General features: G+C 37.4%; 1 protein-coding gene across 3 annotated transcripts; it reads right to left on the bottom strand.

The window, feature by feature from the left end:
• Positions 1-483: 483 nt before the first annotated feature.
• ADGRG6 (adhesion G protein-coupled receptor G6) lies at positions 484-106,256 on the bottom strand. Of its 3 annotated transcripts, XM_053938943.1 has the most exons (25): positions 106,157-106,256; positions 68,928-69,269; positions 62,712-63,332; positions 57,919-57,987; positions 54,745-54,828; positions 47,490-47,575; positions 46,027-46,079; positions 45,892-45,945; positions 36,871-37,013; positions 36,070-36,184; positions 32,967-33,028; positions 31,510-31,717; positions 30,877-31,042; positions 27,489-27,629; positions 24,364-24,480; positions 23,218-23,263; positions 21,429-21,535; positions 18,550-18,677; positions 16,957-17,225; positions 15,246-15,360; positions 13,962-14,245; positions 10,003-10,104; positions 7,913-8,065; positions 5,859-5,905; positions 3,690-3,770 (listed from the first exon to the last, which is right to left on the bottom strand). In XM_053938943.1, the coding sequence occupies exons 1-24, from the start codon at positions 106,254-106,256 to the stop codon at positions 5,892-5,894; spliced, it is 3,579 nt and encodes a 1,192-aa protein (XP_053794918.1). In that variant the 3' UTR covers positions 3,690-3,770; positions 5,859-5,891. The 3 variants fall into 3 exon arrangements, with proteins under 3 accessions (XP_053794917.1, XP_053794918.1, XP_053794919.1); XM_053938942.1 differs by lacking the exon at positions 5,859-5,905 and having other exon boundaries at positions 484-3,770; XM_053938944.1 differs by lacking the exons at positions 3,690-3,770; positions 5,859-5,905 and adding an exon at positions 7,095-7,642.
• Positions 106,257-121,896: the final 15,640 nt, after the last annotated feature.

The raw sequence follows: 121,896 nt of genomic DNA, 5'->3' as shown, positions 1-121,896 counted from the left end.
ATGAAGTGGCATTTTATGTAACTCAATGGGTTACAGTAGGAAGCTGTTAACAGTAGAGGATTAAAATAAAATTGTTCATGGTATTTAAAAAGTGATGAAATGAGGAGAAAAATAAATCCACCCCCAAGAGCTACAAATCACTCCTTACAAGTTTGGCATCTGCCAAAATTCTACTTGGGGAAAAAAAACCTGGGCTTCTTCCTTCAGAGGATCCTCCCACACTCTTTGAGGCATAAAGCCCAAGGGTAGTGTTCACTGTCCACAGACACACACAGACAGACTGTACACAGGTGCACCCAGCAGTCTCATTATTAAATGCCACTTTTCCCATGGGTTTTTTTTTAATGCTTTCTAAAAGATATTACTGCTAAATCCTTGCATTCTGTGCATTTTCTGTGATGAGACTTAAATGCAGGGGAGCAGATCTGACACATTTCAGCATATTTCCATCTTCTTTAGAGGTAAGCAAATAAAGGTAGGCCATTAATGTGTGACATTTATTGCTTATACATTAGTGTGTATTAACCAAGTGATTGGCTGAATCAAAATTTTCAGCTATGATCAAAGTCTTTTAAGTTGAATGAAATTATTGATAATGAGGGACCACATTCAGCTGGAGAGAAACATATAGAAAGGAATAACTCCTGAGTTTTAGATTATTCATTTGTATTACTTTAAAGTATCATCCCAGCATATTTTCTGTTGTCATGATTTTATTTTAATTTCTATTACATGACTGCCATTGTAAATAAAGGAGATTGCATAACTTCCGCGTCATTCACTCAATGTGGCATTGAGTAAATTAGAAAAGGGAAAGGTATATTGTGCAAAATGTGTTCCCCTGATGAGATTAATTTTGTCTTGCACATTTATTTCCAACATTTTGGCTAGGCGTGTACCTGTATCAAGTACTTAAAAAAACACAAGATTATTTTCCAGAATTTCACTGTGTAATTTTTGCCATTAAACACAAAAAAGGAAAAATAAAAGTCAACCATTCACTATTAAAAGACTTTAATTATTTGGAACACTAACATAAAAAATGTTTACTTGAAAAGGTTTCTTTCCATTTTAGTCCATCTTCAAACCTGTTACATTATATTTCACTGACTAGTATCACAAATTACACTGACAAGTTTCCTCAAAGTTGCAAAAGATAGAGCTACAGTAAATTGTTTCACAAGTTATTTAGAAAAGACATATAAGAAATTATTCTTTCCTTCTTTGTCTATGATGAAGCAGAAACTTAGCATTAAAGTAACAAGAACAGTCATTATAGTGCTAAGTATATTTGACATATTTAACCTCACAAATAAATAAATATGTACAAGGGAGGTTACAGCATGTCAACTACAGAACAGAAGCTTTACATTGTAGAATTGAGAGCATTCAAGAGCAGCTAAGTAACACAGTTTAAGATTACTACATGGTAGTAAAAAAAGAGAAAAAAATCTTAATTCAGCAAAAATACAGGTAGATGTACATTAAACTGATAGGTTACAGCTCAGCTTCATTCAGAATACTGTGGGGTTTTTTTTATTTATATTTTTTTCATATGTTATGTTTTATTGATTCCTCATTTTTTTTCCAGGAATGTTTGGTTTTCCTTCTCTTCACTTTTGAACATGTTAATCAGGTAGAAATCTCACAGTAAGCTGCTATGTGAACACTATTACCTACAGTAATTAAGCAAGTGGGAAGATAAAATATAAGTTCAGTAAATGCTTGTACATAATCTCTCCATAAATTATTTCAATTATTAAAGATATCTGACAGCAGTCATCGCTGTTATTAATTACAGTTTGAGCGAATGGGGCTGACTTCCATTCATACACCACAAATGTATTTGAAGCTATGAGACTGAGGTTCCGTTCAGGTCCGTGTAGTGACAGCAGTGCTCCTGGTGGAATACCATCGGGACATCCTCCTCCCGCCAGGTGTTTGCAGCCAGGGCAAATGTGCCATTTGTGCGGTCACAGCATTAAATGATCTCTGCACACAAAAGCACGTGCAAAGAGCAGAGAAAGCACAAACCCACACCCCTAATCACTGAGCATCCACCTGCTTGGCAACTGGAAAAATCTCAGCACAACTTTATGCTCTCTGAATTCAAATAATTAAATATGTGGCTAAAAATATTTTGGTTAAAAAAAGGGATAATTTAAAAAATGAAAACTTCCATTAGGAGACATTCTCCTCTGAATGCAGTGCTTGAAAAAACCTTTTATGTTTCAGCACATGCCTTCAGAAACATGTGCAGCTACAATTTTTATGAAGCTTGTCATGGGGTGAAACACGATTCATGAGGAGAGATGCCCTTTTGGCACGCAAGGTCACTTGCTAATATGTCACACATTTATAGAGAGTAAAACAAGTAAGCATTTTATGCTCTTGTCTGTTCTCTGCACATACCCCCCCCCCCCCAGTGTCATTATGGACACAGTATAGCAATGTGAAATTCCTTAATATTGCCTCAACACTATTTAAACTCTGTGCATCCAACAACCTCAATCATGTTATCCAGCAGGGCAACAGAGGGATACTGATAACATTATGTGCCCAGAAAGATGTTTATTTTTGGTAAACATGTTCCAGGTTATTCTAATGTTGCAATGCCATCTGATGGAGGTGTCTATACATACAGTATATGTGAAGTACAGAGACTGACAAACTCATCGGTTTACAAAGAATTCATCTTTCATTTAAATATTTAAACTTAAGTTTTAGCACCGTCTGTAGTTTTTAGATTGTCCTGGTATACATTGTCATACTTACTGTGTGTGTTATTATAAAAATGTGTAGAGAGAGTTCTAGGTATATATTTATACATCTAGATATAGTTGAATGTCTTTTTGTTATTTTGTTTTGTGAAAAGAGAACATTAAACATAGACTCGAGATGGAAGACACTGCATTTCATACATACCAATCAATAAATGCTGAAACACAACTCTGTGTAAACTGTTTTTCTATGTATATGGATACAAATTTGTCTGCAATTACAGCATATGCTGTTTTGGTGACTAAGGTTTGCATGATCAGGTCTACTTAGGCAAAAATAGTTTAAAATAGCCCTTTAAGTGGTGCTAGGGTTTTATTCATTTCTGAATAAAGAGCACTAGACATTCAAGAAGCAAGAATCTAACACATGCCATAGGGAAAACCCATAGTTTTCAAAACAAAAAGATCATCAGCAAACTGCTCAATAAAAGCTTGCCTATAGTGCATGACATGTCTGCTATTTTCTCCAGGAGTCAAGACTTCTGTTTGGATTATGTGATTTAAAGTTAGGCTTGTGGCTCTTCAGTCTTAGAAGATATTTACACAGGATTGCAATTATCTGTCCAGGCATCATGCTGGCTGGCACACATTTAAAAACAACTCAATACCATGGTAAAAAAATTGTTGTTTCCCACAACAGTAAAAACTTAAAAAAATTAGTCCAGAAGTGGAAGCTGTTTGCAGGAAAACACTAAAAACTGGGAAAAAATAACTGACTGGGTCATATTCTATGACATCCAATATTCTCAATTCCAGGCAAACTTTTTGTATTCCTTTGATTTAAAAAAAAACCAGTAAATCAGAAACCCAGTTAGAACTTTGTGCTGCGACTAAATGTGTCAGACATGATGATGTTTTTATAGAAGTTGTCGGAGTGAGGATTGCAGTATCCTTTGACTTTGTCAATAACCTGGTGGACAGGGATGATTGATGTCTGTTCTCCATCCTCTTGCGCAAATTTTGAAGATGGCTTGTCAAGAAAAACATTCTCTAAGAGGAGGAAAAAGCAACAAGAAATAGTTAGGGCCTCTTAAGCAAATTCATAGTTTAAAAGATGTGTCACTCCCACATTGATATGCCTTCAATTGCCACTACTGCTGAACTAAATTACTGCCCTAAAAGTCAGCAAATAACTTTTTGGCTTCAGATTGCTTCTTCTAAATTCTTTTGAGGTATCTGCTTTTGTGGGCAGACCTTTCAGGTATCTCTTGAAATTATGCCTCTATTATTTTGCCTAAAGTTTTACTGACTCCTATGACCTTTTAATATATTTATTTACTACCGATGCTCTGAATCTTACAAATCAAAAACATTTTGATAGCACTTGATCTCCAGAAATAGGATCTCCACATATTAAAGTACTGTAGAATGACTGTGAACAGATTTAATTATTTCAACAGTGGATGTTTTGAGCTATGCACAGAAATAATATAATCTGTGCTGAATGTAGCAGAGGATGTCTTTCATCCTAAAGCAAATAACCAGAGCCAAAACTTTGTGCTTGCCTGGCCTCACCTTGTTTTTTCCATGATGTGGAGGGTGCAGGCTGAAAATTGTAGGGAGGAAAAGATGTGACAACTGGGCCTCCCTTTAGAGTCCACAAGCTAGATGTCAAGGGTGAAGCTGAAGTGGTAAAGAAGCAAGGCAATTCCCAGCCAGACTGGGAAAGTCTGCTTCAGTGGCTCGCATTAGCGCTGTTCAGAGAATGGTCAGTAGGTAGAGCTAACGTAGCGAGAAATAAGGAGAGAGCTTGTATCTCATTTTCTTAAGTATGCTGTCCTAACTGAGCTCTCTTTCTTATCTGTTCCACTGCAGTGAAGCTGGAATTAATTCCCTGAACCTGGGCAAGGTCTGTACCACTGCAAGCCAGCAGTAAGGTGGAGCACCCTGGGAAGTAATGTTTTCTACAGGTGACATTTTTGATGGCTGTTTACAAGACCTTGGTGAAGACATCTCCAAAAATTCCTTGTTAAAGGATCATTTAAGAATTAAGCATACTACTTGAACCTTGATTTCATTAAAATTTTTTCTTAGAAATAAACCAACTAGAAATAGAAAGAAAAGTAACCCATCCCAGGAAAAGTCATGATATCAAGCCATAAAAGAGCACAAAGTGTTGCAAAGGAGAAATGGATTGCAGACAGAGAAATCAAAACAGTTTCACTCATTAAAACACAAAAGGGCATGTTGAGGCTTATCAGGATGATTTTTAAAAGCACGTAAGAATGTTCATGAATTGCAGTGAGTAACACCATGTCCATTGGCAAATTTCTGAGAACCGAGAGCCTTCAAATGTATGCATTTACTAACCAATGGCTTCACATCTATGTACAGGGTCAAAATCTTGTATCCCTGAAGTGTGAGCTGTATGACCAAATTCTCTGCAGAGATAGTCTTAACTTCTAATTCACTGAAGTGTTACAGAGGGTATTTAAGTACTTTCTACAAGTAGTTTGGTTTGGGATTGTAGACAGCTGGGGCACAAGATGCCGTAGTGACCTCTTTTGTTCACCCAGGAGAGTTCATCCAATATTTGTGTTGGTGCATTCTGTATTCAGCAGCAGTTCATAGGTTGGCTTTGAGGCATATATAATTCATCATTAAGAATATTTTTGGGTGCTAATGGATATAAAAATCTCAGTGTCTAGAAGATTGGTTCAGTAATGGCTGTAGACCCAATATAAATATATTAAATTTTCTGTAATAACTTTGATAAATACTAAACAATCTTCTGGAACTCAATCATATTGTTTTTGCTTTTTAATGTATGCTTTATGTATGGGTGTTTCAAAATAATCTCCTTTCCCCAGACTACTGTACACAGGCATTAATGTCAGGACATTAGTGTCTGTTTTCTAAAATGGGATGTTCTAAATGCTGTGTGCCCCATGCACAGTGCAGGCACCCAGAGTTTGAAGCATGCTTGTTCTTTGATTCAGCATCAGTGGTGTAAGATGTAATAGAAATAAGCAGCATTTCTGATTAGCAAAATCCTCTGCGTCAATGAGGACATCATGCAAGAAGCATCCCTCCACCCTGTTCCAACCATGCATTCAACAAAAGCAATTCTCACTTTACCTGTAATGCTCCACCACTGATGAGGAAAGGGCCTTAGAAGACATTATCTACACCACAAACACACGAATGCTTGTGTCAATTCCAGGGAGCACATTATAACCGTATCAACAAGACTTGCCAAGACATGTAGCTATGGCATTCTTTGTCTGCAATTTAGCTAAGTTGGCAAACTGAGAAGTTCAGCTGCATTAACAATCAGAATCTGAAGACTATTTTTTATTATTTTTACACATGAGAAGACATGTCAGTATTTAAAAACCTAGTGTTATCAAAAATTCCCATGGAGTAGCACAATAAGATATGTATTTTGGAGAACAAAGTGAAATGTATTAAAATTCCAAAAAAATAAAACTGTTGTATGCTCTTAATGTCCAAAAAACCTTCATATTAAAAACTTTGATTGCATTAAGAACTGCAATCCTTTTTAGGAATAATTTGTGCATGGGAATAAGCTAATAATTTTTGAAGAATATATATGAGCAAGTTTCTTTTAACTTCACTACTTCTATTCTGGAACAGTTTCTTTGTTTTATTTCAAGAACACCTTGCAAAAACTCGAGCACTAAGTCTTCTTAATTGATAGCCTGATATTAAAGATGCTGTTTGTGGAAGACTGCTGGCAGAAGTGCTCCTGCAGGGAAGAGATGAATGAGCAGGGCAGCTGGGTGCACTGCACACCGAACCTGACCTGGCAGCAGGGGCTGGCAGCCCAGGGAGGCAGGCACTAGCCGTGTGCTCCCAGTGCAGTTGTGAATAGCAGCCCTGAGAGCAAGCTCAGGTGCTATCAGTCATCAGGAATTTCTAAGACGCTTCTCATTTTCACCATCTTCAAAGCAGATGTACTTCCTGTATGTTCTCAATAAACTTCCTGTATGTTCTCAATAAACAATACAGTTTTCAACCATTAAAATGCCTGATGCACAATCCCTCATGCTAATGGGTGCACTGAATCTTGGTCAGTGAGAAAACAACAGTATAATTAATTAAAAAAAAGGAGTGTTTGTGCCTAACTGAAGCAGGTAATGATCATAAATTAAAATAATAGAAGGTATTTCCTGGAAACTATGCCATGCATCAAGAAAGGTGAGTGTCCCATCATAAATGAGACACTGGGGGCTTAACGAAAATAATTAATACTTAAGAAACAACTTAACTTTCCTTCTAGTGAAATAATCTATTTCATATCTAAACATTTTTTCTGATAAATATTTTAAAACAAGTAAACACACCTTTGAGTTAAATATGTGCGCAGATTTTATTTCCACTATATTTATAAAAGAGTATTATATAATAATGCTATGTGACTTTACACAGAACAAAAACATGCACTCACAAAAACAGAGTAACAAAAAAAATCTGAACTATATAAGTGAATTTCTGAAATATTATCTCTGACACAACCAAACTTGCAAATCATTCCAGCTGCTCTCTTTCTTTGCTCCCTTAAAGTCTTAAAATGAGCATATTTTCATGGTATGAGTGGAATACAGATGATGCCTTTTATTACATATACCATTGATATCTAAATAAATAAGCAGTAGATATGGCTATTTGTAGAAAGGCAAGACAATGCATACTCTGGGAACACAGTATCCATTTCCGAGTAGGCTCCATTTGTCGTTTTACCCACAAATGTTTTACAGTTAGATGAAAGGAGTTTAACCAAGACAATCAGCTGTGGACTTGGACTCTGAAGACTTGATTCCTATTTCCAGCTGTACTGCATGAAAGCTGTTTCATGTTACCTTGGGTGAAGAACGTCATCTCTCTGTGCTTTGGCTACCCTGTGTTTACAATAGGATAATAAGCAAAATTTGCTTTCATCAAGCCTATTTCATTTAGTATGGGAACATACGGAGATCAGATCTATATATTGGATGTACTACACGTTGGGTAATGGTTCTTATTAAACAGTAACATATATTTTAAAAATACTGGCACTATTTGAATGGATGACATTTTCTCTCTTTAACCTTGGGGTAGAAATGCTTGCTGTGCCTTTAACACAAACCTATGTGCTCACAGATGTGCTGGGTTGCAATGCAAGAACTCACCTGTATGGCTGTTTCGTTTGCAATATGTATTCGTCGTGGATTTTGATTTGGATGTTAGGTAGGTTGAATTGGAGCCGATGGAACTAGAGGATAAGGATTTCCCAAGATTATCGGAACTCTTCTTTATAATATTGGTTGCTGTTTTGCTCCAATCTAAAAATGATTGAGAAGTTTTACATAAATAACTACCATAATAAATGCCTAATTTATTCAATTATGATTATTTCAAATATCTGATGCATTTCCTAGTATTGCTTATAACAAATACCCCATCCTTTTCCTGTTAGGTATCCTCTTTGGTTCTTAAGCATGATAAAATTATTCCAATTTGATTTACTCTACTAAAACAGTTGAAATTAGTGGCTCTAACATTCTAACAATAGTTTGTCTGGACAGCAGAACTGCAAGTATGACCTGGCTTTCCAGAATGCAGAAGAGCAGAGAAGCTCTGTAGTAGTATAGGGACACCAAACTTTCCTGACCTGAAGGGCAATATCCAAAGGTGATAGGAAAGGGGTAGATAGGGTCATTTACAGTGATCTTATCATCTGAGGGTTTGGTCTGCTGCTGTTGCAGCAGAAGATACTACATACTAACAGCTAGCTTGTTGTTTAGCATATTGGTGCACAATTTGCATAATAAAGTTTATTCAGTAGTTCACATTTAAAGAATTTTGTCCAAACCATTAACACAATAGGCTCCTATGCTGGAACAACTTCCAAAATTAAATTAAATAGCTAATACCAATAAACTGACTGAAGAAAACTAGCACTTAAAAACTCATCACAAGTGTCCCAATAGTAGAATAGAAGTATCTAACTACTTTTGTACCATACAATTGCATGTAAGTGCAGGAAGTTTCACAATTTAGTCACCTTGCTGTTATTGACTGTACCTCAATGAAATTCAATAAATGGAAGTGAAATCCAAGCCAAAGATATGTGTGCCACTTTAGTCTTGATTTAAATCAAGACACATACTTCATACTAAATTATTGCTAGAGTGTTTAGGTAAGCAAATTCACATTTGACTTATATTTCACTATTCTGCCTGAAAACAGAACATGAGTTCTGCAGAGAACAGAGTTCATGCAGATTAAAACCAGCCCATGGAGATAAACTGGTTAATGCCAGACATAATGACATCACATTAATGATACCACTGAAATATTCAAATCATTCATGTTTTTATTTCTACCATATTCATACCCACAAGCTGCCCAACAGCAGCATAAAAGAAAAGGAAATAATTTGATCCATCTTTGTTTTTCAGTTCAGGAGCTAAAGGAAAAATTACATGGAAACTGAACATATGAAAAAATTTGGATGTCTGATCAGAATGAATATGATTTTCCTAGTTTGCATTAACCCTTTGAAATAATGAAGTTTTCTTACTACAAAATGAAAGCTTATTGTAGAAAGCAATGAGCTTATGCCACCTTACAACAGCTGTAGATTTGAACACTGGTCATTGAACAAGAACCATATGAGAAAGAATTATATGGTCCAAATCACTACATCAGACAGCAAAGGAAGAGCCAGTTGCCTGAAAAAAGCCGTCTCATGCCATCCAAGATGGCCAAAGGTGCAGGTAACTATAAGTATAGTGGCCCAAGCATTGGACTTTCCATGTGTCCAAACCAATGTCTCTCCTTTCACTCTGACTGTTGCAGGTGAAGGTGAACTTCAGTTCCAGAACCTAATCTGTTAAAGGAATTTTCTACGTTTCTGAATTCAATGGCAAAGGACAGGACAGCTTAAAAAGGCAAAGATAAAAGCAAAAGAAGTAATAATATTTCTATGTAACTTTTTAGAATTGCTCCTACAACAGCTTACCAGTCCACACAATTCAAAGTCAACATACTTTAATATAGGAGAAAATGAGTAAGACTGGGTTTGGAATGACAAAGCTTGAATCTCTGGATTTTTTTTTTTTTTTTTTTTATTTTTAGGGTCTGATGGGCCTTCCAAAACTATCAACCACATCTCTGGCTTACCTTGTATTATATTAAAATAACATAGCAAGCTGTTTACCTGGACTTTTATAGACAACTGCAGCACCTAAGGAGGGGAGTTGTGAACTGCCTTTACCTGAATTGTCTGCCAGTCGGAATCTGCCACAACAGAGGTGTCTCCTCCACTGTTTCTGCACATTTTCTTTCATAGCACAATGGAATACAAATATAAACAAACCTGTGGCAAAAGCAAATAAACACCAAATGAAGCATGTATTTATAACAGATTAACTGAAATTTGTAATCAGATTACTCTGAAGCACAAACAAAAAAAAGTCATCTTAACATTTTATTATTGTTATCCATGCATCATTTAAGAGGTATGGAAAATAACTAAAGTTTTCCCATCCTCTAGTTGCCATGTAAGTGTCTGGGATATCAGAATACAGAGATTAGGATGCCTTTTATTGGCATTGTTGATTTAGTTCAGTGTTCATATTTTTCTTTCTTTTTTTTTTTTTTTTTTTTTTTTTTGCTTAGAGAAAAATGATTGAAAGGTCTTTGAAGCAAATGACTATTCTGCACTCAACAGGACTGCAAGAGAGAGACTGCAAAATAAATACCAACATTATTATATTAGCAAGGAGATATTTTATCTCCTGGATATGGTTCTGTATGTAAAGAACTGTGAGCTGTATTCTTTTAAAACCAGACATCTTGTAAATGGCACTTAGGGGTGTCCTAATGTAGTGGGTTGAGTGCTGGCCAAACACTGAAAAAGCACACTTGGATTTCTGTGCATCACATGCATGTACTTGAATGATTATGGGAATGGTAAGAATACGTTCACATGTACTAATTAGAAGTCCAGCTGCTTACTTCCAAAGAAAATGAACAGATTTTCACACGAAATTGTAGTAAATGTGTTTAAGAATTTTTTTTTAGGCTTGATTTTTCTCAAGGAATTTTAAAGTTTTTATTTTTAAGACAGGAGATAAGCATCTTACCATGTGATAAGGTAGGTCTTAACAGAGCATATGATATATTTTCATCACCTACAGATGTACTTTGGAGCTAAATATAGTAGTTTAAATGCTCCTGAATCTTTTCAGGCTGGCACTGGCTGTGGAATCTTTTGTTGTTCTGTGGCTTAGCCTATTTCTTGTTTTACTTGTGCTGTCTGTGAGACAGCCAACCTGAGGCTGAACATCTGACAGCAAAATGCTATTGCAAGATCCCTCGTGATTTTATCTTAGATGTAATAAATGCTACATTATGTGGGCAAACATGGTCAAGTGGCTTCCTCTAAAACTATTCCTTTATGATCATCATGAATTGTTTTGTATACTAATGTATACTATGTTTCAGCTGTCAGAACACAATGGCAGGGTATAGCTTGGATTATAATGTTTTGGAGAATCAAATTATCTTTTCTCCTCCAAACTACTGAGACTTAATTTTGCACTAATGCATGTCATTGAACATTGGACTTTTATTTGCTTATCAGGCCAGGTTGAGACCTCTGGAATCAGTTAACTTCAGGTAGGGGTTGGGTCATGAGACACAATCTTTCCAAAGTTTTTCAAGAGCTGATGGGGAAAAAAAGGAAAAGCACATTTTAAAAAAGGCATGACCTTAATGCATCTCAAATGTAAACTCTCTTGGATTATGGTTACTGTATTTGCATTTAGTAAAATATTTTTCTATATGATTTTTTTAAAGCACAGAGCAAGTCCAATGTAACCTCTATCAGCTCTTATAGGGCTGGAGATAGGAAGTTGTTTGTGGCCTGAAGTTCTTCTTAGGGCTTTTACACAGCTTAGAAACTTAGTAAATTGATGCTTAATTAAATTGCAGTGAATGTTCTGATATTTAAAATGAAAATGCATATTCTCTAGTAATGCAAAACAAATGTACTGCATTAAGTACTTTGCCTTTGCCCTGTCTGGGCTTGGTCTCCAGAATTTTTTTCTCTGTATTTCATTATTAATTAAGTTTACAATGTGCTTTTAGTAGTACAACTTTGGTTTTGGTTCCCAGAGAGGAATCAGATTCTAGGCTTGGTTCTAACTTGGCTCTGACTTGAAAGTATTTGGCTTGCCCAGGCATATATATAAAATGAGCAGCCAAAAAAAAAAAATGTTCCCATATTTTTTACTCTGAGCGTCAAGGAGAGAGTGTCAAGAATTTCCTTTGTAGATGAAAGAGCAAAGTACAGTAACACTAGCAGTTGCTGCAATTTGCTTTTTCATCACCAGTGCACAGAAAACTGCTGTGGGAGGCTGCTGGTATGGCTTGAAATACTACTCATGCAGCTTTCAAAAACATGAGAGAGAACAGATGTATTTACCAACATCTCCATAATTAAGCTGCTAATCCTGATGAAAGACTTGCCATATTGAAATGCTTTTTGCTGCTAGGGAATGCTTTTTGATACAGATTTGCCGCATTCCATCCCCTTACTGCTACATGAACACTGCACCAGTTGTATAGGATTTTAAACATCCTCTTCCTTTATTCTTTAGCTTTGCCTAGCTCTTTCTGACACAGCAATAAGTACCTTCAGATAGAAGATTTTTATCTCCAATTGCTTGATCTGACGTGCCTGAGCATAGACTGCATCATCATTGCTACCACAATCCATGAAAATCTCATCACTCTTCTTTTAACATTTACTTCTCGTCTTTTTCAGTTTCATCTTCTGACTTAACTGCCTTCCAAATACTCATTTTCCATTAAATAGTGCCATTGCCCCACTTAGGTAGCATTGGTCAACCTTGTATGCACTCTACATACAAGCTTAATTGATTGCACTGGAAATTCTGGTTACAGAGAACTTGTTTAATTTGACCCTTGGCAAGGTTTTCAGAATTTAAGCTTTCTTCCCATACTTCTGATCTCTGTAGGCCTGTCTGAATTTCTAATACAGACACAATGCAGTAAATACTTCATTATGCTGCTATGGGAGTATCAGAATCTGTCCTTTGGAAAAAAACAGTCTCTAGTAAGAGCACTACATCCAAATATTTTTTTGTGATTTTGCTTAGCATTTTAGGTTGAAACTGACCCAAACAGAAACCCACAACATGATTCTCTTTCCATGAAAGCTCAATAAATCTTTCAGCGCAGTAAATACATCTCAACTGTATCAGATAAAATCTGCACAGCTTGATATTAAGTACTTTTTCCGTAAAGATTTTGCTGACCATAAGAAAATTTCATTTTTATCTCAGTATTTGTGTTGCATAACACATGCTTCTTCAATGACATTCTTGAATTCTTTCTTTTTTTTTTTTTCACCAGCAGATTTAATTTTTATATCAATATGTGTGTGGCATAACACGTGCTCTTCCAGTGACCTCAGGGTTTTCTCTTCATTACATATTTAGTTGCTCTTTATAGGTGCATAGGGCAAGCACTTGGTAGAGAATTTTATGGCAGTTGAAACATATGAATTTTTTTTTAAATGTCAGCTATATCATTCTGTAATTTATAACCATTTGATTACAATTTACAGCATTTTTCAGAAAGATAAACTACGCTGGAAAAGTAAAATATCGAAAACGTGAATAACGGAAAGAAAAATAAGCTGAAACAGTCATTGGATTTTTCTTAGCAAAGAATATCCCATATGTCTCTGCTATCTCTCCACACTGAGACAGGACTTAATTTTATTTTATGAGTTTCTCATGCCTTAATAAAATATTTATGAGTTTTACAGATTCCCTACAGGACTAAAGTAAGGAAAAAGGCTTCCTATATTTGTTATAATCAGTGAAAGAAAATGCTGGAGGTCATACAGCATGTATCTCAACAGAGAACACTGCAGACTGTTAGCCAGGAAAAGCTCTATTTATAATATAGTTCATTTTATGGAAAAAGACATTGAAACTGTAATTAATTTATATAAGATATTCAAGCCACATGTAGTTGGTATTATTATTCCACATAAGGGGAAACTAATGATGGTTAAATATCAAAGGAAAACCTAGAGAGCTTGGATATGAGTTCCCTGGTCCAATCACTGGACGTTGTATGCCCCAGAACAGTAAGAGATCAAATATTATTCATTCACAGAACAAAAATTCAGCTTACCTTGCAATGAATTGAAAATTGAGAAGAGGTACAGGAAAGCAAGAGTTAAGGGACCCCAGGCAAAAAAGGCAAAGCCCCATGTCATGCCCAGGAGGAAGGTCAGGCTGACCACGCTACGGAGATTCCTCAGGATCTCTTCCTTCAGGCTCCGATTGGTTCTTTTCCCATTCCTCCCGCAGATTTGCACCATCACCACAATAAACATGGCAACATTCATTAGAAACATGATTCCAAAGTAGCCGGCACAAGTTACGTAAAAGACAACTTCGTTCTTGATCCAGCAGCTGTAAAAAAAGTAAAATAAAATAAAATAAAGGATCATTCTTGGTTAATGGCAGCTACCCTCCAATTAATCATGTGACTAAAGGAAAATGAGCTAATTTCTGATACCACTGACACAGAAATATAGTATAAAATGAAACATTTGTCTGTTTTCTGTTTGGAAACCGGATGAAGACCAGAGGCATCTTAAGTGACTATGGCCTACAGTATTAGCATATGAGAAATTTGGCTGTACCAAATTTTACTCAAAACTAGTTAAAAAAGTGGGAAGTGGTGGGAGCTGCAATCCCATAATGAAAAAAATTCAGACTCAGTACAAGAAATTTTACTGCTGTCATCTGTGTGAAGCACTGAGTGCTTTAGAAACAGAATGGGCAAACTTGGATCTTCAGTGTCAAAATCTCAAGTTTCTGCCACAGGAGCTGAAGAAGAACTTGAACATGACTGGAGAAGAAGTAGAACTTTTGAGGTAGCCATATGAGAGCTCTAACTAATTCCTCTCACAGCAAATGACCTGAATGCTCAGTATGATACTATAATAAAATTTAAAAAATTAAAAGTTTTATTTATCATAATGAGGCTTTGCCAGGCAAGGAAAAGAGCACCCACATAAAAATTTTGGCATTTGGCGTTATTATCTGGACATCAAGAGAAGAACATAGAGGACTATTGAACTACATTGGCAAAAGGCTGCTTGATTTACAAAGGAAACTATTTTTATACAAATTCTTTATTTGCTCTTACCTAGAAAATATTCTTTTCATTTAAGACAAACCAAAACAAGTATTTTTATTTTATTTTTATGACAAAGCTTTTGCCAGAGGCATGTTTCGATCTGGTATTGGGTAATGCAGATTTCCCTCCAATTTTTCTAACAGCCTTCTTCATATTACAGATTCTAATGATTCAGAATTTAGCCTCTTTTTGCTTGTTTAATGCACCATCGACTTTTCCAAAGTAACTATAAATGCTAAATTTTAAGAGATCAAAAGAAATACTCACAAGTCATCTCCTCCTTGCCCGTTTGCATCTCTGCCATATATCTGTTTGCCATAAACATGACTTGCATTTGTATTAGCACTTGCTAAAACAATTGCTATCACCAGAGCTGGCAAACCTGTAACACAAGAAACCTTGTGAGCTGTCAAATCTCCTAAACTTTCAAATTCACCATGCTAAGTTGAATTACTGATGTCTCCATCCCTATTACTTTAGCGCACAGCATCCTGAGAAAATTGCACTGAGAAGGTAGAAGGAAACAATTTTTGAAACAGTACAAATATATAGAACTATCAAAGCAATTAACAGGCATTAATGAATAAGCCTTGTAATGTTCTGTAAGGTAGAAGTTGTTTAGTATGTGATAAGGAAATTAAATTAAAATAATAAACTAAAGTAAAATAATATCCCTTAATTACCCAAAGTTAAATTTGCAGCTGCACACAGGCTCTCATTATATAGTGAAAAGATTAACAAATTATTGCAAAAATGAGATCTAGTGGAGGAATGGTATTAGGAATTTTTTGTGGGATTTTTTATGCTAATGTGAATTCATAAAGTTGTGTAATTGGGGAACATGAACTTAAACCTGTAATATCTCCACTGCTTCTCTCAACCATATTATATTATATACACCATATTATTTATCTTCTACAGCATGACACATATTATATGTGGTCCCCTTGCTTCTGTAAAACAAACTATGTATTTCTTAATAAAAAAGCAGAGTATCTGGGGAGTATTTGGGCAAAATAGACAGCTATGCAGAAGAGAACTCTGCAGAAAGGTATGGCTCACACAAAAGAAATGCATGCTTCCTGATATGCCTTATTTACATGTCTTATCCTTGCTATAACAGAACAGATTCAAAGGGGAAGAGGTTAATTTGCTTTTCCGACCACTCAATCCTTGTCCTCTGCTGAGGTTGCCAAAGAGGATGCTAGTTGCCAATGGAAAGACATCAATTATCAGCTGTACTGAGGTCAGTGCTCTAGTCGTAAGGTTAATGGCTTTGTATTGTGTTGTATTATTTCAAACACAATATGCGCATTCAGGGAGAAACCACAGATTCCTGATACAGACAAAAATGAGGAATAAAAGTCTTGCTGCCTGAGCCTTGCAGTTATTTTTCAGTATTACTTTTTCCATTTCTGTCCAGCTGTGTACATTGCTTAGGGCAGCCAGGATCTCTTGGTGGTTTAAACACTGTGTTGAATCTCAGAAAATTTTGGTTGTTTCTGATTACACAGTAGGCTTTGTGCTTGCTGGCAAGAAAATTTAAACCAGAATTAAAGTTTTTGAAAGTCAATGCAAAACCTCCACAGGCTTTGCAGTAACTGCAAAAGTTTCTGCATTCATTGTGTGACACAGTTCTCCATCTCTGACACGAAACTCACATTTCCCCTCTCCCACTCTGGCCTCTTTGGAAAACAAGACCAGTTTATCTGGTCTCTCCGCTTATTCGGGGCTGGGAGCTGCCCTGGGTGGAGAGTGCCAGTGAAAGCGTATTTACACAGAATCACACGGGGGAACTCAGTGACAGAGAGGGTTGGCTGTGTGCCAGCACTGCTGCAGGCCTGGGGAAGGAAACCACGCACTGATATAAATCCTACTCTGTATTTTTGATAGAGAGCTTTTTTATAGCAGCATTTTACAGAAAGCATTTTATACAGCAGCATACATCCTATGTAAATATTGCATCTACTGAACTCACCCCAGCCAATGATGCAAAACTTCAGTATGTATCGCCGTATATACGTGTTGAACACCTTCACTAGAGCAATGTACATGTGAACAGCTTCCAGTCCCATCCATGTAAAGGTGGCCAGAAGAAAAAAGTGCAAAAGTGCAGCTACAGCTATGCAGAGGCCGTCAATGTCAAAGGATGCAATCCAGCCATCAAGCAGAAAAATCAGGTTTAGAAAGAGCAGGGCTGTGCTCAGATTCATCAGGATTTTGGATGGATAATCTCTTCGTAGCTTCCTAATGAGAGAAACACAGGTTTACATGATTAACTTGCTGCAATGACACAAACTACGTACTGCAGCTGGGTTTACCCCTTCACAAAGTCAATAAAAGCACAAGGGACTCCCTCCAGCTGGGTTTGTGCAGTAAGACATGGTGGTGTGTATTTCTGTGTGGGATTGCTGAAGGTTTCAGCTGTGTGTGGCGAGGGTAAGCTACCAGTTCACTGGGTCCATAATGACCTAATTAACTGCTGCAATATTTTAACAGTGGATTTTTTTAATTTAAAAAAACCCAACACCTTTCAAATCAAATATAAACCATACATATTCTATTATAATATAAATAAATATAAACTTTTTATTTTAAATTAAAACAAAAAAAATTATAGCTGACCAGAAGGTCCTCTGTGATCTTTTTATATATGGCCTTATATGTTAGCTTTTGGAATATATAGTCCAGTGGATGTGGTTTTCTGTTTGTTTTTAAATAGAATCTTAGAAAGACTGAAGAACAAGTAATTTTTTTTAACTGATCCCCACTGAAATGTGGGTAATGAGGGGCAGCAAACAATTTCTACCAACTTGAACCAGAACACTATACCACAGGTAATATAATAGGAATGCAATCGTTGAAGATATTTAAAACTTGAAAAGTCCCTTCCTCAGCCCCCTTTCCCCCTCCTGTCCCCAGAAAATTATGCTTTAGCAGCTACTATGTCCTGTCCTGTAACTGCCAGAATGCTTTCTTTGTGTTGACATGACTTCATTTTCTCTTTTCACTGTTCACAGAACTGTACCACTTCAAAATTTTTGCTTTCTCTTGAGCCACTTTCACATTTCAACAGGACTCCTATTGAAATTGTTGCAACACTTCACAATTTATTTTAATTTTATCTCTTCCCACTTCTTTCGTAAGGGCTACAGAAGGTAATTGCTCTAGTTGGAAATTTCTCTTTTTAAATTTGGAATTTGTTATGCTCATATAGGCATGTTTTGTTTTGTTTTTATAAAGAGCCTGTTTGACAATTTAAAAATAATATCTATCTGTTCAAAATCTAGAGGATTGTCTTAGCAGAAGGAAAATTTTGATACACATTTCCCTTATTCCCCGGTCTGAGCAGTGCAACACATTAGAAACTGGAAGAAAGACTCTGAACTTATGTCCCCTTGAAAAAGTTTCCACTTCACAACACTGTGACCCTGATTTTGCAGGTTTAATTTTTTTCAACCATAGACTTCCCCTCCTAGGCAAATAAACCACACCAACCACGTAACTAACTTATTTTATTCAGCACATACAGGTACTTCTTTGTGATGTTCTTCACAGAATTAGTACTTACTCAAATGCAATGTATGTCAGAAGAGTTGCAGCTGAAAATATAGCAGATATTCCACAGCCTATGTAAGTGATAAAGGTCAGGACCTTGGTGTTCTGTGGGTCGATTTGCGTCACGGTTCTCTGAAGGTCCTGTGAGAGAGAAGGAAGGGACATCGGTTGTAGGCAGCACTTTTGCTATGAGCACAGCACTCTTTCTTTCTTTCTTTCAGTCAAGTCAAACTGAAAAGCATTCTGACAATACCACTGTAACCTTGACACTGGAGTTCATTTTTACTGCATGTACTCGGTCGAGAGTTGTTGCACCTCTCACTTCCTTCCCACAGCTCTTCAAAACATTGTGCTTTAAGTATTATAACTGCTGGGAACAGCAGATAGAGCCTGATTCTGATCCTTACAATTCAGTACTGGGAATTAAAATGTCCTTCTCTGGAAAAGTCTCCAGTGCCCAAACTTTTAAATTCTATTGTTTGTATACAACTCTTTTTTCAGAAGATGTAAGATTTAGAAAAATGTAACTTAAAAATATTCCTACTGAAATGTGCAACATTGTAGGGAATTTCTGGCCTTTTTGTTATTTAAAGTCCATAGGAGTCAATGAAACTAAGGTGAAACCAAGGGCAAGATACTGCATTTTGGATTTAGGGTCCATTTTGACATAAGAACTACACTTTTAAATATAATTTGTCAGAAAAGTAGTGACAAAGACAACAGAAGAAAAAAATTGGAAATGAAGCAGGAACATTCTAAGGATTTGCTTTTTTTTTCTGTCTAACTGTAACTCACATGGTACCATCTGAGAATGAATGTCAGTGTTATTTTCTTTTTTTAAGGACAAGAAAATATAGGAATGTTCAGATTTATATCACTGTGGAGAAAATCTAAGCAAACACTAAGGGATGATTATGTCAATTCTACAGTCATTTTCACTGCTGTCCCTAGCAAAACTAGCTAACAAAAAGAAACATTAAATGCTATAAAACTTTGCATGTGTTGTAGGAAAAGGCAGGAGCAGGTTTTTCTTACTGTCCATACCAGCCTTATATGACAGTTTATTTACACATAAGGAGATTGTTCTTTGGAAATAACTTAGTATCTAAATTAAAGTCAGAAGAAATTATTAAAATGCAAAAGCAACTAGAATGGTCAAAACTATGTAAAAATCTATTGGAATGCAGCCCGAACTCAACGACCTTCTGCCTTATTTTCTACTGCCCCTGAAGCATTCAGGGAAGAGAAGGGGCTCATTGAATATATCCTAAAGAAAGCCTTTTCTTAATCCCTTTGGGGATGAAAAGTGGAACAAGACCATAATTTAGCTTGCAAGAAGACACAAAGTTTGCGGCTTTTCTATATCGACATCTCAGCATGATTTGATGAGAGCAGTTCTATTAAGAAGGGTCTGGAAGGCCAAAGCTGAAAAAGTCAGCGTTTGTGGCTCCCTTGTGTGGTTTAAGTCCTGTTTGACACTGCCACAAGTTACTTCAAACCCCAAATACTTCCACTTAGGAATTATTCCTGCTGTGACCAGGAGCCAACATCTTTTCTGCAGTTATGTTTTACAGGCCAAAGAATGTTAATTTCAGCTGGAAAAAAAATGTATCAGCCCATTATTGAGCATAAACAACCACCAAAAGTTCAGAAAGGATAGCACTATTCCATTTTTTCGTGTTGGGATTTTTTTTCTCTGAAAAACACTTCACATGTGCAAATTGCTGGAGGCAGCTGAAGGCTGGAGGCTATGCTGCTGAGGCTGAAGTGCCCCATATGGTTCCCTCTTTCATCTCCTGGATAGACACTGATCTGCCAGCCACCCTGTCTGGAGACTTTGCTTAAGGTATGGGCTACACGTTCTGTACCAGTGCTCCGTGAGCAGTCTTTTTCTGAGAGAAGGCCTGTAACATAAGGCATCCCCAAAACTGAATAAAGCCAAGTAAGAAAACAGCCAATATGGGTTTACACGTTGTGCAAAAGGTGCCACTCCATAGTTTATGACATTAGATAAATCTCGTCAAATTTGAGAACTAGAGTTGCAAGGGACAAGTCAGCCTTTTGACCTAAGGATGAAAGAGAATTATTGTGCTCCCTTGATTTTTCATCCTAATTACTATTTCTGCTGTCTGGAGGATATTTTTCTTTCCCTGTTTTTCCCTACAATGAGTCTCTTTTCTCTTTGTTCTGAAAACAGCATTTCTAACTATTTCTCATGCTATTTTTTTTTTCTTTTTCCCCTGCAAGCAACTTCTCACTTTCTTAATCTGGAAATTTTAAATAGACTTTCTTATTCACTTCCCTCTTGTTCCACACCTCCTTCCTCCGCTGCAGGTAACTTTTGTCAGATTATACTGTTAAGGGATATGTCAGAGATCCCCTGAAACTTAGGCTCATTAAGATCACTTTTTATTCCTGTCTCTCTAGTGGAAATGTAGTACTGGGCCTTGGTTATATTAAGTTGGATAATATGCTATTTATATAATAATATACTATTTGTTTTCTGGTATCACTCAAAAGTCTCAATCTCAGGTCTTTTGTGGCACAGTATTTTTAAAAGATAGAAAAATCTCATGGGTATGTTTTAATTATTTAAAAAATAATATTTAGCCACTTTTAAAGAATTTAATTATGATAATAATAACAAAACCAATAATATTCTTCCATTGCTAACTTTATTCATTATCTGGTTCCTGAATCCTTATCACTAGCTACTTTGTTATGACAAGATAACTTTATGATAATAAGGGGGAAATAATGTATTATTATTATTATAAATTATATGCAAAAGAAAGAACCCAAGTAACAAAAATGGGAGTTGTCTTCACACCAGACAAAAGCTGTGTTACTGTCCCTGGGAAAGGTAACTTGGTGAGTAGTGAGTTTTCCTACCATTAGGACCCCAAAATGTGTCAGGTGGTTGCATAAGCACACAGTTTCATTTTCATTGGACTCTGCATCCACCTGGCAGCCCGCAGGGTTCCAGCCACCACTGCCACCTGTGGAAATGAAACATGAGAAACTGGTGTCCAACAAACATGTCAACCTCTCTTTTAGCAGGTTTCTCACTTCATCTTGTGCAAATGCAGAAGTGCTTTCTCAAATTGAATGAGCCAGCATTAAAAACAACTGCAAGGGAAGCAAGTGTCAGATTTCCTACTTTCTGCAAAGAAGCTGTCCCAGAAATGGACTACTGAGCAGAAGCAACAGATGGAGATGTATAATAAAGGCAGGGAGCCTTCTGGTTAGTGAGTAAGATGTAGATCATGCATTAAGACACACTTTAATTTTACCCAATAATAAGATGGTTTTAGAACTACTTTTTACCCCTCTGATGTGATGTCTACACCTGCCTGCCTCCCACTCCTATATCCTCAGGCACATGAAAGCTTTTACAGCCCAGGAGCAGAGGGTCACACCCTTCCTTTCTGCAGCAGGTAATGCAGAAGCTCAGAGTGCGTAATCCAAATGATCTCTGGTGGCCTTACAAAAAAACATGAAGTGAACTATTCTCAACCCACCCCACTTGAAAAGGCCATTCTGAAAAACAAGTAGAAAGATTTTAGTTTAAAAAATTCCATGTTAAAAAGTAAAATTTATTTCTTTGTTCATTTTTTCCCTGATAAAATATGAGCTAGTTTTGTGAAATCATTCTTGTTCTCTGACTCTTAACAACATTTTTCTCACAGCTCTTGACAAAATCCAGCATAATTTGCTCTGTAATTTCAAGACAATCAAACACTCAAATTCAAGACGTTCTCTCAAAATACTGTGAAGAATACTGTGAAGATGTTCCAAAACCACTTAAAGCTTTTTTCCACTCAAGCAGCCACTGGGAATAGTTTCCTCCCTCCCTGTGTGTTTCTCCTTTAATGTGATTCTTAAGTTCAGCTTCCTAACTAGTTTCTGTGATTCTTTGTTCATTTTAACCCTCCCAAATTTTCCTCAGTTGCTTTGTCTGTATTTCCTGCTTTGGAATACAAATTTGGTTGTTAAATTTTATTTCATGCAAGACTCTGTGTACTGAATCTCTCTATCCAAAATCCTACAGCTCTATCTGTTTCATTGTAAGGAAGAGAAACATCTCAGCAGTAGTCTCTAAGACAGACATCTGGAAATTCATCTCATAGAACAATTTTGTGCAAAGGATTAAGAGCCTGAGTAAAACATCACACATAGGTTTGGCAGTAGTGACCATTCTTTGATGAAGAATGGTCTAAAATGCTGCTTTATTAATGTGTCTCCATATATGACCATAAAAGCTTATAATCTGTAACAATCACAATCTTACACCTATATAACACAGTTCTTAAAAAAATGAACAGTTAAAAGTATGGCTAAGAACCATTCATGTGTCTAGCATTGTCACTTAATTTGCTCACACAGACAGATCAGAGAAAAACTGTAGATATGAGAAAAAATGTAAAAACTTGATTGAAAAATTTAGAATGTTAAAAACATTTACATTAAAAACAAACTTTTAAAAGGAGTAATTAAAATTTGCTGTTACAAGTAATATGCTATGCTATGCTACCCAGAAGAAATGATACACTTCATTGAGTGACTTTATTGAATCCTGTAAGGATCGATTTGGAAGCAAAATAGCCAATACTGTGACCAATTTTAAAACTCAGACATCTTTATTCCCCTCATGAAAGAAATTACAGTATTTCAAACTTACCATTTTTGTTCATATCCCAGAAGACACAGGTAGGTTTAGGATCTTCCTAAAAACAGATTTAAAAGTAGACTTTGTATATCTCTTCAGACATAAATCTCAACATTTACAACACATGTTGCAATGCATATATTTTCATTTAACGAGCAGAAGAATCCATATCATTAGATTGTTGAAAATTTGCCTAGTGTCAAATTAGAGGTTTTTTTTCTGCTAGAAAGATGGATTTGTCCAAATTGCAAAATCTAGAGTACTGCTTCTATATACTGTTCAATAATAATGAAGTTTTCTTGTTACTGAAGTTATCCATGAATATGACGTCTTTATAGAATCTAAATACTTTTACCCATTTACTTCCTTAGGGCATCTCCATGAGTCCTCTAGATAAAGCTTGAAAATGTACAAATGCCTGCTGAAACCATACGTAAGCTGTTTTTCCTCACCTTAAAATATTCATTGTAATGCAACGCAAGACAAAGGCAATTGAGCTGTGAAAATTACAAACCAGGTTCTCATTACATAAACAATTTACTTAGGTATTGCACTTTAACATTTTCTTTAATGTTTCAAGTGCTATTGCCTCTTTTGGATTAGATACTGAGAACAGAGACAAGCTCACACATTTTCTAACTGGAACAGTATGTGCCAAAAGGTTGCATTTAGACTGTATTTCCCTAAATTTACTGTGGTCATATTTTATTAATGTGTTTCTGTCCATTCCTCTGATGAAAACCACATAACAACAAAATAATTCTGGGAACTATTAACAAAGCAAATAATGCTTGGTCAAAGAATTTAAGTAATTATGAAGTTCCAGTGTAATAAATCATGTCCCTGGTCCCTGGGCATGAATGTGGTCATTAACAAAGGTTTCACCTACAGTTATTGATTGGCACAGAGATCACTTCTGAGGGGCAGAATCAATGGTCTTGCAGATAAATGTAAGGTCATGAATGGAGTGCAAATGTATGAGAATGGGAGAGATTATTTGTTTCTACTTTGTGCTTGCATGCTTTTGTTCTAGACTTCTTAATTTTGATTTGACTTTGATCTTACTCAAAATGCATCCTTATAAATCAGGCTATGATCTTAGCCTTTACCATATATAAACTGCATTTCTGTTCCTTTGAATAATCAGTCTTGTTTTACCTGAATTTTGGTATGCTTGATTGTAACCTTCACATAATCCTGAAGATCCTGAATGGTTAAGTTTCCAATACTGCATGCTACCACGAAACTGGTCAAATTGGCAGAATTTTCTGCATCCTTCAAGACATTAAGAAAAATGTAATAAGTGCTTACATGGCACTTAACATAAAAGCCAGAGTACACAGTTTCATTTTTGCAGTGTGCCAGAATATGTAAGTTGTCAGCATTTCTGTACTTTTAATCACACAATATAAGAACGTTATGTTTATAAAATCAAATTATGGGTTAGCCTCATGGAAGCTTCCCCATTTTTCTTGTAGCTATAAATATGCATAGGCACAATTATAGAGAGAGGTTAGAAGGCAAACAAAATTATAACTCAAACAATGTGGCAGATAACAACCCATGATATAATTAGCTCATTTCCCTAAACAAGCATGAACCAGCTCACTTATCTTATTGTTGACACTGTCCTTTAGTAAATGCAAAGTTTTTAGAGAATAAACCGTTTTCTGCATATAGTTGTTAAATCATGCTCAATCTTAAAATGAATGACTATGAAGTAGTAAACAAATTCAAAGCAATGTTTCATACTGAAAGGGATAGCATTTTCTATAAGGTCTTATTTGACAGGAAATCAAATATAATTCTGACATTATCACTGACCAGTAGGATTTTTAACCTGCAGCTGACAATTTTCCAGAAGAGTGGTTTTCTTGGAAACAAATTATTTATTGAAACGGAAGTACATTAGCAATGCTATTTTCTTTTGACAGGCTTCTATTGGAACCTTTATATTTAGATGCCTGGTTGGGAAGCTTGGTCACTGCCTGTGGCAGATCTTAGGTAAAATAAAGTCTTCTATTGTCACTCACTTTCTCTCCCAAAATCTGGTCTGCCAAACTCCTGAACCCTTGATTCCTTCCGTTTAGGAGTTTTGTTAACGTAACGAGATATCAGGTGTCAGCTCAGCACTGGGCTTGTGAGATCCCACCACTCATGAGAGATACAATAGCTTCCATTATTAGGTGGATATTATCCTGAGAAGAATATTTTATTTCCTAACAACCATATCCAAGAATTTTCATACACAGTATTTCAGATTATACTGGAGCTTTGTGGCAAAATTTCCTCCTAAAACCTTAAAAATTGAAGAGGAAAGAAAATGAAAATTTCTAGGCAGTTCTTAGGTATTCAGACAAGAAAAAGTCTCTTGGCTACCACCTAAATTTGAACATCTGACAAAGTCTATGAAAGTCCTTGGACATTTTTCCACAGGTTTCAGTGGATTCTGTCTGTAGTAGATACGAAAAATGAGACACAGTTGGTTTCTTTAGTGAAGGCAATTTAATATATTCTTATGTGTGCTTTAAAGTAAAATACAGATTACTACTTATTTAGCCATAAGGCTGTGTTCAGCTGAAGTTCAACAGTTCAGGCATAGATGTTTACAGTGAACACACCTGTGTTTGGTGAAGTGAATCCCACCCTGAACAGCTTTTATATAGTCCTCTAAGTAATGGGACCGTCTTTAATGAATTACAAGCCAAAACTTACTGGAATTCTCTCAGCTGCAATACAATAACCCACCACCTCCAATGCTGCAAAGTATGTTTCATTGTTATGTTGAATACTTTTAAGGAAGACAACTAATAGCATTCAGATATTTGTAATTGCACATGGAAGAAATATGAAATGCAATAAAAATAAAATACTCATACTAATGGATAACATTATTTGGTTTGAGATGGCATGTGGAGTTTATTTGTAGGCCTTATTTTAATCCCCTTTTTCTTTAACTTCCTTTATTTTCAGACTTCCTAAAAATGTGAGGATTGCACATTTTAAATTCATTGTGTTAAACACATCACCCATGAAGAGTTTGAAAAACACACAAAAAATGAAAGGCATTTTAGATGCAAATTAAGGTGCAATTTTTATGGTTTTTATTTTTCAATGGCTTATTAAGTACCACTTAGAAACACATTCTGGCACCATTAAGGGACACATTCTGACTTCCTATGATTTTATGCCATTATAACCAGCCTCCATGTGTATTCTTCTGTTTTTTTTTTTTTTTTTTATTAAAGATATTCATCCTGTTTTTTCTCAAAAGCAGGCTTAAAATGAATACAATTTAAAATAAAAATACTTTGGGGTGTATTTCAGAAGGCAGCTGTGGGTCATGGGTATTTTCTTGCCTAGATTATCTGAAGAATCGGGATACACTGCCAATAAAAACGATAATATAGGGACAATACAATACTACGGAGTTCTGCGGATGCACAAGAGCCAAAGGTCACTTGAAATACTGATGGGAAAACAAACTCAAGTCTTCTGAGACACATTCTACAGTTCACCATGAAACAATGTTTCCTTCTTAATTAACTCTTTTTTTTTTTATAAGTGTGGTTTTGGTTTTCTTTTTCCAAGGTGCAAACTCTTCCTAATATTTTTGGCACCTACCATGCAGGCACTATTTACAATTACCATTTGATAAGACACAAAAAATAAAACATCAAATTTACCCAAGCATGTTTAGGTTTCAGGTACAAGCATTGTTCTTCTTATTCCTATTAAAATATGGTATGCTTATCAGAACACAGGTATAAAGAATAGTGTATGTATTTGAACAAAAGTTCTCTGGCTGCTAACCATCAGCCCAGGGTTTCCAACTGAATATAAAGCAGTCAGCTGGATATGACTGCTAACCAGCTCTTAAAAGGAGAGTATTTGGCAGTGTTATATGCCAAATTCCCTCCTGATAGAAAAAAACCTGGTTCCACTGAAAATCAAGGACTTATATTAATGAATTTTAACAGAATTAAAGGCTTTTTTTAAAGGCTTTTGCTGCTTTCCTCTGATTTTAAGCAGTTGGGATACAGTTTTGCAGAGATTTCCCTGAGAAAAGGTTTATTTCATATGTGAGAGGAATTTGCAGTTATACCACTGACTTCAACTCAGTTTGGGCACTTCAACTATTTTGATGCTCTGAACATAAAACTGTCTTTAGTCCCTACATTTGCTGTCATATTTTAATTCCTGTAACTCATGAAACAGGACAATTTTAGCAGCTGGCTTTGATTCACCCTATCTGAAATGACTTCAAGCACATTAGTGCTTACCTGAAAAAGACCATTTTTATTGAAGAAAGTAAACTGAGCCCTGGATATAACTTCAAACTCATCTTGACTTAAATTCTTCAGTAAACTTGGTGGCAGAACAACAGAAGCGATCGCACTTGTCTGATCCTTGTCAAAATCTATCTGTTAAATAAAAACAACAGGAAAACATGTTCAAACAATAAAGAAACACCTGTTGTCCACAAGTGGGTAAACAGAAATATCTAGATATGGGACTAGAACCAAACAACACTAAAATTACTTGTGTCTATGTAAGAGTTGATACAATAAATAATTTTTTTAAAGGCTAGGGAAGTCTCCCACTTTTCCAGCATGAGATCAGCCTTCTGCTACAAAAAGATATTAGATAAAACCAACAAAGAAGCAAACTCCTCCACTGCTATAATGATGATTTAGAAATAATGAGATGTTAATTGTGACAGTCATAACCATTTTCAGTAGCATTCAGGATACTTTTCCTCATAGCAAACAACGTTGAGAACTAAAATATATGCTCTGAATCTATCTCTGTTAAATTGTATTAGTTGTCTTCATCTGCACATCTGAAATAATTCTCTTATGAGCCTTTATAGTTTCTCTGGAAAGGAGATTTCAAAAGTATTAGTGTAGCTTTTTCGTATTTATTGTGCTATGTAGCACAAAAGAGACACTTTCTGACATCATATCAATTTAATATTTATTCTCAGTGTATCAGAAATCTAAAAGCCCTCTGTGGCCCAGGAATATAATAAGTGAGTATGAAATAAAAGAGGATGCAACCCTGCATTTTATTAGCAATTCTATGACTAATCACTTTCCTGCTGTGGACTACTCAAGGTGTGCCACCATATCCATTGAAGGAAGGGGAGCAAGCCAGCTCACAGTGGCTCTATAGTAAAAGCATTTCAGAATTTTACTGTGAGATATGGGAACTCCCACTGCTGACTTCCCCAGAGGCATCCTGGCCATGTACTTATGCCTCTCATGGAGAATTGCATCATTCTAAAAGCACCAATAGCTAATAGAAAGTTAAAAGTCATAGGCTATTGACAGATTATTCACCCTTGGAAATCAGTAAGAAGTAGCTCACAGACATCTCCTGACAGGGATAAATGTAGTTCAAAACTAGGTTTGCAGAGGTTGATTCTGCCACAGTAAACAGAAAGTGTGTATGTGATACAGATGTCCCATTAGGCACTGTCTGTAAATAGAGTAGAAGAGGCTTCTCCAAAGAAGCATGGATATATTACAGGAACAATTTAATAATATGAATCACCAAAACCTAACTTAGTCAAAGGTTTGGCAAGAAACATAAAGACACAGGGGACTGAAATAGAATCTTTCCAAATTGCCATGGATAAATTTGCTTGGTATCTACTTTAAGAAAAAAAAAAAAAAACCAAAAACAAAAAACAACTGGAAACATTCTGACATACAGCTTGAAGAGTTTAATGTTCCCTGATGAGCCTAGGATAGATCATCACATCACTGGTGAAAAACGTGGGCTTTCATAAGGGAATCTCCCTTCAGCAGGGATAGAAAGTATCTTTCTGACAGGCATGGAAAATATAAACGCTGCCCACAGCTGCTGCAACTTTTCTGGTAGGAAGGATGCTAAGAATTCTCAATCAGCTGTTGGAAATCTGAAAGTCTGAGAAGAAGCTCATGTTCCAATAGGAACATTATGAATAATTTGATGGAGTTTGGATTTTATGATTATTTAGACAGTGCTGTAATAAATGATTCCTGGACGAGAAAATTCCTGGATGTCCTCAAGCCACAGATGGTAATTGCTGTTCTATGTATGATCATCTAAAACCTGGCTTCAGAATTTTCCTTTCCTCTTTCCATAAATAAAGGATGAAATCTGCAGGAGAAACATTCCTTTGATAACAAAGAACTATTCAGCTTCACAAACAGCTATTGAGCTTCATTAATATGACAGCTAAACAAAAGTAGATTTACAATCACCAAAAAATTCTGATAAAATTAACTCAAAGGAATTTTAGCTAAAATATCTAGGAATATAAATATGTGAAAACTCAAGTACATTAAATCTATTTTTATCTATTTAAACAAGCATTTGAGTTTTGATCCAAAGTCTATATATATGCACAAGTCCTAAAGCCTACTATATCACTACTACTTTTTCTAGGAAGTAGACGTTTTTCTTAATTCTTATTTTGATTTTTACAGTATATAGTATCTTATAAAGTAATCAAACATTTATTAGGATTGTTGTGTTGCCAGTTTGCAGCAGGAATTAATTTGTTTCCATACAATACTTACACTCTAGTGATTAGTTTTTAACTGTTTTTATAATGTCATATTTTGTTGAATTCAGTTTTAGTTCCTCTGGCCCAAATGATAGCAGACTTTTTTCTCTTTCTGTGTAATATTTTCTGTGTGTTTCTCCAAGTAAGAGTCACTGTACTGGAATGGTTAAACACCCAGTAAACTGAGATTACATTACCTCTGTCACAGACTTCCTATTTAACTGAAAAAAAGTTAAATTGCACTGCATTTTTAAAAGCATTTAGGTGCCTTAAGATGCAGACAGGCATGCAGTGAAATTTATAAAATTTTGGCACCGCCTCACCATTGATTTAAAAAGAAACTTTGGAAAATCCTGTAGGTGCTCATGTGCTTCTCAAGCAGTATTTCAAATTTTAAGATGTCTGTTTTTTATTATTTGTGGGAAAAAGGCAAAGAAAAAATATTTTTGAGGTGATGATAAATATCTTAACTATAGTATCCTGTCTAGATACTGTAGCACTGGAGACCTTCCTAAATCTTGTGTGATCTCTGTTCATTTTATTCTTAATGTCTAGGCTGGTCAAGCTCCACATGAATGACTTTAACTGCCTCAGATACCCTAAATGGTACAAGCCAATCAACCTATATGTGGACAACTGGATTAGACTTAGGTTTCTTTTACCACTAAATATTTAAACTGTACCGGAAGACTGAAGAACTATTGTATCTGCAGAAATCTATATGTAGATACCTATATATAGGTATCTTATTTTAAAGCTGAAAGACATCAAAAGAGTCATTAGATATTGTACAATGTTCAGTACCACAGATTGTTAAAGATTATTTTCCTTTTTCACTAGTAAAAAAACCCCCACAAACCTAAAAGAAGGTCAAGTGTGTTGTGGATTTGTCAGTCAAATTACTTTTATCTGCATGGAATGTGAGTTTATCTGTGTTTCCTGTCACTCAAGGAAATACTACATTAATCTGTTATCTGTTTGGATGATTGTAGGAAAAAGGAAATAGAAAGTAGGGGGAGAACTGGGAGTTGTTAAGTGGATTTATAGGAACCACAGTAAACACACTTGGGTCAACAGGCACATTTCACGTTCAAATACAGCTGCTTGTTCTGTACCTGGAAATCAGATGCATTATTCTGTGGACTGACGCTGAAAGCACCACCTTTGAATGAAGTTGAATTTATAGAAGACACTCCAAGTGCGAGATTTCGTGTTGAAATACTCATGGATGGTCCAGCAAAATGGATCTTTAAAGCCAAGGCATCAATAGTTTTTAGGGCTCTAAAAACAGAAATAAAAATTAGTCTGAAAACTGAATACAGAAAAACCCTCCACCTATGCTCTGCATGCTCTTCACATAACAAGATGATCCTTTTGTTACTGACAATGTTTCAATTACCCATCTGTGTATTCACAAGGAGAGTGTTGGACTGTAAATTTATGCATGTCTCTTGAAAACAAAAGCTTTTGACTGACAGGAACTGTGTGACTACATATCACTGATCCTGAAATAATTTTCCAACAATACTTATATCTATGCTGTGTCTTGTATCAGAAGACTTCTTTTCCATCCAAATACTTTGTCATGCACACTAAAAGAAGAAATATTTGTGTATCTGTTTTGGAAAATTGTTTTTGACAGAAATCAGAAAATGTTGATTTTCTGGTTTGTTTATACATGGAAGAATGAATCATTACAGCCTTGCAGGTTGCTCTCAAAAGCTTTTCTCAAATGCAGAAGTACTTACTCTGACGATGAGGCTGCCAATACACTGTCTGAACTGGCTAGAATATTGGAAAAAATTGTCACCACGGTAGAACCCAGAGATTCATCGATTTCTTCATCATTCACAATTTTTTTGAGCTTCTGCACAACGTCATTTACTTTGTCTGAGGTCAGCTGCTGCCCCTCACCAGTGAGATTCAGAAGCTGATTAGCAATATCTGCTGCATTTTCTGTGAGCATACAGAATCAAGCAAAAAGAGAAAATAGTGTATTACAGTCCTGAAGTAATCAAGAAATACAAATTTTTATCATTGTTGAAAGCTAGGGAATGTTCTATGGTATTGGTAATGAACATAGGATTTCATCATTTTGTCAGATTTATAATTTTTTTAAAAAAGTATATAGGGCCTGCTGATTATATGCTATCCTCATTGACTGTGTCTTTTCTTTGTTTTGATTTGAGTTTGTAAATCAGGACTATTATAGAAAGGGGTGATGAATGAAAAAGAGAGGAATACAATGAATAGTATCTCTTTTTTTTTTCCTCCTTATGCTATCCTTTCTTTTTCACTGGGAAAAAGCTTCACTCTTGAAGTGAAACAAATGCATCCAAAGTCTCTATTACTGAAAAGTGGTCACACTTTTAAGCTTACTGAAGAAAGTCTGACCCCCTTGCAAATGTTTCAGTTCTTTCAGAGGATGCTATTCTTACTTGTCAGAAGGCTGGCAAGCACAACGCACAAGTAATTTTCATGACAAGAATCTTCCTGATAAGGAAAGTTTGATAGCATGTCCAATGGCAAAACATGTTAAACCAGTAATTTCAATGCCACCTGGACAGAAAACTAATATAAACACTAACCTTTAACAACATCAAAATACTTGAGATTTAATGGAATTTGCAAATAAGATTTGCAAAGATCAGCCTTTTTTTGTTTGCAACTGGCTGTGGGTTGTTTTTTATAATACAGTTTTATGATATATTTACTGTGGAATGTTCATTTCACATGACATGATGTTTTTCATATAATCTGACTGCAAGTACCCAATTGACTGAGTTAGGTAGCCAGGCTCCCCAGGACACCCCTATCAATGAAGAAAGAAAAAGAGGCTTCTCCAAGACAGCAATTCAGAACAAGAGCTTACAGAAATCTGAAAATATCTGATTATAAGTCCGGTGAAGAGAGCAGGAGCCTTTCCCCTGGCAGGCATTCCAAATATTTTAAAAATTGTCCTAACTTGGATATCAAATAGGGGTAAGATACCACCTTCCTTTACTCTTGATTAAATTGCCTGAAGAGTTTGATTTAGTTCAGTAATTGGTTTCCAGAGCTTTAAACGGGTGAGCTGAATTGAACTTGGGTGGACTTCCCCAGAGCTGAATTATCTACTTTGCACTGATTTTTTTAGAAAGATTTTTAAACAACTTAGGATAAAGAGAAAATATATTCTTCCAAAGACCAGCATTAATATACCCACCTGTGCAATTTCTAAGATCAGGTTGACCCCAGTATGATGTATAATTCTGCAGACCCAAATAGCTAAAGAGGAAAAATGACAAAATTCACATGAAATATTGTAACAAAATTACATAAATATTTAATAATTCTTATGTAGGTGTCACAGTGGTCTACTCTTCTCAATTCCCTATATTCATAGCAACATGGCCCCTAGTGAAATACAATAAATGTACTTGACAGTGAAAGTAGATGATTGATTAAAAGATAGTGCAGAGATAAATCCCAGTTTTTCAGCGGAAATTCTGGCCTTGTGTTTCAGGAAATACTCAAATATTTACACAAACTATTCTGCCACTATTATGGCCTAGTCATATGCTGTTTCTATAATTTCTCCTTGATATAAATGGCTTTGATCTAGACAATAGCAAGACATACTACCTCTCATAAGAACATGCACAGAAGCCATGTGAAGTTATGAATTTATTCCACCAATGAAAACTAGGGTAAATAACTACTGGATCCAAGTCCAAAGTTAGGGGCGGATATAAAGATTCCTTTTTTGTTTGTTTTTTAAAGCCTTACCATAGCAAAATACAGAATCACAGAATGGGTCAGGTTGGAAGAGACCACAATGGGCATCTGGTCCAACTGCCCAACTCAAGCAGGGTCACCCCAGAGCACATTGCACAAGATTGAGTCCAGACAGTTCTTGAGTAACTCCCTTGAGGGAGACTCCACACCCTCTCTGGGCAATCTAGTCTGGTGCTTGGTAACCCATACAGTAAAGAAGTTCTTCCTCGCATTCAGGTGGAACTTCTCGTGCATCAGTTTCTGCTCACTGCCCCTTGCCCTATTGCCTGGCACCACCGAACAGAGCCTGGACCCATCCTCTTGACAACCTCCCTTCAGATACTCATAGACATTGATGATGTCTCCTCAGTCATCTCTTCTCAAGGCTGAACAGGCCCAGCCTCCTCAGCCTTTCCTTGTAGGAGTGATGCTCCAATCTCTTAATCATATTTGTCACCCTGTAAAAATGGCTCCAAAATTAAACACACTTTTGCCTCAGTTTTCTTTAAAGACAATCATGTTGTCACAGTATGGAAAAAGGCAGGACAATAAATGGGAAAAATGTATCCCTTTATTCAGCATATGATAAAATAACATTATTCCTCAGCAGATCACATTTATTGTAACAGCACCAGTAGTCACCTACTGTGGAATGCAGATGACTAGAGGACTTTTAGAAGAGCTTCCTCTTCTCTCCAAACAAATCCCACCAGTGCTCCATACTGGAAAAGCTAGTGGAGGCAGCGGCAACGAAGGCACAGCACAGGGCAGAACACAGTAATTTTTTTTTTTTTTTAATGGGAAGTGCTGTACACAATCAGTGGTATAGTAGCCCACAAATTAATAATAAAGATAAGCAATACTGAGACAGCAAAGTCAGAAACTTTAATTTTTAATGATTCTGAGGCTCTGACATATAAAAAAATTGATTTCTGCACTACTCTCTCTACAACAAAAGTTGGTCAGTCAGATCAGTTCTTGTACAAGATTAGGAGTCTGAGGAAGTGAGTTATTAAATATAATGCGGGTTGCTTTCCTGTTTGGCACCAAAACTCAAAGCTGATTCATATCCATGTTACCATACTATTTGGAAAAAGTAAGAGATCTGGTCTTCTCAGAACATGTTCCAGATGCAGTGTGGGTGGATAAGACTAATATATTGCATTTAACAGTAATCATCCTAAATACTGAAGGAATTAATTAATATTGCATCATCATAACCATGTTTAAGGCACTCAAAGGAGATCAAAGCCATAATGTTTGGGTAATATATAAACAGAAGTAATAATATTCCCACTTTACAAACAGAAAATGGACATACAGAGTCAAACATCTTTTGTAGATATTTGCAAAAGAACCCTTACATTAGGGAAAATTTCTTAAACCTTAAAAACTCAAGTTCAAATCTTTAAGCATAAGATTATCCCCACCTTCAATTATGACTAACTACTGGCAAAATATTTGTTTCACAATTTCTTCTACTTCTCCCCTAATGAGGTGAGGTATTTTGGATTAAACCAAATACACATCTCATCTTCATAGAGTTTTATTCTAATTCTTACACAAGTCAGATAGCAGTGGTGGAGTGGTAGCAAATGTGAAGCTTTGGGCATGGTAACACAAAGGTCACGGTCAAGTGCAAGGTCCTGGGTCAGGGCAATCCCGAGCACAAATAGAGGCTTGTGAGGAAAACAGATTGAAAGCAGGCCTGAAGAGAAGGACTTGGGAATGCTGGTGGAGGATGCAGCCCAGAAAGCCAACCATATGCTGGCTGCATCCAGCTCTGGGGCCTGTAAGAAAAGAAAAATGCGGACTTGCTGGATCAAGTCCAAAGTAGGCCCACAAAAATGATCAGAGGGCTGGAGAACCTTTTCTGTAAAGAAGCTGAGAAAGCTGGGGTTATTCATCCTGAAGAAGAGAAAGCTCTGGGGAGTCTCCAGCATCTAAAGTGGGGTACAAGAGATCTGGACAGGGACTTTTTACAAGAGTGAATGGGACAATAGCAAATGGTTTTAAGTTGAAAGAGATTAGGTTTCAGTTAGATATTAGAAAGAATTTTTTTTACTTTGAGGGTAGTGAGGCACAGGCACAGGTTGTCCAGTGAGGTTGTGGATGTCCCATCCTTGGAAGTGTTCCAGGCCAAGATGGATGGGGCTCTGACCAACTTGATCTAGTGGGAAGTGTCCCTGCCCATGGCAGGGGGGTTTGGAACTAGATGATCTTTAAGTTCTCTTCCAACCCAAACCCATTCTATGATTCTATGACTGGAATAAAACAGTTTCATTCTGTAAGAAGATTTTATTTTTATAGTCATGTTGAACATATATTACTTGTGGGTTCCAATATGCCCTACAGAAGTGGTAGGTGAGTTTTTTTTCTTATCGATGAAACACATACTATTACTGCACCTACCTAATCTCTCACGGTATAGAAAAAATCTTCCTGAAACACAATACCAGCCAATGGCAACCACATATAACTAAATAATAACTATATATAACCAGAAAGTTGCATCAGAAACAACTCAGCTTCTCAGATATTTGTACACCTACCAGGTTCTTGATGCAGTCTGAACTGAGCTCCCATGGCAAAATGTGAAGTTGGTCACTGTAGGCCTGGTATCTGGCCAAAAATAGTTTGGAGGGTTTTCTTCAGCTAAACATTTTTCTGTAAAAATGAGTATATCAGTGTTAATAGTAAATTTCTTCACCTAATCATCTTCCATTTGTTGTCCTCAGCTCATCAATCAGCCTACAGCACAAAATTGTCTTAAAATTAAATGCCTGGTTGTTTGCAATAGAGGGATGCACAATGGGGGATCATCCATACTGCTGCTGCTCAAAGGCAAGACTTGAATGTGCATGCTGCATCCATCTGCACTCCAGCAGCCTCCACCTCCCTTCCAAAGGAAGGGCAATCTTTGGTAGAAGCTGAATGGGAAGAGATGAGAGCTAAAAGAAGATTAAGGGCAACTATTGTCAGAAACACAAACACCACTGAGAAGTGGGGATGAGGGGCCTTGGAGGTCCAATATGTCTCATTTTAGCTCTGGCTGTAAAGCATACTTCGTTATCCTCAAATCACCAGAGAAGCTGTCAGGAGGTGTCCAAGCCTCTTTCAACCAGACAGCAAGACACTGACTAAAGCGATTTGGATAACTTTGTTTGTCTTAAAAGTGGTATTTTGAGCATGGCTCTTTGAGATTAGTGGAACAACTAGGCTTATAGGGACAATTTAAAATCTGAAACCATTATACTGCTTGGAAATGTGTGATTATTTTAACACAGGAGATGCTTGTTTATGAATAAGCAAAAAAAGAAAAAAATTGTGCAACAAAGGTGAACACAACTTACCCACTGGATCAACATCCACAGTATGAAGCTGATATCCCTCTTCCATGGTTCGATTATTACTTATAAGCTTCTGTCGGATGTCCTCCTCTTCTAAATTGATGTTGTTGGTAGAATTATAAACCAGAAGAGCCAAAGCACTAAAGCTGCAAAGAAAATTATCCAAGTATTTCAGTCAGGAGAGCAGAGACCAAATGTGTGGAAATAAAAATATCTGACAAACTCTGGTTTTCTGAGTATGGAACAGTGTCACCAAAACAGTGTTGCTCATTATCTGTAAATTAATATTTTTGTATATATAGAGGGCCATGACAAGAAAATATGGCTGGGAAATTTAATCTTCTAGTTTCCTTTAAAAAGCATCTCATCAAAAAAGCTAAAAATGTTTTCAGAAGAGTTCAGAAGATGAAACCATAGAGTTGTGAGTTCTAAATGGCCCCTAATTAATTTAAAAAATCTGGTTGCTAACGGCTTAGGAACTTAAGAGCTGATTCATCCCACCTCACAAAACTTGTCAGGGTGGGACAAGTCATTCTCCAGAGGATCAATCTCTACACTGACTACAGAGAAAGACTAGGAGATTAACAAAGAACAGATGCCTAACATTTAAATCTCTTAAGTTTTTTTATGGAGTGAAAAACACCCTCACATACTTCTGAAGCTTTTAGTCATAATTAGGAAAGTCGAGTTCCTCAGATGACTAATCGAAGGTTGAGCACTAATAGCTGTAGCCCACTGTTACTTTCTTGGACATCAGAAGTAGTTGAAAGTGCCCAAGACTCTTTCCTGTGAACAAAATAAAACAATCCCCACCCTTGTCCAAAAACATCGCTTTTCTGGAAGGGAAATCATGAACAGCAAATCAGCTCTAGCAGGACACAGGAAATAAGCCCAGAGTGGAAGGTGCAGAAATTTCCTCCTGGGACAAAAGGAAATGTTGGAGATGAGAATATGTCAGTACCCAAGAGCATTGCTTGGCTCTGGCAAGTAGGAGGTAAGCCACTAAAGCATGGAACATTGGATGTCCATGGAAGCCAAAATGTGGAAAAAAGGAAAAAACAAACATGCTTTGGGCTGTCTTCATCTTAGCCCTGCCATTGGATACCCATCAGCCTGAATAAAGACAGACCTTTGGAATGTGTGAGCTGTTCCTGGCAGCCTGGGCAGTGATGGTGGCACTGCCAGCACATAGACAGTGAGCAGGGCACACACCCAACAGGGGTGCTTTCACCTGTGACCCCCTGTGCAAGAAAGCAACAGTGAGCCAAAAGGGCTTGTGGACTACAGGAAGAAGAGTAGCAGAAAAAAAACTGTAGGGGTGCTGAAGGGGGCCAGTAGGGTTTTCAGGTACTCCTTCCTAGACAGACCAGGACTTCAACTAAAAAAATCTTTCAGAAAGACATCCCCATGATGACAGCTCAGAACTGCACTTTCCAGATATGTCTAATTTTCTTGACATATTCACTGTTTTACTGGTAACGTGTTGCTGGAGAAGAAAGATAAAATGTGACCACCTGCAGGCTTGGCTTTCTCCTTTCCCAGTGGATGTATTTTAACAGAGAAATTGCAGCTATCTTGGGCCAGGTCTCTCCTTCCCTGCTCCCAGAGATATTGAGTTCCTCCTAACATTCCTTTGGTCTCTGTGGGGTGTTTAACATGTATATGGCAAATAGCCTCAGTAGGGTGGATATGAATTCGTAGGCTTTCGCTGTATACCTCAGATATGCTACAAGCACAAATTTATTACGGCATTTATTTCTAGTAGAAGTATGGAAATTGCCTACGGGATTGCCAATTCCTTCAGCCCTCCAGTACTTCAGCCCCAGAGTCTCCTGGCATTTAACCATCTTTCCTAAAAGATTCTGGCTTCATTCATCTACTGCCTTTACTTCAGAAGAGGAAAACTTAATATACTGATGCCACTCCCTACCTCAGCACTCTGGCTGCAGAACAGACATTCTGAACAGTCACTGCTACTGCTTAGCTGCCTGTTTCAAGATTCCCAACTAACCGAAATGATATTTAGTATCCATACATGTGAGGAAGGACAATGCCAACAAAATGGAAGGGATAATGATAAATGAGGTAGAATTGGTTGCAGTTATACTGAAAAATTACAGAGAAAAGTATTGATTATGAAGCACTGGCAAAAATAATCCCTTAAACCAATCTGTTGTTTTCTGAGAAACTCTTAAAACACAAGTCATGTATACTGTATAATAAGAGCCTACTCCATAATATGATGAAAACAATTTCCACAAACTTTTCAGAATGACTCATGCTAGCTTCCCAGACTAAATAAATACCTTTTAACTTGACAGCTGACGCAATATGAAGTTCAGTGCTTCCTTCCACTTTTGTCACACTCAGATCCCAGAGAGAAAATATTATAATGGTGAAGAGCAAATTATCAATTTGGGAAACAGTAGGCCTGCACTCAAATAAATGGCAATGCTGCCATGCTCTGCTGGTGCCATTGGATTTGCTACACCTAACTTTATATCTTTTATTGTGTGACATATAAAGGCAGATAGATTCTCACAGCAGCAATCAATTACAAATTCCACATCATCCATAGTAACCTGTACTGCCAACATTACTGCCATCAGTATAATTTAAAAAATGGACAGTGGTATAGGTAAACACAACAGGGATTAGTATGTTTCTCTTTTCTTTGACTGAAATGGCGACAGCTGGAGCAAGCAGGAAAGCTTGGGAAGACCAGGGTCTATCCCACTTTGTCCTGGTCTGTTGAGCTAAGCTGGCTCAGAGGGAGGAATTTACGAAGCTGCATCCTCATCAGAGGCACAGGAGGCGGTGGTGGAGCCTGTGCTGCCATGGCCCGGACCACAAAGCCAGCTTTCTTCTCCGGCAGTGTGACTCAGAGCTATTCCAGGACAGTGTGCCTACACACGGGCTGTGGTCGCACTGCTGCGCCCTGCGAGGTGCCCAGAGGAAGGATTAACAAACCACGCGAACCCTGCAGCACGGGCTGGCTTGCACCTGGAGAGATGCAGCTGATAATTAGCAAAGCACATTTCTCCTTTCTGTTGTACAGACAAGCAGAACTAATACTGAATTACTGCTGTTGTCAAACTGTTTCACAAATCACTATTAATTTCTTTCAGAGTTAGTGTACCTTGATTTAAAGAATATAAAGAACTATTTTTAAAGAACCTAAATACTTGCGGAATCTAAATTTCCACTAAAAATCACTGGGAATTTCAGTGCTGACTACCCTGGCATATTTTAAATAGTTTTCAAATGTCAACACTAAATTTTTTACTAATCTCACATTTATGTTGTCTCTGAAGATAAGTGGTGATGGATAGCTATAACTGAAGACTGGCTGCACAGGTAGACCCACAGAGTCACTTGTGAAGTTTTAACTACTTCACATTAACTGGACATACAAAAAAGAGCTGACTGTTTCATAAGTCACTCAGTGAAGATACAACACAAAGAGCAGACAAAATGTTAGAAAACACACAGAGTTAAGACAGAAATAAGTATGAAAGCAGAGGAAAACGAAAAGCATTCCACAGAAGCATCTGAGTTGTGAATAATCTTTTACTTGAGGTGATTTTGACTGTAATACATTAAAATGTTCAAAACAGAGAGAAAAATAAATATGACTTGACGTAACAGACACGTTCAAAGAAATGTCAAGGATGAAGAGTTTCCTTTCCCTGGAGAAGGTGATGTTAGAGTTAGAATATAAAATCTGAGACTTCATGACACAAAACTAAAAATTGAAGCTACTTTTTGGACTACTAAAAATAAAAGCATCCTAAGTCTTCCTTTTAAGTTAATGACCATTGTAGCAGAACAATTTTGCAAGCAGCATGCCTTGTGCACAAGCCTCGTGCTTTGGCTTGTGTCTCTGGGTCTTGCTCCTTGCTGATCTGGTGTGGGAATACAATCAACTATGGCTTTTCAACAGAAAGCACTTATAATATGTGCTAATTTGGTATGAAGGCTATTCATTACTAGGGAATGTTGCAGAGTCAAACCAGAAAGGACTGGAATCCCTCACATGGAACAGCTGGTCTTTGCTGAAATGAGTTTTTGGTTACACTTCCACTACGTTCTGGAATAATGAAGAAAATCACCATTCCCTATTCCCCAATACACTGCTTTTCTAAAAACAGCATCTAACAATGTCAGATCTATACTAAATCTAGTTAAAGTCAGTGGAAAGACAAAAGAAGTAATTGGAATCTGGAAAAGGGCAGGAAGCTTCAGCAGGAAACTAAGAAGGCATCATTCTTCAGTCACTCAAAAGGAAATCCCAAATTCTTCCATCTGTGATGAAGACTTTCTTCACAGGTCATGGACACAAGATGCCAGCAGGGCATTGTGGAGAAACCTGAGAATTTTCACTTGTTTGGTTTTTTTTTTTTTTGGTTGTTTTTTCAAACAGAAATATTACACATAATGTCCATGTTATGCGGAATTTTAAAATATTTCTCAGCCCTGGTAAAGGCTGTCCCTTACTACCTTTAGTAATACTGTGTGGAGTAGAGAAGGGCCAGGTCCAAGTCCTTCCTAAAACTCACTGGTAGAAATCCAGAATATTTTTTAAATAGGAACAGACATCACAGATATGTTAATTTATAACAAGAATAGAAAAGTTATTCCATAAAAGTAATTTGAAGTACTCACAAAGAATATAAAAAGGCTAATATCTTACTTAGGACTAGAAAAGCAAAATTATGCTGTTCTAGTGTTGCTAACTATTGTCTAAAACTATTACACAATCTAATTGCCATTTTATCCAAGTGCATTACACTTTCCATTAAGCAAAACAACACCCAAGAACACAGCATGCAGGAGCCTGAATATGCCTCACTAGGATTGGTGGCAAAACTCCCACAGACTTCAAAAGAGCAGGACTAGGCATGGGTAGCTCTGATTTCCTGCTTTCCTCTCTATTTTCATTCCCAAAACAAGGGATTTCTGTTTAGATTTAGTAGTTTTTACGCAGATGGCTACCACTGTGGTTTTTAATTTGGATGAGATGTTTAACAGTACTAACATTAATATCGTTTCCCATAGAAGGAGCAACTCAACACTGGAAATAGGCCAAAATTATGACAATCAAGCAGTGGAAGTTGGAACAAGCATAAACTTACTGTATGTTAAGTGGAGAAAAATTCATAAATTAATTAGGGCCTGAATTCTCAAAATTGTTTGCAAAATAAGAGAAGAAAGGAGAAGCAAGGGAGCTGAACTCTTTATTAAAGACCAATTCCCCTACTGTGAGGCAGCTCTGTGTAGTCAACTGACAAAATCTAGGATCAGTAGGACTTTTCTGAGAAAAGCAGCAGCAGCAGTCACAGGAAGTTTTGACAAAGCTGCAGAGTCATAAAGGGCAAAGAATTAATGAAAGAAACAAACATATTTATAGTTTACCTACAAAATTGGTTCACTTGGATAAAATCCACAAATTGTTTTCATTTTCAAAGGTTTGTGCAAAAATAATGGGGACAAAGAAATAGCTATATCCATAGCTCATGCTGAACTCCTGTCTATTTTGAACAGCTGCCCTTTCTTGAAGAGGCGGAAACAGTACAACCAGAGGAAGAATTGAACACTGACATAAAGTCAAACATAGCTTTTATAAAACTCTGTCTATTAAAGTAGTTAATAATCTACCAAAGTATTAGCTTGATACATACTGCTGTCATCCAGAGATGTCACAGTATTAAAGGTGCTGATAATAATATGCACTTTTGGACTTGGCACTCTGTCTCTCATCGCTGGGTACATAAACGCCTAGCAAGTATGGTGTACTTTGGATTTCTGCAGCTCATACAACACAGCAATGAAAGAGCAACAATCCGCTTCAATAATTTTGTTTTGTTTTGCTCTTCTCCAGAATGCAGTCGTTTAAAATATTTTTTTGGAAAACACCTATTTTTAATGTGACAAAAAAAGCCAGCTTCCTACCTCCCACTTCCAGCTACTATTTCTTCTCTGAATCATTCTCTCTAACGATTCTTCCTCTTTCACATGCAAGAAGACTAGGTGGGGAGAGTGACAGCTCAAGTTCCTTGATGAGAAAGCAGTGTGGTAAATAAGGGTGGAGCAAAGCAAAATGTATAGAACAGGCTTGCGGATGTTGTTTTGTTGGTTTTGAGATTTTTTTTTTAACTGCTGTATAAAATACTAATCCAAAAGGAATGCAAAAAATATGTGATCTGAATTACAAAAATATGAATTAATGTAAGGAGAGGAAAAACCTTCTCAAAGAACAATTTTAAGAATTATTATACTGCCTTGGAAATAAGAAGGCTATGATCTTGTAGAGAATTCAAAAAAGAGAAATAAGGCTCAGTGAGTTAAGAGTTAGGACTAATATGTTCACTTCTGTAAAAGATAAAGTTAAGGCCATAATACTACTGTGTTAGGTCTTAAATTTTAACTGTGGAAGTGAATTTCTGTTTAGATGAACATGAAGGTAAATAGAACAAGAAGTACTTAAAAACTAAGGGAAATAGTAGAATGTCTAGGACTGCAACAGACTTATCCTTGACTATCCAAAATGAAGAAATAAGAAAATATTTGGGCAACTTCCCACAGAAATAATTTATAGGAACATTACATTAATAGTAACTACATGATATCACACTGTGAGCAAGTTATATTGAAGAATTCAGCCACAACATTTCAGTGAATCACCCAGGCAGTCAGGAATTACCATTACTTCCATCAGGTATTTAGAATTTCTAACCTCTAAACAGCTATTTTTTTATACTCTCAAGTGTTACCCTAGCGTCTTGTAGGATTTCCTAAGAATCCTATCCCAGAAAAATACAAGGAAATTCTAACAAAGAATCATGATAACAATTATCTGGAAACAGTCGGAAAAGAAGTTTGCTTTATGGATCTTCAAAAATTCAACAGACTTCTTCCCCACAAAATTCATAAACAGATGTGTGAACCTCAAAGAAGTAAGGAACTGGTGACTAAACCTAGGAACACTGAAGACTACTGAGAAGCTGATCCTTTTTTGGTTTCAGAAGGGAGGGATGTACTATCATAGATATACACAGAAGACCTAAAGATGCTTCAACCAATTTTTTTCAAATGTTTCTTCTGTAAGAGGTAAATGATGCACGAAAATGTATTTAAGACTGAAAGCTACATGAAAAAAGGCAGAAAATCATGGGTATATATATTTCTATATATGTGTATGTACATAAACAGTGTGTAAAAAGCATAATTTTTGTTAGTCACATAACATGTAGCTCACTTAAATTTTTAATTATCCTTGCTTTATCTCATCTGGATTTCTAGGTTAAGTAGGATCTTGACTTGTCTTTTTGTTTTGTTTTGCTTTGTTTTCTAAGAGAACATTCACAGCATGACACTCCTGATTATTTGGAGAACATTAAAATTTGGTGTGACATGACCAGCATTTATACTAAATTATTCAGAATGATGAAAAATGCCATTTGACCTTGACACAAAGTGCACTAGAGCCTACAAGAAGACTAGTTTCTCATTAGAAGAGGCCTTCCTTGAAAAATGACATATTATGAACATGTAATTCCATTGCCTCTGAAATTACATATAATGAACAAAAGAAATAGAGATGGGGTTACTTCCCCATAAGAGTAATATATTATGAGAAGTAATTTAATGGTATATTCACTGTATATCAAAAAGGAAGGGAAAGGAAAGGGAAATTAGTAAAATAGTTTCTGCCTCTGCGACCTTTTTTTTGAGTAGACTAGGGAGACGAAAAAAAACCAGAGGGCAGGATGGGGGGAAGGTGGATGGATGGAACAAGAAGAAATCAGGTGTACAGCTCCACTGCTAGACTTATAAAAAGATACAGGAATAAAGATGGGGAAAGCTTTATATTCCTCAGTAGTCTTGGATTGTTGGTAAGACCCGAGGTGTGGTCTCCACTTGAAAGGCCTTGCTGGCATAACCATATCATTTAGAAGTGTGAAAAAAAATCCTACCCACATCACTACACCCTACTGTAAATGTAGGTCAAGCAGCAAAATAGCCCATTCAGAGACTGGGCTTACACTGTACCAGTTAAAAGGTTTTGCCAATAAAAGCTGTCTTTCTGCTGTGGCTATGTGGGAAGGAGATACTACCTTTCTATAGATCTTTTCATGTCTAGGCAAACTCTTGAAAATTAGAAGCACCACTAACTACTTCCTGATGGTAAATTGGGAATACTGGGCTCTGATATTAAAAAGCACAACTTTTTTTGCCATTATCATGGCAGTTCGCAAGAGTCAGTAGTTAAAATTCTCAACAGGACTTTTGCCTACGCTGCAAACAAATACATCCCATACCCACTTATCGCCCCATCCTCAGAAGACTAATTATGTTTTGGTTTCCTTTTCTTAATTTGGTCCTAAGTTTTCCTCCCTCTCCAGACATCCCTCAAAAATCAGCCTGCTGCTTTCAAAGAAGCTCATGGAGGCCAGATTTTCAGGGGGCTGACCCATCTAACTTTCTCTGGCTGCCTTTGAGGTCATTCCAACTCCAGCGCCTCCAAGCCCAGCAGTAGTCAGGAAATGAGAGCATATGGTAAATAGTTTAACTCACACTCGTTTAGCTTTCACTTCTTTTCAGTGTTTTCCATCTAGTAAGATGTCTATTAACTCAAGAGTGTCTGGTTCAAGAAAACAAATGCAGAGACAATGGACAGATACTAGTACCTAAGCTTGTTGCTAAAGAAAGCTGGGTGTGTTGTGCAACTTAAATATCCTGTATCTATTCAGTTTTGTGACAGCTGAAACCTGAGTTCTGAAAAAATTATCTGTTAGGGTTTAAAGTGTGATAGGTTTAAACCAAAATAAACATGATAACCAGCATTATGTTTCTAAGAACATTCAGCACACTGAGATTGACAGCAGTCATGTATTTACAGACCTGCAGCATATGCCAAATAATAGGCAACAAATCCAATAATAGACAGTAAAGCCTGTTGTAAAGCAATAGCAGCAATAGCAGCTGTTGTCTCTATTAAGAAAATGTCTTTCAAAATATTACCTTTTAATACTTCTTTTTTGTCTTGCTCCTTCTCTTATGGAGGCAGGGTGGATGCTATGAAAGAAACAGACATTAATTAGGGTGGATTAATTCTCCCAAGGAATACAGCATAAATATCTTCCTCTTAATTTTTACCTGATATTGACCACATACACAGTGTAATTCCAGTTCTGGAAAGTACGGTTCAGCTGAAAAACAGGAAGACATTGATCACATGAACAGTGAGATGTTAATGGGGCTCTTTGTTGCTTAAAGCAGTATTAGAATTTCACCATTCTGCCCTTTGAGAAATCCCCTTCAGCTTTGCAAAGCAAAGAGAACACTCTCATTTCAGTGAGGTGATTGTTGTACAACTGGTAGTGAGAGATGTGGCTTTTTTGTGTGACAGAAGGAAATCAGAGATGACAGAAGGTCATGACAGAGTGAACACGTGAGTGCACAGGATCCTGACCTTTTCCTTTTCTCCCTCTAGTCCACATCTTAAATCCTCAGATACACTTAGAACAGATTTACTGAAAAAGCTATCGGCTAAATTTTCACCTGAAAGTCTTCAAACTTATGATGATATTCTTTTCAGACCTTTGTACTCTTTATTCTGAGTGCTCAGTTTTCCTCCAAGAGACACCTTTGCATACTCTTACACCTTTCTAATTTCTTTGGCTCAGGCACCTATGTACTTTGCCTGGGTACTGCTGCTAAGGGCATAGCCTTGGCAGGTGTGGATGACTGCAATTCTGTTTTGTAGATTATTATACATATATATATATATATATATATATATATATGTATATATATATATATATATTCATATATAGTCTGGTTTATGGATTCCTTAGCTTCTGATAGCTGAAATCTCCAGGTTTTTTAAATTAAAAAAAAAAAAAAAACAAAGACTAGTTGTTATATTTCATTGTACCATATTTTCACATAAGTAGTTGGTAAAAAGATTTCACAAATTCTGTGAGAGGGACTATGTGAACGGTCAAAAAGGACAGAGAATGTCTTTATTCAGACAAGAAGAACTTTTAGAGGCAAGAACTTCAAAAATCCCTCACCCAGAGAGGAGCTTATGTCTGCTAAAATGGGCTGAAAAACCAGCAAGTACTAGAAACCTCAGCAGCTGACCTATGGCAGAAACCTTCTAAAGTAGCGAACATTGGGATATATTGGAGAAGTTTATTGCCTTACACAAATCAACACTGCTTGGTGTTTCTATGATTTCTGCCACAATATAGCTTCAAAACCGTATTAGCACTTGGGGACAAAGTCTTTGTCCTGTATAATGATGCTGGAACTCAGACATGTACCTCTTTGGTGGACAATTCTGATTTCTCCATACTTTCCAAAATCTCACTTACTATCTACATTTCTTAAGAAACTAGCTAGTATAGTGCAGACATTTCAAATTTTATCCATAGTGCTGAAGAGCCCCAGCTAGACCTGAATTTATTACTGCACAAATAAATAAAAGAAAGATATTTGAAGAACCCATGTGAAGAGTTTTTTTGGTAGTCTCATTTTTTTTTTCTTTTCCAACTGGTAACAGTGATGGGACAGATTCATATATGTAATCACACAGGAAAGAAAACTTAACTTACCCATTCTGCAACGACATCATGTACTTTTGATACTGAGTTGGGGTTGGAACTAGAGACAACTATAGATATCCTGTAGAATAGCCCACCTGTCCATTAAAAACAGCATTATAATATTAGAAACTGAGCAAATGTAGCTTTTTAATAATAAGATTTTAGCTTCACTATTAATATAAAAATTGTGCTGAACCTCAGACACAAGGCCACCTCACGCTCTTGTTGGCATTTAAACTCTGAAATGAATGAGCCCTGCAGGCTTGGACCCATTCTCACTAGTCCTGTTGGTTTTGACAAGAATTCCCTCCCGCTCCGTATTTTCAGAGGCACTTGAAATGTGACACGGAAGCTCACAGACAACATACATCTGAATAGTATTTTGCATGTGCCTCTAATGTGGTGTGTAAAATCAAGTTCATGACAGTGTCAGGAATTTAAAAAAATATTGTAATTAATGAAGTGTGTAAAGACAGATAAATTCTGCTCCTAGGCATATTGTTATAATATTGTTATATGTTCCAGAATTGAACTACTGCAGATTAGAGTTTAAATATTGTGAGAACAAATAAAGCTCATCAATTAAAAGTACCAAGGTAACTGAGGACAGAATTAGGTGTGAGAAGGGATATAGAGCTCTTGTTTCCAAAGTACAGGCTTGCTCTGAGGCCTGGCAATGGCCAGACAGTAGAAGAACCCATATTAGCTTTACAAAACTGGCAGCTGAACAAACCATCTTTCAGTCACAAAATGTGTAACACTTGGCTTGGTGCAATTTTATATTCAGAAAACTGTTTTGAAATGGCACTGGGTAAATATAAATTCTCCTTAAGCTCATGAGTGGGTAGGCAGCATTACAAGATTTCACATCTAATAAATAACATCAATTCATTTCATAGTTATGCTCTGTGTTAAAAGTCTGTACTTTCCACAAGCCTATTTTTTTTTCATTAAGCTACTAAACATTCTGTAAGCTCTAGCTGGATAAAAGTTCCCAGGATGGGGGGGGCGGGGGGAGGTTTTAAGAACTTCTGGATCAATTAACTTGCATTTATGTGCATTTGTGGCATTGCTTGGTTATGGGCTGTTACCAAGGTTGTGGGTCTTGATCACAGATACATGCATTTATATAATCTTATGTAAATCTTACAGAGACACTACACAGGACAGAGCAGGACATGACAATAATTATACAGAAATCCCTTTCTGTCTCTGATTGGAAAGGAACTGCTCTACCTTTCGGAATCTAAATAAAAGACCTTTTATTCTAAGTGGAGCAAATGTCATAATTTCACAACTTCATAGATAATTGTTGTAAAAGAGCTTGAAATAAAGGCACCTGGAAAAAAATTTGAAGTCAGTATTTTCCAATTTAAGTGTGCATACATTGGTTACTATTCATGAAATGGTTGGAGTATTGTTCTTTCTTTACAATATGGAATTAATTATATGTATATTAAGATTGGTAAAAAAATTCTTTTACAATAAAACAGTAAAGAAGATGGTTTACTTGACACCTTCTTTGGTAAGCTATGATAAAATTTTTGATATGAGCAGAATGAACTTTGTTTTGATTTACTGTCTTTTTTAATTTTCCAGAGGAGGCACACAAATTTGATGCATAATTTAATCTGAAAATGAGCTTTAGTTTATTATTACTGTGATAAACAGTTTTAAAAAAAGATTAAAAAATTAAGTCTTTGAAGAAGAATTTGCACTTGGGGCAAATTGAAAACACTTGCAAGACCTAGATGTCCTTTGTATGTATATATCTCTGCATAAACACGTATTCACTTTTAAATCTATAATGTATCTTTTATATGTGCCATACAGATACACATGTACAGAAAGTGTGAATTATATATACTCTCACAAATTCATATATAATTCTATATCTAATTATAACCTTACTTAGAAAATTATGTATAGTGACAAAATCACCTTAACATAGGAATATGCAAAGTATTTTAAAAATCATACATAGTAACTACAAACTAGGGGACAGCTTCAAGATCTCCACCAGATGGTGACCCAAAGCATGTTTTAAGGAGGCAAAAAAAAAGAACAAGAACTAATCTGCATTTTAAAATACTCTCAGGAGACTGTAAATTAGATAGTAAAAACTAAAACTTATTTATCCCTCTTCAAATTAAACAGTTGAAATCCCACCTCAAAATGCTGGAAAAAAAAAAAGAGTATAAATTTGGTGAAAAGTAGCCAAAGAAAATTTAAAAAAAAGGAAAAAATAACCTGGAAAACAATGCTCCCTACCCCTGCCACCAACTACAAAAATATAATGACTAATCAAATGTGAGTATATTTTAAAATTCTATTAGGAAAATTATCCAAACACTTAGTTTTGAAAAATCTTCTATTTTTGAAAGTGAAATCCTCAAAAATGTGTCAGTAAAAAACATTCATACACTCCCAAACAATAAACTGTCATTAAATCATGTAAAATACATGGCAACCAGTATATTATCCTCACAGTCTCATGAGAGCTGTCTTAGAGAAGTACACAAATACAAGAAATCACACATTAATGACATTTACTATCACTAAGATGTTACAAATTCCCTTCTATTGTAATTGTATTATTATTCCAAAACATCTTCATATGCTAAATGGTCCTACATCTAAAGGACGAAAGACAGCTACTTCTACATTCAGTCTACAAACTGAATATCTAATAGATAAGATGATCAGGGGCTTTTTCTACATCTAACTTAGTGGCTTGACATACTGTAGTGGAACTCAGGTCGACACAGGCAGCCCAGCTCAGTGAAGAAGTCACACAAACAAGGCAAAAGGACTGCAGCAGAGCTAATAAGTTGTTTCAGTGGTGGGTAAGAGGTGCTGTTTTGGCTTGTCCCAGATGGTAAATTGGCCAAGGAATTAACATGGGCTGAAACTGATGACTCATGGTATGTCACAGAAGAAAGTGATGTTTGGATCTGCATGAGAGAGTGATGGATGGCTGCTGCAGCTGCTGTCAGAGTGCCTGTCAAGATGGTCTCTTTGTGCTGAATAAAAACTCGGCTATATGAAGATGGCAAAGGTACCACGTCATTCATTATTGCAGTTCTTGATGACTCTCCAGAAGAGAGATTTGCAAGATGCCCATAATCAGCATTTTCAAAATCCGAGGCATTAGCAGTAATGATAGATATTGCTTCTCTGTTCCTGCTAAAGGGTCCATGCACCTCCCCTTCTGAATTCCATTCAGAAAGCCTCGGTATGTTTATTGATGTCAGAACAGCAAAATCCCTCCTGTCTTTATTATTATCAATGATTTCTTGTTCTACTGCCCAAAGAGAGTATCTTGGACTATCCACTTGATTTTCAATGGAGTTTTGTCCTAAAACAGTTAGATAATTTCTTGGTGTTTCTGTTTTTGGCAAGTTTAACTCTTCCACATCCCACTGAGGGAGCAGGCTTGGAGAAATTGTATCGAGGTGGTTCTGAAAACTTTGTGGGAGTGGAGGTGTGGAATAGCTGTTAGGAGCTACACTGTCTCTGAATTCGGAGTCTGAATGAAGAAGTTGCCTTAATTCCAAAGACACTGGAAAAAAGTCAGAACTCATTGAACTGATGTTTTTTAAAAAAATACCTGCATCTTTTTTAACTTTACTTCTTGGTTTATCAATTGTATTTGTTATAGCATCATTCTCCAGAAGACTTTGAGACTGCGGTGTTCCGTGTGTTCTTGTACTGCTTATCAAACTCTTAACTATCCAAGTAATCTGAGTCCCAGGTGTACTGATCAAGAAAGGAGCTCGGCTATCCCTTGAACCAGAAGGCTGAGTTCCTGAATATGTTGGAAAAACAGAAACAGGCTGATGCCTGTTGTTTAGGAAGGTCATGTCAGTTTGATCACTTACTATGTCAGTTTGAATTTGCATGTGCAAACTATCTGTGGAGTTTTCAAGTACCTGATCAAAAGGGCTTACCTGTGCCCATACAGAAGATTGAATGTAAGGTGCTTCCAGGGAAGGAAAATCAAAATAAAATTCACTGTTGGAAGTCACGGATAGGTTTGCAAAGTTCATTGTTGATTGCAATTGTGATATTGAGCGGCCATTACTTTCTGAAATTCTCTTTGAAATGCCTGGAATAAATGAACTAAAGATTTGTGTTTCCAAAGTTGACACATGACTAGAAAAATTAATTTCTTCATCTCTGTGACCTAAAAATCTAATAGCAGATGTTGATTCAGAGATACTGTCAGACTTAGCATATAAACTAATGGACAGCAATCTCTCTGTTGAGGAAGAAAGCAGTTTATTAAATGAGAGCCAGAAATTTTCTGATGGCTCCCCAGAAAACACTTGAGATGCTTCTTTCAAATGACGGGAAACAGTCCAGAAACTTGCTTTTAAAGAGGGGGATATATCTACATATTTTGTTGGAAAATCCAAGTAATCTGAGTCACAGGAGTCAGCAACTGGATTCATGTTCTCTGACTCTAATATGGAAACAGCTGACTCTTCATTTTCATTACTACCATGAAATGCATCCAAATTGTTCTCCAGTGCTCCATTTCTGAGGGTCTCACTTGGATTTTGAAAGTATAATGAATGTTGTAAATAATGAGACCAGTAATTACTACTAGATATAAATATGCTGTGACTTTTCAAATATGTGTCAGTCAACAGCTGTTGATAAACAGGCAGGGTTGTTACGACATGCTTATATGCTGAGCTTGTCCTGCCTGGTTCTACCAGAAATGATGAAAATGTTAATAGTTCTCTACTGTGTCCTTGGACTGAATTTGTCAGTTGGCTGTCATGCATAGATTTTGTGTATGATTTTTTCATGTTCTGAAAAACACTTGTTGGTTTTGCATGTAGAATCTCCACAGAGGCTAAATTTGTAATGCCTCCTGAGTGATGTTCCTTAATGTGCACAGATTTTTTAAGCTGAAATTCACTGTTTGCTGATAATGTAGAAAACGTTTTTCTGTCAGCATTGCCTTCTATCATTTCCAAGTAAAAAATTTCAGGTACCAAGTCTAGCAAATCTAACCTACTTTTTTGGAATGATGGCTTCTCATCTGTAGGTGATACAGACAAGCTAGAAAGAAAATGATGTCTGTCTTGAATATCAGACGTGATATGACGATGAAATACAGGCTCATTCCACCAGTTCACAGGCTCCAAGACATTGCTTGTATGCATGAAATTGTTTGTGTTGCTGTTGGAGGATGAAATCCACAGAGTTTCTTTTTTGTGTTTGTAAGCAGTGCCGCTGCTGCTGCTGCTGCTAACGGGAGAGCAGAATGATGGCTCAGAGTCAGAAAGATGGAGCCTACTTGCCAAAGTCCTTGCTAGCTCTGCACTGGGATTTCTGCTGCAAAGAAGAGGAACTGCTGCATTCACAGGCGGCTCTGTAACTGCATCTGCTGCACCAGAAGTACCATGGAATGGACTTCTAGAATAATCCAAAATATTTTCGTTTGGCAACTGGTTTATTACTGTATTATCTAGGTTGATGTTTTCTGTAAAAGCAGACAAGGTTTTGTTGCCAGTCTTCTCAGAAGAAGCTGGTGTGGACAAAGTTGGAAGGAGCAAGCTGTATGGGTTTTTTCTCTCTGGGTTATCATCTGCTGAATTTTTACTGAAATGCAGAGGCCTTTGCTTCACTGGCCAAATAATTGGGGTTGAGATAATTCCTATTGTTTTGATCCCTTCTATCTTAGATTCTTGCTGCCTCTGTGGTTGTGAATGGGAAAATTCAGGTGGATGTCTCTTCATTCTGAAGATAACTGCAGCAGGAAGTCTGAATTCCTGCAGGAATTCTGTGTGTAGCAAGCCACATAGTTAATGGATTAAAGAAAATATATGTAACTTAACTCTCTGTTCTTGGTCTAAAAATCAACTTACCAAGAGTGGAAAATGATGCCTGTTAGCTGAGTGAAAGTTTAATTTGCTTCTAACATTAAGTGAACTTGGCTTATTTTCATAGACTTTCTACTTTTTCTTGGGACTTTCAAAGCTAGAGAAAGGACTTAATTGTCCCTTTTTATTCATACTAATATTAATAAGATTTAGTTCATTCTGTCATCAAAAAAAAAAAAAAACAGAGTTAACTGCTCATGGTGAACATTTGTGAGTGGCTCCACAAAAAAAAAAAGCAAACACTGCTTGGAAGAAATTTTCAATATTTTCTTCTTACTTCTGCAGCTTATTAAAACCAAACAGTCTGGATTCAGATAAATTCTTTCACATTATGCACTGTACTGCCTGATTGCCAGTGTACAAGAAATATCTGCCAAGAGAAAAAATACTCTAAGAGTTTTAAATCCTACAGTAACAACTGATGGATCGGGGTGAAAAAAAACACCCAACCAAACAAAAGCAACCTAAAAACCAAACCACAAACCCCACCCAGATTCTAATTTATTTCTGTGGAGTACACTGAAAAAATAAAACTTAAAAAAAATATACATTTAAGCCTGTGATGAAAATTGGCAAAATCTCTGTGTTTAACAACGAACTTTAACAAACTAATAAATATTTTAGCAGCACTTCACAAAATTATGCTCAGTGTTTAAGAGACAGTGATATCACAGAATTTGAGAAAGCCTCAAAAGAAATCCTGGCTTTATTCCTGTGCTAATAATAGGTTCATTTACTCCCTTATTTTTTCCCTTAATCTTTCTAAATGAAAAGTAAACGATATCTGATACTGTCAACATTTTCCCTAGTAAAGTCTGATCCAGCTCTTCTTTAAGTCAGTGGAAAGATTTCTGTTGACTCAGTGGAAGTGGCTTTTCTCCATAGGAATGGTTCCACTTGGCTCCTGCGCCTGAGGAACGGCGAGGAACTAGTGAGGAACAGACAATCCAAGCCTACTACCACCCTGGCTGCACAAGTGGGAGCTACACAATGCCTGACAATCTGCAGCCTTGAAATCCTTCAACAGCATGGTTCTTTTCAGACCCTTTCCAAACATCCCTCTCCCTTCCCTTGTTCTTTGCAATGCAATGGGTTTCACACATGTTAAATGCAATGGGTGACACAAAGTTAGTCCCTTTCACAGAGGAGCCAGGTAAACATGAAACAAATAAACACTGGGTTTGGTTCTGTTCTCATTTACACCATTCTGACATGGTCCAGAGATTTAATCCTGATTTATTCAGTGTAAATGAGATCAGAACTGAGACGTGACCCTTGACATTATGATGGTAGGAAAAACACACCTTAAAATACAACAAATTTACTTTAGACACAGTACAAGGAAAATGTAACACAGGATTTCTTACCATTGTTTGGCTTATCGTTTCTATTAGTATCGGGCATGTTAGTGGTGACAGTGGGTGGTGTAGGAGTAGTAGCATTTACAGTAGCTGGTAATAAAGATGAGAAAGAGGTGAACTTGAATGAAATATGAATGTTAATAAGGTAAGACAAAATGGGAACAATGCATGACAATGTAAAATGAAACCATCTACACACAATGCCATAAATGTTAAAAAAACACATTATTTTTTTCTGTACAAAGTGATGAATAGATATGAACTGAGGCCCCAGTCCTGCAGTCCTCCCTTGCACTGACTTCAGTGGGAATTTTGCCAGTGTAAATTTTGCAGGATCAGTCCTGCACTCCTGTCATAAACTCAAAATCCTCTCATGAGAGCCTTGGTTGTGTGAAGACCAGGAAATGGGGAAGTTCTAAGATGTGTGCATGTAGAATGTTGCTTGTGAAAAGAATCTTTGCCCCTCCTCAAAGACTGAATATGACAAACAAATAAGAAACTAAAGCACTCATGGCAAGGATTCACTTAACTCCACTGAACTCAAAGCAATGAAGAGAATTGAGATCAGGCTTGGAACAGATGAAGTAAAATCTCTATTTTGAAAGATTCATGAAGAAACTCAGCTGTACTGTTCTCACTGACACCAACAGGAGTCACTCCACAAAATCCTGGAGAACCAGCTGAACACTTTTCAAAATTAGAAGGAGGAGCCAAACCTGCAAATTTCCCCCATGATGGACTGGAAGGGTATATGTGCTATAAGAATTCAGAGATCATGCCACTACATCTTCAAATAATGGTGTTTGGAAAATAATTTAGTTTTGTTCAGTAACTCCCAGGGAATGCAAATCCATTCACTGATAGATTTTTTTCCTGAAAACCCTTACTTAAAATCTGAAGGTTGGTATGGTAAAATCTCCCCGTGTTACATGGCTTTGGAAGATTTTGACCAAGAATCAACCTAGGAAGGTTAAGCAGTTATATTTTGGGCAAGAAATCACATTTTTTTATGTTTTTCTAAGTTGATTTATCTAACCTTTTGAGTCCAAAAGTCACAAACTTGTCACAGCTTAGGGAGCAGGTTCATGCTCAGGTTTCAGTGAGACAATTAGGGAAAGAGAAGTAAAAGTTGGATATTGGAACAAACAGATTCTAACTGGGAAAGTGAGCATATAAAATGACACCTTGAAATATAAAAAAGCTCTTCCATGAAACTTTAGACCTATATTGTCTGAGGAATAATTTACAAGGCTTCTTACAGATTGGGTCTTAGCAGCCAGTGCTGCTAAAGGAGGCATCTAATGAACAAAAATATTTACTAAGCATAATGGAGAAATCAGTTCTCTCATCAGACATAGCTGACATAACCTGGCATCCACAAATTATTTTACCCTTGTAATTACACCCAACAAACAAAGGAATCCAAACTGGCCTCTAAGTTTAGACAAAGTCTGTGGCATTGACAGAAATAGACAGACAGACATATTTTTATTTTTTTTCATTATTATGACAACAATTATGATGGTGCTGAGTGGGACAAACCTGATTTGGCATCTTATTCCAAAGTGACAAACTGAACACAAGGGACACTTTACCAAATGCTTTTTAGAGAAAGAAAGAGTATTACCTTCATGAAAATACTCATAGTCTTATTGACGTCTTTATTGATGGTCTAAGAAGTTAAGAAGGCAAGTTTTAAAGGCAGCATCTTTTATCAGAGGCAATATCTACCAGACAGGTTAATAAAGCTGGGACAAAGCATGAGGTTTTCAGAAAAGCAGGCTTGTTTAGCTGAAAGTGTGTCCATTTCTGCAGCCATATTAGCTGATGTTATGAAAGACATTTTCTCCCATCCATACTATGCAATTTTAATGGAGGAAAACACTCAGAGATCTTCCAGAAGAATGGACAAAGATATTTATACAGTGATACCCTTTACATATAAAAAGACTAATACTGAATAATTGTGGATGCATCATTTACCCAAACTATTTGAGTAGCAGTATTTAGATCATACTCTGCTTTGTGAATATCATGCCTGAAAATTACTGTTTAAAATCTGATTATGGACATTAATGGAATTTCACTTTCCCTGTGGAGACCAGAACAATATGCTCAAAAAACCTGAACCAAATTTACCTCAGGAAGATCTGGGAAAAATATACTGAAAACTGACATAGATCTCTTATTGGCTTTCCAAGTAGAGTGCATTTTCCCTTTTATTTTTAAGCTAAATCAAATTTACTTGAAAATATTGGTTTTGAAAGAGTTCTGAGACTTCTTGTTCTCGTCTTATATTTTATTCTCTCCTTCTTCCACCATTCAGCTGGAGAGAGGTTACAAAGCTAGATATTTTTGGTGCAGTTTCTGCTGTAATTAAAGTTTAACATAGCATGCCAACACATTGGAAGGTTTGGGTTCATGAAGGAAGGCATTGTGGAAACAGGTTAATGTTGCCCATCAAGCACTTTTTATGGAACTGCAGAATCTGAGCAGAGCAGTACAAATAAACCATCCTTGCATGCCCATTGATTCATGTGACACGGAAATCTGTAGGGTTCACCCATTCCTTGCATTCAACTGAACTGACTTTTAAAAACACTTAATGAATTTTTATATGTGGTGATTTTTACATTATTAATCCATCACTAAGTGCCATAGCATTTGTTTCTCTCTCTAAAAGCTGCAAAATTTTACAATTTGATGGTACTTATTTTATACCTGTTAATCTTAAAGTACCTAGCCTCAAAATATCTTATTGAAAAAACAGCCTGGATAAAAGCTAGATCCTTTATTTACATCTGCTTTTTTTTTTTTTTTTTTTTTTTTTTTTTTTTTTTTTACAGATTTACCTACTACTTATAGTGGTTAATATTTTACTGTGAAAATGTACAGGAGAAAAAGAGGTGGAGAAAGAAATGAAAGCAGTCAGTTAATTCAGCTTTGATATAATTGAGACTATTTGGAAAATGTATTATCAAGGGAGTGATCACATTTTTTCCACATACTGTACGAACAGGACACCCACATACTTGATGAGACGAAAGAATTCCCTTCCTTGCTATTTTTTAATGCTGCTCACCCTTTTATAAACGATAATAAAAAAGAAATGGAATAAAACCCGGAGGCAAATAAAGATTTCCCAAAGATGAAACTGTGAGAAGGATCTGGGTTTCTTACCTTGGCAAAGGCTTCCTAGGTTTGCACAACTGGTTGGTTCAATTGAAGAAGAGGGAATTAGATATGAGCCTTTAAAAGGAGAAATCAAATAATTTAGAAAGGGTTAGTTACTGGGCCTAAAACACATTATATTGTGCAGTGGCACATTCCTCTTCCTAATTTCTCTCAGCAGCAAAAATGACACTGCCATTTGCCTATAAGACTTAAAAGTTTTCAGTTTCTGTTGCAGCTCGGGGATCCTTGAAAACCCTGCTGACTCGCAAGTTAGAGTCACTTATGTATCCTCCTGTGGTTTTCTTAGTTTTCACTATATAACATCATATTACAGGAATGCAGCTTGTGTGTACTCTGTAAAATGAGTTTAAGCAAAGGGGTTATGGCTACGGGATTTAAGTGATTTTCATAACAACATATGCCTTGGAGGAGCGACCACACTCTGCTGCTGCAGCACAGGCTACCCAGCACACACTTGTGAGTAATCTGACTGGGACAGACACCAGCCAGATAAAAGGTGATTAAACTTGTTACTTTGCCCAGGGTGAGGGTGTGATTAATATGCTGGTATGCATGACTTATAAACAGATAATGTTATAAGTCTTTACCTCTACAAAATTATTCATAACAAGCATTACACTTTGATGATCTGGTGGCAAAACCAAGGCACGTAAGAATGGCTACAGAAAAAGAATTGGTGCAACTGCATTAATTACACTTCACGTATCCCAGAGGTTCAGCTGCAGATACAGCTGCCTTTGCACACTGTGTTGAACATAATGGGACCATAGAGCTCTGGCAAGATGTGAACCCACTAGGAGTTTTGCCCTTTTGGCTTTTGCTTTACCACTTCAGAATCATATCGACTCAATGAGGTTTTCTCATGAAACACACTATCCTTCTGTAAAATTAAGTAGCCACCACCCATCAGCTTGTAAAGATAGCTAAGAAAATATTTCCTGTGATGCAAGAACAAATGAAGCATGGAGCTTTGACACACAAACTGAATCATGACACAGATACCACTATATGTATTGCCAACAAATATAGGGTGTAATTAAAACAACAAATATTAAATGATCCTCAACAAATATTAAATTTCACTGATTTTTTAAGTGGATTAAGAGATAGAGACAAATTCACTTTCTTGGTACACTGCTTATGAACTCCAGGAAGGATGTCCTAAATGAGTGTACTATCCTCTGCATGAGGTGGGTTTTTTCTCCCAAAATAAATTCGTTAATATTAAACAGTCAATATCAAAACCTACTCTGTTTCACCCCTGTTGTGTACCATGGAAAGATGACCTGAGAGTTGGCTGGAAATACTGTGGGTGTTCATATTTTTTTCACAGAGTATTTAAAACAAGATTGTGATTTTATTTGGTGAAACTAAAAAAAAAATCAAATCCAAATTTACAAAACATTTAAGTCAGAAGACTATTGCATTGAATTTGCATGGCAAGTGTTTGGTAGCAAGGGGGTTACAGGGGCAGTTCTTTAAGAAGCCTCTCAGAGAAGCTTTCCCTATGTCCAATGGAGCCAATGCCAGCTGGCTCCAAGACGGATGTGTTGGCCAAGGCTGAGCCTGTAAGCAGCAATGGTAGTGTCTCTGGGATAATGGATTTTAAAAGGGGGAAAAGTTACTGCACAGCAGCAATTGCAGCCAAGAGAGGAGTGAGAATGTGTGAGAGCAAAATCCCACAGACACCAAGGCCAGTGAGGAAGGAGGGGCAGGAGGTGCTCCAGGTGCCTGAGCTCAGATTCCCCTGCGGCCCATGGTGCAGCCATGGTGAGGCAGCTGTGCCTCTGCAACCCATGGAAGTCCATGGTGGAGCAAATATCCACCTGCATCCTGTGGAGGACCACATGCTAGAGCCGGTGGATGCCTGAAGGAGGCTGTTACTCCGTGGAAAACTGTCACTGGAGAAGACTCCTGGCAGGAGCTGTGGACCCATGAAGACAGGAGCCCATTCTGGAGCAAGTTTGCTGACAGGACGTGTGACCCCATGAACCTATATTACAGACACATTGTGTGATACATTTCCCTTCAAATGTCTAAAACTCAGACATCCATATCTGCTTGTCATGCTAGACTTTATAGTCAGTGGAGAGGAACAGACACTCCTACAGCAAAAGAACTTTGACTTCACTGCGACATCTTTTCCAGCATGAGATGCAGTGACCTGTGGAATAGCCTTTTTGATTCCACTATTCATAAACAACACTGAGGGCAATTATCTTAGCCCAAAACATTGGCCAGCTGCCTAAGGCAGACACATCCCACATTGAGTTAAATCTGAGAGTGAATTTAAGGATTCCTTTGGCCTTTGGGAATGAAGGACTCATTAAATGCACATGAAAAAAAAAAAAAAACCGAACAATAAACAAACAAACAACTGCAGGCATGGACAGATATGTGGCCACATTACCCTTAAAATGAGAAGATCATATCCTTCTATAGCTGTAGCCAGTGCAGGCTTCAGAATCAAAACCAGAAGTTGATTAAATGCTCCTAAGTTTGCCTGCACTGAACTCTGAACTGGTGAGCAATAGCCATATTTCTATCATTACCTAGGTTACTTGTTTTAAATTAAGTCTGGATACCTAGGCTGTGTATGCATACCTTTACATGCAATCTGCACAAAGGTATGGCAATAAAAACAGAATTCTGTCAAGTCTTATGCAAACACCCCACCACAACTGCACAGCTGTGAAAACATTAGTCTAAGGAATAAACTAACAAAAAGTAAAACTATGAAAAGATTATCTGATACAATTTGCTGGTATTTTATGCCTCATAAATCTACTTGTAAAAGCTTTGTCTGAGAAACCATAAAAATAATACCCCTTGAAAATGTAAGCACTGTTCAGGCAAAGGTATGTTGAGATCACTGCTAAATGCTTGGTTTGCTTTTTTTAAAGTTACAGGCCACTTCCTGCTGAAGCATTATTGGAGCTGTGTGAAAAACTCTTTTCTGCATAGATCCTTTCATTACTGTTAAATGAAGCCTAATCAGAGTCAGCTCCACAGTGTCAGTAGTTTATTCATGGTTGATAGCCTGACTCATCAACTCTCCTGTTGAAGGCTGATTTTACAAAGAAGGCTTTTACTTGACAGGAGGAAGGGAAGACAATTCTAACAATTTCATCTCTGGGATTAGTAACCATCCTTGAAATGGCACTGCACCCAGAATTTTCTTTTAGGAATACTATGGCTCAGGAAAGCCTGTATCACAAAGGATGATTTCATGTCAAGGAAATAAAACGACTGGCTAGTGAGTCAATTTCCTCATAGGCTTATTTAGAGACAACAACAATGTTTATACGTAGATATATTTTAAATTACTTAAATAGATATTGGGCCTAAAGTTTTTCTAAAACAATGTTCTGCTGCAGGAAAACTACTGATAACTCACATCCCAGGGAATAAAGATGTGGAATGAAAAAAGTTCTATCTATAATATCACAGCTATGATATTATATTTATATCTTAGGATTGTACAGTCTTTAGCAGAAAGAAGAACAAGACTCCAGTCAGAATTAAATGAGATTGCAGCTTTTACAGAGATAGGTTGTTTGGTAGAAGTGTTATAGTAGACATCATGGTGTAACAGCATAAGATTTGGTGTCCCAGCGATTTTCTGGGAAGTTATTCTCTACCAGATCAGTTTATACCAATGAAATAGAAACAACTTTTTTGCCCAGAAATTTTTTTTTTTTTTGTCCAGAGAAAATGTTTTTGTTCATCACTTGTGGTCAGATCAGCCTTTTCTTTGTCCTGGTAGAAAGGCAAAGGTACCGAGTTGCTTGTGGTTTCATACAGGTGCTGCTTAATGTTTTTTTTAGCAGAGGCATGTTGAAATCTTTCTCAGTAGTTCTAAGCTGTGAATGAGTATCCCATACTTTGATATGAGTACAATAAAGCAAGCAAAGCAGCTTTTTTACCCACCTTAATCCCTCAAGAACTATTAGATACAAAATAGAATGCCTTAGTGATGGCAGCTTCTCTTCTAAACTAAGGATTCTCAGAACGCTGACAGATGCTCTGTCAAATATACAAAAAATACTCCAGGACATTTATGTGAATCAAGTGTCAGAGCCATATAATGAGAATAGGTTGGTAAATGTACTGAAATTTATCTTCTGGAGTATTCTACAGGAAAAAACACCTTCAGTAAGTACCAGTTAAAAAAGGACTGATAATATGTCATAATGAAGAAAAAATCTTATGATTTTGATCTCAAAGTCTTCCTTCCTGTCCAACTCTTCTAATTTAATATTTTATTCTAGTTTCCTGTCACCTACGCACTGCATCTGCCACTGCTTTTGCTGGCTCTGCATATACAGCACGAGGCTAGCATGGGCTCCTCTGGCTAATCAAAGGGCCAAAGGGCAGGTACAAAAACATTTAGTAATTAATTAGCTAACATAATTTTTTTTCTCCAGAGACCACAGTAATCTTATTTGAGGCTGGTAGGTACTTGCCATTATCCCCCTTTTGTATGAGGCAATTAGGAGTGTTTAGGAAATCTTTGATCTGCAGATCTTTTCCAGCAGCAACTCAATACACTTAGGAGACTTGTTCCTTTCCTTTAAGGAATCAACTCCATACCCTTTCAAAGTCTCTGTATATGGTAAGAGTTAAGCTAAACTCTAATAAAGGTAAGACCTTGCTATTTTTCTTTCATGGGAATGCTCTCATTTTTTTCCATCTTGGTATGTGGTATGTTCAGCGCAATACAGAAGAGTTGGGGGGGGATGGGAATAAGCAAAAAAGTTTTGGCAAGGCATACTCACCACAACTCAAATTGTTTTCTGCTTTCAGTGCTGAAGTTGGAATACTCCAGAATTCATTTTCCCAGTCTACAATGTTTCCTTTCACATCGCAGCTGAGGTTGGCCAGTGTTTGCGCATTCATGGTGAAATTCCAGAGGCGGAAGTTGTAAATGTCCCCATTTAGAGAGCTCACTTCATTGCTGTTAGAGCCCAGCACCAGCCTTCCATTTCCAGGGATAACTTTGTCAAAGATCTCTGGACAGTCCACCACATGATAGGTGCTTTTGGCATATACACCTATAGTGCCCAAGAAGCTGTCCCATACAACACAGAGCTGTTGAAAGGTTCCTGTGAAAAACTCTGCATTTCGGGGCAATGCATTCTTAAGGATGCACTGTGTGCCTGAGATGGATAGAAAATGGCCTTTTGTGGTCTTCCCAAAGCTGAAGAGCTCTCTCAACAATGCATCAGTGTAGGAGAAAACCTTCCAGTCATCGTTGTCATCACTGTTGCCCTTGGTTGCTTCAAAGCACAGTGTAAACTGTCTAAGCTCTGGCACTGAGATGGTCTCTGCCACAGACACAGCATCGATGTCAGGAACCTGGGGAATGATGACTTTCTGATTCCTCAGAGACACGGCAACTAGAACCAAGAGCAGATATGTAAAAATTCATCATATAGGAATATAGGCAGACTGGCAGCAGGCGTTAAAGCAACATTCATTAAATCAAACATTCATCAGGTCACTTTTATCACTGTAATATACCAGCTGCACACACCAAGGGGAATTTGACTTGGGAGTGCACTCAGCTGAAAATATGCAGTGATCCTTTCAATGGCACAGAGAATGCTGTGTGACACCCAGTTAAAAAACCCCCTAAGTTGCGTTAAGAGCAATATTAGGACATACTACATATTGACCTCCACCTCTGCTTCAGCTGCTTCAGCTCACTTAATAAAAATTACTTCTTATTCACCTAGTAAGGATGCATTAAGCAATGGAATAAACCAGTTATTTGAAAAAAACAGTACAACTTGGTTTTAAGATATATTTTAATTACTTGTCTGCATGACTGCATTACACCAGTGAAATTCAGTCCTTCCTTCTTTCAAATATTGCAATAGAAGAAAGCCCCCATTACATTCCTTGGCAAACTGAAGCCTTTTGTTGCTGAATTCAGCTAATGGGTATTTCTGCACAGCATTAGGCATCTTCTCATTTCGTCTCCAGCAGCCTTCTGGTCGAATACTGCAATCGTGTGCTCATGAATATTTCTATCCAAGCTGTTTCCTATTTACTAACAATTGGGTCAGCAGTTCTGGACTTCGCATAAGTATCCAGAAATTTCTAGTCCTACAGCAACTTATGTATTGCTGTAAGGGTATTTAGGCAGAATTGCTCTAACTGTTGTTAATTATACTCATTTGCATGGGCAAAATGACAGCCATGAAATGAGAAAGTATGACGTGACACATACTTTTTCTCCATGAGTACATGAATGACAATTCTGTTCACTGTATTTCACAGAACATTATTTTTCAAAAGAGAATGTTAATATGCTCAGTTTTATTGTTTATTATTACGTTTATGGCAGTACAATTCTTCCAGCAAATTTCTCCACGGAAAAGTTTCTGGCTACCAGATATGCAAAGGTGTCTGGTACAGATTGCAACAGCCCTCGGTTTTACTTCTGGATCCTCAGCTCTGCCTCAGACCCCTATCTCCCGCAAATGTCTGCTACCTCTTACACACTTTCACAGTGTATACGCTGGAAGTGAAACTGTTTCTTGCAGAAGGTGAAGAACAACTGCCACAGTAGTTAATTTCCAGTCTCCTCTGGGATTTATCAGTGATTGTCACAACACTTATACTAATTACTACAACTATTCTCTTCTCAGATTGAAATAAAACCCTTTCAAACATGAGAGTGTGAGACATGAGGGAAGGGTGACTGTCACGCCATACCCAGGAAAAGACACAGATACATGGTGTATAAGAATTCTGTGTTGTCTGTGGTACTGCAAATTCCCTTTGCCAGCTGCTTGCAAAGACTCTGAAGCTCCAAACTACCATATTTGGATATACACAAGAACATAATTTGACCAATATATTACACAGTAAAATAACATAAAGCATTGCATATTATCTGCCAACCCAGCAACTGCAGAATGGGAGGGAAGAGAGATAAATACTGGGCTTTTATAGTTACTGGATATACTTCATAGATTTATTTTTCTTCCCAAGGGAAAAAGCATGTCGTAACAATTTTATAGATAGAAAATGCGTTCAACTCTCCATTGAAAACAGGGGCATTTTTTTAGCGGGTTAATTATACTGTAAGCTCCTTTACGTACATGGAAAGTGTTCCAGAAGAAGCATAAGGATTCATGACTCGAAAAAGAAGAAAGCTTATACATATGAGTACTATCCAGACAAGGTGGTCAGAAAAGTTATGGACCACCTGGTCACTTTTGAACAATATAGAAGGAGAAATAAATGGGAAGGACTTTGCTCCTGTAGTGAAGAAGTCTACTCAGTTTTGCTGTATTCATCGTACAGATTTAACCACTGGCATCTTTCCCATATACTGAAAACACAAAACTGACAAGTATTTTGTCCACATGGAGAAAACAGAATACTGCCATCAATATCAAGTGCAGATTTCTTTCCTGGTTGCTGTTGCACAGTCAGTCATCACACTGAATTTAAATGTTAGTATCAGGGAAACTGGTTATTCTCTGAAGAAGAATATACATATATTCTTGGAATACTCATCCAGGTGTTTCAGAATACTTTCAGAATGATGCTATTTTTTTTTTCCTTAGGAAGATCCTGAGATTAGCTCAGTTGGTTAGAGGATGGGGTGAATAATGCCAGGGTTGTGGGTTTGAGCCCTGTATGGGCCACTCACTCCATAGCTGGACTTTATGATTCTTCTGGGTCCCTTCCAACTCAGACTGTTCTGTGATAACTGGATTACAATGGGCATGGGGTTTTTTGACACGTTTTCTTACAAAGAAGGCACAAACATCTACCTTACTTGTGTCTCACTGTCTCACATCTCATACACCCCTTCACGTATAAGCAAGCCAGGAGCCCTCAGGCTCTATTTCACAAGCCCTTTACAAGCAGGGCACACTGGTCTCCTGCCAGCTGATGGGCTTTTCAGTATAGTCTGGTGCTTAAGGAGTGCCTTCTGCTGTTTCTAGCTCCCCTGCTTTCATCTTTCCTGTCACTGATGCTGGTAGATATGTGTCAAAATTTAATGAGGTCTGCAAGTGTCCACATACCAAATATGTTTGGCGGTGTTTTGTTACTACCTCAGTGAATAGTGCTTTTAATCTGGGCCACTTCAGTCCTGTTTAACTGTACGCTAAATTGCCTCAAGCATTTCTGTACTAACACAGGTCTGTTGGCTCTCCTTCCTCCCCTTTTGGTGACTGACTTCTACTTACTGGTGGAGTAATTACTAACAGTTCAGTGTTACTAGGAAATTATTTACCATGACAGCTCCTCAGCTGGGGTAAATTGACATAATTCCCCCAAGACTGGCAAAGCTAGATTGGTTTACTGCAGCTGAGGATATAGTCTGTCCATCTGCTATTGTGTGTTGCAGGAGGTGGCAGGCAGGAAACAAACATTTGTGTGGGTGGCCAACTTGATACGGACAACTATAATAAGGACTCTGCAAAACTCAGTTTGAAACTTACATAAAACTGAGCAATCACACAAAAGCTGTTCTATTCCCCAGCTAATTCCGTCCCACCACTCACTCATGTCTTTCCCCACATGTATTTTGTCTTGAGTACGTACTGCATATTAGGATGTTTGTATCACTAATGTCTTTTTAAACTACATTTCTAGATAGTATATTGTGTCTTTGAATGGCCTTTTACTTTCCAATTTTGCATTACTTTGTGAAATTCAAAGTGGAACAAACGAATTAATTTTATTATTATACAAAAAAAATATAATTTCTTAGAAATAGAAAAAATATAACAGCATTCCCCTAGTTCTGGCAGAAATTAATGCCTTTGCTGCTCTATCACATTTTTAGTAGTCAAAGATGGTGTCAACTTGAACTCCAAGCTTTGAAACGTCATGTGAAGTGAGGAGAGTGCAATTTTTCACACGACGTGAAGTGAAGGGTGTGCAATCTTTTGGATGGCTTTGGAAACTCTTTGCAAGCACAGCAGAGCATAGTACAGGCATCTGCCATGTGGATGTGTTGTCATTTCAGTGTGTGTGCATATTGATGTGCTGTTTTCCACATGCATTTATAACTTGAAAGGAAAGCAGTACATTATGATCCCTTTTCCCAGACCCTTTTCTGTATCCATTTCCAGGTTAAGTTTTATTATCATCTGTGTCTGTAACTATGTTCTGAAAGTAACACAATTGCACAACTGTGAGCAATAAGTAGAATATAGTTATAACTTTCCCTAGAAGAATGCAGACAGCTCTCCCAGCATCCACAGTCAAAATCAAGATGTCAAGTGAAAGTTACAATTTTGGAGTAATGAAACTGAATGAAGTCAGTCTCAAACTAGGTGCTTAACAGCACAGCTTAACACAGAGCTTCTGAACTAGTATATATGTGAAACATTAAAATATACGTCACTGGTCTTTGATACTTTTACTCGCACTTTTACTTCAATACTTCGATACTTTTACTTGCACTGGAGAATAGCCTTCTTTTTCAAAATAAAAGGCTATCTTCCAAGACTATTAAATTTTGATGGTGATATCCATGAGCATTAGGTACTATTCAATTTGGAGGCAATACTCTTGCTTCCATTACAATACTTAACTGTGGGTATATACACGCAAGTTGTTCTCTGCCCATGTTCATAGACCTTTCCTCTCCTTATTAAACAGAGCTGAGGTCAACATTGCATCTTTTAATTGCAATTGTAACTCATCTCTTACATTTATACTTAAACATTAAAATATTAAATATTTTGCATAATCTGACCGCATATGATTTTTTGTGATCTACTTGATCTTACAACTTCTTACAATACGGCAAGAGTTTTGTTAATTAAATAGACAAGCCTTTCAGAAAATTTGCTTTGACTTTCATAAGAAAACAGGTACTCCTACAATTATTACTATATATTTTTGTCAGCATAAAAGGACCTCCCTAGACAGAAGTATTTTCAGCTTCTCTGTGATGTTACCTTTTTTCTTTTCAGGACTGCACACAGATTTTGATGACATAATCATGCCTACTTTTGTCTTATGATTCCTGGGATTTACTATCTTAATTATTTTAAAATATATGAAATGTGCAATAAATATTTTAAAATAACCATGAGGAAAATATACTTGTGACTGAAGACAGAACTGCCAAGCTTCCCTGCTCTATCTTTTTACAGCAAGCCAACCTGCAGAACATCACTGTGCTACAACAATATAAAGGCTAAATGCAATACTAGTGGCCAGTTTAAGGTGTGCAACCACTACAAAAAGAAAGTCTACTGAAAGCATGCAACTGGAAACTATAACCCTGAAGCAGAATGAATAGTGAACCACACATGGGGCCTGTCAGTCACTGCCCTGAATGTCTTTCATTACCTCACTGCCCTTTACTGTCTAATTAATGCTCTAATCAGAAATTATTTGTATGCTTACCTTCTAGGGAAAAAAGCATGAGTGTCTTTTAAAACCTTTAAAACCACTGTTACATATTTAGGGAAGGGAAAGAAAGGTCAAGGAACTGGAATGACAGGTAGCCATTTTGCAACATCAGCTCGTCCCTGGGAGTTTGTTCCAGAGGCTGGATGAACTCTGAGAAGTTCTGCTTTCTGCACTAACTTCTCCCCACTTCTGGGAGCTACACTGGGCCAGAGGTCCAGGCTGACCTTTCTGGCTCAACTAAGCTGCCTCTCATGCTCTCCTTTAGGCTTCTATGTCCCTCTGCAGGTGTGCTGACCTGAAAGACACCTATCCTGCTTCCAAATCCTCCAGCAAAAATTGGCAGGGAGAGAACTGTTAGGCCTAAAATCTTTGCATGTGAAAAGTTTTTCTAAAACACTTATCATGTCCTGGAATAAAATAATTTTGATCCAAAGAAAAATAAATTAGCCAATAAAAGATACAAGATAACCCTGTAAAGTGAAGCTTCACTCATTCACTCATCTTCTCTTGGCTCCTTTGGAAAGTGTCATTTTAATCCTTATAGGACATTTCCTTGTAACATCTATAATGGGATGAAATGCTTTGGACTTACTTACTTCGTACATAGCTGGCATTAAAACCTTTCTTTTGGATACTGAAGTCGCTTTTAAATGACACAATCATTTCATTTCCGGTAGAATTATAGGATAATCCTTTGGCAGTGATGCCACAAAGGTTCATTGGGCTTTCTCCATTGTCTAATGTCAGTGAATCATAGATGCAGCCTGGAGCTTCTTCAATGTCAAAATCAATAAAGGTTAGCTGTATGATAAATCCATGAGGTGCTCGGATGATCCACTTGCATGCTTGGCTGTTGGGATAGTCACTGGGGAAGCATGGCGAAGTGAAAACTCCAGAGGGGTCAGTTAGCACAGTCCTACAGTCATAGCATCCGTGAGCTGACAATGAAAACACAGAAAATCTGGAAGTCAGGCAGAGACGTAACTTAACAGTAAAGTAACCATCAACACAAGAACTAAATGTATGTCTATACAGACAAATAGAGATGGGAGGAAGAAAGACAGAAAAAGGCCTTGTTTCTAGTGGGGAAAAAGCTGGAGGAGTAGCATAGCAAAAGCATATTTGATGCAAGAAATCCTATAGCAAAGAAATATAAATTATATTGCTAAACAATAATTTGTGCACATGATATACATATATATATATATTTACCATGTCTATTGGCCTGATAAAGGCAAAGTGAAAGCAATGTTTTTCAATTCAGAAAGGCAAATTGCAAAACTGCAGCTTCCAAAAAGATGACTGGTATCATTCAGACTTTTTGGCTGCTGGTCTGATGCTGACTGCAGGTTATCCCAACAGCTCTATGACATGCTGTTGTTTCCAGAGAAGTGTCCCTGGAAAGGAGCAACAAGAGTTGGGCTGATGAGCAGCAGAAGCAGCAGTCCCTGAAGGTTAGTCATCTGCATTTCCAGCTGATGCATTCCACATCACCCAGAAGGGTAGCAGTGAGCTACTGGCTTTTGAATCAACAGTAAATTACTGTGTCCTTCCCATGCTGACTCAGCTCCATTGACATATTTGTGGCAGTCTGGCTTTAAGAAATTCTTACCCTATTTGTCATACTCCTTTGCTCACCTGTTGTGTTTACCCATGACAATTTCAAGCCCAGTTAGTCCCCAGGGTTGCATTTCTTGTTTGGTTAACGTTTGCTCATTTATCATATATTTATTTAGTGTATTATATAATTACCGTGAACTGCCTGCTGCTAAAATCTGTAACAGTTTGCCAAATCAGCACTGAACAAAATAGATGGGAACTGAATATCACCAAGAGATAACCAAAGAAACTAACTGACCCATTTATGCTGAATTACTTTGCAAACATTTCATCAAGCCACAACCCCGTGTCAAATCCTACAAGGATGAAAAAACACGCATTATTAGTTGCCCAAACTAAAAACAACCTAAAAAGTTGTTGAGTGTAAGTTACATACAGAACACATATAAAATAGGAATAAATGTAACTAATTCCTCCAAAGAGCCCTTGATGTTTCTTTACAGACAGGGTCCTGATATTTTTCAGTCACATTTAAATGGTGTTTGGCCTGAACAAATGGACCCTGACTCTGTGAAGTTGCATGCCAAAAATGCAGTTTACATCTGCAGTTAGAATTGAGAGGTATATTTTACAGTTTTTATAATTTTTATTTGCAAAGCATGAATTCATATGGCCCCAATGAGGTAAAAAGACTGCTTGGGCTCTCAGAGCCAAATGCAGACTGGTTACACTTGGAAAGCTCAGAGCAACACTTCTTTGTTCAAGTGAGAAAAAAAGATTGTCTGAAAGATTTGCAGGTAGCTTTGGGAAGCATTGCTGCTCCTGGAATTTGAAAACTTGATCTGTGTAGTACAAACAAAACCCTGTCCATTTTTAATTTCCCTGCAAATCTTTACAGTCAGAGGATGATGCTCACCTGCACTGCAATCCTGGTGTTCCATTTATTAACCAGAGAGGGAATATTTACTTATTAGTGACTATAAATCCTGCAGTTGACGGCTTAATCCAGTGGATTTTGCACACACAGGTATCAGCTTTCAGAGAAGCACCTTAGACTGAGAGGAGGAGGAGCAGGAAAAGCATGCTCTGTGCCACAAGCCACCGCACGCAGTCTCCTAGGCCAGAGCGAGTGAGCCCCTACAGGGTAGAGCCCCGGTAAGATGGCTCCAGCCGGTGCTGTCTGCAGTTGGAAGGCTCCGTGATCCAGGATCCTGACTGCCAGGATGAGGGCTTACATGGGCTGGGGATTTGGCAGCACACCTCACCCACTCTCCCTTCTCATTCCTGACAGAGAAACAAATGACTCTGAGGTCTCTGGGCCATTGAGAACTTTCCTTGGGCACTCAGATGGACCTAAAGCCAGGGACTAAGGTGTTAAGTGATGTAAATACATAAAGGAACATGGTGTTAATGTACACTGGTTAATGTACATTTGTGTTAATATATACTGTTAATGTACACTGGTTCATTCTGGGACACCTGAAGCGATCTTAAGGGCATTATAAGACACTGCCAAACCAGAGAAAATATGCTACTTGTCAGTAAAAGTGTATGTCCCTAATTGGTAGACTATTACACTTAACCTGAGACTGGAAAAGTCAAATTTGTCCATCAGAGAGAACTATGATGTTCTTTGTGTTTATTAATTCTATTGATCATCAGCAACCAAAAAACAGGACTCAGCTTTTCAATTTATCTCTCTCTCTTGAGCATTTTTCATTGTTTCTAGGCTGTGTAAAAAGAAAAAGCCAGTGCATATAACAAAAAATTATCTTATCCCTGATGTCACTGTAAATATTAAAATATAAATGTTATTTATGATTTCTTAATAATTTAATCTTTGCAGAAATGTATTCTCACTTTATTACATCCATATTGTTTTGTTGATTTTACAGAACTAATGCAAAAAAACCCAGTCCCTAAATTTAGGTTGGAAAATAAGTGCTTGAAACTTTGCATGCACAGAAGAAACAGATTTGGTAAGTAAAGCAGTTGGGTTTTTGTTTTAAGTGGGTTGGCTCCATTTTGGTATAGTAGCTATTCTGTCCATGACTGCAATTTGAAGGAGAAATATCCTGTTTTCATGCAAATGTCCACAGTAGTAAGTAAAAAGAAAAGAAAACAAACAACAAAACTATATATAAACAGAATGGTTTTAAATGGAATGTTTTGCACAGCTTCTCATGAGACAGTTATTTTTCTATAAACATCACCTATTTTACTCATTAAAGAGAAAAATTGCTGTGGCAATGTTAGGCTGTCAGCCAAAGCTGACAGATATTTTGCAATCCCATTGGCCCAGATCAGTACTGAACTGTGGAGAATGAATACTTGTTGCAATACACACCACAAACATTTCTAGAAGCAATCCAAGATATTTTATTGATTTTAATGGGAATAAATTTAGCTACGATATTCCTGTTTAGGAGCCCCACACATCCAGAATCCGCCTGTCAAGAAATTTTTACCAAAGGAAATTCACTGTCTAAATATATATTATATTATAAAGGCCTTTCTCTTTCTCCTCCTCCATTCTTTCCCAAACCACAATGAACACCCCTTTCAAATACTGAAACCAAGGACTTAATTTTAACATTTCCTAAATTGAAAGCTTCACTGGGCAGTTCATTTGTTTCCATCATGAGAATACACTGGAGTATGGTTTTCATTTCATAATCAATTTTTTTTCTGCATCATACTCATACCTCCTATAGTAAAGAATATTGAAGTATTTAGTGTGATACTTCAACACTAAACTGAAAATGGAAATTAATAAATTCCTCTGGAGCTAGTTAAGAGCTTTCACCAAAGTTATCTAAGTGATTCAAAAATGTTAACTGACTTCAGAAGTGGAATAGACTGTAGGGGAAATGGCTTTTTCCTATCATGGCATGGAGATAATGGGCAAAAATGGAAAAACTTTCCACAGATTTTTGGTGCCTCATCAATGAAATTAAACTACTGACTTTCCTTAACTACTTTGTATTTGTACAGGGTTTTATATGTGCAAAGCACACTACCAATGACTTTAAACTGTAGCTGGGAGAGCACTTTGACAATCTGGCCCAAAAATGGGTATTTAGTGCCCAATGGAAAACTTTGGTCAAAGCAATTTGACCACTTTTAATAAGAACTTATCAGTAAAAGCAGGAATAAAATCCCACTTTCACAGTTGCCAGTTTTCCTAACCATGAAACCATTCACTCTCTTCTAGGAGTTTCCTGACTATTTTACATATATACCTTTTAACTTGTGTGAGGCAGAAAATAACCTATCCTACTCTTTCCTACACCATGCTCAATCATCTGAAGACTGCCCTAAAACTAAGGGGCTAAGGAAAACTATCTGACTCATTAATGACTGAACCATGCAAACAGTCATGTGTACATGCAAACCTCATATCCTATGAAACAAAATTAATTGTTCAGCTTGTTCTGTCCACTGATTTTGCCTCTTTAGAGTCCCAGCAGTGAATTCCACCATATGAACTCATCAAGGTAACTGTAAGTATTGAAATACACAATTTCAAAAGCAACTTTCATGAGTCATTTGTGGGAAGCTAAAGCCACAGCCAGACACAGAACTACAATGCCTAACTGCAGATTTGGGAAGGAAACATTCTCCATATAATCTTATCCCATATGTACATACTTCTCTTTTTAAATTGTTTTTCTTGAATGACTAACACACTCCAGCATTTGCAAACAGAATCTGTGCTAATATTCATATTTCCCTCTAATTTCATACTTCTCTACTTCTCTCCATTGTCATTGTTTACCCCTAAAACCTGTATTTTGTCCTATTGTAGTCAGCCTTTCTTTCTCAGGCATCAGTTTTGACCTCTACCTCTCCACGTGCTTTCATTTCTGCACTTATCCAACCTAGGTAAAGTGCTGGACAACAAATTTTGTTCAGCCAAGAATTTTTACAAGTGTGCAAAACCAATCCAGTTTGGAACACTGTCTATTTCAGCCTTAAAGAGCCAAATTTTTTGAAGGTTAGGATCAAATGAAAACAAGGTCACTGTGGGGGGAAAAGCCCATACTTGGAGTTTGTGCATTATCCAGTATTTTTCACACTAAGTTACGCGTTGCATGGGAACTTTCTTTTCACAGCTGAAGCACGCAGCGTTTCCCACCTGACAGTAGTGTAAATGACTCCACATGCTTAGGCAGTAGCACAGGATACCAATGACAGCTGGGGTGGGTTGTAGTAACATTACCAGTATTTTTTTTAAATTAATTTAAAATTAAGATTAATTCCCTCATGAAACAGAATGCTGCTGGATTTCATTTTGGCATAAAAATTAAATCCACTTCTCTCTGTGGATGATACGATTTTTATATGAAAATATCCTGATATAAATCTATGTAGCTCTGGAATTGAATTTTCAGAAAGAAAACCCAAAAATTTTATGTCAACTCTAGTAATATTCAATTGAACAACAAAATCTCCCCTCCCTGACAGAATCAGGCCAATTCTAAACCACAGAAAATCTTAGCTAGAGTTCCTAGCACTTTAGACATAAAAAAGCAGTACAGAATTAATTATAATTTGCTTTCATGTTGACATCTGAGAACTTTTAAGCAGTTTATATATATTTTAAAAGGCAGTACTAACAAACATGGTCATTTGAACTGAGAAAGACTAGGCAGGCAACACAGCAGAGGCACTTGCAAGTGTGCGGTGATGCCCAAAATAAAAGAGAAAATTTACAATCATTTCGTGTCACAGCATAAAAAAAAAAACCAAAACCCTAGTTCGATGAACATTGGATGGAAAAAAGCTTTGCTTTGTAAGAAGCAATTAATTGTTCAGGGTTTTTCTATTTCAAGGATATCACAACACAAATATGGCCAAACATTAGGTTAGATGTATTTATGACTGCAAATAGATGGGTGAATGAGGTCAGCAATGGGCACACCTGCAGACAAGCAGAAGGAAGGGCCAAACCACCAAGATGTGGGTGGGCTGGAATGGCTACAGAACAAACAAACCTGTGTTATTCCAGCAAGACACAAACACCAAACCAAAAACAGCTATCCTATGGCATAGGCTTGGACAGTAGCTTATCTTCACCTCAAAAATAATTTTGAACGTAAAGGCAATCTGTAGATCTAGAAAACTGTCTGTATGCAAAGTGGGAGCATATTAATTGCAAAGAAATGTCCCATCATTCACTCTGAACATAAAGTAATACTCTGTTCTGCTTACTTACATTTAAGCTAGTAATGAGATAAAACCTTTTCAATTTGTTTATGCAAAACAGGAATCCTAGCACTCTTCTGAAGCCTCTGCCTACCAAACCATGTACTCTGCTCTCTGTGCAACCCACACTTTGATTGAGCTCAGTCTGGGAAAGTTCAAATAAGGAGATGTGGCAGGTTTATTTTTGCTTCTTTATTTACTTTCCAAATTGTAGAAGCTGTATGATCTGTCAAAAAGATCTTTATTCTGCTACACTATGCTGATAAAAAATACTATTCACCATACCTAATTTAATGTTTGCAGCTACTGTAATTATCAAATTAAACAGACAATCCTAATTCTATTTAAACATTCAGATTTAAAAATAAAATAAAGGATTATCTCTGGAACAAATAGAAAGGAAGACTCATTCTGATGTGTACAAAAGTTTGTCCCTTCACAAACCATGTTATTGGGTTGAGGTCTACTGCTTGGAAATATGACTGTGATTGCGTATAAATGCAGATACCCCCAGATTTGTCATCATCATATGGAACAATATCTACTTTAGCATTTCTACAACATTCCTAAAGTTTCTAAAACATTTCTACAACAGCTCTAAATTTCCAGAAGTGTTGAGCAAATCCTAAAACCTCACAGATATGCCTTGAATTTAAGCATGGACTTAAAATTCAGCAACTGTTTAAAGTCCTTTCCTGCACAATGGTGTCTTTGAGTTCTGTATTTGAAGCTTTGCAGTCCTGTCTTTAGCCCTGCAGCCCCCTCAAGGCTGAATGGGAGAACATGACACCATAACTGCTGCTGTCTGAAAACAACACGGGAGGCACTGCACAGACCCGAGCAGCGAGGAAGGCTGTGCCATTCTCTCTAGGTCTGACCATTTTCTTTTCCATTTCAATGAAAGGAGTAACAACTGGACCAACATTGGCAAACACCCATTCAGGGAGAGAGATCCACTCTTAGAGAGCATACTAATGGAAATGTGGTTTCCATGTAATTAAGTAATGTGGATTGAATTTGGTGGGAGAAAGAGATTGATTTTTTACACCAAACTGCAATGAAATAGTTCCTTCCAGACTTTGAATTTCCTTACCAAATTACTTTATGTCTAAACACCAGGAAAGGTAAGGTTTAATTCTAAGTCAGCCATGAACTTCCTAAAAATGTCCTTTTATTCCCTGGCCTCCCCACTTAAAAATATAAACTTTATTCCTCTGCATAGGGTTCAAGCCCATCCCACCACCCTTTGTAAGTAGGATGTTATGCTAACTTTCAGCTCTGCAAAGGCATCAGTACCAGGCTTTGATGATGGACAATTTGGGTGTGGAGAAATGTATTTCAATTCACCCTTGAGGTTTTTTTTTATTTCTCCAAACACTGAACAGTCAAACTGCAGGTCATAAAAATCCCAGGCAGTGCAGTGTGGGTCATCAAAAAATGGAACTCAGTAAAATTTAAATAATTTTCTGAAACATTCCAAAATATTTTTTTTAATTATTATTAATAGCTGTAGAATACAGATAATTCCCAACAGGATAAGCATTACAAGTTTTTCTGTGAAATCACTGCAAAGACTCATCAGTAATATAACTATCATATTTTATAAAATAAAATTTTATAAGCTTTCTATGACTGAAACTTTACATTATTCTTCTGCAACATATAATAAGATGTATTTTGCAGAGCACAAGAACAATAAAGTTGTAGTTAGCAAGAATCTTTTGTATCTGTGTTATTCTTCATTTGCAAATGTGACTCTTTTGGTTGATTTGTGAGGAATCACTATTTTAAAAACTCAGTCCAGATTCTCATTCTGCATCATTCCCATTGCCTCATCTTCATAGTACTCCTTGTACCCAGCAAGAATTTAAAGCCTCCATATTCCTGACTGGAAATAGCACATAACCCTGGCAGAGTCTTTTATAATTCAATGAAAGACAAGATTGTGCTCTCACAAAATAATTCAACAATTTGGTATTGGCCAGTGAAGCCAAGGGACAAAGAGCGTACTATGCCCTGGCCAGTCCTATCAGCCTGCCTTGCATCATCATTTGCTGATGCATTATGTCCTGCAACATATGCTTTGAATGGATGAACTGGTTGGCACACCTAGGAATAATAAAATGTAAGGGAAAAAAAATCTCCTTACAGGCTAGTATAGAGACTTATATGATAGTGTAATTGTTGACTATGAATTCACTTATTATTTCTGCTTCCTGTTGCTCTAGCCCATATTGCTTATCAGTTTATTAAAAAATTATATTTGTCATCACATTGAATTAGAACTGATTATTTTCTCTCTTTTGTAAGACAAGAACAAAGCACTTAATTAATGAAATTACATGTGGCAAATTGAAAACTGATAAAAGACAATATTTTCTCTTACATAACAATGCCAGCCTGTGGAACTCGACCTGAAAACTGTTAAAGAAGGGAACATAAAACTCAGAAATGCACAGACATTTTCCCAAGTATCTAATATGATCTCTGAATCCCTCCAGAGATAAAATAATTGATGGGACATAACTCTAAGAAATTGTAAACCTCTTGGCTTATGTTTAAAATTAATCTTAACCAACTGTCCAGGAACAGTATTAATAGCTCCACCTTGGTCATGGACACAATCCCAGCCTCCTGCCCATATGGCTGCAGCTCAAGGCCAGCCCAGACAGGTCTTCTCCAAACCCTTCCTGGGTACAGCTAAGCAGCCAGCACAGGTCAGAAGCCATTCCCAGCATGCAACCTGGACGCAGCTACCCCAGCTTTTGGAACTGCATGCACTTGAAACACAGCATGAGCTGGCCTCTGAGGCAGAGAGCAGCCCTGGGCACATCCCATTTACTGGAGTAAAAGTGGCCATGGCACTGTGGGAGAGAAGATGAAGCCATGTGAAGCCGAACACAAGGCTCTATCTTGTGTATCTTTCATAGGAGCCAATTGGGCAGTTCTCATTAGTTTTGATGTTCCAGCACTACACAGAAATCTGGGAGAAACAGGTGGTATTACATCCTGTTTCTAACATGATAATCAAAATTATCTTTCAGGATACACTTGAGGTCAGTAGCAGTAATAATGTAACAAAAAAATCAGGAAGAGCAAAGCTTAATTTTCAAATCAGGTTAAGATTAGAAAAGCAGACATTAGAATAGTAAATTACTGACTCAAGAAGCATTTACCATGAACATAGGCAGTAACCAGCTACTACTAAATCCAGGAGCAGGTTTTTCACTAAAACCAGAAATCAGCAGAAGCGGATTTGCACTTCCTCTTGACACAATTGTGTAACATGGTCCTACACCGAGAGAGATAATGTTATTTATTTTTTCATAAATAAATATATAAGCAACAGCTTGATTGCTAATCTTTTCATTAGGCACACGGACTGGAACTTTACACAGGTTTAAGGTGCACCATTCATATGCAGGCTGTTGACACTTTGGATAGGACATTTCAGGGAACTGACATCTTGACTTCTCAAGATTAGCATCCTAGTCCTTAAAGGAGTCATTCAAGCACTGACATTATCAGTATTTGTTATGTGCTGGATCTCTAAAACTTTATGATCGTCTTGGAAAGGTAGGAGCTGAAGCTATTGAGAGTGGGATGCCAGCACAATACAGAGACCATTAGAGATTCAGTGTGTTTCAAGATATTCCGTATTGCCCCCAGACCTCATTTTATGCTGGAATTCAGTAGGTATTTATTTCTGTAGGATTATCATTGCCAGTAAAAATGCTCTGACCCCTCTTGATCACTCTAGCACAGATATCCTACTCCCTGACAGCAACTGACTTTATCACAGCAGTGACTCCAACAGGTTTTGATTGATCTGGGAAATTGAGGGAACCAGCTACAATAGAAGAAAATACGTTCAGAGCCAGGGTGGGGGCCCTGCACTGCCTGTTTCCCCTTAGTTGTTTGGGTTTGTGCCAATGAAAATGGAAGTAGAAACAAACACACTGACTGGGTAAATCAGCCCTGACCCATATGAGTGGAGTTCACAGTGTAGACAAAGTTATGGATTTCCCCCAGAGGGAGGGGGTAATGTGAAAATCCTGTGTTACACCCATTGTAACTTAAGAATATTTTCATTGGCATTCCTGTGATAATCTTATAAAAATAACAGAATTGACTTGCTAGTTTTGGCTTGAGTTGGACTTTTTTTTCCACAAAGTAGCAGAAGTTTGGGACAAAGAATGGTATTGACAGTTCAGTTTAGATATGCTGGTTAAAAAGGCATTAACTAGTAAGTATACAGGTGAGTACATTAAGCACATTAACTAGCACACATGTAAGTAAAACGAAAATTAAGGCAGGGAAGGGATAGGGTGGGAACAGGTGAGAGGTTTTTTGTGAGGTTGCTGCATGTAACCTGATGTTTTTCAATCTTGGATCTACATTTCACGCTCCATCATGAATCGTGCTAGGATTTACGGGAGGAATAGTCATCAAGAATGTTTTACTTTTGTCTGCCACAGCAACAAGATCTGGCTGCTGGCTCCTAGCTGTTCTGCTGCTGCACTGTTACAATGAAGATCACATCCTCAGCTGGAGTAAACTGATGGGTGCAGTTAAATTCAATACCAGGCTGCACAAACTGAAGAGCTGTATGGCTAAATACATTCTCAGATATCACTTGTGCAGACACATGTCACACTTCTCTGGGAAGTAGTTAAAAAAATGAGTGGGAAAACAGCTGACAATCTTTTAATGAGGAAGAGTGGTTTGTAGAAGCTTGAGTTCCCACCAAACTGCACAGATATGTGTTAAAACCAGATATGGGTTAAACCAATGTTACAACAAGGCACAGGTGATCTTGGTAAACCCCAGTCATACAGAAGCACACATTTGTTCTACATATGCATTGTATACAGACGGAAGAATTTGTTAGGATTAAATTCTTGGGTAACAGAATATTCTGTACAGTGAAAGGATAAAATACTGCATTTTCACCAGGTGCTTTACACAGTGAATCCAGCACACACCCAATATCCAAAGCAGTTTACATCTGATCTATGATGCATTCAAAATCTTTTTTTGTTTATAAGAGGATAGTTCAATTGCAGAGTTTTCTTTCCGAGGCTTCAGTGTTGGAAGCTCTTTTCTGGCTGCTACTATCAGTATTCTGAATAGGCATAATTTTTAAGTCCTATGAAGACCTCCAGAAAACACAAGGTAGCAGGGCTTTTGTATGGTTTATCAATTATATTCTTCAAGCTTTTTCTGTTTACAGGTCAAATTTTGTGTCTAGATTTTTTTTTTAGAATGTTTAGTTATTCCAGAAAATCTGGCAGTGATTACATTAATCTTTTGCAGTAGATGTTGAAACTACATTTTGCTGTTGTTTAACAAATTACAGAAACTATGAAAAATTACTTTACACTGGAATTCACTATTATAATAAAATACCAAAGCATTCTAGACATACTGGGAAACACCAACTCAAAACTGATTTCATACAGAGCCTTTGAAACACTTTAAGCATTTTATTACTTGTCTTCTCTATGAGTTTTCAAAGTAACTATTTCAGTATTATTTGGGCTACTTATATTTCAGTACTTTAGTGTTTTCTGTGTCCGTTTATTAAGTTATTAAAAAGAGGTACTGTTGGTAATATATTTGTTTCATCTGATCTGCAAGATGTAGCAATCTAAGTCAAAAACTTTGGGATTTTTTAACATTACAAATTTATAAAGAGTTTTTCCTATTACGCACAGAAATATTCTGTTCTACCCCATCATAGAAGATCAGCCATTCTTTCACCTTCCACAGACAATAACATTCAGAGTTACCACAATGAGCTCACTTCAGACCAAACTGAAAAGATGTCCTGAATAAGGATATCAGGTATTTTCTTGAAGGGTGAGGAGACTGCAAAGGGTTAGAGCATCTTTGCTCAAGCCAAGATTTCAATTTCCTACTTCATTTAGGGACTTTCTGGAAGTAGTCCAGCTACAAAAGTAAAAGTGAGATCAGAAATTACTTCTCAGTAATTGAGAAGTAATTCTTTTTCATTGATGAGAACAGAATAATGCTCTGTGTGGTAAGCACATTTCTCTCTCTCTCAGGATTTTTCATAGAGCTTCACTGAGAGAAAGCAAGAGAAAACAATTTCTGTTTCTGCTCCTTGTTTTTCCTATGTGGAATGTGTTTGGAGAATTGTTTACCTGGGGTGATTGCTTGATTGGATTCTGGTGAGAATTGTTTGAGCCTGATGGCCAATCAGATCCACCTGTGTCTGGACTCTCGAGAACAGGGTCACGAGTTGGTAGTGAGTTAGATATGGTAGTTAGAAAAGTAGGTATGTAGATTTAGTATCTTCCTTTATATACTATATTAATGTATTATAGCATAGTTATAATAAAGAAATCATTCAGCCTTCTGAAGTGGAGTTGTACATCATCATTTCTTCTCACTGGGTTCGCCTGCATTTTACATTAGCTGTGTACAATATGGCAGACTAATATCTATTGTGGTAGTGAAGAGTGTGCATTTTGGACATTTAATGCTACTCTGATATCTCTAATGCTGTTTTTGCTGTATATTATCAAACAAGCCATTCATTGCAATTTTGAATAATTTCACTTATACTGCATCTAAAACTGCTTTCTTATCATATTGTTTTTATCAGATGTAAAGATGGAAGAGACTGGCATACCTAAGTCAAAACAGTAATTCCTTCATTGATGTATTATTAGTTTCCACCCCTGGTATGTTGGTGTATTTCTCCTCACATAACAGCTGAAAAGAAAACTTTGTGAACACAGACTGCAAAGTCTTGTGCTGAACAGCCAAGTGTCTCCTTATTGCTTCCATTAAGCTTACAATGACTGATCTTTGTGTGACTATACCTGAACCTTTTATTTTTCATCAGTCTCGGCTATGTGATTTATTTTTCTAACCTCCGTCCAGTACTGCAACTGCTCTAGACACTGAACTCCCACTGCAATCAATCAAAAATTCTCCCCACACATTCCAGTGCTTTTTCCAACACTGAAGCCTTTTTCTACAAGTTCTCTAAAGAAAAATATTCCATGGGTGAATGGAATTCAAAATTAGGAATTTGATTCTAATCAACCTACATACATTTAACTCCTTGACTATGGATACTATGGGCCCCACTCCCTTTTTTGTATCTTGCTTCCGTACTGAAAGAAATCCCCAAACTGACAGGGATCAGATCAGAAATAAATTATTAACTGTGTCCTTTTTTTTCAACTATGACTACTTACCACATAAAACCTGAAAATATTTTCTCCTTAATCAAGAAAAACTATGATAAGCTTGACTAAGTTTGGCTTTAAAATCTCTCTGTTAGATTCTAAAATGCTTTGTCTTCTTTTTAGTATTTGTCTACTCTAAATCTTAAAGAACAGGTTTACAGATATTGGTGTGATGTTTTTTAAACATGTCTACAAAAATATTAAACTGGTCTCTGTTAAAAACATATACAGCACTTAGTTACACAATAGAAAACAATTTAAATCTCAAATACCATGAGAAATCAATTCTTAACTGAAAGAGGAATTCTGAAAATAGACTTCTTGTTTGTTTGGGGAAACTTCTGGTTTCCCCAAATCAAAATCAGCAAGTTATTCAGCTTAATTTAAGACCAAGAGTGCTTTCTTAGTCTCAGGAGAACTTGCTTCAAATGAAGGAATTTATTTTCTGTGATGGTTCTGCAGTCATCAGCATGATTTGAAAACAACATTTAAAGCACTTGCCATTTAATGGAAACTGCAGTTTTACAATTGACTTGCTCTGCAATTTCTGAAACCAAACCAAGCCAATCAAGCAAAGGAAACCTCTTTCATGAATCTGTTATTTACATATAAAGCAGACAGGAAAAAGGTATTTTGTTAGCTCTGGAGACACTGTTTAAGGAGGTTTTAAAAGATTAGGAAGTATAATGACAGGTGCACAGTGTTCCTTAATATGAGACGGGAAGTGAGTATGAGAAAATTTTATGGCATCAACCTTCTATAAAACTAAGTGAACAAACTGTTCTCTCTTAAAAATGACTATACAGTCACATTTACAACCAAGTATTCAAGGTCCCTTCACTTGACCTTTAACACATTGTACTGCATTAATTGCCTTAACTATTCAATTAAAGAAAGCCAAGTACTGGGTTGCTTCCATAGTCCTTCTGTGTGAGGTTATTTTTTAAAATATTTTCCCAAAATATTAAACTCTGCCATTGTTTTGTATTCAACAAAGCTCTGAAGTTCAAGCAAGCCAACATGTGTCATCTTCTCAAAACCTGACATCCTCACTGTGCAACTTTTCAGCTAATCTTTCTAGCAAAACCTAGCTCGGCATACACCAGTGACCATGGCACTCTCCTTCTTAACACCATTTCCAACACCACTTATTTCCAACATTTCAACTGTTTTCAAGGAAAGCCTATTTCAAAGCCACAATGATAAAGATACCTTCTTATTTAGAACTGGAGTCCATTTATCAATTTTCTCTGTCTCTGCACCCAAAATATGAACTAATAACAATATGAAAGTAATTTGAGTATCTAGACAGATTATCTGGACACCTCTGAGAATTGAAGCTCACTTTGACTGCAAGTTTTCTAGTGCTGAAATTCTCAAACCCACTAAGATTGACTCCTTCAGGATAATAAGCCCTGGGTCTTCCAGTGAGGAAGCCTGGCAGAGATCAAAACTGAACTGGACCTAACAAAAGGAGACTCAATTCCTATGGAAGAGACACTAATCAAATTCTAATATCGAAAATCTGACTATGAAGTTCCAAGAGAGCTTACAATTCCCACTGCTTTCACATTACTTACCTTTCACTATAGTTTTTAAGTACAATTACTCTGATTCTGCAGATATGGAAAATTTTAACATTTGCAATACTGTAATTTTTGAGCTATCATTTGAACAAACAATGGTGCAAGCCCAAAGATGGAAACATAACAGCATGGAGAGTATAAGCCTGCTTCTCTTAAAGAGGGAGGGGATTTTGCCTCCTGAATGTAGATTTACTTGGCAATAACAGTGAATAACAAAAGTAAGAAGCAAATAGTTAACACTAAATATATTTTTACCCATGACCACAGGTTTATGATTATGAAGAGTTAACTGCAAGGTTTGGAGGGAGAATCAGAGAGAAATATCTCAGTGTTACAGAACAAAGTGATTAACAGAAAAGCAATTTGCCATGTGTGACAATTAATAAAAATGCAGCAAAATATAAAGCATATGTCCATATAAAGCAAAATATAAAGCATAACATTGCTATGGTACATGCCATGTTGTTACCAGTATGACTCTTCAAAATGCACCAAGAAGAGCTGCAAGTGTTTAAACTCACCTCCTGCAAGAATAGAATAAAGCAGTGTTCTTGAGGTTCTCTTTTTTATTACTTTTTTGCCTAATTTGTACACACTTGCTGTGTACTATTAAACTCAAACTGTAAACTTGAGTTCATAAATGAACCCATCAATGACTTCTATCTCCGTTCTTTTTGTATTTGTCTCAGTGACCACTTCCCTGCATTGAAGATTTACTTCTGGGGCTATTGAAGCATATCAGTGCAGTGTTCAAAAGTAGTCTGAGGAGACTGGTGAGAACAGTGACTATCTCCCACATCTGCATCCTATCAGACTGTCAAGTAGAAAGTTACCATGAATGTCATTCACTGTTGTTCACCCAGATATTTTACACATTTTATCAGAAGTGCAGAGGAACGCTTAAAAATAGGAATTTGGGGTAATAAGTTTTGAAGAAGCAGGTTTGTTTAAACATATTAAACAAATAACACATCAAATACATCTAATTCTCTTTATTTAGTTCAACATCTAATGCTAACTAAAAGCTTTTCTCCTTTCATCATCCTTGGCCAGACTAGACTATATAGTTTTAGGCTTCATTCAAAACTCAATACAAATGCTCTCACAGCAGGATTTGGACCACAGCCTTTAGACTCAAACATGAAAAACAATAATTGGCAATAGCAAAACCTCATCGAGTGACCTGAGCACTGGTACTACACAGTTTCTTTCTGTCATAGAAACAAATTACCTACCTTAGGATCCTCACACACAAAGTTCAACAGAAATATAGAAGTGCTTAAAGTGAACACCTAAACCAGGGGTTTAGCAAGTTTTTATATGGAAAGCATACTACCTATGAGTGACTACAGTATCTGACCAGAAAACAGCAGGCAACAGAGTGGAGACAGCTGTTCTTAGTCCTTTGTATTAATAAATCCACAGTGTTAAATTTGAATCATTATTTAAGGTGCCTGGTTTCTACCAGGCATACACAATGAAGAAAAAATCTGCAGAAACAAGAAGTAACCTGAAAAATTGTTCCAACATCAGTGCCCTGTGTCCCTTTAACATATATTTGAATGCAAGAAGTAATAAAAACTGTAAGATAATGAAGCAGATCACAGTATTTCTACAGAGGGAAAGAAAAACATTAGTACAAGGCCCCTTTTGGGCAATGTGTTACCTTTATAGAAGTAGTGTTCAAAAAGGCAAGACATGGTCTAAAAACATATAACTGTTTTTCAGTGAGTTTTGGCTCTAACACAGAGTCCCAAAAGGAATACTACAGACACTGAAAAGAAGATAAGACACAGCAAAACACCACTTGCTAAGTCATCGTATCATGATGCTCACAGAAGAATGGATCACAAAAAAAGTGAACAAAAGCGGACTTCTTTCCCTAGTGGGGAAAAAAGTGAGGGTTGTATCTGACTCCTTGTCTCCTAATAGTGTCTCCTTCTGAATATGATATACTATATCCTGAGAGGAATTAGGAAGAGGGATATTAATGCCGCACTGTGTAGGTTGGAACCCGCTTTATAGACCTGCTTAAACACAGCTCAGCATACTTAACAAGTTGGTAAGCGTTCCTTGCCATACCATGAGATTTTTTTAGAGGGCTTATTTTACTCATGGAAGCAAGAGAAGAATGAGTCATGAGTGATTTCATAACAGCTCTGCAGAAATTAGTCCAACACCATGGCTGTAGGAGAACTAAGCTGGACAGGCTGTCAAAGCACAGAGGAACAAGGAGAAAGAGTCACAAACCACGAGCAAGAAGCACAGAATAAAAAGGATAAAGCCTGTATAAACAGGAAATAAAGGAAGTCTTGCATTTCAACCTGACCATGGTGTCTAACTCCTATGGATAAGAAAAACTGAAAAATTCCTTTTACGCTATGTATGTGTATATGTATGTGCATAAGTAATTTTACTCTACAGTCATGTTCATCTAAATCCACCTTGCTATTGTCCTGTAATGGCATTATTTCTTCCACAAAAGCCAATGACTAAGCCCAGAACTGTGGCAGACTCCCATGGCAAGAATGGCGGAATTTTTAGGCAGGTCATCTGACTTTGGTCAGGAGTTCAGTCAATAAAACTTAATAATTGCTCTCTTCAGGGTTTTTCTATTAAGGATTCTCAGCTATTAGGTCAATTAAGCTACAGTCAATATAAAGAGCTCCTTAGGGAAAGTATTCCTTCTTATTCTCATTACTCTAGTTGACCCAAGTGCCGAGGTCTACAAAACTGCTGCTGGTCTAGAGTTAAAAATTTATTGTACCTACTTCCTTAAGAGACAGGCTATTCCAGATCTCCTAGTTCTTATGAAATCTATTAAATCTATTTTAGTAGCTGTGTGGTTGGCATTAGCATCAATCATTTCAAGTTTTTCAGCAAAAGTTGCTGAGCAGTGTGTGCAAAACAACAGGGAACTCTTCAGTATGGTTCAGGATAGTTTCAGTACAGCTCTCCCACAGTGTGCATGGAAAAGCTGAGAAATGTTTTAATATCTGCAAGTGTTAAGCCTAATATGAACCTTATACCGAGTCAGCTGATCCAGACATTAATTTGGTGCAGCAAAGATTAAATGAAAAAAAAAAAAATTATAGGTATAATCAGCCTTATATAAATAAGTAGCATAGGAATAATTAGATTGGAAGGCTTTTTTTTAGGAAAAAAAAAAGGAAAAAAAGAAATCTCCTTCAAAACTATTCTGCAAAGTAATTTCTGATAAGTATAAAAACATTTGATTGTTATTGCCTTTAAAACTTTTAGAAAACCTTTTTTTAAATACTGAAGAAAATTAAAAAAAAATATTTAGAATTTTGCTTTAATTTTCAGAGCAATTTTTTTTCTCCATCATTAAAACACTTAAGCCAGATTTTTTAACCTGTTGCTTTTCTTTAAAATTTATACGCCTTCAAGTTTCAACAAAACCAATATATTTTGGGGAGAAAAATCAATCTTATTTAATAACAGCAACTCATCCAAAATAGCTTTCCAGTAATGCTGATACCTTCTTTCTCTTTGTAGTTTTCTTAAGTGTTATTATGCAGCACATTCTGTGGTGAGACAGAGTGCTGGAGATCCATTTGTAGCATGAAAAGCTTTTGGGTGTGCTAGACAACTCTCCTGTGACTCCCATGACTGCTGGCTTTTCTCCATCCAGGCAGTTCAGATCACCTCCTGTAGTCAGACTCAAAACTACTCAGCCAGAACAGCCAAAACAGGCTCTGACAGTAGGCAGGACTAACAGCAATTACAACATTTTGTAGCATGTGGTAATTGAGTCATTATGATCAGGCTGCAACATCTACATGAAGGAAAAGTTCTTATAATAGCTCTGATGGTAACTGCTTGCATATTTTCTTCAGTCTGGACCAGTTATGAAAGCTGCAGAGCAGTGCTTAATGGTTGGCTGGAATGTGTTCCTTCCAACAGAACCACTCCAGCACCTCTTGCATGTCTGCAATGCCATATAAACAAAAAGGTGATGTCAGCCTGATCTAAATGCCTCTGAAACTGTGGTCACCTGTTCCACTATTGAAGATATTACACTGCGCTACAGAGTAGTAATGGTGTCTTACAACTCTTTTCAGATTGTCTGGTAAGTCTGCTTCAGCCTGAACTCTAAACATAACTACAACATAGTGCCAGCAGCAATTTTAAGCAGTTTTTAGTTATGGAAATGGCAGAGGGTTGTTTGTAAGTAATCAGCCAACTCCTTGATTCTTTCCCAACTATGACTTGCAAACATTTGCCAGAAGTGAGTTCATTTATAACTAGACAGACAATTGCACCTTTTCTTTCTAGCTTCCTGACTCTATGCAAGTGCTACCTCTGAGGCAACTGATGAAACAAATGCAAAATAATAACAGAGGCAAGGATATAAATAATTCAGCCTAAAAGAGCTGATCATACAAAACCTTGCAAGTGGGATAAATCAACAAAAATAAATACCACCACGCTTACATTCAAACCTTATCAATAGGGTAAGAATGGTCTTACTTTGCCTGTTTGTAGAAAAAGGGTTGTGAGGAAGGCGCTTCAGCAAAGTATAAGGGACAGAGTGGGCTGAGTGATACAGGCATGATGCAGAGTTATCACAAGAGGTCTGGAAAGCTAGCCTTGAAGCACCTACTACTTTTATCATTACAAGTTGATAAAAGTGTGAACCATATGTTCACATCCCTTCCCTAATGGCAGCAAGGCAACCCTACACCTTATGTAGCAGGACTGCAGCAGGATTGCTACCTACAGTAGAATTCTGCTCAAAGCAACTCTCTGCTCTGCCTGAAGCTGGTCCAAGGACTAGTATCCCCGACACTAGCCAAAGGTCCAGTTTAATTTCAAAAGCCAAAGCTGCAGCTATAGTGGGAAATCACCTTATTCTGGTTGTAATCTGTGACTCTTAGCACAGATGCAATGTGAAATGTTATTACTTCATGAAAAATTATGACAATAAAAAATACCATTTCCAGAGTACAAATATTTAACTTTATTTTTTCTCATAGTTAAATCTCCTTTAAACCAATTTTGATTTTCCTGCACATGAAAACCTTGCTGCTTTATTTACAAACAACAAGCTGCCCTGTTCTGAGAAAGCAATTACTTTACAGGAAGTAATAGCATCAGAAGTTTCTTGCCATTTGGATTACTAAAAAACTAAAACTAACGCAACAGTGTTATCTTCTGCTTAGAGCTGTCATCGGCGTGGTCTTTCAAATAGAAGGGTCTAAAAACCTCTGATGTCTAAACCAGCTGATCGCTGACCTGTCCACCAATAAGAAATAATCTATGTGACCATATCTGAGCTGACACAAGGATATACCAAAGTGCTCTGTCCTTTTAGGGAGAGGTAGCACCATTAGTCCGATGGCTACCAGATCTGCACTGTGCAGAATAACAGGTTTGTTCCCTCATTTGTGAGAAAGAACTTAGAGCATATATAGTGAATTGCAGACTATCTCGGTTCCTTCTGCATCACAGTTTCTTTCTGTCTCTTCTGCATTTCAGAAGAAAGAAGAAATTAATCCATTCCTTCTGCAATTTTCTCCCCTTCACAGTCTGAGGGAAAAACAGTCATTTGACACTTTCAAAAGGGTTGAGAGGGTGGTCTAGCTATTCGTTGCAACTGAAAAGGTTGTTTTGCTAATGTTCACAGTTGTGAGGAATTACCACTCAAGTGAGCTGCTCGAAGCTTTCATTACATTTTAATAGAGGACCTGAAGTACCACTCAGTCCTTTCCACTGCTTGCCAACATGATCAAACACATGTTATTATTTTTGGGTCCATTTTTACCAGATACAGTCTTAGTCTAGAGCAGGAGTGTAATTACAAGTCATACATTCTAAAGATTTGCTAATAACATTAATACCTCTACAGTTTACTGGTAACAGGCAGTCAAGTAGTATTAGTTTACCACAATTTTTCCCTTTGACTAGACCAGTGCCTTGGCTACCAAAAAGGATCTGTGGTACAAGAAATGCTAGAATTAGTGGACACCTGGATAAATAAAATCTATCTGGGGAGTCAACATGACTTCTGTAAAGTGACATTTTGTCTTATAAACTTCTTGGAGTTCTCTGCAGGCTTCAGTTGTGCTATGTGGGCTAATATGACCCAGTTGACATATTTCCCTTGGACATCCAGAAAATTTCTGGCAAAGACTTTCACCATAAGCTTTAAAGGCCATTAAGAAGCCATTGTATAAAAAGCATAGTTTTGGCATGGAAAAGTACTTACGGATAAGTAACTGGTTAAGAAGTAGGGCATTGGAGCAAATGTGAAGGTGTAAAAACACAAAAAAGTCACCAGCAGAGTCCCACAGGGGTCTTTGCTGGAATCCACGCTAATTAGTATATCCAGAAAGTATCTGGAAAAGCAGTAGAAGAGTACAGACAAAGTTTGCTGATAATGGAACACTGCTCCAGACAGTAGATACCTTGAAAGCAAACTATAAAGAAGAGAAAAAATTAGTCTCTTATAAGACAGTGACTAGGCAATAAAGTGAAAAATAAAATTCAACATAGATAAGCATGACAATGCCCTGAGTGCACTAAAAGCCCTTAATTGGTTTTCAGTTCTTTCTGGACATATGCTGTAGGTGTAGCTGCCTCTGGGTTTTGTCTCTGGCTGTTCCTAACAAGACTCTCTGGATGCACCCCAGACCTGCTTCTTCACCTCACCCTGTCTGTTAACCCAGCCCAGACATGGTGAGACTGCATCCAGTCAGTGAGAACCTTGTCTGTGCTGGGGTCAGCCTGGCTTCCAGATCCTTCATCATGGGCAACCGAGCACCTGCAGCTCCCAGCTAGGTGACAGCCCAAAGCACATATGGATGTCCCAGCCTGGGTTTAAGGAAACTGTTGAGCCACGGGAAGATGATGCATGGGTGTGGGTCCTGGGTGGAGATGGCCACGGCAAAAAGGGAGGAGCCAGGTACACAAGCTGGGAAAGAGACAATGTAATGGAGAACAAACAAAGGTCTACAAAAGGTCTGTAGGTGACAGGGAAAAGAGATAACGAGTACCTGCTCACTGTCATCACTTAGTGACCCTTTGCTATACAAGCCAGTTTCAAAGGAGAACAAGGTGGTTCTCCATACAGCAGGAAATGGACACATGGCACTCCCTGCCTGAGGACAACTGTGAATGTGTGAGTTCAAAGGGAGTGGGCAACTAGTTGGCAGAAATCCATTGCAAACCAAACAGGCAAGCCATGCCAGCCTCAGTTAAGATTTGCATTCCCAAAATGGAAAGAGTTGAAGACTGGGAGTTTTGAGGAAAAGTATCAAATACACAGGCTTTGTTTTAATTCTTCTATTTCAGATGCCCAGGTATGAGCATGAGTCTGGTTTGACCCCATCTTAAAGTAACAGACCTACATCTCTTCCAAGGGCAGATGGCCATCAAGACTTTGTCCATAGCTATAGGAAAAAAATTATTTCATACAATCTGTAATCTGAAAACTGACACAGTTATTAAACATTTTATAATTTCTAGAAGAATTACTTGTCTTACCACTAGCTACATGTCTGGAGAGTAAGAAAAACAACCTCAGCTCTAAAGGAAATCCTTTTTCAATCTGGTGTCTTAAGGATTAGGATCCTTGTTCTTTTTGAGGATGTTGGCACTGAAAGCACTAAGGAAGCAGGGGGTGCTTGGCACTGCATGCCAGTTCCAGTCTTTCATCTAGCAGACTATCTTGACATCAAAGATATCCTACCCTTTATTAACTGTATTTTTAAATTTACTTTATTTATTGCTGAAGAAGTAGGAATCTCTCCACAAAGCTCTGGGCACCCTGCCATTACCACAGATATACAGAAAGATTGTATGCATTTCAGAGACCCCATTTCCTAGAAAAATGCCACCTCTCCTCAAACACAGGACCTGCTCATCCAGACTAAAACACTCCCTAGGTGCTCCTTCAGAAAATAACACTGCAGAAGTAAAAGCCTTAACATCTTTTCCCTAAATAGATATTCTCTTGTCACTCTTTTCCTAAGAGTAACGTTGAATCCTCTATTCCTAATGCCAAGTGTTTTGTTTCCTATTTCCAACAGGACAACACAAACCAATCACCAATAAACTAAAATTACACTGCCTTATAAAGAAACAAACACAAAAAGCAAACAAGCAAGCTAAAACCTCCCCCAAACCCAAACCAAACGGCACCCATGCATCACTCTGGAGAAAATACCAGAGAAGATTAAGAAATTATATTTTTAAGTGTGTAACCAGAAATTCCTGAAAATATACAGAATACAAAAATGAAGTGGAAAAAATCTTTCAAGTGATAGGAGCGTGCTGGAAATACAACAACAAAATATCTCTCTGATCTTTTTTTTTCCTTTTTGTTATGAAATACTGTGTTCTGGTGTTACATAGGTTGTACCAAAACAGGTTGCAGTTGTTCTAACTGCTGGGTCATTCAAAGGCTGCAATAAATGATTAAATGAAAAAGGAAGTTCTAGTCCTAAGCAAATTGCTTCACAGGGACAGTTTGGTTACTCCAATCACTGTCATCTTCAGCTTCCTTAAAATGTCACAAAAATATAGTGGAGAACAACTTGATTAAGTGGAAATGCATGAAACAAGAAAAATAAGAGTGTTACATTTTGTTAAGAGGACTTTCTGCTCTGCATATGGGATACATTAGCATTCTAACTACACATCTCTAAGAGTAATTATAGTTTTATCTACATATACACAGACATCTCAACAATATAAACCCCTCCCAGAAACAGACACCATTAGGGTTGCACAATCAAGGACGACTGAAGTTAGGAAATGCCAGAGTTAACCTTCCTCTGGCCCTTGTGCACAGATAATTGAAAAAAAAATCTTCAATTACATAATCACATACTACTGTTTTTGCAGGATCTCATTCAGTGCACAGGAAGGACAAACCCCATGAAATAAGCAACTTTGCAGTATCCTGCTTTACTTCTGTTCTTCGATGTGTTACCCTCAACCTTGAAGTGATTCCAGTTCTCTCCTGAGGCATTATCACTGACTTCCTCATGAGCTCTTCTGTGGTGTTCATTAGTATAACACTGGAACCCTTCTCCAACAGTTCTTTTATTAAATAAACTTACAATACGCTGTGATGGAAGAAGTATTCTTAAACTCATTTTACAGAAGTATATCTGGGGAATATCAAGTTCAGAAAAATCTTCTGATGTTAGGTGTCTCAGACATGCAGGATCTAACTTGTGATTTGCAGCACTATATAAATGTTAGTATAGTCAAAGTCAGCTCCTATGCACCTCAACTGCAATCAGAGACACAAATCATTCTGTTGGTTTAAATTAGAGACAGAAACTGAGAAACATTAAAGACAGGCATGAAATTAATTTGCTGAGCCACCCATAACAGAAAATAGAGACAGAATTCAGTTTTATAGCACAGCCTTCAGCCACCCTTGCCATGAGATCTCTTTGCAATCCAGTTCCTCATTCAGTGTACATACTCTACCTCTGGCCACACTTTAAGCAAAGACCTTAAAAAACATGTTTGTTTTCAGCCTCCTGGTATGTCTACTTTGTACAAAACTGAAGGCCAGTGACAAAAAGCAGGTGGCTTTCTAATACACCCTGCATGATCACCATGGATGTGAAAATGGAAAAATCCATAGGCAAGCTGAATTCTTCAAGTCTGTTATTTCCTACTTACTGGGTTGACAGCTTTCTAGAAGTACTACTTTCTTTTATCTGTTTTCTTACTGAAGTTTTATTCTATTATTTACAGTAAGTCAAATTTGAAAACTACACTTGTGTGACAATCAAAGGACTCCCCGCTGGTCTACCACACAGATTTCCACATATCAATTAAACTAGCAACTGCTGATTCTAGATTATAATTCTCTATTTTACTAGCTGAATCCCAAGCTTTTCCTCACCTCCATATAAGACAGGAAATTACTGCAAAATAAAAATTATTGCAAAATACATTAAAGTCTTACTCTTTGTCAGAATTGGTGTGATTAAAAGGTTGTGTTAATTTAAAGCAGTAACAGACAAGTAAGAGCCATTTAATAGCATGTGGGATTTCAGAAATAAACATACTGTGTTATAATTAGAAAAGATAGATTACAAGGATATGGCATTGCCCACCTATAATTGGGAGCCTGGATATTTACTCTCTTATGGCTGCTGATAAAGAGGTGCTCACAATGAAAGCCATTATTCATTCAAGTCTCGTACAGATATATTTTTCCATGACCAAAGCAGCCTATACTCAATAACATAATTTACTTAAAGCGTGGACAAAGGCTTTGTGCTCTGTGGCTCGATTTACGAATCTGTCAGTGCACACAGGAGATCCACCTGCACAACCCAAATAAACACAATACCATGTTTCCGTATGGACATTTGTCCTTAAACTTATACAAAATGTTAGTTCAACATTTGCTTCGGTTAAAGTTTAAGCTGTATCATAAACATATAATGTTTTAGGATCATTTTTATCTGTCATTTTTGTAATTTATAGTAATTGCATTTTTTAAAGTAACATCAAAGGACAAGTCAAGTAGCTTTATTTATGGCAGTACACAAGCACAGGGTAATGGTTGATGCTACCTCCAGACTATGTATCTCCAGCAATGATGAAGATACAATGATGGAGATGTCAACTAGTACTTGCTTACTTATGAAAGCTCATGTTACATGGAGAAAAATAATAAAATACCACCATTATTATTATTTATCTTATGACTTTAGGTGGGCAGTCCTCTTTGAGTTGCATTATAGCTTTAAAAACATAACAGGCAAATTGTTAATCTTACTGAAAGCTTAATATGTGTAATACATAGCATAACGCCAAGAAAGGTCCATAAGGGAACATATTTCCCAGATCAGTGTTTAGACTGGGCATATTGGTCTTCAGTGGTTTTCATAATTGCTGACAAATTGGTAAGTATAGCCCAATAGTGCAGAATATCTCTCCGCCTCCCAAGTAATTGGTTCTTGAATGTATATAGCACCTTGTATAGCACCTTGGCCATACGGAGTCTACTTGCACAGCATTTGACTGTCATATTTGTTACCATCAGTATTTGTAGACACACTTCCACGTTTACACACCAACACCATAATTACTATGAGGAATGAAGTAAGAGGAATAAGTGGGGACTGTTGTGAGGGCCAGTATAAAAAACTGAACCACAAACATGAAGAGAATTAAATTATGACAAAGTATAAAGAACAAATTACAAGTACCACAGAAGAGCTTCCTGACAAGGAAAAAAAAAAAAGTTTCATCAACTGCTATTAAGTAATTTATGTTTGTGACTCACAATGGTCACATTTTGATGACCAGATTCTAGTTTAAGACCTTTTTGTTATTACAGTACATAACATTATTTTTCCATTCTGCTGTCCTATTTCTTATATTGAATTCTGTGAAGGGAAACTAATCAAAATCTAATGTCAAATACCACAAATTGCTAAAAGACCTGATTTTCCCTTTTTTTTTGTTTTGTTTTGTTTGTTTTTTTTTTGGTTTTGTGGGGTTTTTTTTTGTTTGTTTGTTTGTTTGGCTTGATCCCTGCTAATAAAATATGTTTATTTGGATTTTCACATATTTCAAGTGAATAAACACAGTAGCTGATTAAGATAAGAAGCATCGTAGACCTCACCCTAAAGATTAAAACTCTGGCCAGGTTGAGCTGTCTTCTCACTAGAAACACACACACTAAAGTAAAATAAGAGGAAAGCTCAAAAAATCATACCACTATAATCAAAAGCAATTAACTTCAAAAGGAAAAACAAAGCTTTCCTCTGTGCATTAGGATTAAAAACAAGAGTGGATGTTTGGATACTTATGATATTTTAACTGATTCTGACAGTTACCGACTAATCTCCAAACTGATGTAGTAAACCTAGCTGAAAAAGAGAGTGATAGAGCAAAAATGCTTGCTTTTCCTTGGCTCAGTTTTTGAGACTGCTGAGAATATTCATTTAACACTGAATCTCAGGGAATCTGAGGTGCTCTGACTCCCACAAACAGTACCATGTCCCCCAGAAAAAGCAGGAACAGTGCTGAAAGGAAAAGGCTTTCAGTATCAGTCCTTCCAGAAGAGTTCGTGCATCTGAATTTTTTTCTAGAGCTCAAGTCAATTCTTAAGTACCAAGAAAGGATTCACATGACATGGGGATTACACAGACAAAAAGCAGAATACAAAAACCTCTTCCATTTCACTGAGTGAGATCACAGTAATCTGCAGACAAAACCCACAAGTTACAACATGTAATGATTGCCAAGTGTACACAGCAACTCTTCTTTCGTTCTTTAAGCCTTCTTCCTTTCTGAACCCTGAACAGTGATGCAGCACCATTAAAATTAAACCTTTTAAAGCCATGGGGCAGAACTTCAGCTTCCTCTGACACAGGAGCACTGGTTGGCCAAGACACAAACTTCCACATAGTTTCTGTTTGGACATTTGGGGAGGGATTTTCCTAAGAGTTCCACAGTGATGTAACTCTGCTCTTATTCAAGGATAATAAAACCTGCACTGACTTTGGTGGGACCCAGTAAAATGAACGTTATGCAATCCGTGGAGGAACCACCAGAACATACACAGATGAACATCCAATTAAGAATTTTCTTACATTTTAGTCCAGAAGTTTTGCAAAAACTATTTGAAGATTATAGCAGATTTGTCTCAATTTCCCCATTCCTAAGCATAAAAAAGCACAGCACACACCTTCTATGAAATTATTTCATTATTTTCTCAATCATGTTATTAGTAAGTTATTTTCCTTTACTTTCTTGAAAAGAATACTTATTTAAGAAAATTAAAGCTTTTAAGAGAGCATAGCAAAAATTTTAAATTAATGTTGTAATTTTCTCCTTCAGATTCAAAATATTTAATACACCAGAAAAATTATTAGGACGATAAGGCAAGATAAATGTTTTGAAAACAATAGTTTTAAGAACTGGACTCTTCTCAGCTACATTTCTGGCATCTGCTACATTCCATTGCTATGATGTGCTATTCAGAAAAGATTTATGCAGCCAAGCATTTTTTTTCCTAAGATCTTGAGTTCAGCTATTGATTCTATAATTAAATTGCCAGTAATTCAATTTTGTTAAGCTCTAAAAAAAAAGGAACAGCTTCAAATACTTTTGTTGAAGGTAATAGCCAAAGGAGTCAGTAAGCACAGGGGTTGTGAACAACAGAATATTTGTATCACACACATTAACATTGCCAATAAATAAGGAAAAACACCCACCCAAAACTAAAGACAACTACGCCAGATATTATTTGCAGGTAACTTCTAAGTTATTAGATCTTGGTCAGAGATTTAGAAACTTAACATTTGTTATTACCCACATGAAAAATATGTGTATATTTTATTAGAGAGAGGGAGTGTATACATAGAAAGATGTTTGCCTTTTTAATCCTCAGTAGTATCTTTTGATTTATTATTCTACCAATGCTACTTCTGCCTTTTTGAGTTCCACAGAGACCTTTCCAGGAATAAAGAAGGGTTAAATGCAATTCACTTGTATAGTAGTGAAATAATCACTTAATAGTGGAGCAATTCCTCATATGCAGAGGTAGAGGGAAGGCCTGAGTGGTGGCATTGCTGATATACAATGCCTTTTCCAGTTCCAGTGGCAAGATTTTAGCAGAAGCACAACCAATTCAAAAAATGACCAAAATACTAGGCATCACGGAAATGGTATAAGGCCAAAATCTGACTGGTCAAAGAAAAAAAACCCACACTTTATAAACCAGTTATATAATAAACTGTAACCAGAGCAGCTAGTGCACATCTGATGTACCATGATTACCCATGTGAGGGAGGGGGCCCATCACTGGTATTGTTACACATCCTTTAAGTACCTTTATCAGTCAAACAATTTTTTTTAAAAACCCACATCTTCTAACCCATTGTACAAATGATGTAGTTTTTATTTTTGTGTGTATATTACATACATACATGAAATATAATGGCTCTTTTAAACAAAGTTAAAACTCAAGATAAGTTAACACCATTTGGGTGATTTGCTGTTCAAAATACTATGGATAGGTGGGTACCCGTACCCAGAATAAAATCTCTCAGTTATTTTAGATTACAAAAGAAACACTACTGTTCCTTTCTGTATTTTTAACAACTCATCAGACAAGTGATTTCATGATTTTTTGTATACTTTCAATTTCTATAAAATTCAGTATAATATGTGAATATCATACTTTGGATATGGAAGATATTTAGACAGAATCAGAAGAAGAAAAAATATTCAAAATTTAAACTCATTTATAGACTTTTCCTGTAAATTCAAGACAATGAGAAAAAACAGTTGCCCTCACACTTAAAAAAAAAAAGTCACAGAGGACTGGGTCACTTGTACAAATGCCTCTGTGATAACTTCAACCATGAGGTCTTTCTCTCCACCTAAAAAGCAAGTTCTGATTAAAAAGTGCCTTGAGTTTCATAGTATGGATTTGTCACTGCAGAGTTCTTAATTAGAAGAGCTCTGAGAAGCCAGGGCATGCATCTGAACAAAACAAACTCTGTTCGAGACGGGAGTTGCAGCTTTCTGTCTGACACCCGTTAAGGAGCATATTCATGAGTGAAAAAAGCTGGAACTAGAAAAAATTCTGATTGCATTTTATGCTTTCAAAAATTACATTAGCTGTGTGACAATCTTTTCATGGATCTACCCTGTGTTCATGGATGTACCCTGCAAGCTCTTGCAGATACTAAGCTCTGGAAAAAAACTGTTCTGGGAGACAGTTGGACTGATTTGGGGATATTCAGAAGAAAAACGGTTTCAAAAATAGGAACTTTTTTGTCACTTTTTGAGTAAATTATTTTCCAATACATACTTTTTCAGTCTACAAGAACTTTTCAAACATTAATTTATCAAAAATATGCCATGCTGACACTTCCATACAATATTAACTGTCTTAACATCTTAATTAATACAGCAGTAGTTTTAGAGGATTATGCAATATGAGTTACCACTGTGGTGGCCTCTATTGTCAAATTTGACGATTTTCTACACTGGAATTTGGACAAACCAGTAAATAACCGAAAAGATGTTCAGAAATTACTGAAAAGGAAATTCAGAGAATGGGAATTGGTAAATATCTTTGGGAGCTGAAATCTTGAGAACAATTAGCAAAATTGTTTCCAACTAACAAATTGAAAACAGTCAATTTTTCAATTTGCTGCTCAAGCAGCTGTAGCCCCAGAGAATAGGGGGGAAAATAAACCAAAACACTCCACAAAACCTACAACATGAAAGATCATAAAAGAAGAGCACAAGTTCATAGTGGTACCAAAAATGTAGGACTGGAATTGGGTTTAGAGTGCAAAGTGGCTTGATCTTTTCAGAGATGGCAATTAAAATTGACTTATGTGAAAGGTATCTGGAGGCTAGACTACATAGGCAGACTTCTAACTCTGAATTATACACTTAATTTTCCTGTACTGCAGTAAGAGTTAGAGCTTAGTCTGTCATTTACAGGAACTGAGCAGACCAACAAGCACTGAACCCAGATAAAGCAAGAGGGGTTTCTGGAAACTCTCCCTTCCCTTGATATTCATGCTTACAGAATTATAGATGTCCTGAGATTACTTCATTAAAATAAATTGTATTATCATATCTAGGGCAGGAAAAGTCGTTTTGGTTCAAGATATCACAGCAAGGGATGTACTTCTCTGATGAAACTTATCATTATTACTTTAATTTTTTGTTAACTCTGTAGAAAATGTTCACAGTCTATAGCTAAAATACTTTATTTTCCTCCCACAGCAGAGATACTTTTCTCTTCCATGATGAGAGAAAGAAATTCAGAAAGAGTACATGTGAATAATGTAATCAGATGTTTTTCATACACAGTCACAATTCTCTCAAAAAAATCCCCTTTTTTTTCAGACTACTCAAAAATAAATATCATAATTTTTTCTTCATTTTAGTATTGTATATCTATCTCAGACATCTCTGTGTTGTGGTTATGTGAAAATGTAAATTTTAACATTTCTTTATCAGGAAGTGATAACTGAGACCTTGATTTGGCAAACATTACATGTTATACCTTGTGCAAAAAGCTTAAGCAATCCCACTAAGTAAACAAATACTATGTTCTAGCAAAAGTAATCATGGACATTAAAATAGGCATCTTAAAATCTGCAAGATCAGCCCTTCTCATTAATTGAGAAATGCTGACTTTACAGTGGTAATTACTCACTTCTAAAAAGTCCATTGGGATATGAAATCAATAATTTTAATTACTCAGTATTAATTGTGATACCTACTGAAATGCACATCACACAATTGCTAGACTTGTATGTTAGGAACTTTTACCTGGAAAACTCTATTTCTAGTTAACACCTTCATTTCACGATACAATGCTTCTCACATTAGTAATCCACAGGAGAAAAAAGTGTCATTTGCAAAGACTCAGTTTTTTAATAAGACAAAACCACTTTTTTTTTCTAAAATTTTCATTCAATATATTGAGAGCAACTGACAAATACCATAAAGAATTAATTTTTTCACATTATAACCTCTACCAGGGCAGCCTTTTGTAAAGCACAGTCCAGATGGCCACAAGTCATTTGAGTCTATTTTCAGATATACTGCTAAGGTAGGTACTTTTATTATGTGCTGTGATAAATAGTATTGACAAATATTCAAGCTTTTCTTGGCCATGTTTTTTAATTTCTAACAGCGAACAGAGAAAATGAGGCAAAAATAATTTACAAACAAATTCTAAAATACTGTAGGTCATAAAGATTGGACTTCTGTGACTGGTTCTTTCTTTGAAGGCATACTCTTTATAGAGAGGTACATTACTTAGCCTTTGTTCCAATAAAGGAGTGCAGAGACCCTGTACAATGAGGTCGCAGTCAGCTTAGAAATGCCTGAGCACATTCCATATCAGTTTGGCTGTGAGGGCATATCAGAGGAGGGGGAAAAAATCACTGTGCTTTTAAGGCAGTATTGTCATGGTTAATGCAAAGAGGTTGAAACATTTAAGGAAGGGAAAAGAATTAATCAAAAGAATATAATTAAAAAAAGTAAACAGAGGTAATGAAAGGTAGGTTCCTGTGAAATTAATTTCAACAGTAATTTACTTTTATATTAACAAACTGTCAATGAGGGGAAATACAAGAAAGCCGACTAGCAACTTTTTCTCTGCAAGATTTGTATGAACAGAAATTTGAACACATGCCTCAAGCCAGCAAAAATTTAGATATTAAACAGAACATAAAAGAGATAGCTTATGGTATGTTTTGTTTAAGCTAAATTAAAATATATTTAAAAAAAAAAAACCTGACAGAGAAAGAGGAAAGAATAAAAAAACCTTGGAGCAATTAATTAAATACATAGATTCCTTCTGACTAATCTCTCAATTACTCATGATTTATGTATGCCTCTGTAAGGAAAGACTGCCAGACTGAATATTTTTTCCAAACTTTTTAAATTTCCTGATGTTTTCCATAACTTTCAGAAATAAAAATTTCCATGCCTGAGTCAGGAACAGAACTATCAGTCACATTGACCCTGCTCAGCAATAAATGCACACCCACTCCCACCCCTGGGATGCCATGAGAAGAGTTTGACAAAGCACCAGTAACAACTTTATAAAACCACCCCCTGCTGTATGAGAGGATTGTGCCGACTGGCTGGGTTAATGCCTTGACACTTGGGTTCTTGCTCTGCACATGGTAAGAAGGAGGAAGATAAGGGAATGTGCTGACAACCATATCATCATTTGCCCAGTGATAGAATCTTTGGCCCCTGTCTGGGGTAGGCAGCTTGAGATCTATGGAGAAAAAAACCACACTTCCTGACTTGGCTGTGCCAGATAAAGCCCAATCCATTTTCACTATGTCACTAACTCTAGCTGCCAGTGCTTGTGGCATAAGCAATACTTCCCACCATACTGACTTCCCATCTCTTATTGGGCTTCTGAACCCTCAGATTCACCCTGAAATCCTCCCATAAACAAGGGAGGACTTTAATCCCTCCTTTATCTACACAGACACAATTAAGGAGCATAACAGACAAAGATGATCTTATATTGTGGATCACCATCAGACATGTGGGTGAAGGACCTGCCTTCAGATTTTTTTTTTCTTGATGAATTAAATACAGCACAAAATTTTGCTTTGAATCACCTCTAAAATTAAGATTTCAGGGGCTGTAACAGAATTGAAATTTACACTTTGGTGAACTCTGGAGAATTGATTAAACTGCCTGAAGACATGGAAATGTGATTACAGACACCAGTGCACTTTACTGATGGATGACCAAAAGGACAAAGGTTCATTCTGGCATTAGCTACAGCCACAGTAATTTTGTGGTAACATCAACATGGAGCCTAATGTAGAAACAGTGTAGTAAGAATTATAGATGTCCTCATGGCTTTATTAAAATAAATATTTTCCACATTCTGAATAAAACTAAATATGGTTGCACAGCAGTGAAAACTTAAAATATTTATTGAACCTTACATAATTATAAGTCTACTAATGACATAAGAAGGTGAAAACTCTTATGAGGATGTTGCCATCTCCTCAAGTGTTCAAGTGTTCAAAACTCTGAAAGTCCAGTGCTGACAAGACACTCAATAACTAGACTGGAAAATAATTAGCTAACTGCCATCTGCACTTAAGGTTGCTGAGAAAACTCCAGCTCTGCTCCTGAATTACCATATCGAACACATACAACTCCAAAAGACAGCACAATATTGAAACAATAAACATTTTATTATGACAGCAGAAAAGCAAAAAAAGCAAGGGGGGGGCTAAACTGAGTGTTTTTGTGAGGTTACACACACCTGAAGCAACTGGTTTTTCCTTTCCATACTGAACTGCTGCTTCTTTATGTCAGATAAATTGAAACCATTGTGACAGGACAAACACAAACCCAATTTTTTAGGCACAGCAAAAGCACTATCATATTCCAAGACATGCAATTTCCAATGGGTCTCCTAATTTTCCAGATTTTTATGCAAAAGAGATTCTACAGGATGATGATTAAGAAGGAACTATAGATATTAGGGAAGTTTGGAAGTTATATACTGTATTTCTCAGTCCCAGGGAAAGAGGACTGTAGACTTAAGCAGTTTCTGGTAGATATTACTATACATTCCCAGGGACTGAGATTTCCCAGTCTTTCTTGACATCTATTTCACTGCTATCTAAACCTTTTGATGAGATGTCCTCCCCTCATTTATCTTCCTGTAATTTAAGCCCATTTCTTTTTGCCCTTTCAACTTGTAAAGATCAGTCTATCCCTTCCCAATGCACCTACCTCCTTAAATATTCTCAGTTCTTATGCATTCCCTCTTTTGTCTGTTACAGACCAAAAAATCTTAGTTCTTTCTGTCTGCCTTCATTAGTTATATTTTCTAGAACTCTGTTCACTCCATTTGTTCTTTCCTGGGCTCTCTGAAACGAACGAAATGTGCATACAAACAAAAAGTTAGGAATATCTGAGTCTCCTATAAAAGCAGATTTAACTAATTCTGTTTAAAACACCCCCATTCTAACATCTCAGCTCCCATGCAACCCTTTCACTGGAAGATAGGCAAGCTGTTTACAAGGGAGGCCAGACACACTCATCACAGGGAAACTGAGGCACAGCTAAATGAGCCATGTAAGACCATCAGGGACATCTACCGCAGATAGGAATGAACTCTGACAAGTTACTAACTGAGCTGTGCAGTAACTTACCCCTGACCCACAACACATGACCTGAAACCAGTGTGTCCAAACCCTCATGGCTCCTGAGATCTTAACTAAAGTACGCGCTATATTTTTATCATTTTTTGCTGTTAATAATTTCTTTCTGTTTCAAGTGTTACAATCCATTCATTGATTCCTTTTGAGGTATCAGACTTTTGGATTGCACTCCACTTGTGCACCTGCTTGTACCTTACCAGTCTGTGTCTAAATATTCTTTCCGCAGACCATCTCACTCCTGTTCTAAGTTTTCTGCTGTGTAATCCCTCTCCTAAGCTTTGTTTCTGAAAGCAGGCCCAGTACTGCAGTTTTCCTCAAACCAAACTAAAAAAGTATTCCTTTTGCATTTTTCCATGTCACAGTGTGACTGATATCTTTATCCTTAAATAATCCATAAAACCTGAACCTGATGATCTTAATCCCTTGCTTGTATGTAACCTCCTCTGGACAAAGCTTAATAAGCACCAATAGCTTTTTAAGCTTACAGCTCACTAGAGAATCTGGATGAATGTCAGGCTTGACTGTAAATTCAGTCAAGCTTAAGCTGCCAGAGAGATTATGAATACCGTATGAATCCACAGCCAAAGTGACCAATACCTTTTAAGAACACAAAATAAAAAATACAGGAGCAGCAGTGTTTCCTGCTTTGTCTGTCTTCCCTATTGGAAAAGCAGATGAAAAGACTCCATTTTACAGCACAACCCATGCTTTTACATCAACATAAAAAGAAATATGAACCCTGAGGGTCTACAGGCAAGTGCTGCCAAATGACAGGTTCCTGTAAAGGTAAATGTCTCATTTTCATTTCAGTCAAGTATTAACAGCAGACTACCTATCATCTCTTTCACTACAGAACAGCAAACATCTTTGTATTGAACCTGAGCATTTCTAGTGTACCTTATTTATCTACTTATCATTCAGGTAGACAGGGAAATATATTTTCAATTTATTGAAAGTTTAGAAGATTTCAAATCTATTCCTATGGAGGCAAGAAAGGAAAAGCCCCCACAGGGACGCACTTGAGACTGGAATGCTTTGGCTGCTTCTACCAATCCAATGGCACCAATCATTTTATTGCTGAAGATGTTAGCCAGGGAAATATATGATTTTATAGAAGTGTATCTTGGAGTTTGGCACAGGGCTTTTGACCTCACTTGTTCAGCACCAGCACAGCTATGCATGGTGCAATTACCTGTATGCACGGGTGAGTTTGTGGTTGGCTTTCTCTGTCCTCACAGCACACTGACAACCTTCTGGCCCATGGGGCTTAGGTTCCTGTGTCACCTGCACTTTCAGCTATCAGTTATCTGTTATGAAGAGGAATTAGCAAAGGATAATAATTTTGGCATCCTAGTGTTCTAGTCACCAGGTAAAGCACACAGCAGATGTAAATTAGAGGAGGTTTAACTGATTTACTTTGTGCTAAGAATGGCAGCGGCATGGCCCAAGATCAAGTATGGACCAGGATGATGGGGACACAAAATCAATCAGTCAATGGAGCCACAGGTGAGAGCAGATCCTAAATGCATTTCTGTCTACAGTTTAATGGAAATGGAAAACACCTATTAAAGTGACATGAATAAGGAAAGTGCTACTGCACAGCGACAACATTGTTTCGCCTCTTAAAAAAAAGTGTAGGTTTTAAAAATTTTTAAAAAGCACTTTTTAGAAATGGAAAAACATTACCAAAGAAGTTAGAAGCCCTTTCTATATATAAACAATCATTTTTCCAGTGGCAAGCCTGTCAAAGCAAAATGACCCATCTGATACAGAATTAGCTAGGCACCACAGGCTGCTCCAAAATTTTCATATGCTCCAGAATAAACTCCAGACATCTTTTTTCCAGCAAAGCAGCTGGATCTCCTAAAATACTTTTCACTTCAGTGGTTAGGACAAGACATTTACTAAATGAAATCTCTCATTCATATGTTTGAAGAAAACAGTCAGAATGTTACATTATGCTGTGCTGAAGCGTCACCACAGATCAAAATGATGTCAAGTTTAAAGTGATGGTTCTTTACAGTGTAGAGTTATCTTACATATACTTTGCTAAAGAATGTTTCTATTATTTGAGTCATAAAATCTTTTAAAAATAATAAGCACACTCCAGGTATTTTACCACTTTGAAGTGCAGTGAAGGGTTATTAAATACACAATCTGCAGGCACAAATAGTACTGTGGAAAATGGAAGAACTACATGATTACCCACAGAATTTCAACAACCAGAAGAATTTCAAAAGAGGCAGGCATTAACAAGGTAAACACAAAGAAAGAACAAAATTAAAGAATTCAAAGAAGAAGTTCAAAGGAAAGAAAATGGTAGCAATTAATAACAGCAAAACTATAAAAAATGGCAAAAAGAAAATTCAGCAGTAGAAGAACACAGGACCCAAGCTATAAAATCACAAATAGTGATCATAATGCATCACTTTCATCAAAGTGTTATATTGTACAGAATTCAGCCATATGTAAGCATAATCCTCGATCATTAAAACTTTGGCTCCTAGATCATTTATTTATGTAAGAAGATAAATTGCTGACTTACCTGCTTGCTGCATGTATATAATATATGTGGTAAACAAGCAGAGACAGTGATGCAGCTTCCATTTCCAGTGATAGCACCACATTTCACTTACATGAGACATCCTGTTGGGAAAAAAGAAAAGCAATCAAGAATTCAGGGAGTTTTATAAAACACTAAAATGAAGAAGACTCTGTTGTTAGTCAAACTAGTACTTGCAGTAAATAAAGTAGTGAAAATTATGGATGGCCCCAGTATTGCTTAAATGGAGACAAAAGTCTGCTAAAACGGATCAGAAATTATGTTTGGTTCTCAGCAGACAGCGAAATGGAAGATTGGTCAGCATTGGGCTTCTAAGCAGAAAGATGTGGGTGGTATTTTAGTAAAAGACACAAGAAGCACAGTCTGAAAGGGTTAAGTTGTAGGGTTTTTTTTTTAATATGAAATTGTACATGTATAAACACATTTATTCTATTTATTTATACATAATACATATTTGTTATTAACTTAATAAAGATGATAGATGATAATTTGCCTCTGCCCTTAACAAAGCTTTCCATTTTTCAGTTCTAATGTTTTGACAGCTATGATATTTTCTGCTGACAACTTTTATGAAAATCCTGAAACCTTCCTTGCCAAAATCTAGGAGTTCACCTGTGCTTCCAGAGGAATCAGGGACATCCTGATTATTTAATAAAAAAAATGCATTTATAGAAAAGTCTCTACCAGTTATAGCTTGAAGTTAAGGTTTCCTTTCCCTTGCAGCCTAGAGGATATGTAACGGCTAACCAAAATGCTTCCTCCATTGTGGGCAGAACAGGAAGCAAAACTCTTAATAAACTTCTTCAGACCTTTAACCATGTATCCAAAATGAATGGTGCTCCACTACATTCACGTCTCATTTTATTCAGCAAGTTAGCAGCAAGCAAAAGGAAGTAACAAGTAACGAAATACAACATGCATTATTTTGACCAACTCATTCCTCTCCTATTTGGTGATGATAACTGGCTTTTGTTCAGTAAGATATTATCTACCTATACTGAGGTAGATAAGGACAAAAATCTTCCTTCTTCTCCATAGATATTGCTGTGAACACACCAGCACCAGCTGGGGGCAAATATAAAACCTTTTCCAGTGTAAGCTTTTGTTTATTCCCTAAGTGGAACCCAATGCAGCAAGATAAACCACTGTAAAAGGAACAAGTAATATTTCAGTTTTAGAAGTAGTAATTCATCAAAGCACTCCTGTGGGCTAGATGCCAATGGGCCCAGGTAAATGACACTTCAGCAGACTGCTGCGATCAGTTAGGCTTCCCTTGAGTGCAGTGTTACACAGCACAGGTATCTGATTCCAAAAGAAGTTCAGTTCTTTGTGGGTAGTTGTATCAAATTAGGAATCTGAAGCAGCTTTATTTTTTCTGAGATACTGTAAAGTCAAACTTAACAAGTGTTGAAGACAAGCTCAGAAAACATGGGGCTCTGAAATACAAGAATCTCTTTGATGAAGCCAGACATACAAAATAACTGGATTATCAAACAATAGAATTATTGTCCTTCCACTTAGTGATCCAAAAATCCCTATTAAAATCTCAGACAACAGAAAACTGAGGTTTTAGAACTGTTACTTTCCAATGTATGTAATTCATAAATCAACAATAACTTTAATATTAATTTAGAAAATTGAATTTAAACAGAAGTTCTTTGAAGACACGAAAACAGTTACACACACACATGCAAGCACATACGGTATACATATATACTCACAGAGAAAAGGACATGTTGGGGCTAACAGCATGACACACCAGAGACACAAAAGAATTTTCCTGTTCCTACAGAAGAGTTTGCAGGTACTAATGAGATACATGGTATTCTGCTGCTCAATCTACCAATGCAAACCTGTAGAAGCAGTTGCATTACAGGTTTTTGTTGCTGGTTTGTTTTGAGCAAGCACATTTAACAGTTATCAGACTAGGAAACAAACAATTATTTATTAATTCAGAATAAATCTGTGTTGATTTCCATCAAACTGATAAATTGTATCATCACTTTTGATATCTTTGTGAGCTCAGACAAAGGTTTTGCTCATTTAATAACTGGAGAATCCAAAAAACCACATTTGAGATACTCAGGGAAAAATAACATGACAAGCTTCTGCCACTTACTGGAGTGAATGTATCCAGTTACATTTCCTCTAGTGCCTTTTTAAAGAACACGAAATTCTGTGTTAGTCTGAAAGAGGTGTTTGATTTAGCCAATTTCTATTTGTTACTGTTTACTTGCATTGCGGTAATGCTTACAAGTACTCTGTGGTACTCCAGAGTGATAGTTTATAGTCTGTTTCCTCACCCTCACCCATGTAAAAAGTGCTAGTCAAGAAAGATTTCAAGAACATAGATAAGCAACAACAGAGCAAGACATAAGTGCAAACAATAAGGCAGAAAGGAATAGCTATAAAGACTTTTCCCCAGAGTAAAAAGCTAGATAATTACATAATTGCTATTAAAAAATACACAATTCTCCACCAAAATAAACAAACAAAACAAATATATAAAAAAGAGCAAACTGTCTTTATATATATCATACATATATTCTCTTTATACAACATTGTCTTAGTTGACAAGAAAAAGGTTTATCAAACTCTGACAAGAATGAACACAGAAGCACACACTACTAAAACACGCCTCTAATGTGGGTACCATGAGTCAGATCTGTTTCTTTTGGAGAGGATTGCTGAAGAACTGTTTTATAAAGCACAACCACTAGCTGAGTGTTATAAATTAGTGAGGAAATCAGTTATTTATATGTTCCTAGGATCTTGCAGAGGCAAAAAAGTCAAAATTCAGAAAGCTGACTTCTCACTGACTTACACTGTGATGTGTAACACTCCTCTTCACACAAGAAGTTTTCAGGGATGGAAGTCAGATAATTGTCAACAAAAAGGCTTCTTCCACAACAAAATCCATCCCTGATATTTTCATAATTTGACATTTCTGACAATTATGATAAGGTGTTGTAATAAGTGATAAATACTTCTCAGGCTTTAAAAAAACACAACTTAGTTGCAGATATTATTCACCTCTTAGTAGCCACCATATTTATTTTAAGGTTCTTTTTACTAGTGTTAATCAACATCTAGAAGTGAGTACAAACAACATGTGAATAATTCAATAGAAAAATCAGCAAACAGTTCTGAGCTTGTTTATAGCTTATCAAGGAATTTTATGGTCCCCTGACAGCACTGATTTGATGGCCCAAGAGACGTCTTTGGTCTTGTGTTCTTATTTTAAATACTATTAAAAAGATATGTTCTGTGATTTAATATTCATTAACAGCACAGGGGATGGATGTCAGAACAGCAATGTAGTAAAACATACCAGGAGTTTAGGTAAGCAAAGGGATGGACCCTGTAACAAAGAGATGGATCCGTAACAAAGATCTCAGAAGAGATATGGATTATTTCAGTCTTTGTCTTTGGTTACACAAAAATTGCTGAACACAGTTCATAGTGAATTTGCTTTTCTATTTTGTATCAGTTTAAAGGAAAAAGCCCTGCTTTGTCCCCAGCTGGTAACACACTAGCAGCTCTGAAGAAATCACTCTAGATTGCCACAGAACCAAAACATTTCACCCAACATATCTGGGAATTATTAGGACACCTATGGTAGAAGTACATCTACTACAGATGGATATAGTCTAAAACCAGCAATCCCTCTTAACTTTTTGGGGGTTTTTGAGGTTTTGGCCTTCTGTGGAATCTGATTTTTCTGAAGTATTAATTTTTCTATGGACTTGCATTTCCCAGTGCAGACACTGTGTGACATGACCATCTATGCACTCCAAGCTACCACTTCAGTCCAGTCTAGTCCACAGCTACTTTCATTTCCTATAACATAGGGAGACAATGAGCTTATTCACAATTCATTTCAGAAGAGAAAAATAGACATGTAAATTATCTAAACCCTAAATGGATAGTAACTTGACGCAGTTCAAGATGGAATTACTGGGAGTTTTGCTACATCCAACTACTAAATCTTTTATTCTACATGCCAGCAGCCAGCTAGCAGACAAAATAGCATTGCCTTTTTGGGAATATACAGCTCTGCAGGACAACATACATAAAATGTGAATAATGCTGGAGTATTTCATTTGTAGATTGTACCATCCCAAAACATGCAATACAAATTCGAATACACCACCTTCTGTGTTCAAAACTTTGTCAAAATTCCCTGGAGTAGGATGTGAATTCTACCTCAGGCACACTGACGTGACTTTTTTCGGTCTTTGACACATCTAAAGCTATTAAGGAAAAATGTTGCTGACACTTTAAAATTAAAACAAGGATAACATCAATGTCACAATTTTTTTTTCTCACACAGATTGTAAACAAAAATATTTTAATCTTAATCACTCCCAAGTGGAACTGCAAGTGAAAGATGATTGCAACTCACAGTTTAGCTCCCCAAGATGAATAGAGAAGTTGATTTTAACTTTGAAACCACTGCTTTAAACTGTAATACATGAATGTCTTGAACGATTAATTACACAATACCCCTTAAAACTTTCATTTTGTTAAGCACTACTTGTCCCTAATTACTCTTACCCCCATGCTCATCAAAAGAGATGAAAAAAAAATAAGACACTGCCTTTTAATTTAAACAGTATCAGCCCTACCAGATCCATCTAAGCCCCTTGGCTTTCCTTTCAAAGGGAACTTTTCCCAGTTGCAGGCAACAAATCTGCTGGCTGTTTCCAACCCGGTAGCACCGCAATACTAGATCTTTAGGAACTCCTGATTTCTGCCATAACTTGACGGCACGGTGTGAGGACCCCCTGCCCTTTTCACTTGTACTGATTCCCTCGGGAGCATCCCCAGGTTCTCGCTCCTGGCTGTGAACGCACCGGGGGAACGCCGAACCCCAAACCTCAGTGTCTCGCCTTACCTTCGGCGACTGACAGTCAGTAAAGGAGAAATATCCCTGGGAAGGCGTCCGGAGGCGAGGGCACTGTCCGGCCCGGGGCTGGTGGAGTCCGGCAGGAGGGGGAGCCCCCGGCGCGGCCCCTCGCTCTCCGAGAGTGGCGGAGCCCCGCGCTGCCCCCGCTCCGTGCGCTGTCGAGAGTCGCGGCGGGGATGCGAATGCTCTATGAAGCCCGCCCTGCCCTCCCTCTCTCTGCCCCTACATTTTCCCTACTTGTGCTGGCACCTCACCTGGAAGGCTGCCTGTGGTGCCAGGGCTCCTCGACGTGAGCTGCCGCGGCCCCGAGCCGAGAGGCCGGGGCCGGGAGGATGCGGAGTACCGCCGCTCAGGCAGGAGGCCAGCGGGGCCAAGTGTTTCGCTACTTGTCCGCAAGCACGGGGAAATCCACCAACGCGGTCCTAAGGACGTGGTTAGGGCGCCCTGGAAAGGCAGCGGCCGCCCGGGAGCTGGCAGGGCAGCCGCCGACGGACACGGAGCCCGGACGGGGCAGAGCCTTGCCAGCCCTGCCCTCCGAGCTCCCGGCCTGAAACTTCCCCGTTTCCCCATTCCTTCAGCCCTACCTACCTGCACGGCTCAGCCCTGACATTACTCACCACCTACTGTGGGTGGCGGGGAAGCCCTGACGATCCGCCCGGGGCTCCTCGCCCCTCGATGCAGCCCGCGGGGCTATCAGCGCTCCCCCAGCGCCTCGGGCGGCAGCCGCAGCCTTCGCCCCAGAGCTCGGAGAAGAGACTTACATGGTGACATTACGGGGCGGCTCTCCTCCGGGTCTCAGCAAGCATCTCCCCGCGCTGCCGCTCGCTCTGCCTCTGGCCCGCTCCCTCGCCGGCTCCCCGCAAAGGTCATCGCTCCTTGCCCACCTCTCTTCCACGCCCGCGCCGATCCGCTCCTCCTCCGCCGCGATGCTTCTCCCACCCCGCGCGCGGCGGGACCTGCCTCTTTCTTTGCACCAGTCGGGGAAACTTCGGTGCGCAGGGAAGCCGCCCCCGCGGAGGGCAGGGGCCGCCCCGCCCGCTCCCCGTGCCCCGCAGTCAGGTGGCGGCCCCGGCGCGGCCCCGCGGGCGGCCCGGCCCGCCGCGCTCCAGGGGCAGGACGGGGCCCGGCGAGCCGCCGCCACCGGGGGCCCCAAGCACCCCTCGGAGGAGCTGCTCCACGGGACCGGCGCGCCGCTCTGGGGAGAGGGATGCCCACCCCCGCCCGGGAAAGGCGCTCCCCGGGCGGCACCACACGGCACCTTCCAGGCTGGCACGGCTGTGCAGCGACCCGGCTCACTGGTTAGGGGCTAGGCCAGGGGTGTGCAGTCCCCAAGGACCCCTCAGGAGATGATAGCTGCAGGCCCAAAGCCAAAGGACATGGGCAGCCTCAGAGAAGATTCCGTATTGGGGACACTGCCCTTGCCGGTCACAGCGCCCTGAGCGTGTAGCACCTCGCAGCATTCCGGTGGCAGCAGGGTCCTGGGGACAAGCACACCCTGCACACCCACCACGCTGCGCACTGCAGAGGGAAGCGTGCATAAGCCCACCTGCTCGACTGAAGAAAAAAAAAAAAAACCTGTCCCACTGTGTCCCAGAGCCGCTGGCACAGACTCCAAGGCCTTTAAAGTGTGTCAGTTTCTTTTGAAGTAACGAACACACTAGAGACACAAAATGGGTGGGGTGGAGGTGGCGCGGCTCTGACCCACTTTAAAGCGTGCAAGGCGATGTGCTGCTCCCATGGAATGCTGGCCCACACCTCACTCCTGGGTAGCGTTCTTGGAGGATGGTAGTTTGCACCATTTGCTAATAATCCTGAGTTGCTTTGCTCAGTTAAAATCTGTAGGACATAGGACTGCATTACGGGTAGGTAGGAAAGCATTGAAATTATAGAAAGGGAAAAACAAAAGGTCATTAGAGAAATCCAAAATTTACACAGTACTCCATAGATCTAGGCAGGAATAGGCAGGATTAGGAAGGATGGGGAAATAAAGGACCTGGCACAGCAAATCATTCAATGAAGTTATCAGCATGCAATGGCAGTTAAAAGCAAACAGTGCCCATTTAAAAAAAAATAAAGAAAACATTGATAAATTTTTCATTAACTTTATACTGAACATTAATATTCACTTATTCTGGTCAATTTTTATTCTCTGTCCTTAAAACAAATCTATAGGCTTGTTTTCATTGTAAATTCCTGGCACCGAACATGGGCACAAGAACTGCTGGGACTGGGTTAGCCAAATCCACCTGGGCAATAGTGCAGGTTTGGACAATGTCAGCCTACAAGTTCTTGCTGCTGGGTTTATTGTACACCTGCAGATTATTGCATTTACCTTACATGCACAGCAAATTCTGTGCTTCTAGAATGCACACTGGACTCACTGTACATGAGCTCACTATCTCCTGGGCATATTGAACCCACCTGGTATGAGATGTACACAGTAAATCAAGAGCATCTGGAAGAAATCAATCTGCCATTCATGCCCAGATTAGTGATATATGTGTAGCTTTTATCTGCTGGTGTTGGAAACTTATATCTTCCTTTCCTACTTGGAAGGCATTAGAGATGACTGCAATTCCAGAACCTGGCAGTCAAGCTGAAAAAAAAAAAAAAAAAAAAAAAGGGATTTTTCCTGTCATGTTTTTGTTCAGCTATTTCTTGGTTAATTCTCCTGTTCTGATTTTGCTGTCATACACTTCTGCAAACATCAATCTGCTTACCCCTCCACAGCAGGAGCACTGCTGCTTCTGGATCCCCAACTGAACACTGCCCAGTGAGAAATGCCCGTGATGTCCAGTGGGGATAATATGCAGTGCAGACTTTCTGGACAATGAAGTAGCACGTTTCTGAAGACAGTTTCAGAGCTGCACAGCAGTGAAGGGAACCCAATCACTAATGAGAAAATGCTGATCATTATCTGGCAGCAGCTCACTGTGCCACATCTGCCTTTAATCAATAGTGAAACAACTTGGCATGGTTTGGATAGTTGGAGAGGGCTGCATTTCTGGCTGCTGCTTAGCAAGAGTGAGAGTTTCTGTGCAGATCACAGTGATTTTAAGATCTGTGTCTCAGCATGAGAAACCACAGGCTACATTAGAACACCCAACTCAGGTTAACATTGCAGGCTATCTTTTGCACAATGTGATTAAGAGGGAAGAAATTACAGAAGTCTGGGAAGCAGTGCTTTAACCAGGATTCTTTATATTAATAATTTAGTGAGCAGCACCTTCAGAAAGTCAAGCAGCTCTTTTTATTCTTTTCTTATCACATCTGTAGTCACAATGTTGCTTTACATTTATTTTTATTACACCTCAAGCAAGTGGGGTCTGAATATTCTTAGGTACAGGTGTAGCTTATTCTTCAAATATTGCAGAGTGTTTCATGAATATTCTGAGATGATTAGTGAAATATTTTGCATGAATTTATAGGCCCTGATATTTTATGGCTTTGTTCATGTGTTTCTGTAAACTTACAGCTAGCGTGATTTCCTTGTATTTTGTGCAACTTTGCATCAACTCATTTAAATATCTTATAAGAATGTTAAAGAATGCTTCATTAAATAATAGTATGAAATACCATATTTTATGTCTGGATACTTCATTTTAATATTTGAGACACATGATTTGTCAATGAGCTTTTGTTTTGAAAGTCTCTTCTATATTATAACAATTTCATTTAGGAAAATCTGTGTTTATTTTCTAGAGAAGTGCAAATACTGAAACTTTATTGCTTGTAAGAGTGTAAAAGAGAAAACAACCTGAAAAAATAAAAAGGAAGCTGAAAATATTAGTGCATGAAAAGTGCTATAAACTCTTGAAGAAAATTCAAGATCATATGCATTCTCAAAAATTCTAGGGGAAAAAAAATTGGGTTTGCATTCTACAACTATTACTGGCTTTCTATCTGGTCATTCTCATATCTTGAAGAAAAATGTTACACAGCTGAGTCCAAAAGTTCAAAGGTGAGCTCCCAAATGCTGGTTTGAGGATAGAGGTTTGGGCATCAGTCTAAAAGGTGAAGTAGCAGAATTGATGTGAACTGTTGGTAACAACAGTTCACATCAATTAAAGGATTCAAGAATTCACATCAATCCAATAATTACTTCAGACTTTTGACATATATCTCTGTTTCACAATGCTTTTACATAAACTGATCTCATAAATTACATAAAGTAATCTCTCTTGCAGCTTTTCTTTTTTGAGAATCTTTTGTCCCTCTAAAGATGACTTAACTAGCTCCCAGATTTCCCAGCAGCAATGAGCCCTGTCCGCCCCTTCCTGGGCCACAGCTGAACCCATTTCTCACAGTCTGGAATACAATCTGACCAAACCTCCTGTTTTTTCTACTTTCTGAAGGTCTCTAAGCAGCTCATGTTTCCATATTTTCCCTTATTTTCTGAGAGAGTAAGGGCCTTACCTTTCTGTTTCATGTGTAAATGCAGCACAAACAGGATCAGGAGTGTCTTTTTCTTTACTTGTTTTTTTTTTTTGTGGGGGGAGCTTGGGGTTCTTTTAGGGTTTTTTTGGGGGGGGGGCGAGTGGGCTTTTTTTGGTTTTTTTTGGTTTTGTTTTTTTTTAATTTGGTGTGTTTTTTTTTTTTTTTTTTTTTTTTTTTTTTTTTTGGTTTTTTTTTGGTTTTTTTTTTCTGGAGAGATATTTTCCCTTCAGATTTAAAGTACCATCCAGACAGGGTTTCTTCCCATAGTAAGATGCTGAAGAGGTGTCAAGTCAATTTTCCCTGTGGGCCTTAATGCAGTGGCTTCACCTAAGTGTTGTGCAGGGATGGCTGGATGCTAACCCAGCATGAGTGAGTGAGCATGTTTTAGAAGCTGCTAACCCAGTAGATAGGGGCAAATAGCACACAGTTTCTATGCTTAACCACGTACCAAGCCAGAATGATTTCCAAGAACCTAGGAGGCAAGGGAGTTCTGAGGACTGTATCAACTCATGAATGTCCTTAAGTGGTGAAACTGCCTGCAAATGATTGCACTGACCTATATGTTCTTGAATTTAAGTATTTGTCTCCTGAAAACAAGCATAAAGTGAATTGTAACGCTAATGTATTTCTACAATGCATGTGAGGATTTCAGGAGCTAACATATACTTGTATGTTTATCTTATTTGGAACTTTCTCTATGTGCTTTCATGTGCACAAAACTTAGGCTATGAAATATTTCCTGTTAGGGAGGTTACCACCAGCTAAAATGCTGTGCTTTGTGCCAGATGAGATGCCTTTGATGAAGTGCTGAGAGCATGGCATATACAGTGCCTGCACACACTGCACTCCATAAAATTCTGTAAAGTCTGTGACCTCAAACAAAGCAAGAAACACATCAGGCAGCAAATTAATTTGGATGGTTTTCACAAAACATTTAATGTCTTTGATCACTGTCTTGTTTTCTGAGCCCATTTCGACTCCTTATTTTTGATCAAGCACTCCAGGGGTCCTGAACCTTAGCCTGCTGGGGCATGCTGCCACTGGTATTTTTCCACACATTTCTGATCTGTGGGGGTGGGAGGATGTTGGAGGTCCCTGCTTCCTGAACTTTCATTTTTATAAAGGGGAAGAGGAACCTCATAACATTTTTGTAGCTTCAGATGAATGAACTTGGGAGTGGTGCTCACTTTGCATGGTGATGCACTCCTAATATAAAGAACTCTGTAGGGTGATTTGTTATCTGTAAAGAGGAATCTGCAGCTGATGTCTGGTGTTCAAACAGGATGATAAATGTGGAAGAAAGAGCTTGTAGAATCAGAGGACATGCAAAGAGAATCTGTCATTCGTGGTGTGTTACAAAACACAGTGGGTAGAGGCTCAGTGGTGAAAAGAAGGACTTTCAACAAGGGGTAATTAATTTCTGCCAAGTAGACTTTGAACTTAATAGATACCAACCAACAAAAATAATTTTGTAAAATTATTTATCTATCAATTCTTTTGTCTAAAAATGTGCCTCTGTGGCTACAATTCATTTCAAGGCTGTACATCACCAGCTAAACTGCCCATCTCCTCGGTAGATTAACTCTGAAATTAGAGCTATTTAGAAAAGGTGACACTGATAGCTAGGGTCTCTCCCAGAGTGTTGGTACTGGGAAGAAACACACTGATAATTCTGTACAAGAGCATTTTCCCACCAAGATCTCTGTACAACCTACTCATAAATGAACAAATACTTGACTGGAATAAATACTCGTCACTGAAAGATTCTAAAATGGCACCAAATTTAAATTTTTCTCCACATATGTTATTTCATGAATAGCCAAATTATAAGGAGCAACAGGTTTCAGCTGAACAGGCTATATTTTTATGGTACCAGTTGACTTGATTCATCTCTAATTCTGGATTCTTGATCTTTTTTTCAGTCATGCCTTGGCCAGTTTGGAGGAGTTAAAAAAACAGCCATTCTTCACCTATTTAAAGAAACCAACTTTTCCTTTTATACAACTTCTGGGCAGGATTTCTCACTTCCGTTTTCTGTACAGATGTTAAATATTTGGAACAACTGGAAGAAAAGCTGATCTCATGGTATTTCCATCAGGTTCCACTAGTGGAACAACTGGAAACCTCATGAGGAAAGCCCTTCTCTTAAGTGTTCAGACTAGTTTTGCAGACTCAAGAGCTTAGGAAACTTTGGATAAGTTTTGAGTAAGTATTGAAATATTTGGATGCTTATCAGAACTGAAGCCAGAGGGAACTGCACGAAATTCATTCATCACTTTTTATAATAATAGCACAAGTAAAAAATCATAGGATCACATAGAAATTTAAACAATTGTATGTAAATCATAAACAATTAATTATTTCCCATGTCATAAAAATAATATACATCCATGCAGAATGGAAATTAGATGCTAAATGCAACATTAAATTAAAAGAAGGGTTCAAAGAGCTGAGTTGTTGGGTGAAGGCAGAAAACATAAAACCTTTCTAACTTTTAAGAAAATGAAATAAAAATGAACTAGTAGTGTTTGTGATTAACTAGCTAGCTACAGCTCTTTTGAAACTTTCCACTGTGTTCAGGCTGAAACCACAGGAATTTCACACCAATGTTTTAAAATATTACTGTGAAGAAAATTTTTTGAGATATGATTAAAAGTCCTTGCAATTCCAGTTTTCAATAAATTATACAAAAAGCAGAACCAAACAAAACCCCCCAATATTTTTTCAGAAGTATGTGAAAATTTGACCTGCCTTCAGAACTTAAATTCCATTTCCTGTGCATATGCATTATGATAAATAACAGAAGCATGTACTATCTGTTCCACAAGATGAAGAAATGAGACAGTTTCTTGAGCATGATGGAGTGATACAGGTAACACTTTGTCTCACAGACTTCAGCTCCTCAAACTAAATTATTAGGAATTCTTTAAAAGCTGAATTAAGTAAGACAGACTCCGGTATGAATTTGGAGTAGTGATTAAATCAATGCTTTGGACTCACAGGCCCCATCAGTATGAGAACAGTTAATTGAAATTTAAAAGTGTTTTCCATTAAAAGAATTATCTGGGAAAAACAGCCCAAATGCTGAACTTTTCAATGTACATTTTGAATTACCCTCACCATTATATCTGAATGGTTGATTACACAGTACCTTTGAGTGAATACATGAATTTACTGTAATGTTCCAAAAAGGGAGCTGACAGACAGAGAGATTAAGGGCAAAATTACAGAAAAGTACCCCCATAATAAATGTCCAGCCTAAAAGTCTTAGGGTAATATTTTCCCTTGTGATTTTTTGCTATATTTATAACATTTCTGAATTTTTAAAAATGCTTTCCTGTAGAGCTCAGTCTTTTTAATAGTAAAAATTAATAGGGAAGTGGAAGTGCATCAGTAATGATTTTTTTTTTCAATCTAAAATACTACAGGAGCAGTAGGAACAAGTTCTTCATATCATCTTTAAAATGGTTTTTTGTCTGCCTTCAGCTCCTTTCCCATGTGTTGATCCCCTTTTCTCACTGGTTGCAGGTATTGCATGCAATGAAGAGGCATCTCAAATTCTAAAAATAATTGTGATTCTTGTAGATGCATGTATAGACTCCTATCAGTGAACACAGCTGGAATCTGGAGGAGGGTGTGGTGAGAATTGAAAAGTTGTATCACAATATATATTGTTATATAGCTACTTGACCATATCCAGCTCAGTAAGCTCCACTTGAAACTGGATCACCCACCTCCAGAACCTCCAGGTAAGCCACCATATCTTACTCCAAGTTGACCTGACACCAATACAACATTCTGCAACTACGGAAGAAAAAGCTAGGGAGGGAAAGCAGCTAATCTGAAACAGGTTATAATTTATTTACTCAAAAGAATACCACTGAGATGAGCCAAAATGAGCTCAAAATTACTAGGTTAATGTTTATTTGTCTCACCCAAACGTGAATTTTTCCATATGATGATGGAAAACAAAATCCACACATCTGCTGACCTCCTGGCTATTTCTTCTTTGTGTCTTCTCTTTTCCTTTCACAAGCAGAATATAATTGAAAACAAAGGTAAAAGTCAGTGAAAAAGCCCTGAAAAGCAAAGGCACAATGTCATTAAGAGAGTGCTACTGGAACAGGAGTATGTTTTTGTGATTGTGTGATTGTGGGGGATGAGAGCTATCAGTGGTTCCACAGACCAGCTGCAAAACAGGGAAAGGAAGTCAGCAGTGGAAAAACAGACACCAAAGCTTCATGGACAGCTTTAATTCAGAATTGTCATGGAAGACCTAGTCCAGCATCTGAACATGTTCAAATCATTGTGAAAGTTGAGCTAGATACATGGTTTTGATTTCTTTTTTTTTAAACACTGCTGTAAGTCTCATCATAGAAACAAGACTTCCTCTATTTGTACTGCAATGTCGATGTTCAGTCCCCTGAATTTTTCATTTAGTGAGGGGTAATTAAGACTATGTTCATAGGCTGTTCTTTTTACTTGTCATAGCCCAAGTCACACTTAATTTTCTTTTTAAAATATTTTAAATCCTATGTGAAATTTTATGCATTTTCTTCTGTTTTTACTGTATAGTAAGACATAGTAAAAGATCATACAATATAGTCTCAGGAACAGAATCAATGTAATATTATAGTGTTATTTCTGTGGTGCATGTGTTGGATGGTTATATCAACACTTTTTTCCTTAATTTAAGAGAGAGTGCATGAGAAAAAGAGTTGAGGTTCATGAGGAATATGTTTCTCGTACTCCTATTTATTCATGAGGAATGAATAAGTCCTGGAAAATGTTGTGGGGAAGGGGAAAGAAATAAAGAATATCTTCTTCCCTAACTCAAAATTAGGGCTTGACAAGTCACAGGAAAATACGCAAAGAGAAAAGAACACATTTTTCATTTAGCCCTGTATGAAATGTTGGTGCTTTATTCTTACAACTATAATTTTTTGGAGCCCTTTTCCCCCTTCTTTCTTTCCCACCCTGCTTTCCCCTCTTCCCTGCCCCTTCTCCCTGCACCTTTCCTCTACAAATAGTTGATCTTCAATTAGAGATTCCAAAATAAATGTTATTCAACTTCACCCTATATTAAGACCTACTTAAATGAAAAAATGTGACATAGCTTTTAAATTATCAAAAATCTGTATTTTGCATGTGTTTTGAAAAATAGTAAGGTTAATATAAGTTTGAGGGGAAAAAAAAAGCCCTGAAAACACAAACTCCAAGCTTGTATTACCTAGGTATATTCAGTCATTTCCCTGAATTGTACTGAAACTTTCCAAACATCAGAGAAAGAACAAACTGTATTCTAGAACAGTCAGTCAAAGCCTCTATGTGAAAAAAAAAAAAAAAACAACAAACAAAAACAAAAACAAAAAAAAAAAAAAAAAAAAAAAAAAAAAAAAAAAAAAAAAACAAAAAAAACCCAAAAAAAACCAAAAAAAACCCCTTGCCTCTAACTTTTTCTTATTTTTTAAGTGCTGTTTTTATTTTGTTTGGGAAATACAAGCCAGTCCTAGCCTCAGTAGAGGTGTCTCCTGTACTCTTTTCCTGGAACCTGGGGGACATTTACTTCCCTAAACATTTGGGATATACAGCTGTATTAGGGATTATATGGGCATACAAAATAATCCTGCCAGCTGTACCCCTGACTGCCAGGAGGAGTTTAAGGGCAGATGTAGCTGGCAGTGTAACACTCACCACACCACAACCCTCTCCCCTGCACTGAGGTTAGAAAGGGATGGGACAGCCCTCACCAGTGAAACTGGTTGTTGGAGTCCAGCTCTCAATGACTTGGTTTTACCATCATCACATCATAGCTCCAAACATCTGCCTTGGGATCTCTATTTAAAGTCTCAGTGGAGAGGTGAATGGGACTGCAGTAAGGGCCAACCTCCTTCCTGGAGCAAGGGATGGTGGCTTTCCCTGAGCAAACTCCAGCCTGTGGCAAGAAGTCACCCAGTACTTACTGAAGCGAGGAGCCAGCTTTCCCGCAGACCAGGACACCAGAGGAGAGGACAAATCCCACAGCACAGGAATTGGGGACACTTCAGTGTTCCTGTGGCTTGCTTCATATTTCAGATGTGAGGTCTAGCTAATCATGAGAGCTGCTGTTTCTTACATGCTTCAAATCTTATATTATAGCACTTATTAGGGTTACTGTACTTCTAAGGTAAAAAGAAATGAGCAAAATCTCTCTTAATAATATTAATTACTGATTACTTATGTACACTCTTAATCTCAGAAATCTATTACAAGGCATAGTGTGACAGAGAGAAACCACTACAAATAATGTAAATTTAGGTACAAGTATAAATATTCAAGATTCACAAAGAAAAAGGTGTTTGAACATCATTCCCATTTAACTTTTTATTGTGCTATT

Source organism: Vidua chalybeata, chromosome 3 (genome assembly GCF_026979565.1).
Source record: "Vidua chalybeata isolate OUT-0048 chromosome 3, bVidCha1 merged haplotype, whole genome shotgun sequence".
Classification (NCBI taxonomy): Eukaryota; Metazoa; Chordata; class Aves; order Passeriformes; family Viduidae; genus Vidua; species Vidua chalybeata.
The sequence above is the reverse complement of the archived record's forward strand: the minus strand, read 5'-3'. Positions and strand labels throughout refer to the sequence as shown.

Bases quoted from the DNA above. Each gene is read 5' to 3' on its own strand.
- ADGRG6 (XM_053938942.1), bottom strand. From the start codon at position 106,256: ATGTCTCATGTAAGTGAAATGTGGTGCTATCACTGGAAATGGAAGCTG. The intron at 54,829-57,918 runs GTAAGAAACCCA...CTTTATTACCAG, and splicing joins CCTAGGAAGCCTTTGCCAAG to CTACTGTAAATGCTACTACT. The intron at 47,576-54,744 runs GTAAGAAATCCT...TTTAATGGACAG, and splicing joins AAACGATAAGCCAAACAATG to GTGGGCTATTCTACAGGATA.